Source organism: Mixophyes fleayi, chromosome 7 (assembly GCF_038048845.1).
Source record: "Mixophyes fleayi isolate aMixFle1 chromosome 7, aMixFle1.hap1, whole genome shotgun sequence".
Classification (NCBI taxonomy): domain Eukaryota; kingdom Metazoa; phylum Chordata; class Amphibia; order Anura; family Limnodynastidae; genus Mixophyes; species Mixophyes fleayi.
In genome coordinates, this window is record NC_134408.1 from 122,865,233 (window position 1) to 123,009,411 (window position 144,179).

A 144,179-nucleotide genomic window follows, 5' to 3' on the forward strand; every position below is an offset into this window, starting at 1 on the left:
CTTTTCTTCCCAGTAAGGAAAGGGACTGTCTGACATTTCCATATCAATTACATCTTGAAAATAATCCTCCACCATCCTTTGCATGTTAATACTCAGATTGGATGGAGTAATGGGCAAGGTCACACATTTTTTAAAAAAATCTTTCAAACCAGCCCAGATGTTAAACTGTTGTGGTCTGCCCCCCTGTGTCATCCCTACTTGTGTTTGGAAAGTGCAAATTGGTGCCAGAACCTCACCTGCCACTGGTGCCACACTGCTGCCTCTGGTGCAGGACTTACACAATCAACCGCATCCTCATCAGCGCCCTTGTCGGCTACCTAAATCTCCCCCACATCCTCGTCTATTTCCAAAGTGTCATCCTCACTTGGTGTATCACCGGCTACACTCGGGCTGTTCAGGCACACATCATCAGAACTGCTGAAAGGGCCCTTCTTTATGGGTACACTATCAGAATGGTCACGATTACATATACCACTATTGGATGGACTCTCCACAGGGATTGGTGTCATTTCTGATTCAGAGCATACATTATCCTCTAATGCCTTACTCTTTTCTTGCAGCTCGGCTTTCACGCATAACGGTAGTTGTGCACCACTTTTAGACTCCAAATCACTTGGTCTTGCTTGGTCATGAGTGACCGCACAAGAAGAAGGCTCAGTAACATTTTTTGATCTGCCACTAATAGAGAAAGGCGAAGGCCTCATTCTTTCTTTGCCACTGCGTGTGTAGAATGGCATGTTGGCAATTTTTTTTTTATCGGCAGTTAACTTTTCCTCAGTTACACTTTTTTTTCGCTTCAACACGGTAAAAAAATAATTGGTGTGTGTTTTTTTCCCTGATTTAAAAAGACTATGTACTTTTACATAGGCTTTACCAGATGACGTACTGGGAACACTACCACCAGGACTGGTGCCAGCACCAGCTTGCTGATCCTGCTTATATGTGGACTGCTTTGAATCCATTTTAATGAGGCCAAAGCACTTGTAGTGCAAAATATTGTATAGATACTACTGCTGCTAAATATGACATTTTGCAGCCAGAAAAATTATTGTTTCACACTGGGGAATATGGGACACCCCAAAGCACTTGTAGTGCAAAATATTGTATAAATACTGCTGATAAATATCACTTTTGACAGGCAGAAAAATTATTGTTTCACACTGGGGAATATGGGACACCACAAAGCACTTGTAGTACAAAATATTGTATAAATACTGCTGATAAATATCACTTTTGACAGCCAGAAAAATTAGTGTTTCACACTGGGGAATATGGGACACCCCAAAGCACTTATAGTGCAAAATATTGTATAGATACTGCTGATAAATATCACTTTTGACAGCCAGAAAAATTAGTGTTTCACACTGGGGAATATGGGACACCCCAAAGCACTTGTAGGGCAATATATTGAAAAAAAAAAAAAGCCTCCTCTATCCTCCTCTCTTCCTGCTCTAACAATTGCTAATAGAATTGGTAATAATAATAGATTTGAATAGATTAGAATTTAAATAATAATACTAAGAAATAAGGTGTACAATTATTGCTCTGTCCCTGCTCTAATACAGCCTGTGACCTAACCCTGCTCTCTCCCTCTGTCAAATGGCGATGGATTGCTGTGTAGGCTGGTATTTGTGCTTTTCAAATCTCGCGAGAACCGAGCTCTGAGATCCGACTACGTCATGATGATGTTTTGCCTCGATTTCGATTCCGAATGGGCGGGAGAGTACTCGGATAGGCGAAGTTCGGGTGGGTTCGGATCTCTGGGAACCGAGCCCACCCATCTCTAGTACGGATACTGATCACACTAATCACGGATACCTTTTATGTGATGGCATGTCTTTTTATATTTTATATCTGTGAGTGCAAAAAAATACATATATTGATTTTGTTTATTATCTATGGGATTGCACTACGTTTCTTTTTTTTTCTTCTCTTATATACACCACATGTGAAGTGATTATGGCTATGTAGCCTATCTTTGAAGGAAAACGGAACCAGGTCTCAGAACACATCAGGATTATAGAATTCCTAATTAAAGACATCACAGTCATCAGACTATAGAAATTGAATTAAGACATTTGGGTTATAAAAGAAGATTGTCTCCGGTATTGTGAGTACCACTCATGTGGAGGAAGAGACTTTTTATTAATATCATGATACGTTTTATACATTATATTACATTTTTGTATTCATCTATGATCATCACTGTTATGTTTTTGGGGTGCGCCTATAATTTCTTTCTCACTTTGTATGGTTAATCGTGTGTCATGCTGAAGAAATATTTTTGAAATGCCTAGTCAAGGTACATGATATTGGTTGGTCTAGATCTGCTAATTGATGGAGAGGAGCAACTTAGTTTTCACATGAAATGTTCACTTGTTCTAAATAAATAAATAATAAATGGAACCTCTTTTGACTTATTACCCGCTTTCCTATTCTTGTCTAACGCTCTCTCATACTTATATATTGTCTGAGATTCTCTCATGTGGCAGTGGGTGTGGAGGCTTTTGAGAGCCTGAACTGAGGTGCAGCTGATGCTACGTTGAATATGGAGGACTTTACCTTGGATCCATTTACTCAGGACTGACCTGGTTTAGAAAAATATGAAGGTTTTGTTTAATTTTTAGGCCAAGTTGGTTTCATTTTCTAAAACTCTCATGTGACTGTTAGGACTACGACTATTAGATAAGCCCTTAAAACGCGTTTAATAGAGGTCTCCTCCTTTAGCAGCCACCTTTCCCGTAAAACAGATAGTGTTCAGAAGTACTCGGATGCCCCAGGACTTAAGCTCTAGGGTAGTAAAGGTTTATCAGTATAACCGTAGTGCAGGGTGGAGTAAGCCGGAATAATGGAGGCAGGTACCGGGGACAGGCCAGAAGTTGTGGGTCAGTAGCGAGCAGGATGACCGGGAAACAGGCCAGAGTTCAAGGCAGGTAGCAAACAGGGGTAATCCAGAAAACAGACAGAGGTCAGGGGCAAAGCCAAAGGTCACAGCAGGAATCAGATCAAAAGCAAAGTATCCACAGGAGAGAGCTGGTCAGCAATTGTGCAGCAGACAGATGCAATAACCGTGAAAAACAACCAAAATGTACACTGATGATCGAATATCTACCACTGAAAATGTGAGCTGCGGAAAAAATATGTAATCAATTTATTACATCTGACATATAAAACCTCATATGACATAAAAATCACATAACAATGTAAAATTAAAATATAAAAATTATAATGTAAAAACAATAAGTAGCTTAAATGTCCAATCCCAAATAGGAAATATTAGATGGCATGCATATGATCCAGCCTAATAGTTGAAGCAGACCTTCTTGTAATGATTGACACAAATTATAAAATGAACCGCAATGTCTCGGTTAATAGATTTGATTGGTGGTTGTGCAAGAATGGATAAAGCGCCCAAGAACTAGTGAGACAAACACTATAGCCAGGGAAATCACATGTGTTATAATGAGGAGGAGTAGTAGCGTTTTATCCAAACCACAAAGTTTTTAGGCATTGATGAATTCTCTGGTCTTAGATAATACCCAGCTGTGTGGGAGAATGTTAGAAACGATCTTACCAGACCACTGTACCCGAAATAAAGTCCAGCTCCTTATATTGTTGTATCAACTTGCTCCGTGGAGCTCGTGGAGACAGGTGGTGTGGCTGAGAAAGTGCTCCCTCCTTGTGAAATCCCAATAAAAAGGTTCCAGTGCTGAATGAAGTAAACTCCTTCCTAAGGTGAAGGTGTGCGCACACATAGTTACAGCATCAAGGTCTTCGTTGAAATGATTAATCTAATTCAAGCTACAATGTGACACAGGGGCTGACACATTTCAATGCAACAGTGCAACTTCCTCAGCAGAGCCGGATTTAGACCACATGGGGTCCTAGGCAAGATACTGGTTTGGGGCCCCCTCCTTGAAAAAATCCATAGCACTATAGTTCTTTAGCATAACATATACCCCCCCTATTCGGGGCTGGCTGGAAGACTTTAGCCCGGGGGGGCAAGCACATAGCACTGGCCCATAAGTAGCGGCCCATTTTTAAAGGGTGGTCTCACCGCCAGCCCTGGGAGGGCCCTTTGGGGACCACTGGGCCCTAGGCAATTGCCTAGGTTGCCTAATGGTAAATCCGGCCCTGTTCCTCAGAGACATGTCAGTACTACTGCAGCCATCCTTGTATAAATAGGCTGTCAATTAATTATATCCAAAACATATGTTAAACTTAAACTTAACTACTAACAAATCGCAGCACACAGTTTAAAAAACCAAAGAACCAGAAAAAATCTCATTATACTCATTGGGCAACTTCCAAAATATATATATTCAAAACAGCGCTAAATAGCATTAAACACATTAATTAATATAATAAAGCACTTGGTAGCTTTATGTGTTTATATTGTGACAAAAGGGCAAATAAGATAGATGTTTAGAAAGTAGTTAACACCAAAATATACAAAATAAGAAGGTAAGGGAATAGACGAAATAAATGAAAAATAAATGGAAAATTAATGAAAATTAATAAAAAATTTATAATAATAATAATAATAATAATAATAACCCAATTGAGCATTTATGGGATATTATGGAACGTTTTCCACCAATATCAGCCAGGTGTCAGTTGAGTAACTTTTTAGTGGATGAATGGTGCTTCATCCCTCATGCACAATTCCAAACATTGGCAGATCCAGTGCCACAGGGCATGCAGGCCATAATAATTCCACATAGTGGCCTATTTCCCCATTAGGTGACTTTATATTAGTATTTTCAGTTTTTCGTCAATTAACAAAGGCTTCAAGTGTGCCCTTAAGACTCATTTCTTCATTCAAGTCTATCAGCCTTCCTCCTAACTCCCTTGTCCTGGCTTTTACCCCCAGTCGGTACCACCCTATTTGTGTCTCCCTCTTTCCTTTAGGATCTCAGCTCTCACAAGCAGGGCCCTCTTTCCTTGTGTTCGCCTTCTAATATTCCATCACCCTCTGTACCTCTTGGCCTGCTTCCCTAGCCCTGTTTTCTTAAGCTTAGGCCAACTTCTCACTGATTACTATCAACACTCTAACTTACTGTCCCACAAATAATTTGATCTACATTACCATGTTACCTGTATTTATTTATTCATTCAGTATGTCTGGTGTATGTATTTTGTTCTTCATGTATCATGTTATATGTTATGGATAATAATAATACCTTAATGAAAATTGGTCAGGCCCCTAGAATGTTAAAATGTTCTCAGACCTCCAGCACTCAAACGTTTTATAAACTAATGATATAAGATAATGGCTTACACTCTTCTAGGTGACTAGATTACATACAATTTAGAACAATTTATCAAGCTATGGGAAACATTATACAAATATTTGTGAATGTAGTAAAATAAAATTAATAATGGATCAACTAGTATGTTGGGGTCACTAGTCCATTAATGAATAGAGCCGATGTCCACACCCACCATTGTACTCATGTCATGAATACAGACTATCATTACATATAGAACAAAGAAATATTAAAAAAGGCTATGAATAGATGTTTTTATAATCTTTGTCGACCTTAAATACAATCTTTTTTGGCTCAGGTCCCCAAATTGCTCTGACTGCAAATTTCTCTGGGAATGGTTACCTCCCTTCCTCTAAGACCATGCCAGTTTTTTTCTTATATAGTTAGGACAATGTGTCACTGTCTATCAAAACAACACAGTATCATCTTCCACTGATAATCACTGCTAAAATGAATGTTCTACAGCCATCCCATTAAAATAAAGAATTGTGTATATTAAATGTCGTATAGGCAGAATATATAGGGTGCTAGTTTTTCCATCAAAATAAAGAAGCTTTGTTATCAGTATATTTTTTGTAATGGATTAGTTACACAACTTCAACATAAAATTAAGTATGCTAAAATTGTATACACATGAATGTTACTTACCTATGACAGTTAAGTAAAATGCATCAGATATAATTCTGCAAGGAGAACCATATTACTTTGAATACAGTACAGCTATGATAACACGCAATAAGTAATAATACATGTATAAATGGCAGTAAATAATGGGCTTCATTACAAAGCACAGTGGATGTGCACACCTTAGATTTGCACACGTGTGCCTAGATGGTTTGCCCAGCTCACATTAAGATGCACATGTACTCTCTACTTTTCAAGAGATACGCCAAACTAGAAGTACACCTAGGTTTGCAGAGAAGTGGTAAAATGTCAAGAAGCACACTGTGCAAAAGTGTAAATTTCAAATTAATATCTAATATATATAATAACTACTAATTTAGTAACACCCCTTTCGAGCGAGTTGAAGCGATTTTACAAACTCTCAAATCATCCATGTTTAGTCTTAAAATCGCCATTTTGAAAAAAATACCAATTTCTGATTGGGTGGAAGTTTTATATGCAAAATTCGTATAGAGAGAGCAGTGAAACAGCAGGAGAGTCATTTTGATTGTTGTTGGTGATTGTTGTAGTGTGGATAGTGAGGTTTTGTGTTTTTTTTCTTATTTGCGTTATCTTCCCTTGTGTGTCTCATTGTCTGTGTGTTTATTTATTTATTTTTAGGTGAGTGATTTTTTTGGTTGTTTTCTGTATTTCCACTGTGTTTTCTTTGTAAGTCTATTTGTTTGTTGCTTTTTGCATTTCCCATGTGTGTTCTTTGTCTATCAGGATGGTGAGAGGAAGAAGAGCTGCAGGGTCTAGGGAGCATGGGGAGGAGGAGCAGGATTTGGAGGAAGGGGCAGAGACTTAATTTGGCAAGACAAATTCTGGGTGTAATGTGTGTTTTAGTTTTGCTAAGAATTGTGCATTGATACACAGTTTAGTCCCAGTGTATGAGCGCATTTTGGGTAGTCTAGCTGCAAATATAGCTTTTGCACGAAAAAAGCTTCTGTGGACTCAATTATGTCAAGTGGTAAATGCAGTGGGCCCCACCGAAGGGTCCATACAAAATTGCAGCAAAAAAATCTCTGACATCAATAGAAGAGTAAAGGAGAAGATGGTAGAGGAGAGGAGGGCAACTGCAAGGACTGGTGGTGGGCCCGCTCGGGTGGTAACATACACCTCATATGAGGAAGAGTTCAAGCAGCTAATCCCAATTGAGAGTCTGGTAGTTATAAATGTGCAGGACACGGAAAGACCTCTTTCCCAACCTAAGGCTGGTGGGTAATATATCATGGTTCAAATGTTTCTCCTTTATGGTCAAACGATAATACTGCAGCATGTAAATGTTTGATTGTTGTGCACATTGAAAACAGAAGCCTGAAGCATTTTTAATCATTTATTTTTTATTTATTTTTTTGTTTGTTTTTCCCCAGAAGTGGAGAAGTGTGTGCTGCCTGAACCAACAACCAGTCTCAACTTCCACACCCAGTCAAGCTCAATCAGCATTTGCATCTTATTTGGCAGAATCAATTCAGCAATTTAGTCAGGTACAAGCGAATTTGATGGCAGTCCATCAGGACTCACTGAGGGGTATACAGCACCAGCTTATAAAAGTTTTTAGATCTTTGGACACTATTGTCAGGATTCCTAGCATAAACTCCAGAGAAATTGATAATGTGAAAGTAAAGTGTCTTTATTAGGCAGAATTCACAGGCAGAGACTGGTGCCGTAAATGATAAACAGCAGCACAGTTCAAGGCAGCAGATACAAACAGCAGGATTGGCAATAGCTTGAATAACTCAGGAAACAGTTCATAGAGGCAATACAGAGTAGCCAGATACCAGATCTAGCTCAGGGGATGGAGAAGCAGAGAAGGCTGAAGACACTGGATGTACCTTGGCTTCAGGATACCTGGTAGACTCAGGAGACACAAGGCAGTGGATGAGTTACAGATGACAGTATACCTGGTTTACTCAGGTCGCACAAGGCACGAGGCACTGGATGAACCACGGTAGACAGGACTCAAGGTTTTGCCAGGAGGCTCGAGGTACTGGATTGACCCATGGCTGTCAGAATAGAGGAGGGTTGAACGAGTCAAACAGGCAAGCCAGGAGAGCCACAAAGGCACCAGAGAATTAGCTGGAGCATAGTCGAAAGCCTGGATCTGGGTCAGAAGATAAACAGCAAAGCTGAGGAACAAGCAGGAGTCAATACCAGGATGTCAGACTGGAACAGGACACAGGATACTCTGGAGAACCAGCAACAGCAGGCAAGACAAAAATGAACTGTCACAGACTACTGGGAAAGGCAGTCTTATAAAGACAGAGAAACAGGTGTGGGTGCTGATTAAGAAGGGAGGTTAACTCCTGCTAGTGAGGTGGAATGTACAATGGTAGAACAGCAGCACCTCTGGTGGTAGGGAGGTACTGCAGGCCAGATTCACATAAAGGCAAAGTTCAAGCATAGTTCTTAACAGACAGGAGCTGCAGGAGGCAAGAAACATCCTCATGGAAGATGCTGAGGCAGTCTGTGACATCTATACAGGACACACAACACAGTATGTGTACCTTATTGGAAAGAATAGATGCAACCTTAATCCAAATGAACACTGGACTAAACAATCTGACTGGGACTATTTGAGAACTTTCAGGCAATTTCTGTGTGACTGTGGGCACTTATTGTCACGGCTATCAGTGCCTTCATCCTCACTTGGCAGCAGCATCAGCACTCCCCCAAGCATGTTACTGCCCGCTACTTCGGTGTGTAGTATTGGGTGTATCAGTGGTTGAAGATGGGCATCCACAAGCCAGGCAAAGGCACCTGAGCCTGCAGCCAAACAAAAGAAATAAACACTTTAAAGTTGTTTGGTATACATTTATTGCAAAGTGCCTTTTTTGTTTATGCTAATCATACAAGCGTCATTGTGCACATTGTGTTCTATGTTGTTAGACATTTAGGTACAAAATAAATATTTACCTTATGCACCCTGGTATTAACAAAGTTGATTGACCTTAAGATGTTTAGATGAGCAATCTCAGTAAAATTTGTTATATTACAATTATGTTTAAATGGTTATTTCAAAACACATACGCATACCCTTTAAATGAGGCTATAGGTTTTTCCAAAATAGTCCTGTGCTTATGATGTTGATTATGAAGTTGATTCTACAAGAATAGATAAAAAAAAACAACAAGGTTACTGCTAATTACTAAACAATTACACCTGAAAAATAAGACTGGGTGATACTCTCTGACCTGCCTCCCCCTCTGCATTATCCACATCAGCTGATGGAATGAGCTCACCTGCTTCACCACTGTCTACTGCTGGTGTTAGGGGTATACTTTGGTATAGGGCCAAAATATGCAGCAGACAGCACGACAACACGGTATCAACCACCTTACCAGGGGCATAGAGAAGCTGACCGCCAGATGTATCAAGGCACCTGAATCTGGTCTTCAAAAGGCTAAAGGTACGTTCACCCCTCTAGTGGCTGTGTGCGACTCATTATATCTATGTTGGGCAGGAGTCTATGGATTCAACAGAGGTGTCATTAACCAGGACTGACACCCATAACCTAAGTCACGTAGAATGAAACATCACATAAAAACACCAAACACCAACAAAAAAACAACATACCCATGTGGCCTGCGTAGCCCAAGAGGAGCCTGGTTTTAGGGATGTCCTTCTCTCCATCTTAAGTTCTGATGTTGATCTAAAACACAGAACAACAAGTTTCCTATCAACTCCCTCAGATTAAAGGCCATTTGGGCCCCTTTTTATAGTCATCATTAGCCTTCATAGACAAATGGCTGATGTGTTTGCTAATCACGCCTATACAAAGCAGCGTGTTGTAGTGTCACAAGTATGTACTGTAAATGATGTCCCCATTTGGTAATATTAAGTGTTGTCACATCAGAAAAAAATAATTATTGCCCCACTGGAAATGAAATAGTATGCCACTATAATATAATAAAATAAAAACATTTTCCCATACATATAATAAATTAAAGACATTTCGCTCACTAATTAATAAAATAATTTCCCCCCCATTAAGATAATTATTAATAATTTTTGAACCACTAAACCAGAAATCATGATTTACCCTCATTGTTTAAACTTATATTGTGCCTCCTGCTATGTTATAAAGCTGACATGTTTGCTAATCTCGCCTTTCCAAACCAGCGCTTCGATTGCGGTGATTTTTAGACTAAAATCGTGGCGATTTTGCAAATTGGAGCTTCATATATATGACGACATGTATTGGTAGAGTTGCATTTGAGGCTGTGATTTGTAGCGTTTTTCGGAATAGCGATTTCGAAAAACTCACTTTACTGGTGATTTTCTATCAACTCGCACTTTTATACATCGGCGAGTTTAAACTCTCTGGTGAAAATTGCAGAAAATGCCAAATTGCAGCTTGATATATTTACCTATCCCCTGGTCTAAAATAATATCTGTTGCCATGAAATTAGTAGAGAAGGCTACAAACTCCGGAAAAAATCAATGAGACAAAATAAAGCTCATATTCATTCCTCAGGGATAAAGTCAAACACTTGCCCTGCACAATCAATGTTCTGCACAAATATGTTAAAGACCTACTATGAAAGTGAAAACCTACAATAATGCATAGAAAAAGAACATATCCAATTCTGAGACATTGGTGTTCCAATATCACCCAGAGTATAAAAGAAGAACTCCATGGGGTATATTTACTAAACTGCGGGTTTGAAAAAGTGGAGATGTTGCCTATAGCAACCAATCAGATTCTAGCTGTCATTTTGAAGAATGTATTAAATAAATGATAGCTAGAATCTGATTGGTTACTATATGCAACATTTCCACTTTTTCAAACCCGCAGTTTAGTAAATATACCCCCAAGATCTCAGGTAGGTTAGGCTTATGAAGCACATAACTCACAAAATTCAGGACACTGAGCAGAAGTTCAATGTGATTTGGTTGAGATGGGATGAGTGTGTTTATTCACTGGGATTTGCCTAGTCCAAGTGAGGCCACATAAGTAAAAACTGCAAGTGTACCTCATTTTTTTTCTTTTCTATTGATATAACCTGATCATGCTAGGGATCCCAAATGCAATATGCTCTAAGAACCTCCAATTGGCACATTTGAACAACTAGTGAAAAATATTATCAAAAATTTGGATGAAAAAGGATACGTGAAATATATTTTGTCCAAGGGAAAACTAAAAACACTTAAAGAATTCCAAAAGAATGAACAACTGATAATAAAACCAGCCGATAAAGGTGGAGAAGTTGTTTTACTAAATAGAAAAGATTATATACAAGAGGCTAATCGCCTACTTTTCAGATGAAGGCACATATGAAGCTACCTAAAGCACATCTAAAGGTGAACTCATTATCTTCCCTCCTCCCAGAATATCACACACCCCACTCATATCTAACTCGGCATAGATAACACCATACTCTTTTGTGTTCTTCATATCCACTGCATGGGTGTTACTCTTGACTAAGTCTATCTTTCGCTACCCATATTCAGTGTCTTTCCCAAGCCCGTTGCTTCCACCTTTGCCAGGATATGACTCTTTTTCATCCTTGATGCTACTAAAATTTTCATCCGCTCTCTCATTAACTCTCACTTTGACTACTGTAACCTCCTCCTGTCTAATCACTCTCTCACCCATCTCTTCCCGATTCAATTCATCATCAGAGCCTCAACTAGCTTAATTTTCCTCCTACTCCTATCCATTTATGTCTCCTCACTCTGCCAATTTCTACAGTGTCACCCCATCCCCTACAGAATCCAATTCAAACTCCTCATCCATACCTACAAAGCCATCACCCTACATCTCCAAACTAATCTCACTTTACACACCCTTCGCTCAGTCAGTGACTACCACTTTAACTCCTCACTGACAACCCCATCCTACTCCTGCCACCAAGATTTCTCCTGTGCAGCTCTCAACACGTCCACACCTAATCAGTGTTTCCACGAGCCTTCATAAAAATCCACTTATCCATCAAACCATAGCAGTCTCCCACCTAATTCCACTGTCTTTGGCCCAACCTGCCCCTCCCCACATTCTCACTCTTCCTCACTTGTCTCAGCCTCATTCATCCCCATTAGATTGTAATCTCTCAATAGCAGGACCGTCTTGCCTCCTGAGTTCTTGTCTCACTTCGACCACCTGCGAGTCCTTGAATTATGCCTCTTGCATGTTTTGCCTTCGCTCCAAACTCTATGGTGCTGCAGAATGTTGTGGCATCATATATACAATTTATATATACATATATATATATATATATATATATATATATATATATATATAATTAGGCAAAGTTTTCAATTTAAACTTACCCCATATTTAACATTAGTAAAATTACTAATGAAGCCTAAGTCCTAACCTTAACCCTAACTTTAAAATTTTGGGGATGCAGAATGAGCCTTTAAAATCCCTTGTGATTTTGAAGGCTCATTCTGCATTACACTTTAAAGTGTAAGAAAATCTATAAATATATCTATCTATAAATCTATAAAAACTACAAACACCCACATCGATAAAATACGGAATTGGCATCAGAAGTCCCTTCATATGGAGGTGTGTGTTTGCATCTTTACAATACAATAAGCGAGAATCACAGTCCAGATATTAAAATCCAATAAACTCTGTGGAGTGTGATTATTCTAGCTACATAGAAGGTCAAATCTTATTAAGCCTCCAAAGGATTTTTTCAGAGTAATGATACAATCACAAATATAATAAGGCTTTTCTTTACCTCCCTTTTGATAGTGCGGCTGCACACACTCCTTTTAACAGCAAGACCTGGGTCCGCAATTCATTAGAAGATTACTGGAGTAATACAGTCTTATTAAACTCCTACTGTGACTCTGTCATATGATCCAATGCCTCCCCTAACCCCGAGAGTTGCGTCTGATGACATCGCTGACTCACATAGCGCTGAAATGCTTAAGGAATGCATTGGATCATAAGACATAGGGATCAAAAAAATTTAATAAGACAATATTATTCCAGTAATCTTCTATTGAATTGTTGAAAGCTGCCAATTATATAGTATTTTGGATCAACAGAGATTGGAGTTAAACTTATTCCAAGTAGATATGATTATGGTGATTGCTGTTTTTCTCTTTGCGCATTTAACTTCTGTTTTTAAGCATATATATATATATATATATATATATATATATATATATATATATATATATATATTACATTTGTGTATATATCATTTTTGCATGTTGATATTTGGACGGCATCCAAAAGGTCTATTTGTTAGATTATATGTGCTTTTTTATCTCTTTATTATTTAGGAAATTTGCTAGGATTATTACACAGTAAATCCATAATTGGATGCAGCTGTTTTCTTCTTGCAGACCTTTGTTATAGATGTCTTTTTGAGATCTGATTTGGAAATAACGCATAACTTTTACATTAAGATTGATATCTCATTTTGATTGACTATGCTCCTAATTACAATCCTATTGCAATTGGTTGTTTTCTGTTATCTATAAAAGCTAGTCAGTGACTGAAGTAATGGTAACGGGTTACATTCTAGGATTTTGGTTAAAGGTGGACAAAAATAAGACAAATTAAGGCACTTGTTTGAATGACCTTCCAAATAAGCTCATTGAAGTATCCAGTAGTATAAACATGCAATCTCTGTATAAAAGAGACATTTCTAGGTAAATTATTTAAAATTACATTTTGACGTCTTGATGACTTACTAATAAAATATAGCTTATGGTTTGTACAGGTTTGAAGAATAAACTTTGTTTATAAGTGACATGTTAGAGGTATTCATTTTGGATAGCAGCAAATTTGGCTATTTAACTTAAAGAGTTTGTAATGTAGCATACCTATGAATTACATAGGTATGCTATATGGCTGAATCCCTCTAAGTATCTGTAACTTGCGTGATCTGCTATTCTTCTGATGGTAGTAATGCTTTTAGAATTCTCTGTTTAAAAGTAGATTCCATACAAAAACCTAAGAAATCCTACACCAAAATTTGTTTCAATAGCTGTCTCTCTCAAAAAAATGTATACAATCTACTTTTAGGATATACTTAAAAAACAACAGCAACATGTGACTTGTTTAACATTATTTAACTTAATTAACAACAATAAATACAATGCAATCATCTGATCCAAAAATATTGGATGATTTTCAGGATTGGTGGAAAATATTTTCAGACAATCATCCTGAGCGACATCAACACCCAAGTGTGGTAAATGTGGCCCATGGGATCCAGCCATTCAGGGTGCTCATCAACTAAATCTATTCAAATTGGCCATATACATGTCTGCTCAAATAAGAGAGTTGAGTCCTCTGATGAATCTGGTTCCGTACAGGGGCGGATCTAGAGAATACTTCTACCCGGGGCGATTTAGGGGGGGTGATTTAGGCCCCGCCCCCTTTTTGACATCTGAGGCTGCCGGCGGCTGCATACTATGTGCAGTTCCGTTCAGCAGTGACAGGTAGGGACAGTGTGCTGCCCGGATGCTCTGATTGTGTTTAAAACACAATCAGAGCGGCCGGGCAGCACACTGTCCCTGCCTGTCACTGCTGAACGGAACTGCACATAGTATGCAGCCGCCGGCAGCAAGCCCCTGCTAGGGGGGGGGCAATCGCACCGATCGCCCCCCCCCCCCCCGGATCCGCCACTGGTTCCGTATAGCTCTAAACCCGCTGATACAGAAGCCCAGCTCAGGGAAAAGACCAAAGGGTAAATGTATTATGCTCCGTTTTTTTCAACTCGCCGGAAATCGTCGACTTTGCGGCTAAAATTTAAAGCGGCGATGGCTTGTAAAGGCAAACTTGCCTTTACAAGCCATCGCCACTTTAAATTTTAGCTACAAAGTCGCCGATTTCCAACGAGTTGAAAAAAACGGAGCATAATACATTTACCCCCAAGGGTTAGAATTACTAAAAGTCGTGTTTGGCAGCTGTTTGCACCCACCAGCCATCTCCACAAATTTCCAATGGTTTAGAGTTCTTAACCGCCGCAATTAATATAAGGTGGTTTTATACTCAAAAAACAAACCACCGTTGATATATGGTGGCTTACAAAGTCCAATACCCCTGTTATTTTCCACAAAACACCAGCAATTTGTGTGTGCCATTCTGAAGATTTTTTTTCCAGGCGGTTTACTGTTGGCTAGGTCAAATCACATGCGATTTTCAGCTCACTAAAATTATAAAAGGCTGCTTATTTCTTCATTAACTTTGATAGAGTTGTGAGAAACTAGGGTAGAGGAATTTTTGGAAAATTTGTTGGCCCATATTTACAGCAATTTCTGAGAGTTGTTTTGTCTAATTCTTGTCTGTGCTGTTCATTTTGTTGTTTGTTTCATCAAACCACCATTTAGAAAATCTAGCCCCAAGTGTTAGATTTACCAAAGCTTCTAACAGGAAAAGTCGAGGTGTTGCCCATAGCAGTCAATCAGATTCTAGCTATCACTTATCTAGTACATTCTAGAAAATGATAGCTAGAATCTGGTTGCTATGGGCAACACCTTTATGTGTCAGAACTCAGGGAAAACTAATACATAGGTGCTCAGATCAAGGACAAAATCGAGCTTCAGAACACAAGCCTGATGTCATATGCAAGTGGTCCAGTAGCAGGGGAGGGCCGGCAGACTTTAGCCCGGGAGGCAAGCACACAGCACTGGCCCACAAGTAGCAGCCCATCCTTAAAGGGTGCTTTATGGTACAATATATATTTATCTATATGAAAAAAGGCTATTTTAGTGTTGCTTTATCCATATATATATATATATATATATATATATATATATATATATATATATTTTTATGCCCAGGCCCAGAGCTGGATTAAGGCTCTGGGGGGCCTGGGCACTTTAGACAGGGTAACTCCCTATGATGTAGCATGGTTATCATTTTAGACAAATACACAGGCAATACTGTGTGCACTACTGTTAGGTGCACCCACGTTTTATACTTAGGCCTCCCTCCAGCCACAACATTAAAATAATAATATTCACATTTGTTGAATAGATCTCTTTCCCTCCAACCAACCGACATTAGATAGCAAACACATTTAATATATAAACCTATTTCCCTCCCTCCAAACAGTCCAACAATAATTTAAATAGCATTTACATTTAACAAATATTACCATTTCCCACAACAATCACAGGCATTAAATATTACATAATCACATTTAATAAAGACCTAATTTTACACAAACAGCTCACAATCAATAAATAGCTCCCAAACGACCCCAGCATTAAATTGAAGGTCCAATTACCCCATTATAAATTCATAGGCCCCACTATTAAATTAAATTGCCCCACCATCACCCCACAAATAAAACAACCCCCTCCCTCACACACACACTACATTCATTTACTGGCCCCCTCACACACACACACACACACACACACACATTCATTTAGTATACAAGCCCCCTCTCACACACTACATTCATTTAGTGGCCCCCCCACACACACACTACATTCACTTAGTGGCCCCCACATGCACACTAAATTCACTTAGTGGCCCCCACACGCACACTACATTCATTTAGTGACCCCCCCACACACACACACACACACTACATTCGTTTAGTGACCCCCACACACACATTTAGTATACTGGCCTCCTCACACACACTATATTCATTTAGTGCCCCCCCCCCCCCACACACACTACATTCATTTAGTATACTGAGACACACACACACTACATTAATTTAGTGGCTGATGCTGAGACACACACACGCTGAGACACACACAGTATACTACTTACCTGCGTGCTGTGTAGTCTCTTCACACATGGGACGGCACCTGTCATGTGGTGCGCGTCCCATGTGACAGCAATAGAGAGCATATCGCATAGTAGAAGGGAGGGAGGGGGACGGATCATTAGGATCCACGGCAAATAGAAGGTGGCTGGTCCCGGGGGAGGAGCCAGCCACCAAGTACAGACTAGGGACGGGTCCAAAACCATCTTTTTTTGTCCAGGCATATGCCCCTGGAAGATGGTTTTGGGCCGGTCCCTAGTCTGTACTTTGTGGCTGGCCCCTCCCCCGGGACCAGCCTGCCCCTGTAGTGACCCCTACATACACAAGAGCAGGTCCGGCAAAATCTGGTAACTGTGCTAGGCATACAAAAGACAAAAAAGAAAAGAAGACTATAGTAGGGAACAACAGGGTGTAATAAAGTTAAAATATTTATAAATTTTATTGGTATGCATTAAAAATAAATCCAGTAGTGACATATTGGTTTAAAAAACAAATAAAAAAATGTGTGTGTAGTGTATACAAAGAGTGATTACAATTGCAGTGTTGCTCTGCACATATGCCACTGTCTCATAATAATACAATAAACAACTCTAATATGTATCAATTTAGTTGACTCCACATATTTAATGTGGAGTCAACTATATGTGTATACACTACACACACACATTTTTGTTATTTGTTTTTTAAACCAATATTTCGCTACTTTCTTATTCAACCAGGTGGATTTATTTTTAATACATACCAATAAAATGTATAAATATTTTAACTTTATTACACTCCAGAGTGCCCTACTATACCCTTCTTTTCTTTTTGATCTTTTTAAAGTTATATTTGTTCAGATTCACCCTTCAGGGAGTGAATAACATCATTGTCCTGAATGTAAAACTGATTGATATGTCAGTATAAAAAGGGGGTGTAGAAAACAACTACCTAGTGCGTTTTTTTTTCCGAACTAAAACCCTGCTAGGCATGGCAGAAGCTCACCACGCTTCCAGGGCACCCTGTCCGTGGCAATTTTTTTTTTCTGGTGCCGGTGCTGTTCCACCTTCCTTTGGAGCAAATGCAGGGGTAAGGGTGAGCGGTGCATGCACATTGAAGCGATGAATCAACCCCAGACAAGGAGGCACAGAACAACCCAACACCACCGCTAGTCAGGAGGCTTCTGAAGGTTTTCCACCCTACAGTCCCCTACTGGCTACTTCTTTGGCATTATGGCCCCCTCATTAGTGATTAATTATGGCAATTTTAAGTCCCTGTATGTCTTAAGAAAAACAGAATCCGGTGCTTTATCAAGTGCAAGATTCCATTATAGACTTCTTCTCTGCAGTTGGTCAACTGGCACAGAAAGATAGATGCCAATAGATAGAGAGGTAAAAACAGACAACATGGTGAAACCAAACAAAGAATTGCATATTGAATCTAAACATTCCAAGCCTTCTCAGCAGGAATCAATTCAATCTGAGAAACCAATAAAATCCAGTGGCACACTGATGGTAAAGATGAGGAAACAGAGGAAGATGCATGGGAACATGTTGGTACCAGAGAAGGCACCTACAGTAGGTGTCATCAGAAGATACATCCTCATGAAGAATACGGGACCCCTAATATAGATTACTGAAGGGTGGACCATCAGGATAGATGCCCGAATAAAGAGTCTGGAACCTCCCAACCCAGAAAAAGCCTTAAATGTGGGTGCCAGTAAGATTTCTTCTTTCACAAAGGACTGCTGATGACTATAGGTATTGATAACACTTCATTCATAGATGAAGGACAGATAACAAAAACTGGAACAGATGAACAGTGCAGCACAGGACGCCCCTAACTGAGGCCAGACTGCCGCCCTCCAGATTTCTGCTGCCCACCATCTTCTCCAGCCCACCAAGCTGAATGATGATGTAGAGTGCTCAGCATAGGGCATTTCGCCCCTGGACAACCAACCAACGTCTACATTTCAGAGCTGCCTGTACTCAAACTATTTAGGTAAGTAATCCACTAATATCCTCAGTCTGTGACTCTGCCTCCATGGTAGTGCCAATTAATTTAGGATGTGGTGATGAAACTATTAATTTAATTTAATACTGGAGAGATTTGGATGCTTTTAATTGAATGTGGGATCGAGTTGAGGTAGAAGGCCTATTTATGAAATGTGAATGCTATTAATTTAATGTTGGGACTGAAAGGGAGGATTATTAAACATGGGTACTTTGATTTAATGTCCGAGCTGGTTAGAGGAAGGCAGCCTGTAATGTTCACTGGTTGATTTGCTTTCCTTGAGGTGAATAATAACTCTTTTACAAATCATAAATAATTTGTCTGGTGCATTTCCTAGACTCCAGCTCGTCTCTATGAATAAAGGTTCATATTGCAGCAAGTAGGTTAAAACAGACACTTGAAAAATGTGGACTTTACAACAAAGGCTCTGGAATGTATAGAAGAAGAAATGGAAGAGTGGCCCGAGTTGGTGGTAAGGCATCAGAGCAGTCAAGTCCAGTTGGTGACCTTGTGAACCCTAGAAACAGATGGCATTGCTGATCGATTTTTTTCAAGAGTGTTGGGAGGTGTTGTCAAATGCACTCCTGAAATCCTCAAGGACAAAATATTAATCCGTAACTACTGCCTTACTACCCACTCCAATCTTAGTTCAGTCAGACAAGCCAGTGCAGTTTAGCTGATCATAAAGGGACCACTCCGTTGTTTGGGAATACAGGTGCTTTTCTGTTCGTCGACGTGAAGAGCTATGTGTGGAGTCTTTGGGTTATATTTACTAAACTGCGGAATTGAAAAAGTGGGGATGTTGCCTATAGCAACCAATCCGATTCTAGCTGTGTAGAATGTATTAAATAAATGATAGCTAGAATCTGATTGGTTGCTATAGGCAATATCTCCACTTTTCAAACCCGCCTCTTAGTAAATTTAGCCCGCGATCTCTTGTAGATAGACTTCTGTGGTGATGGAGAGTTGGGACCCTTTGTCCAGATGAACATTGTAGGGAGCAGCTGGTATTTTGATGAGGGAAAAACAATGTGGCGGCTATAAAGATTAAATATATATTAAAAATATAAGGAATAAAATATAGAGATAAAAAAGAAATAGGAATCATAGTGGTAATGGTGAGTGGAATATGAATAGAAGTATAAATTGTCGATGTGGGTCAAGATGTGAATGTGATATGGATGAATTACGTGGGAAAACTATATTGCATTGTAAGAGTTGTAATGAATAGAAAGTGTGAACAGATGGTAAAATGGGAAAGGGATACTAAAGGGAGTGAAAGGAGAATATTAGAGTGAAAGAAAGCTGTAGTGGGTTCTGTAGAACAGAGGGGGATATTCAGTTAGGTTTCCGGTTCTCTGGAACGCGCCAAAACGGGCCGCAAAGTCAATTCACGATACCGCAATAACATGGATTTTCGTGCGCACCCATTAGGGTTGCATAGTAAAATCTGCGCATTACCGGCAATACTGCGCTGGTTCCGCGGTAACGCTCGGAAACCTAATTGAATATGCCCCAGAATGTGATAAATACTATTGGTAAAAAGATGGTGAATGGTATTATATAAATTGGTGGACTATATGTGGTGGAAAATATGTGATTTGTGTGGATAAGAAAGGGTAGGGAGATTGGAATCGCAGTGGACTAAACAGAAAGAATATACGTATATAGGTTGGTGGTGGAGTGAAGTTATAGGAGCAGGCAAGTTAAGAATATGTAGGACTTAGAATATTGAGTAATATGAGTAAATGAAGAAATTAGAATACTAATAAACAGGAATGAGTACTGAATAAAAATAGTGGAGTGTATATTAGATGAAAGAATAATACAAAATAATATATAAATAATATAAATACTATTAATAGAAGCTGAAAGGGAAAAATGGAAATATAAATAATATAATAAAATGATAAAAAATATATTGCAAAGATACAAAAATATTTAAAATGTAATACGTACTAATAAAAATATAAAAAGCACACTTTTTCAAGTTTGAAGACAGTTCATAAGCAAATTATAACAATACATATTGCTATTCATACATAGCTACACACAGCAGAAAACATTATATACTTTATAAAGTACAGATAGGATGCTATTATAAATGTAAGGTTTAAACAGACAATTTGGAGAACTAATTGGAAATACTATAAATACAGATCTACACTTCAGCCACAAAAGAGGCATTCTTTGGAAGGAAAGTGGAGACGAGGAATTTGGATCCAAGTGAGGGTATTTCCCTCCATATGAGGAAAAGTGTGTAACATTAATACAAAGTGGGCCTGATTCATTTAAGGAAAGTAAAGCAAAAAAATGAGTAACTTTGCACTTTGGCAAAACCATGTTGCATTGAAGGGGGGGGCAAATTTAAAATGTTGTGGCAGATTTATAGTAAATAGATGATGATGATGATGTGTGCTACATGAAAAAACAGCCAGTATTTATCTTATGTGCAAAATAGTAAACTAATTTGCACCCCTAGTATTGTAACATGGTTTTGCTCAGAAGAAAATGTACTCATTTTTTTGCCTTATAGGTAAGGTTTTAAATGACTGACATAGCAATCCTATATTTATGGATAAAACGTCAATAAATATTATTGAAGAGTTGTCATTGGTTGTTTTAAATTGTATAGCTAGCACAATGGCCTTGTACGTTTTCCCACAGCTTTGCCTGGACCAGGTTAGGTATTAATGAAATATATTTATTGAATCAAAAAGCCAAACTTGTCTGCAGCTTAGCAGATAAGGCACATTCATTTAGGAAAATCCATTCCTATGTTAAAGGTTAGGGAAGGGGACATTACAAGAGACTGCTCCAGCCACAGGGCGAGAGGTAGCGAGGATTTCCTGTTGTCAGGACAACGCAGGCAGCTGCCAGTCTGACCGCCGCCTCTGTCTGAGGAGGTGAAGCTGGTCATGTGGGGGAAGCAAGATGGCGGCCAGGAGCCTAAGGGATGCGGCGTGACTGCGACCCAGGTCCATCCATACAGAGTGAGTGCTCCGTGCCAGCAAGACACCGGGTCTCCATTGGCTTCGTTCTCCTTTTTCATTTTCCTCTTTACACAGATTATCGCAGCTGTATGTAAAGCAGACAATCCCCCGCCTACCTTTCCCTTTCATACAGGAGTCCACCCTCCCCATTGCCCTCCTCCCACCCTCCCCACAGGGTATCTGTCACCTGGGCGAGATCTATGAACTGTTCATCTTCCACTGTAACTTTTATCCTTTGCAGTGATTTCCAGTCCAACCTAAGTGAGTTCATACAGTGAGACTGCAAAGAGCAGCGGGTTCTCCGGGGTGCAGCCGACAAAGCATCACAATGGCTCTCACGTTATTTGGTGAGTATCTTACACCTATTGCGCCTTCTATTCTATCATGATAACTATTCCCTTTACTCTTACTAGGTATGTGTATTTCTGATGCATCCTTATCTATTGTTTCCTCTCCAGGCACAGCCTATGGGCGTGTGCTCCTCAATTTGTCCTCAGAGCCAAAACCTCTTGTTATCTTTCTTGTAAACATCTGATTCCTCCTTCCCATTGTTTTAATGTCTATAATCTTATGCTGTGACATGTGAAGAAAGCATTTACTGAATATACTTTCTGAATCCTTTAAATTTGAATAAGACATACATAGAACAAGTTCCATGATCTATTACACATATATTCTAAATAAAGAAATGAATGATACATCTAGTCTATTGGGGGAAAAGCAGTTTCTAATAATGTAATTTAAGAAGGGAACTCTATCTGTGGTGACTTCTGGTGTGATGAATGGGATTCCATTTAGAGTTTAAAGATCAACACACACTGGCAGATGTTAGCTGCAAATGGAATGGAACTGCTGAAGACTTAACTCTCTGATTGCAGTTGTCCGGTGTTTATAAGTAACACACACTGTATTTGTGATGTATGGGTTTCCATAGCTATCTTAAAAGCAAAAATGTAGTTGGTTATGTCAAACAATAATAGGAATTATTATTGCGATCTATTATAGTAGTCAGTCTGTTGCTGTTTTTGTGCATGTTATGCAACCCAATGAATTTGTCCTGAGAATACAAATTACATAGTGTTAAGAAGAAAAAAAAAAGCAGGTTTTTTTTTTTATATAATTAAAAAACAAAACAAAATTCTTAGGTATGTACAATAACACCTTACCTTTGTTGGACTAGAGTCCAATAATTGTGCCCACTGATATTGTGTCTGCTATCTATAAATAACTAGTCGCATGACAGGACAGTGCTTGTTGCTAGACAGCTTCTGATACCTGCTGAATATGCTGATAACACCTACTATAATCAGGACAAGTTTTTCACTTGCAAATGTGTAGCTGCCAGTTGATGCATTTCTGGATGGAAGACAGACATTATTTGTTTATTCTTTCACTGCTAGAGTGGTTTCAGCAGATTTATTTTGGAAGGTAAGAGGTTTGTCGTGTTTAAGTTGCAGGTAATCTTAAAAATAATTAGTTTGAGTGCATGAAATGTTTTGAGGATACAGTTTTCATCTATACCATCACAAATGTCCCCAGCCCCTCCCCTCGAACCCCTCTTCCATAAGCTTTAACACATAATACTTATTTTCCCTATAATTTAAATTCTAGATGAGCCCAAATAAACAGGATCTGCTGGAATAGGTTCATATATTTACATAACTACTTTACTTTTGGACCTAAAAGATAGTATAGGGTGTAATTTACGAAGTGAGCAAGATTCAGGTCACATGGGTGTACTAGTTTGTTTGTTTGTTTTTTAAATTATGGGAACTCTACATTTGTCATAACAATTAATTAAGTTACTTCCATATGTCATAAGCTCAGATTGTGTTAGTAATAATTTTGTTTTTTTGACCTGTATTTTTAATATTCTGACACTTTAGTTAACACACAAACACATTTCACAATTCTAAAATTCAAGATACATTTATATAAACATGGCCATATTGTCAGCTCTTATTGTATACCCCTTCTCTGAATGTCTCAGTCTTAAAATAAATATGTTAAAGATCAGTTATCCCAATCTTGCTGAAGATAAAGCCATATATAATAGACTGCCTCAGTCTTTTTATACTAGTTGAGCATAGGGATTTTCTTAACATCCTGACCCCGCCCCCCCCCCTCAGTCTGATTTAAAAATGTTTGTACTTACGGAGCTGTTATATTTAAATTGGTTTCAGTCTTGTTAGATACTGTACATTCCTTAATACTTTGAAAACAAAGAAATCCATTGGTTTGACCTTCTTAATACTAGAGAGAGGAAGTGTTTTCCTTTTTCTATATCAACGTCTTTAATTCCACCCAAAATTATTAGTTTAGTTTTGGATGGCGTTGTTTAAGTGCTACCAGAGAAATACCACATGTAAGATCTTATAAACAAGATAACATTTGTATTCTGCTGATCCTGGCGTAGAAAAAATTGCATGCAGATCTGGTTTGTGTAGATCTGTCAATTAGTGAGAGACTCAGTGGTCAGTTATGACAGCTCCTTTCATGGAAAGCTACATGAGGCATCCTTAATTGTAGAGCACGGAGTAGGTGGCTTGTTTTGGTAAGAAGGAGAACAGGCAGAGTATATCATAGGCATCAGAAATTAAGTATTGTTAATGGTATATACTACACCACACATTTTTACAAGAAGAAGAGATGAGTGGGTGCATAATCTGGAGATGCACGTTGGAAGCATCTTACATGCGATAATATTAAATCTTATCTTTGTACAAAGCTAATGTAAATATTATTGTTGATTATCTACTAAGCTGCTTTGTACAGAGAATATTAAATCGTTCAGCAGTCCCTGCCCCATTGGTGATGAAATGTGGTTCCAGAGGAGGGGGAAAACCTCTTAGATATCTATATTCTATGTAGCTGGCGCTTACTGGAGTGGAGGAGAGCATTTAAAAGGGGGTGAGTGTGGAGGGACGAGGGAGACGAGAGCTGCGAGCAAAAAACGGTAATAACGCGCACTATTATTGTAGTAATGGTAATAGTACGCGGGCCGCGTTACTCTTACGAGTAATGCGGTCAATTGTATTCCCCACCCAAAGTTTGCTATCTAGGGTGCCCATGGGCTTGAGAATTATTTTTAGAATGTAAGCTCTCGCAAGCAGGGTCCTCTCAGCCAATTATATTTTCTCAATGGGACATGGAAGCAACATAGTTTTATTCTGCAGTAAATATACAGTACAGTATCAGAGAAGAGATAGTGTACATATATGCATTGAACTGATTATACACAAAATATGCATTTCTCTTTCTATCATTTTAAAATGTTTCATCAGCAGCACTAGTTCACCCAGAGTGGCATGATTCATTTTCCCAAGGCCATTTGTGAGTCTTAAATTAAGTGGATTTTTCCACTAAGCATAGTGTGAAGACCATCTTTTAAGCTTCTATGTTAGCATGTACTTTATTTTATAGCTGTGTGTGTGTCTTCTAAAGTATTGAACAGCTTTTGTTTGTTCCAGTTTCCTTAGTATTTCCTCTTCTGTTACACAACAGGGAAGGGGTGAGTGAAAGTTTTGAGGCTGTATTGAATTGACAGGAAAGGAAGTGCTGATCCAGCCAAAATATAAGAAACCCTGAACAGAAGATAGGAGGTTATAAAATCTCTTGTTAAATCAGATTATTTCCTTTTGTTTCCCTCTCCTGCAATGAACTGTGTTTGTGTTACATTGGGGCTGATTTAAATTCTGGTGCAAATATTGTAATATGCTAGCTTATAGTAGAGAGCCAGCCATCTACCTTTGTTAGTTTAACTTTCAAAGCTAGCATGTAGTTGCTAATGTTTACAACACGTTATTAAATAAGAATGTGCCTCTGTTCTCATCTCTACTTTTTATCTACTTTTTACTGCCTCATATTGCCACATAAGCGCCCCCCAAAGGACCCGCATGAGATCAAATGGGAGGAGAATATGGGGGAAACGCTCACCCTGGAAAACTGGGAGAAAATTCGCCTTCACATTGTTAAATCCTCAATTTGTGTTAAGATTAGCGAAAACGCTAGGGAAATATACTTTCGATGGTACTTGGTTCCCCATAGACTTCATACTATCTACCCAGATGCTTCTCCGCAATGTTGGCGCCAGTGTGGTCAAGTAGGCACCCTATCCCACATCTGGTGGCACTGTTCGAAGCTGATCCCTTATTGGGAATCTATACACCGCTTCATCTCTGCTGTTACACATATCTCTCTTCCCTCTTCTATGTCCTACTCTTTACTGCCTCGTCCCATACCTCGTGTCCCAAATCACAGGTATAAAATTATTACACATATCCTCAATGCGGTGAAGTGTCAGCTGGCACTATTCTGGAAAAAAAACACCTTTCTGTTCCCTCCATTATTACTCGTATCTGGCAGGTTTACCACGTGGAATTTATAACGAGCATATTGCGCCACACCCCTGCTCCATTCACTCCAGTTTGGAGCCCCTGGACCGCATACCATGGCTCTCCCCCATCTTTGGCGTTCTGACAAGAGTCGATATCTCTTTCATATTACTCTCTCACCAATCTACCCTGTAGTGCTCAGTGACTTCCTCCTTTCCTACCCTATCCTTTCTCCCTAGTTCTCTATCTTTTTCCCTCCCTCCTCCTCTCACCTTCATTGCACCATTGACCATGCATAACTTTTTCCATGATACTGGTCGCCTCACTTGTTGAGGCTGTTATTTTTTTTTTCTACTATTCCACTATTGACTACTATGTTATTTGCCTTTATGCAGTTCTCATGTATGCATGGTCCTTTGGTTTATTATCTTATCTTTGCATTTCTTTCTGTAAAACCCTATAAAATTGTTTATTCAAAAATAATGTGTATGTATTAAGCTAGGTACACACTACAGAAAACTTCTCTTGATGCGATGTCTTCAACGATTTTACCAACGACTGAAAGTCCCCATCAACATGCCGATTCATGTTTACACACATACACAGTTTACCTTCAGATCTGTGCACACTCCATATAGATCTATGGACACTGCCGGTCAGGAGTGCATACACATTGCAGAATTTGCCCAACTTTGTTTCATCGTTTATAGAGACTTTTAGTCCAGTTATAAAATCCAATGAAACGATACAATGTGCTGTGGTATGATAAAATATGATCGTGAGAGCGTACACGCTAATGCATTATCAGACCTAACAGTCATCTATCGTGTGACTGGCACGATGATCAGGTGAAAAACCTGTAGTGTGTACCCAGCTTTATACTGCAGGGGCATGGATGTTTCTTCTTGTTTGCTGACCAAACACTTTGCAATGCATCAGATCTGTAAGCAGTTAGACCCTTTTAAAGGGCCAACTTGCACACATCCAATTGGCTTTGACCTTACAAACAATGACAAGAGTGAATGATCAACCTAGTTTTTCATCTTATCAGATAAAATCTGATTGAATGTAGACCGTTACAGCCCACTTTTCACTTGTTTGTTAATTTGATCAAAGTTGACTAATCCTTTTGATCAAATCGGCTCGTGTTTTGCCACTGTAAAATATTGAGTATGAGAACATGAGGGTTGAGCCTAGATTCCCACCAGAAGTCTTTCCTTCAAGCATTGTTACAGTGGAACTATCTTGAAGTTTTAAAAATCTAGCGTTGGTAATATACACAGCTTGAGTAAAAGGCTACTTGCTAAGTAAGCGCCAATATAGCAAGTATACAGATTCATGATATCATAGGGCATTACTCAGGTGCACAGGGAGTATACACTACCAGTATATCGGCTGTTCCTACTCTCATTGATGCTGCACAGAGCATGGCTGGCTTATTAGGCTTGTAAAAAGGTGAACACATACAAATTATACAGCTGTAACTCACAGTAAATATCTGTTTCTGTTTAATGTGCCGTTATGTATATATGACAGGTCTGCTTTAATATATTCAGAGCCTGTAACCAAAACATTTATATATTTTTTTTTGTAATTGATGATAATTTGGAATAAGATATTGTGTGATGTCTCTTTTTATTTCTCTCCTCTGTCTGGAGATTCCCATATATAGCCACCTTTAGGTGAGGGTTGTGCCAGGTCAGAGCTGTTGAACATTCAGACTTGCTGTCTGCGGATTAATCAATGACACAGACAGTTATGTTGCTGTCATAAGTTCTTTGTGTGCAGCTTGAGCTACTCCTTCTGTTTGCAGTTTTATGTAGAAGCTCATGCAGATCTTCTCTGAAACGTAGCTGTTATTTAATTTAAAGCATTTTCTGTTTACCATGAACTCATTATACAGATGCTGGTCGTGTACATGGCAAATCCAGCCATTCTCATGCCACTTTATTGTTGGATCTTATTTTCCACAGACGTGTCCGTATTTGATTAGGTTAAAGACAAGTCTCATGATCTCATCGGCATAAAGAGAATATCTTGTGATCTGTATTTCACTTAGTGGACCGCAGCCAAAAGCTGAATTATAATGTCCGTCTTCTCTCGTTTTCCTTGCTAATATGAAGGGAGTTTCCTGGAACTTATGAAATGTTTATTTTCCACCTTCTGATGACTTTAATTTATTGCATTCTGTGTGCTTTCCTGCACATTTTACTAAATACATTGCTTTTTGGCTTCCTTCTGTGCTTTTAAGCCATTCATTTTTAACATCAATCAGAGTTGTTTATTTCCATTGCCCTGGGATATGAGTCGGCTCTGCTGAGCTCTTTATAGAAGATAACTTTGTACCCAGAATGTAGCTTTGTGTAATTTGCCATAATTTGTGATGGTGATGTGTGGCCAGCATAAGATTTATATATTGATGTTGTGAACACTTTCATCTTACATTACACATATTATAAACTGAGATGTCTGAGAGCACTACTTGTCCTGTGCAGACAAATATAATATTACAAGCGAAAGTTCTGAAATTGCAGATGCAAACATTTTTTCCCAATTAACGACGTTGACAAAGTATAAATTTACTTAAATGAATCTGATTGCATTTTCATTTGCCTAATCTGTCTGTAAAGCGCTTGTACATTTAAGAATAGTTTCACGCTGGATATTTTTCCCTGCAGTTTTCCCACAATAAAAAAAACTCATTTTCAGGAGTGATTATTAAACTATTATTCCACAGCAAGTTTGATGTGCGAAAAGAATAAATAAATTCTTTAAATCTCTGTATAACAATAGCAAATGCACTCTGTGGGCCTGATTTTGAGTTATACCCCATTCATACTGCACCAAAATTCCGGGTTTTTACCGGGGCGAGCTCAAACGACCCGGGTCTTGGTGCAGTATGAAAGGTACAAGTCAAAAATCCCGGGTCTAAAAACCCGGGTCTTCAACCCGGGATTTATCGAGGGGTAATTCCCGGGTCGGACCCGGGTTGCCTGCACTATGAATGGTGCAACCCGGGTTTTTGAACCCGGGTTGCACAGAAAACAAGCTGATTGGCTGTCTGACCTGTAATGCTCACAATATTTACATTAACTGCATACATAAAACCAGGAAAAAAAAACTCGAGAGGAAAACTACAGTATGGACTGAAACAACTACTTTTATCATCCACACTATAAGAAACAAACGAAAGAGAAAGGTCGCACATACTTTACATAGGTGACTAAAGTAAACTACGGAGCGGTGAGCAGTACAGAACGGAATTGGTGGAAACACTGAAGAAATGTCTGATTGTTTACAAATGATACAATGGAACAATAAAAATTAAAATATCTTATAAGATACACTCACACATCTTTATGGACAAAACAGCAGAAAAGCAGACTATTAAAAAAAAAAAAAAAAATGTTTTCAGCCAATGAAAACTGCTTTGGTGATGACTCCCACAAATTGCCAGGGCACAGACTTGTGCAGTATGAATGGGGTCAACCCGGGAAATTCCCGGGTCCGAGGTGCAGTATGAATGGTGTTTCTGAGCTGGGACGCTCCGAGCCCCGGCAAAAACCCGGCTTGAAAAACCCGGGATATTGCCGGGGCGGCAGTATGAAAGCGGTATTAGAAGCAAAGAAGCAACTTTGCATCTGGACAAACCATGTTACAATGGAAGGGGTACAAATTGGCTTATTGTTTTTGCACGCAAGGAAAATATTGGCTGTGTTTTCATGTAGCACACAAATATTTGATAGCTTTATTTTTACACTGAAATTTAAGTTGATCTATGACATTCTGTATCCCAACTATAAATCTATCCCTACATTTTGAATTTGCCTCCCCCCTCTAATGCAACATGGTTTTGCCAAGGTGCAAATTTGCTCCTAACTTAAAATCAGGCTCTGTGTGTCCAGCAATTGTCCTACATAATTGATTGCAGTAGAGCCCTATTTTTCAGTAGTATTTTAACTGCTGCGCCATAATGCTGCAAGGAATGACTTGAAAGTGAATCGCAAAACAAATTGCTTGCCTGATATCTTCCAGTAAGATTTGAGAGTTGTCTATGGGAACACATATTTGCAGAGTGGGATTTTTACTGATTTAAATCTCCAGGAAAGATCGCCTAAGGGTAGAGTTACAAAGGTGATTTTAAAAGAAAGAAAGAAAAAAAAAAAGTAAGTGATATTATGTTAGTAAGATCACAACTGAAAATTGCTGCATATATTTTTCCATAGATATCCAATAAAGGTTGTGATTGGAGAATGTCACTAACAGTTTTCCTCTGCCTATCCATAGGATGTTCTTACGGACAGCGATTTAGGCCAGTGGATAAATGCTAATGTTAATTGCGACTATATTGAAATTAGTGGTACCTTTTATAATTACCTGTCACACAGAAGGTTATTGGCTGCTGCTAAGGACTGCTTTGTAGCTGTTTTTGCCCCTGTTTGTTTTTCAAATCTCTATCTAATGTGAATTGTTTTTCTGCTGAATTTGAGTACTGATTTTCATCTATGGGAAAACATCATTAATTGTTTTGCTGATGGAAATAGTGTATAGCTGAAAAGTATGCCTAAGGCATTTGTGTAAATCCAAATTGTTAGTGTGTCCAATGTAACCTGATATTAATGATTTGGAAAATTGTTGTGCTGAAATTGGTTACATATTGTAGAGGGAATTTTGATGTTCACATATTAGAAGATCTGCTTATTTATTCAGTCAGGTCATGTTTTAGACGTACTCCTGTTGCATGGGCTGTCATAGTAAGGAATATAGTTTCTAAGGAAATAATTTGAAGACTCATAGATTGTAAGCTTGCGAGCAGGGCCCTCTTACCTCTCTCTGTCTTTATGTATTACCCAGTATTGTCTTATAAATGTTTGTTCCCAATTGTAAAGCGCTACGGAATTTGCTGGCGCTATATAAATAAATGTTGATGGTGATTGGTTTTTAATTTTACACAACAAAAATGCTCTATTCGATTATCACCACTAGATGGCGCTGTTATTAGAGTAGTTGGTACATACGATTGACTATGACAATCTGCAGAATCTTCATTTGTGATGCCAGGAAGTGACCCAGCAGAGGTACTGGTTGTAAATTGGCTTCACAAAGTGCTCACTCGTTTTGACCTATTTTTACCATGACATACTTTTGTAATATCATTTGTGAAATGTCTGTATAATTAACATGGGCTTGTTGACAGGTGAGTAGACAAAAAATGTGCTGTATGACTGAGAATTTTTGCAGTCATCTGCATTGACGTAGTTATGTGAATAAACTCTCTGCTAGATAGAGCAATACTCTCTGAGGTGTTATGCTCTCTGTCAGGTATAGGTGTAGCTTTAAATTGTGTTGTGGTTTGTTTTTTTATTTTTGGCAAGCGAAAACATATGTTGTGTGCCAATAATTTTGCTCATGTCCAGAAACTGCTCCTTTTGAATCTTTTAGGTATGTACAAGACGTCATTAGCCAACCAGTATGTATGGTGGTGTGATCCGATTGGTCAGATTTGGATACTCGGCAGCAATCTAACCACTGGCTACATCTCTTTTATGTGGCCAAATTAACCACATGTTTAGTTGTTAGACGATCAGTTGAGCTGAACAAATGACCACATTACACATTCTTCATTGTATTATCCTCTGCTCTATAATATTTTTTTAATCCTGTTTGTCTGCTAATTAACTATCGTGTAATCAACTGTTCAGTTTCTCAATATTTGTCTTTCAGATAATGATGAGTACAGGCCTCCTGTATGGAAATCTTACTGTAAGTATTCCACAATGCTGTCATCTACATTTCTGAAAGATGCTAGACCAGAAAATCATATTGGCAGATACTGGAGAGAACATGCTGTCTAAATATTTGCTGATGAACAAAAAAACTTTCATGTTAGTTTTATATCTAAAATATGATTGGCAGGAAAAAAATGCTTGAAAGCAACACATGTTGTTTTTTCCCCAGTGTATCAGCTACAGCAAGAGGCTCCACACCCCCGAAGGATTACTTGCATAAGTGAGGTAAGCTTCAGGCAATCCTATATTGGTAAATGAGTTGTAGCCTATGTGATGCAGTTTCAGGGGGGCCAGTCTGCTAACGGGGGGAGGGGGGCTATCCTCACGGACGAATGGGGACCCCCTTAGCCCAGGGGCAGGGGCCTCCATTCCGTTAATCCGGCCCTGGATACAGACAATTAAAAGCCTTGCAAGATATGTGCACTCTGATATTTCTGTTGATTACAGCTGAAACTCCGTAGAAGTCCTTTTCAATTCAATGTTATTCATCATGTCGGACAGGAGGTGGCAGTACAGACTCAAGTGAATTACCTGTGTCCATATGGGTTACATTATTGAACTACATATTTACCTTGTGACTTTGGAGCAGTCAAGAGCGTCACAAGTGAGAGACTTGACATAAATGTTTCTGATCCCCAATTTTGTATTTGAAACACAAATGCTTGTAATTTGTTTTGCTGGAAAAAAACACTTAGTTGCAATGGTTGCATTTTCTGTTTCTCTTGTCTTTCGCTAGAGCTTTGTGCTTTAGATGCAGCTTAGTAACATCTAGTAACAATGAAGCGCAACTTTGGGTGATTTCTACCAAATGAAACATTGTGTTCCATACTTTGGATGCTTGTTAGTCCTCTACTGTTTAATATGTAGAAGTTAGCATGCGGCTCATAGACCTGTAATGATATTATTTACACAATAGGTTACAAATTGCATGAAATGACCACTTGCTTTGCAAAATATACATTATGAGGAAATTGAAGCACACCAATATACAGACATCGATCTCTTAGGCAGAACCCTAATATCATCATCATTTATTTATATAGCGCCAGCAGATTCAGTGGCACTTTACAGTTGGGAACACACACAGTAATAAAACAATACTGAGTAATAGAGACAGGCAGAGAGGTAAGACGGCCCTGCTTGCAAGATTACAATATCCAGAAATTTCTGTAAGCCAGAAAGGAAATTAAAATGTAATTAGTACAGTCCAAAATACACAGACCTCATCATGTATTTATATAGCGCCACTAATTCCGCAGCGCTGTACAGAGAACTTGCTCACAATCAGTCCCTGCCCCATTGGAGTTTACAATCTAAATCCCCTAACACACACACATACCGAGAGAGACTAGGGCCTACCAATATGTTTTTGGAGTGTGGGAGGAAACCAGAGGATCCGGAGGAAACCCACGCAAACACGGGGAGAACATACAAACTCCACACAGATAAGGCCATGGTCGGGAATCGAACTCATGGCCCCAGTGCTGTGAGGCAGAAGTACTAGCCACTAAGCCACCGTGTTGCCCATCCCAGGGCATTCCTTTCTGCAGTCTTTGAGTAGCTTTGCTAAATCATTTCACTGGGTTTAATTCTTAAATGTAAGTTTAAATAAGGATTTCAACCTTATTTAAAAAATCGCAAGTCCCAAGCCTTCTAGATAATGGATCCCATATCTGTAGTTTGATATACATAGTTGATTTGACTAGAATATGTTTGCTGTTTGCATTTCCTGTTACAGTAGTTTTCTCTTACACCTGTATCCTGGTTTCTGAGCACCCCACCCCATATTCCATTTACCAAGTCCTTTCTAATATTTAATAATGTTTAACAAGTGCTATCTTATGTCACGTTTATTTAGTGCTTCCTTATGTAGGGCATGTGTGACATAATTGTACCTTGGGCTAAGTGATAAATGATCACCTTTTTCGTTATGTCTACTACTCTGTCCCATTCTTAATCCACATGGGAAATAGGGATTAAGGTTCAGATTAAGTCTTTTGAATCCTTGTCCTTTTTTTTATAATTCCTTATGGCTCTTTCACACTTTTTTTTATGTGCTTTTCATATATTAATACATGCATTAAAAATAGGACAATTTAGAGCAAATTATGCTTTTGCCCTTCCCTACATTGTAAAATTTGGACACTACGTTTATAATTTTAGAATGCAGTACAGCGCGTTTCACATGTGTTGTGCACACTGCCAGCACAATAGATTCTATTGGGAGAAGCACAACACATGAAATGCATCTACATTGCATGTTGTTTTTCCCCGTTTTCCCAGTGCATGTGAGTGAATGAGCCCTTAGGATTCATCCAAATGAAAAAACTAATTTTAAAATTGGTCATTCACTCTTTAATGTTTCTTTATGTTAAATCTATTTATTGGTTATATTTTAACACAAAGGGTATGCAGAGTAGTGTGCCAAGTCATAATGTGACAAGAACTATATTATTATTGTTGCCATAGCTATTGAAGTTGCTTCTGGCTTTTTAATTTTGCCATATAAATGTTGTTTTATATAAGCCTTTTGAGAAAATATTTATTAATTGTATGATGAGAGCTTTGTAGGAAGGCTGTTAGTATAACGCAATGTTTTCCAAACACAGCTGTGTTCTTTATTCATATGCAATTTTCAGCTGAGTTTGTATGGACGTAAACACAGAATATTTGAGACTTCAAAGCAGCTGCACAGTACACCCCAAACAGCATCTGTTTTTAGGATTTGAATTACCAGACCTCTTTAAAAAAATCATAGATTGTTTGTTTGTATGGGTGTTCACATCATTTTTATATTAGACTATTATAGGATGAAAAGCATCCAGTATTGAAACATCTAAATAATGAAGATTTCATGACTCTTGTCTCTTTTTAACACTTTAATTTGGAGGCATTGAACATTTCTCAGTGTTCTCCCCCAGCACCTATTTCCCAGGTGCTCCACCGGGCTGTTTCTACTTGCCACCCGGCTCTTGGAGCCCAACAGAGTCCTATTATAATAGAATAAACCATTGTTTCTCCTATTAGAGCAAGCACTATGTGAGCACTCAGCCAGCAGTGTGTATTGAGCCACTGACCACCAGTCTGACCAGTCCTGGCAGGTGTGGGCAATAATCTTTAACATTTTTCATTACCATTGCAAAGCAATAAAACTGCCTGCACTCGGCTGCTGCTTAATGCCACCCGGCTGGCAAAATTTTTTGGGGAAAACGCTGTTTTATGTAAAATTATTTTTTTGCAGCACTGTATTCATACACCATCTAGTGATCAATATGTCAACTTCTGAAGCAACTAACTACTACAAACACACATTTATTCAGATGTTGCTTGAGAGCACCTCTGCCCATGAAATGATACAAATGTAAATGTTATTACATAAATGTAATGCAAAATGCATGGTGCCTGAGAGCGACATTGCAAAATAAAGGGTTAAATTGAAATTCAGCAGGTTGTGGTGTCTGAACTTTTTATTTTTATTTTAGTATTTGACCTATTAAGATCTCATTGGTGTTTTATGCAGCATCCATGGTTCATTCACTATATGATGGACTGAGGGCTAAAAGAACTTCTATAGTGGAAAATAGAGTAATCCTACTGGGGTTATGTACTAACATTGCTGAAAGGTGTAAACCTGCAATAAAAACATAGCAACCAATCAGGCTTTAGCGTTCATGGTTTAACCTGGCTACACACCTATGCAATCGTACATCAGATGAAATGAGTTTTACCAAAAAAGTGCCGATGAGCATGTTGATTCCTGCGTGCACACCTACACACTTTACCTTCAGGTCTGTGATCTTCATCTCTCATAACCATCTGCTGAAAAGATCGTGATTGTGTCCACACTCTATAGATATCTACCTAAACGGCTGTTCTTGAGTTTCGTACACACTTCCACATTTGCCTGACCTCGTTCCATCGCTGATCGTGATTTTTAGGAAGTTTATAAAGCCAAATCAACAGATGCAGTGTGTTTTTCTACAATAACACATGATCGTGGGAGCGGTCACACAGTATCTGAACAAACAGTGTGATCTTCACAATAATTGCATAGGTGTGTACCCAGCTTTACACAAGACAGATAAATGTTGATGTCTGACCGTGTTGTGCACTGGCATTACTCTAGATTTGCATATTTGAGCAATTTTGGTAAATAAACCCTCATTGACTTTTTATCAAACGGATGACACTGTAAGTATGTTCCTACTTTCCTACTGTTTTAAATATGGAAGGACAATCATTATTGCAGTATCTGTCTGTTTACCCTGTGCTGACTGAGCATGAAACACCCTTCAGATCCTGAACCCTTTTAAGAGGCATGACACATATGTCATGCGGTAGGGCAGTGTGCACCCACCCATTACTTTCCTGTAATATCTGGAACTTGACTGTTGTGTGGATATTGAGGTGAGTTCTATCATAAATCCCAATTGTAAAGCGCTACGGAATATGTTGGCGCTATGTAAATAAATGATGATGATAAATCGGAAAACTGCTTGAATGTATGGAAATAATTGTAATATTTAATCCATTCACCATTGTGCTTATTGATATGAAGTATTTATTCTAATAATCATCATCAGAAAACAGCATTCATTAGATCTTTGTGTGCTTTATTTTTTTTTTATTGCAGGTGGACAACAGGCCAAAATATTATGGAAGAGAGTAAGTTCTCTTTTTCTGTGTCACTACTTTATATTCCATATACGTGTTATGTATATATGTGTGTTTATGTATGTGTATTATATACATTTTATTCTGAAACATGTCGTCATTTTTTTTTGTTATCAGTAGAAATAATGCACATCATTATACTGTATAATACATTTATTTTAGAAACTATTGAAGCTTATCTAATCAGCTGTAGTTATTGCTTAGTTAAGTCAATGTACACCTTCCATGATGATTTGACCACTAGAGGCACTGTTCCGCTGCAGTCTACAGATAGGTACAGAAATCAGTATGTTAATGTTCTCAAATACAGGATGCAGGGAAATTAGGCTTAGCACTTGGAACAAAATGACTTATGTTTTACAGAACACTTACACAAAAACTAAAGTGAACTCTGTTACTAGATACAAGGGTTATATAAAAATAAACTGAAACGTTGTTTTCTGATTTGTCTATTTTTGGCATGTTTTAAGCCGTGTAAAAGGCTGAATCTTATGACACATAAAAATCTGGACCTGAAAGAGATGTTTATTTCTGTCTCCAGATTTTACGGAATGATCTCAAGGGAAGAAACAGACCAACTACTGAGTGTTGCAGAGGGCAGTTATCTCATTCGTGAGAGTCAGCGGCAGCCTGGAACATACACTTTAGCACTGAGGTAAAAAAAAAAATATTTCTCTTGTTATCCAGTTTTCACTTATAGGAAGTTATACAATGAAATAAAGCTATACCTCACCAGGACATATTGACAGTTGATAGGCTTTTAATCAGAGAGAAAAAAAAAGGGATTTCTAAGTGAGTTCTAACACTTTAATTATTAAACAAGTTGGCTAATCTCATTTTTTTTTTTTTGTTACACGCTATAAATTATCCATATGTTCCACCATACATTTAGGGAGAATCAATCCTCAAATCCCAACCAAATTCAAAAAGGCCTTATGTATTAAAATAGGCCAACAGGTAGTATCTCTCTTTATTATGTAATATTTTTTTAAATATTCTCAAAATGACCTTGCAATTGATTTAAAAGGTCAATGCACAGAAAAAACACAATCCTGGTGCTGCATTATTCTTCAAACCGCTTCTCTCTCAAATTTATGCATGGGCTATTTTTGTACCCGTCAAAAAATATTTGTTTCTATAGAGCGTTCAGCCACGTTTTGCTTTGTAATGCAGGTTTTTACCTTGTGGTAAAGTAGTTGCTACATTGCAGCCCTTGTGGAATAATCAGTAAATATTGTGTGCTACAGTAGTATATTTCCTCTAAATGTGGCTGTTATGTTAGGGACTGAAACATATATTTATAACCGGCCTATCTGCTATGGTTAATGAAAATATAGGCAACATTCAGACAACAGGGCAGAGGCGTAGCTTGGCCCCCTTTTGTAATTATCCCTTCTCTTCATGCATGCACACACATTGTTAAAGTAAAAAGATATATATCATTTAGGTCAAATATTTTACACTGCTATCACACCCAGGGTAATGGCAATTTTGGTGTAAATACCAGAGAAGTTGTCCTGTCCATACATACAAAAGCAACAGACTCTGAGAATTACACTTGCGTAGTACAGTCACATTGCACATACCCTATTGCCATTATTAAAAGTGTATTAGCTTTTCTTTTTTCACTTTTTACGTTGTTGCATTAGAGTTGATCGTGAGTCCTCCTGAGCAGAGAGAAACACCCCAGTGCACCTAAGCAGGAGGATCCTTATACCTGCAGTCCCTCCCAGAACCAGTGTTCCCCCCAGCACCTATTTCCTGGGTGCTTCACCGGCTGTTTTTACTTGCCACCCGGCTGTTGGAGGCCAACAGAGTCCTATTATAATAGAATAAACCATTGTTTCTCCTATTAGAACAGGATCTATGGGCCTGACTCATTAAGGAAAGTTAAGCAGGAAATTAAGTAAGTTTTCTTACTTAAGTTTTCTGGACAAAAACTAATTTGCACCCCTTGCATTGCAAAATGCTTATTATTTGCACATGAGGATAATACTGGCTGTTTTTTCATGTAGCACACAAATCCTTGATGGCTTATTTGTACACTGAAATTTAAAGTTGACCTTGGAACAAAAAGTCAGTATTTTAACTTATGTGCAAAATAATAAACAAATATGCACCCCTTGCATTGTAACATGGTTTTGTCCAGGAGAAAACTTAAGTAAAAAAAAAAAAAAAAAGTACTTTCCTTTAATGAATCAGGCCCTATGTGAACACTACAGCCAGCAGTGTGTGTTAGACCACTGACCACAAGTCCTGGCAGGAGTGGGCAATAACCTCTAACATTTGTCAATATTAGTGCAAAGTATTACACTGCCCCCACTTGGCTGGCAAAATTTTCTGGAGAGAACACTGCAGACCTATACTTGCAGTCTCTCCCAGAGCTTGGCTACTCTATTACACCACTGAACTGCTACACCTGACTATGTGCAGACTTTCTGGTTGTGCAGGCATACAATCGGCTTGCGTAGAGTGGCTACGTTACCTCCTTCTTTTTTCTTTTAATGTAAAATCTCCCCTCCCTCTCCAGTGGACAAGAGAGCAAGAACACTTGTCTGTGCTGCTATTGCCCCTGCTGTCCATCCTTGGACACACCTCTATAAGGTGTAGGATTTAAGACTATACAAAATATATATATTTTTTTTTACCACGATGTAGCCATTCAGAACTGATTTCTTATAGTTTTTACCAAAGAACTTTCTTGGAGTAAAGCAAAATAATAAAGTATTTGAAGAACACTAATGAGTGTGCAGATATCTGTTTGTTGTTGGGTACTGCGCCAAGTTACTAAGTCACACATCCGCCACCACTTATTAATTCACCAGCTTTTATATGCAGTACAAACCATAACCATATGTTGCACTTTAATCAGCCCTTCTTAAATGCTTCCTTAATACATTTCTTAAATACTTCTTATTCTGTCTCACTTTTTTGATGTAATGGAATAAGAATAATAAAACAAGTACTTCATGCTTTTCTTCTGGCCACGCTATGTTTCAGAATAAGGTGCTCACTTTAGATAAATGCATAGAAAAACACTGCAATACATGTCACGTTAATGGTTGGGTAATTTATTGCCAATGGCAACGGAGCCATTAGTCATTGCAGCAGTGGGAGCATACTGACTGAAGTGCTCTTTCATATGTGGCAATAATGAGCAAACACGTGTTCTTGTATTTGTCTAGAGGAATCGTTAAAGGTTGGAATTGTTCTGTGATCAAAATATGCTTTTCAGAGATAAGTGCTGTGAATAGCGCTTCAGATTTATACAGCAGTTTCTAGCAGAAATGTGCAGGGTAGAGGTTGCAGAACAAATATTAACTGAGTTTAACATGGCAGAGCACATCATTATAGCATTGAGGTGGCAATGCAGCATTGTGTCCTTAACATTACAATTAGAGAATGCCACCAGAATCACATTTATCCTTCAATTTGTGCATTTCATTCTACTTCAGCACGTTATAAAATTTACAAGCAAATTAAGAGCAATTCTATTGTATAAAGTACTTCATCTGTGGGATCTATACCTTGGTCACTGTATCCGTTCTGTTTGCACCTCCCACATTGAAGTGACAGAAAAGTAGAGGGGGCAGTCAGTGAGAAAGGGGCTGGCGAATTACTGTCCTGGCTGGTCAAGCATACCGAGCAGGAGTTTTGAGTCCACCAGTGTCAACAGTCCTCTTCTCTCCATGCTGTTAGTGGTACTTGGATCTAAGTTGTTTATATTATTGCTAATCTGTGCATACGCACTGAGGTTTAGCAAATTTAGTCATTTCAAAGCATTTTAGTCTATCATTGTTTGTGCCCAAAACAACCAGTATTCTCGACAGTGTGATTGGTCAGAGAATCTTGTTGACCAGAATTTGACATTGTCTGCAGTCATGCTCGAACACTTAGACTGAGCATTAATCAACTGGATCTTTAATTGTCCTTACGCCGTGCTTGTGTGATAACCTATTACTTGTTGTATGTGTTTTTATTTTTTCTGCCTGTGATGATGTCATCATCCTACAGAATCATAGTGGTCTTAATGGCTTTGGAGAAGTGTAAAACAACTTTAAGTCATGCCCCAGTTTAGTTATTTGTGAAGTGTTTCATGTCAGTCACGTCAACTAAAACCCTATTTCATCTGATAGGTTTTTATGTTGTATTCCACTTTGTGGTTCGCTTTGTCATGCCTTGCAATGTACAAATTATGGGTTACTTTTAGGGAGGGTGTGCAGAGTGGAATTGGAGTTAATGGCATCTCCTCTACTTTTGGCTCTCATCCGTGCCCTCCCTCCTTGGGGCCGTTGTTGGCAGATGTTCCCCTCTCCCCGCCCCGCTAGCTGTGCCTTGAGCTCACTGAGTTACTGTGATTATTGTTTACTGTACTGTGCTGTCTCACCTCGTATTGTAATTTCGTTTGTCCCTGTACGGCGCCGCGGACACCTAGTGGCGCCCTATAAATAAAAATTAATAATAATAATACTTTTAAATTGCTTAAATACATGTATATTTACTGTGGCACAATTAGAAGAACATCTTGATACAAGTGTCTTCACTGTTGAGGTCTACTGCATTGCTTAAATATTAAAACGTAAATTAACACATACAACGCCCCAGGGATTTCTAATCATTGTTTATTGCAATGGTAATATTCAATTGGATTTAATCCCCAGTGAAGGAGGAAGAGTGTGTGTATATTGCTATATAATTTAAAAGCAGAAATGTCAACATAAATGAACTAATTAAAAGAGAAGAGAGCGAATTAGTGTTATATATTTGGAAAAGAACAATAGTGTTAAGCAATATAAATTGTGCATATTATATAATTATGTAATAAGGCTTATCTAGTTTATGATTCAATGTACTCTGCAATAAAAGTCTAATCAATAAGCACTGGGTTGGCAAATACGAATACCAATAAAGGATAAAATGTATATAGGAAGATTTATAAAACTGCTTATCTGAGGAAACACAAAGTGAGCATACATTGCCTACTAGTCACTGCTGGGATTAGTATTCTAGACGCTGAAGCCCTTATTCATCATAGGGGTAGAGGGTGGCTCTGCTGCAGAAGCTATGTGGCAACAATGTCCCTTCCTGTTCAGCTCACAGATCACTATGTGGCAACAATGTCCCTTCCTGTTCAGCTCACAGATGAAGACTCCACACCCAACGCGTTTCGTATGCAAACAATACTTCATCAGGGAAATAGAATCCTGTATCTGTACATCTCTAAAATATAACCGGCAATTACCATGGAAAGTATATAATTGATCAAGTGCCAATATACATAATATAATAGTGCTAATACAAATGACTGAAAAAATAGGTGAGTGCAAGTATTAATATATCACACTAACCATGGTAATTGTGTGTGATCTTTAAAATATATTCTCTCTGGGATAATCGAATTTCCATATTGTCCCCTCTAGTTCCTACCACATGCTCTAGAACAGGCCTGTCCAACCTGTGGCCCTCCAGGTGTTGTAAAACTACAAGCCCCAGCATGCTTTGCCAGTAGACAACCTGTTGATAGCTGGAATGGCATGCTGGGACTTGTAGTTTCACTACATCTGGAGGGCCGTAGACTGGACAGGCCTGCTCTAAGAACTATAAATTTAACAGAAGTTAAATCTTTAATGTGATGTAAATTGAAATGTTGGAATATGCTATAAATTATAAAACCTCCCTTAATATTCCCAAAGTGTTCCAGGTTTTTCATATGGTGTTTTGTTTACTGTTTGACAGGCTTCTAATCTTAAATGATTATCTGGTGTAGTAGAGAAAGGTTTGGAATCTGTCAATGAACTTACATACTATTATACTGTGAATAGGGTTACCAACCTCAATCTGTTAATTGTTTATATCCGTTCCTAAAGAGCAACATATAACTAAACTAGGAGTTAAAGTGGTTTTCTGTATAGTTGGTTTTAGCTGCTGATCTTGGGCCCAAAACCAAATCTTTTAATAGAATATCTCTATAGCTGCTCAATATTGATTCAATTATTGCATCGTGATGATTATACCTTTTGATAAAGGGATATGTTGATTTAGGTTTATTTAGGTAGAGATGGCGGGTCTTGTTTTTGTTATTTAGAAAGCTAGCTCTCCATAATTTGAAATGCTTGGTATGTATTGTTTTATCAAATTTATTGTATATCTAGTATATACTGTCAACAAACTTCTTAACGAATACCACCGATTGTTGTTCGGATGTCACCTGTGAACTACAATTATGAAGTAATCTTATAAATGTTGAATATTTGGTCTTCACCTAATTATGCCATTTATGGTGTGCAGTACATTTCTGCAGCCGGCAGTCTCTTTTTATGCTGCAGTTATTTGAGTTAATTGCAAAGCATAAAAAAACACTTTGGACCCACCGCGTGCCTCTGTTTCCACCAGGGTAGCATTTGCACAGATGCAGCAGTTTATATACAGTCATGGCCAAAAGTTTTGAGAATGACACAAGTATTGGTTTTCACAAAGTTTTCTGCTTCATTGTTTTTAGACCTTTTTGTCAGATGTTGCTATGGTATACGGAAGTAAAATTACAAGCATTTCATAAGTGTCAAAGACTTTTATTGACAATTACATTTTATGCAAAGAGTCAATATTTGCAGTGTTGACTCTTCTTTTGGAAGACCTCTGCAATTTCCCTGGCATGCTGTCAATCAACTTCTGGGCCACATACTGACTGATGGCCGCCCATTCTTGCCTAATCAATGCTTGGAGTTTGTCAGAACTTGTGGGTTTTTGTTTGTCCACTCGCTTCTTGAAGATTGACCACAAGTTTTCAATGGGATTAAGGTCTGGGGAGTTTCCTGGCCATAGACCCAAACCTTCGATGCTTTGATCCCCGAGCCACTTAGTTATCACTTTTGACTTATAGCAAGGTGCTCCATCATACTGGAAAAGGCATTGTTCATCACCAAACTGTGTTTGGATGGTTGGGAGATGTTGCTCTTGGAAGATGTTTTGGTACCATTCTTTATTCATTGCTGTGTTCTTAGGAAAAATTGTGAGTGAGCCCACCCACTTGGCTGAAAAGCAACTCCACACATGAATGGTCTCAGGATGCTTTACTGTTGGCATGACACAGGACTGATGGTAGCACTCACCTTTCCTTCTCTGGACAAGCGTTTTTCCAGATGCCCCACACAATGTGAAAGGGGATTCATCAGAGAAAATTACTTTATCCCAGTCCTCAGCAGTACAATCCCTGTACCTTTTGCAGAATATCAGTCTGTCCCTAATGTTTTTCCTGTAGAGAAGTGGCTTTGTTACTGGCCTTCTTGACACCAGGCCATCCTCCAAAAGTCTTTGTTTCACTGTGCGTGCAGGTGTACTCATGCCTTCCTGCTGCTATTCCTGAGCAAGCTCTGCACTGGTGGTGCCCTGATCCCGCAGCTGAATCAGCTTTAGGAGACAGTCCTGTGCTTGCTGGATGGTCTTGGACACCCTGAAGCCTTCTTCACAACTATTGAACCGTTCTCCTTGAAGTTCTTGATGATCCGATAAATGATTGATTTATGTGCAATCTTACTAACAGCAATGTCCTTGCCTGTGAAGCCCTTTTTGTGCAAAGCAGTGATGACTGCACGTGTTTCCTTGCAGGAAACCATGGTTAGCAGAGGAAGAACAATGATTTCAAGCACCACCCTCCTTTTAAAGCTTTCAGTCTGTTATTCTAACTCCATCAGCATGACAGAGTGATATCCAGCCTTTTCCTTGTCAACACTCTCAGCTGTGTTAACAAAGAGAATCAATGACCTGGTGTCAGCTGGTTCTTTTGTGGCAGGACTGAAATGCAGTGGAAATGTTGTTTTGGGGATAAAGTTCATTGTCATGGCAAAGAGGGACTTTGAAATTAATTTCAATTCATCTGATCACTCTTTATGACATTCTGGAGTATATGCAAATTGCCATCATAAAAACTGAGGCAGCAGACTTTGTGAAAAATAACATTTGTGTCTTTCTCAAAACTTTTGGCCATGACCGTAGAGTGTCTACTGAAAGTGTATCTACAGAAATAGAAGAAAGAGTAGATACACCCGTGCATCTCTATTGGCGATAAAGCAATTTCAGTTTACGGAGCAAGATTATTGAAATAAACTAAAGGGATGAAGAGGGCGCAGTTTTAGCTTTGTTCCTTCTTATGCAAATTTCCACTTTGCAAAAGGACTGAATTTTGCACTAACTCAAACCTAGCGAATTTCTTGTGTCATCCTATACTTTTTAATGGGACCCATTTTGCACCTGCCTGTTGTGCTTCCTAGAAGAAGCGCATTTCCAGGTGTATTCAGAGTAGGGTAATAAAACACTTGACCCATCAAATCATCTGTAATATAGACATTCCCCATGTCTCCAAACTCCCATGATTCATATGAGGCTAAACCGAGGTGAAAAATTAAAAAGTTTTTGTTATTACTTGTGTCTATAGATTTTTCCGATGCACTGGGGCACTCTTCTAGTTTGTAGAGACGTCTGCTGAGGGTAAGCGGGGCCATCGAAGGGCACAAGGGGCAGAACCTAGGTGTTTTGCAGTGTGCTTTGAAAATGGTGTCCATTATAACAATTTTTTAAATCGGTCAAAATATTATAAAATGTATTGGTAAAAAAATAAAACCTATACAAAGCTAATTACAGTGATGTATTTTTTTTAAACATAAAAGCATGATCAGGGCTTGGTATAAATGTATACACGTAAGGGGAGCCTTGAGTAAATGAACATATGTGGTTTATGTAAAGCATTCAGTTGATGGCCAAATCTCTCCATGGATACAATTACCTATAGTGACACCTGTATTTCATTATATCAAAGATTTACTAGGAACAAGTGTATGCTGGAGAATGTATTTTCATCGTGAAACATGCATCATCAGTAAGGAGGTTTTCATACTGTTGTTTTTTTTTGTTTTTTTTCTTTTCATTACACTTTAGATTAAATGAAGGCCTTGAACACATGAGCGGATATCATTTAAGTTCCAAAGCTTTGCTGTATAGTGACCCTGTGATTATGTTTGTGTGTGTGTGTGTCAAGATCTGGAGAGATCAGAAGTTTGCCATTTTTACCTTGGAGTCCAGTATGCCTTCTTCCTTCTACTGCATTCTTCTTCCATCCTTTCTTTTTGATTGATAGGGGCATATTCAATTGACGGCGGGATCGCCGAAAATCCCGCGCTCCAAAAATATTACCGTTAATGCGGTAATATCTCGCTGGATTTCAGCTCGCAGCTCTCTGAGACCCTATTACATTAAAAGCTGTTTAATTTAAATTGTCTTCTCTTTGTAAATAACACATGCTTTTTGATTACACACCAACTCGTTATTGTGAAATCGCTAGCTTTATGGTTTATTTTGTTATAAATGATCTTCCTTTATTTATTCCAACAGTAAAATTGTTATGTATACATTTTACAGCTGTGTTTCATATACAACTGTGTTGACTTGTCAGGCTAAAATTGAAAAGAAGCATAAACTAAATGCAAGTTAAACTCGCAGTTGTCTACATGTTTTTTGCTTGTGTTAGAAACTCATATGGGGGGGGGATTCTATTGGGCGCGATGTTCTGAGAAACATCGCGACTGCGCATTTTAACTGTTTATACGGTAAAAATATCTGCTTATTTTTGCTCGCACCTATGTGGGGTGCGAGCAGAAATGAAGGATATTTCTGTGGGGGAAAAAAAAAAATCCTCCCTAGGTGTCTCGTGCCTGTTCTGAAGGCACTTTGCACAGATTTTTTTTTAAGAATTGAATCTCCCCCCAGTGTGTGTGTGTGTGTGTGTGTGTGTGTGTGTGTGTGTCTTTCTTTCTTTGTAGCTTTATGAAAATTTTAGTTATTCTACTTTCCTACCAAACCATCAATTTATATGTTCAGTATTCTTAACATGTTCATGTTAAGAGGACTGACCACTGTTGGGCAACCTCCTTTTATAATGCCCTCCATATAGCCATATAACTAGATTGTGTATCACAGAATAATGAGTATACTATACAGAGCTTTGATCACTGCAGAGAGTTCTGAGCAGGAGATTAGAATCTGCCAGGATGGTCGGTGTGTTTTGATTGGATGGTTGAGGATAGTGTTCAATCAGGTGCTGCATTTTCCCCCATATCACCTGGCCCATCCAGTTAGGTTTCGAGTATGGCTTTAGTCAACCAGCCACAGCCGAAAGAGGATAATCCCTAATGTGTAATTACAAACTTCCATTTATCCACTATATTTTGAGGAGTGCCATGCAAAGCTGGAAAGCTATTACTACAAGTTACCCTTGTAGAAGTGAACCTATGGCCTTGCGCCTCTTTCTTATGTCACGGCTTAATAGCGGAATGTACAGGAATGGGGGCATCTTCCCAAACATTTTAAACAGCATTTCATAAATTAGTACATTTGGATTATTAATATTTAGTAGATTGGAGATTTTTATTCAGCTCTATTACTTAATGCCCTCTAGAAAAATACATTTTTTAAGAAGCTGAGCCCATGATGTCACCTGACTCTTATGTTTTATCTTTTTTTAGCCAGTACATGACAGATTTTCTAAAACGGCTTGATTTTTAGCAAGCTCCCCACAGAGCTTCTTTTGTAAAACACCAAAGAGTTAGTGCTTGGCCTCTAGCCAGAAATAAAGAATACTTACCCTTGTGCCATTCTGTCCCATTTTGCTGAGATTCTGGCAGCAGATGTGTTTCAGTGTAATTGTTGGCACAGGAGTCGATCTGCATCCTGAATGGACTCTTCCTAGTAAATGGCAGGACTGCTGAGGTCTTGGACTGCATCAAATCGCTGTATTGATTAATGGCAATAGAAAAGCTTATTGTAAGAATATGCAGCATCTCGGATAGTTGAAAGACGGCACAGACTCTGTCAATGTAATACAAATGTCATATGAACTGTGGGCTAGATCAGTTTTTCCACAGATGTAATGAAGTGACTTCACTAATTCTGTAGACCTCTACATTGTAGCTGCTAGACTGCTCGGCTGAAACCCACCGTACAGTTTTGCACTCTTAGAAAAATATCTTATGGAAGAAAATAATTCCTTAAAATGAAATACTCCCCTTCTATTTTTATTGAGGTAGATTTGGAATCCAGACTAGAAACTTCAGGCTCTACCATGATGGAAAACATTTTGTCGGAGAAAAGAGATTTGAATCCATCCATGACCTGGTGACCGACGGCCTGATCACTCTGTACATTGAGACTAAGGCAGCAGAGTACATTGCCAAGATGACGATCAACCCAATTTACGAACATATAGGCTACACAACTTTAAACCGGGAGCCGGCACACAAGAAACAAATGCCAGCTGTGAAAGAGGCACAAGATGAGAGGGACGTGTCGGGAGAAGATGTTATAGCCGAGAAAAGGGTGAGCTACATTCTTGCTACTTGTTCAACTGGTATGTTTTGATAATATACAAATCTGCACATAATTAATACTATTCTATACCTTCATATAGTAGTGTATATAGCTCTATTTTTATTTTTGAGATATTAACTGTTTGCTATTTTCATACCTTTTTTGTTTTTAAAATGGTGTTATAATTTACACTATTTGGTATTGTATGATTTTGTATTGCACTTTTTGCCATTTAAGAGTACTGTCATTTTTGTACCCTATCAATGATGTATAATACTACCTCGGTCCTTCTAAGACTCCTATAACTTTTCCTAAAATTTAGTCAAGTATACAAATGTGTTATATGAAAATACGGGAGCTATAGTGGACAGTAGCATATAGATAATATTTTGAAGCGTCCTTGTAAATTGAACAACTATATACAACATTTTAGGTTCGAGTTTCCAGCACATCGTATGTGCAGAGAAATGCCTTAAATTGGTTCTCCCACATCATTTCTACTATCAGTTGCCGTTTCTCATTTAGAGCTGCTGCACCTGATTCCGCCTGTTGCGGAGAGAGAGGCGAACGGAGCAGACGGTTGTGGCCAGAGGTCCTGGCTATATGCGAGTGTGGGGGACCCGGCATACAGTGAATGGTGGGGGGGTAACTAGGAAAGATATCTTACCACTATACTAGTATTGGGCAGAAAGGTGATTTAATAGAATCTATGTGGAACTCCCCTCCTATAAAACGCACAAAATGTAGAACAAGCATTTTATTGTATTAAAAATGCATTTCAAGTATCATAACATTGTGACAGTAGTTGTGTCCACAGTTATACTCCCCTAATCCTACACTGCAGAGTGAACTGGTAGATAAAAAGCCCAGCTAATGCGGGTTAAGTACGAATGGTCAGTGTAATTATGACTTATTATGTAGTAATTTTCTGTAATGTTAGAATCTTAGAAATATATTTAATTTTTATTTAATTATATTAAAGGAAGATCCGATCCTTCCCCTATAAATATATAAAATTAACTGGGATACCACCCATCCCGCCATCTCCGTTCAGTACATAACAAGAATGTGGATACATCCATGCCCTTAATCTAGAATGCCTGCATTGATTTTTCAGAAAAGCAGACCACATACATTACAATCCAAACATTCAATTCAATATTTTTTTGAGTTGTCGACAAAGCGATACATGTCCAAATTGATTGTCAAGTGACTTTGTCTTGGGTCCTAGCTTAAACGTAAATCGCAGTATACAATTAAAGCTGCCTACATTTTGTGTGCCACATACTATAGCCGCTAATATTTTCGCTGCATGCAAAAGAGAATGTATTTGCACCCCTTACATTTCAATCTGGTTTGTCCATGTGCAAATTTGCACCCTTAGCTGAATTTGCTCCTAAACGTAGAGGGGGAATTCAAATGTCTTCAGAGTTCCTCTGGAGCGGAAGTAACACAGCGGATTTCTCCTCGCACACCATAGACCTGCGATGCTGGAGTACCATAGTTCCCGGATTGCGCAGCCGTTTGGCGGAGCATGGCAGCTAATTGAATTCCCCCTTAATGAGGTCTGTATGATTAAAGTTGATTGAAGTGTGTTAACATAATTAAATCCCAATGATCCTACAACTCTCCTACATTGTCTGTACACTGACAATGTCTCTCTGCCCAGTCGGAACAAAATTGTGACGTTTTTGAGAAATTATCTGATGAAAAAATGTTCGGATTGTGCCATACTTTAATTGTAAATAAATGTGCATTCTACAACAAATATGCAGAAACAAGAAAAAATAATAGATTTTTTTTTTTTTTTTTTTTTTATATACATTTTTTTTACTTTCAGATATGCTCACTTTAGAATTCTAATACGTGATGACTGCATTGAAGTTCTTTTTCTAATATTAAGTTTTTGGCAGTTTATGAAGTTTAACCCATTTGTATTCTGAAGCCTAACTCCAGTCAGCTGGCAGCACATCAAAGGTTCAGAACATTCTCAAAACATTTTGGGGGGGTAGGGAAAGTTGACATCTCAGATTTTCTCAGCCTCTACTGTCGGCATATTTTGTGCAGTGACGGCAAAGTTTACCAGTCTATAAATGATTCTCTTCATTAAGGATATGAAATCTTTTCACCTGAGTAGCTCTAGCCTGTCAGACCATGGCAGCTTCTGAAATGTTAGATGTTATTTGGGGTTTTTTTTTTTTTTGCTGATCAAAACTTTTCATGTGATGTAATTGGGTTGTTTAATACCAAGAGTGTTTATGGTACTTATATTTTTGGGTTTTTTTCACATTGCCTAGTTAAAGGAAAACCTACATGTGAAAATGTGTCTCCAAATTAACAGATTGTAAAATATTTGAAAATGTGTATATTATAAATTTAGTGCTAGAAATATTTTCAGCACTGAGTGAATTCCTTCTCTGTACATAGAGAGTTTTGAAGAAGGCTACACCCCGATGGACATTTTTGGGAGCCTGTCTGAAATGCTTTGACACTTCAGATACGCTCCTAAGACTTTCCTAACCTGCTTCTCTTTTCACTTCTTGAGAAAATGGCAGGTGCAGGTGTAGAAAATGAGGATATCTTTATCTTCTATTACCCTGGGCAGGGAGACGGGAAGGGGGGGGGGGGGGGGGGACTATTTACATAGGCTAAAAGTTCCTGTTCTGTATATAAAGATTACAGGGGTGCATTGAAATACTGCGCTCTCCACAGAAAAAAAAACACATTTACACACATGTTGCTCAAACAAGATCTACTGGGTTTTTTTCCCCTCTTTTTATAATGGTGTTTTCACCCTATATATAACAACATCGATAGAAGCCACAGATTTAAGGGACTATTTATTAAGCTGCGATGAGCTGAAATTCTGACTATTGCAGCTCTTTTGATTTGTCAAGGGATTAAAGCAGGACAAATCTGAGATTTTTCCTGCCTTAACCGATTTTACCCTGGACACTGCAGTCCCCGTAGACCATATGTAACAAGCGTCGAAAAACCTATGCTTTTCACCACCAGCCTTAAAAAAGGAAAAAGAAAAAACTAATGGGCGCTAGCTTACTTAAAAAGGGATCCATCACCGCCGGAGAAGCAGCTGTGATTCCATTTCAAGGTCCCATAACTTTGTGTGGCCTTAGCCACGCATGTAGAATAGTCATACAAGGGTCACTTACTCCATTTATCCAGCATTAGGCTGCGGGTGAAGGAGATTTTTGTTAGTTGAGGAGGGGAGTCTCGCCAGGACTTACAGATGAGCCTCGGCATGGTAAATATCAGCGGCAGTACATTTTGTATGGCTGCGGTATGCAGAGATACAAATTACCTACTGCCGCACACTAGCCACCAATGTTAAATAGGCCCCTTAGTATTTGATATTCGATAGGGCAGGATCCTCAGTGGCTCAAAGTAGTTATGTGATGCCCCTGCCAAACGGATGAGGAAATATTATGGTGCCAAATGTCGCTCTAGGTGAAACAAAGTTCATTTCATGAGATGTTTTTCATTTAATTACAGTAATTACAATCTAAAGGAAACAATATGTTGGTTAGAATTCTAATCTAAACTGTTGTTTTAGTATCTTACTAATAGTATGCAATTACTATGAATGTAATGTGAATTGTAGTTTTTGTTCTTTCATGCTTGTTTAATACATTAACTAGATGTATTACAACCATACTGTAAGTCATAGAAGCCAATTGAGCATTGTGTATGTATGGTTTATTTATATTGTACCATTGCTGTGCGAACTATCTTACAAAATTAAAAGTTACAGCCAAAGGGAAAGCACAGAAAGTAAGGCAAAAGATGGGGTTACAATCTAATTTCAATAATAATAAATAACTATAATTGCACCGTGTTTATGATTTCAGTTCAAATAGCAAGATAGTCATTATACTGCACAGTAATATTTGTCACAATACAGTTTACTTTTTATCCATGCCGTACATATTTGATGCAATCAGTTTTATGTAAAAAGCTGTGGAAAAGAAAGTGGTAACTTTTACAAATCTTAACGTACTCTGTGTAATTTAAACTTAACACTCTTAGGGGGGGTGGGGGAATTCAGTTGTCCAGGCAGCGCCTCCGGAGTGGTTGAGGGGGGCACTCCGCAGCAATGTATGTATCATTGCGGAATTCTCATCGCACCCTATAGAGATGTGCAGGAAAATCTGCGATGTTGGGGTACCGTAGTACCTGGAAATGTGCGCAGTCGCAGTGTTTGGCGGCACATTGTGCACAGTTAAATACCCACTAATCTATGTCCCTGATCACCAAATTACTGAATATATCCATTTTGGCCAAACAATTGTATCACTTATTATGTGGTAAGCTTTAACTCGAGGGCAAACTTGTGTCTATAATACTTCATTATCCATTGGGAATCGGAGAGGAGAGTCGCAACATCATCTAATACAAGTCTGATGTGAGAGGGGCTCTCAATAAACTGAATATTGGTTCTCGGGGGTGAAGTGGAGGGTTGTGGGGATGGAGTAGGGTAGCTGCAGCTTTTAAGAAGTTCTTAACAAATAGAACACTATAAAGCAAAGTATCATTTTTCAGTTATGTTTAAATTCATCATCTCATTAAATGTGTATTGTACTGCAGCCACATGCATGCAGCACCATAGATCAGTCCCTCTGTGTTATAACATTCCTTGTACTATTTACAAACATCATCCCATTAAGACTTTTACATTCCTTTTAACTGGTCAAATCAGCCATAATAAGAACTCTCTTGTAATCTGTATTTATGCTTTATTAACAAATAGAGCAAGGAATTTATGTCTTGCTATCAAGGGCAGTAGTCTTAAAATGGTTCGTTGTTTATAGGAAAGTGATAAGACATGACTGTGAGCTTGATTCTAGGAAATAAGGACTGTAAACTCAAAACCCTTTTCCTTTGGAATTTCCTTATGTAAGAGTCACTATATAACCATGTGAGAAGAATTAGAGAACAGTATAACCCCAGATCTCTCTTGAAAACAATGTAATTTGTTTTTGCATGATACTAATACGACTCTCTTTGTAGTTATTAACCTCATACTACATTCCATGGTTTCAGAAGTGTGTGTTGTATTCTCTCCTTTTATTAAATTGAAATGTCATTGAAGACCAGTATTATTTTGTCATGATGATTTTCCGTCTAGATTGCATTGTCCGGTTGTGGTCCATAAGATATACATCACTGCAACACTTATAATAATGTTGTGAAACCTGTTGATTCATGATATTATCTGTACACAGTGAATGTCGCCATTTTGTGGGCTGAACCATAAGAAAACATTCTATTCCTGGATATTGATCATGCCTCATGAGTATTAATCATGACACACATCTAATGTCATTGCTTCCTAGTTATTGATAAGCCTTATTCTCATAAAAATTGCTGCCGCCATTGTACATGGGTAATAGATTCTTTTTAAGATCTACTTTAAGACCTGGAGTGTTTGAGGTGAAGCCTGCACTCATCATCCAGGCCTGTTCTAGGCAGGTTGGCTTCATTATCTGATTCTATCTGTGCCACCTAATGGACAACTTGCCAAGTATCTAACAGAAAGGGCCCTATCCAACCTGACTTCCTCTCCCCTGACAAACATGTCACTGTTGTTGGAGCAGCAGTATTCTCTGTTCTGTATGGTACATGCAGTAAGAGCAGGCTCTGACACTTTGTAAAGGCAGCAGGACTGATACCTGCTTTTATTCTTATTATTTATTAGTGTGCAGTTTCTACAAAGCACCAGCATTGTTCTGTGCTCTATAATGTGTAATAGATTCATAGATATTACCTGTACATATCAAAGCAAAGGGTGTAGAGGTACTGATCAAGAGTTTACCATATGATTGCTAGTAAATTTTAAAAATGAGATTCCTGTGAGATTTGTGCCTGTTTTACATGTTGTGCATCATTAAGGTTTCCTGGGCGGACATCTTAATATGAACTATTACAGCAGTACCAGGCAGGGCTTACTGGGAGCTATAGCTGTGAGATGCTGCCTACCCCTGTTTACCAAAAGCTTATAGGAAGTAGTGATTCACAGGCTGGTGAGAGGCCTTCGGGGAATATTGTCTGCTCCCCCCCGGGAGTGTGGGAGGTCTCCCAAGAGTCTGGGACTCGCTGGCCATTCTGGGAGACTAGGCAAATGTGTTCCATATGGCACCTTAAATTTGTGAATGATCTGTAGTATATTGCAATAGCTACTCCCACTCACTATTTACAAAATATAATACCTGGAAATGATTTCTGAATTAACAGAACGCATTTGTTGCTACTGAAGTTTAAACAGGATACAATAACCATGAATCAGACCTAGCAACCTCAGTTGCGACTCCAGTAATAACAAGGAAACACACTCAAGATAAACTGTAAACTGCTGTAGAGACAGCAGACAGATGTCTGTCCTTTGAATATCTTAGTAAGCTGCTGCTGTTTGAGGTATTTCTTGTTAATATCTGACCAAATTTTCACATAGCATTTGTAGAATCACAAGCCTAGTGCAACTCCCCAAGTACCAATATAATATGGTTGAAGCCTAACCTTAAACATTGTAACCTTAATTAATATTAAACTATTTACTATAGCCACACTCAAGGTTGTATTTATAGGTAAATTGGTGGTGCTCACTTTTGGCAACCCCTTTTTTTTTTTTTCTTCTTCATTAAACTGCTGTTAAGCTTTTACAGATTGCTAAAGCTGGGTACACACTACACTGTTTTGGGCCAATAATCGGCTCAAACAGCCAACATACGACCGCTCGTTCAAAAGTCGGGTCAGTGTGTGCAGTGACACGATGGTCGAAAGTCTGCCCAAATGGACGATTATCGCCTCATTTGGTTGGTCGTACCGTTTAATATTTTCGTTCCAATCTCGTTTCCGCTGTGTAGTGTGTATAAACTGCTGACCGATCCACAACAGTGAGTACGAAATTACAGTCATTGCTCAGGACAACATGGCTGTAAAAAGTCGCTAAAGGGACGTCCGCTCTTCCCTTTATCGTCCTAAACAAGGCTAGTGTGTATGCAGTCCATGGACCGAGCTATCGGACCATCGCATGTAAAATCGCTCGGCATAAAAAGTTGATCGAAATTTCTGTAGTGTGTACCCAGCTTAAGTGTATTGATACTACCATGACAACAGCAGGGACCGTACATATGATGTAGTGAGGGTAAAAGCTCTGGAGTACCCCTTCCGACTTCGCTCATACGTCCTTCTGCCAGCTTGTACATGGAGGGAGGGCTCTGCCTTAATCAGTTGATCCTGCCTCTGAGCTAACAAGTACCAAAATGACCCAGAATTACACTTATTGCTCTTCTGCCTGCTGCAATCATTCTCCTTGTCACTGTTATGTGGTGAGTCCTGGTGCAGGTATAGTTTCATGCAACTGGATTTCTTATTAGCTATAATGCTACAAGCTCTTCCTCTTCATTAAGATCAAGGGGAATCACTTGTAATGTATGGTTAATAAACGCACAAGTTGTTTGGAACTAAAACAATGACGGAACAATATATCTAATTAGTTAAAATAAGCACCATTGCCTGTAAAAACAAGTTATAGGTTTTGACTCCAGTAATAACAAGGAAACCTACTCAAGTACATACATCTGTGTATGCAGTTATCGACCGCACAGATGTCAATGCTATGAAAATCTTGATAATCTGCTGTTCTTTGGAAATTAACCAATGAGAAGTACACCACCTAACTTCTGCAAAATTGGAAGCGCTAGTGAATTTTCCTACATACCAGTTTAACATGTTTCTGCATGTCAAAATTTAACCTTAAACAACTTTAACCCACTTTCCATAGCCACACTTAAAATATGTATACATATTGAAGGAAGTGCCTATTGTCTTGGCCATTCATTGTGAACGTGCTAGTTTTTACTGTTTTCTGAGGAAAGCTGTGATTGTGGTCACAGAGGATCCTCCTCTAAAGCGTGTTTGCTATATTTAAAGCTAAATCAGCTCTGCCCTTGTTAATGCTAATAATGCTGGTCTGACTAGCCGTATTAAATGACCAATGGGACTAATCCTTCCAATCACCCCCCTGTTTAACAGTCATACACTCGTGCCAGACCCTAACCAAAGGCGACTTGACACAATGTATCAATGAAACATAAATCAAATTGAATCTTAATAAATTATGTTATTTTGTACTTAAAAGATAGTGTCTATACCAATGGGTATTCCATTATAAGTGTCACAATCTTGTGACCACCGGCTTCCCGGAAGGGTATTTTTAATTATCTTTATCACTTATCTTTATTTTTCATCACCTCTTTATTTTAATATTCGCCGACCTTGATGATATCTGGTCTATTTGATTTTACAGATGATCTTTAAATAAAATTTGTTTTTTTCAATTTTCCTATGGACTGGAGGGCCTCAGTTAACAACCTCTCCTAGGTGATTTGTTTACCATTTTTTGTCTTGACATATATCTTGGTTGAGAGAGCACCCCCTCATCTTGAATTACCTATTTGATTATAAATAATTTCCAGGTACCAATGATGAGGAAGTCTTAACCCTAGAGCGAGATGGATTCGTTTTTTTCTACAGATTAAGTGATCTGGCTGACTCGTGTTTAGCCTCCTACATGATGGCCATATTGCACATTGATTCTGTTCCCCAGCACTCTGGCCAAGCGTCAGGAACAGCCCATGTATGGTTGGCATCTTGCCTTCCTTGTTGTAATCAGCTCCTTGCCTGTCTATTCATTGAAGCTTAGAACAAATTGTAAGCAACCAGATGTTATCTTGTATTATCCTATTTGGATGTCCCAAATGTTGGAGCGTGCAAAGGACAGAAAAAGATAAATGATAATTTGGGTGGTGCAGCCTGTACTGGTTTGAGAGGTCAGTGTGAAAGTGTTTTTAGGAAGACCTGTTTATGTGCCATCAGTCGGTTTCTTATCAGTCGAAAGGTGATGTGTAGGTCCAGCAGGATAGGGTTAGTCCCAAATTGGTGCAATAGAAAAGGAAACAGATTAGGCAGAAAATGGACTGTGTGAGCCTGTCTGTATCTCCTCACATGCCTCTCCCTTCTGACAAATTACTGAACGTATGGCAAAGATGTAGAACTACTGACATTAGTACGTTATTCATGGTCTACATGAAATGTTAATTGTTACAGAAAACAGATTAAGGAGCACCTGGCTTGTGCTTGGTAACAGCAGTTAATGAGGACCCCTGGGTGTACAGCATATATATTGAAATTACGCCGAATCCTATTAAAAGGGATTCGCAGTATTAAGTTACTCTAATTCAGGATAGTATTTTCTGTCTTCCTTACTTTAGCTGGCTTCATTCAATTAGGCCTCCTTTCCAAGTGCTTCGTGGAGTGGTCTTGTACCCCTAATTCAGTAGGAGACTTTTTTTTTTAATGAAGACCTGGCTGACCCCCAACATTATAGCTTTACAAACTAGGAAAAAGACTTTAAAATTAAAGAACTGTAGAAATAAGGAGAATAAATATTAATGTGTTCTACCTCTCTTCTAGTAACTCAAGTTTTGATTAGTGGAAAAAATAACCACATAATTGATGACTTGTGGTTAATTAGGGCAATTTTAGTTATTTTCTTGATTCAATATTCCAGTCCTACACTTCAAGAGTAGTCCCTAACGACATCCTTCTTGATCATGGCCCAGTTTTATTCTCATATTCCTACCTTTTATGTGCATATATGGGAGACTTACTTGGCCGAATGAGTATATATACCCGAGACTGGAATACAGCTATTCTAGTGACCAAAAAAAATCACCTTTTGATTCGCTATCCATGATCCTTTCTTTTATAATTCATCTGTTTGTAATATGACCTTGCATAAATTCTGTTGTAATACCTCTCCACCTTGCATCCAGGTTCTGTCGTTCATATGTGTTATGTATGTAGTATGATACAAACTTTACGTAAACAGTCACATCTTCTGCTGTTTTTTGGGTTTTACTTTAACCCTTGGATTGCTTTCAAGGAGAGATTGGAGAGAGTGGGTTGAGGGCACTAAAAGGAGGTTTCACCTTTAAATCTAATTCCTTTGAAATGCAGTATTCTTAAAGGAGAACTCCCAACAAATACCTATTTTTGTAACCGTTGTTGCAATAATGTATTTTATTCTGTCCAACTGTAGCTTCGTCTTGCCCGGGAGCCCCTCCGTTCAGGAGATACTCACTCCTGCCAATGCTTGCAACCAATGTTTGGAGAATTCTGCACATAAACAGCTCTGTGTTACATTTTCAAATGGAAGCTGATTGGGTAATGGCTGGCACGCTCAGATCAGCCTCACTAGCAATGGAGAGAATGCTGCAGTGTTCAGAAAGATTTTGTTTGGCCTTCTCCTTTAATGATACTATGGTCAGAAATGACCTAATATCTGAGTTTTGCTACCAGTTATGAACAGCTTTCATACTCGCATAATATTTTTGAAAATAATCACACATTGAATAAACGTTCTAAAATTTTCTTTCTACACATGATGTTCTGCACATTAAGGATTCTATCAGCAGTTATTTTGATTTGCATTATTGGGTAATTGCTTTTTCATTATCATCAATACTTTGACTACAATAAAGTTGCTTTGTTTTGTAGTATACCAAATTAGATCGATTGTAAATATTTTCATTGCTGTCTTTGCAATTCATAATATGATAATGTCTGCACCATACAGCAAAAGAACAAAAATTTTTTTTCCAATTAGACTCCAAGGGGGTAACTCAGTTGATCACAATACTCGTGAGAGTAGAGCGGCCCGCACATTTTTACCGTTACTATGGTAATAGTGCGCATTATTACTGTTCGGTAATTTCAAAGCTGATTTTTGTTCGCAGCTCTGAGAGCCACAAGCAGAAAGCTGCGTTAAAATTACCGTACTAACGGTAATAGTGCTTGGGAGAGTGTAACGAGGTCAATTGAATCCCCCCTCCTCCCCAAAACTATTCTTATTTTAAGCTACAATAAACTTAATAGGTTTTCAAAACTTTATCTTTTGTGTCTAACTCCCTATCTATTTTCATTATCTAGATACACCTTCTAGCAACAGTGTCTGTTTGGGAATGCCTTACTCTTGAGGGATATGCAGTCCTTGGCATATGCCCAGCCCCCCATTGTAGCATCATTGCCCAAGGTGGATAATAGTGGGTTTTAAATCACTTGTGAGTAAAGGTCTACTGTATGTAACTGGAGAAGATAAGATGGTATCAGGATAAAGTTTTGGATGGAAATACTAACTGTTATTGGAGCAACTTAACAAGGAGGCACGGAGCCTATCACACCTCTGGGACCAGGGACCCCCGCAAGGAGGTTTGGTCTTCACTGCAAGAGGTGCGCTGGTCGCGGTTCTCCAGGACAGTTACCAGTCTAGTAGTGGTGAGAGTTGTCAGGACAGTCCGGGTCAAGCCAATTAGGAAATGCAAAAACAATGGTGATCCAAAAAGGAGGTCAGGAAAGCCGAAGTCAAACCAAAAGGACAAAAGTACCAAATCAGAGTCCAGGAGAATGGTCAGAGTGCAAGTCAGGTCAAACAGGAGATCAATTTTAGGCAGGTAGACCTGATAGTCCCCTCCAGGAGATGCAGAGGAGAGCTCCATAAAGTCGAGGGTGGGCGGGACATATGTCAAAATTCCCCACCCACTGCAAATTTCCTCATCACACTGGACTCCACCCATTGCTTTTATCTGGCCTGTCTTCAGGGACACTGCCAATTACTCTTAGGGGTTTGGGAGATCCCCCACTATTTTGGACATTACGGGAAAGTCGCCAATTATGGTTTCACATTTGCTGACAGTTATGTTATCAATTGATTCCATTGAGCACCAAAAATGTCTAAATTTCCCTTCAGTTTTTACATTCAGTTCCCACTGTACATTGCATGTGTTCTGTAATTAAGTCCAGTAATCTTATATATATTTTTTAATAAGATCAAGCTATACAATGAAGTGTTGTTTCCCTTTAACACCCTTACATTCCCTGTTTGCTGTGCATGCTTTGACAGTTGCAACGTAGGAAAATAGCTATTTCAGGGAAGGAAACATGCTGGGAATTACTTGAGACTGCTTGCTGAACAGGAAGTGTCCCGTCAGAAAAATTAATAGCCTCATGGTGGGAAAACCTGTGAATTTCATTGCAGACGTGTGATACATTTAGAAAAATAACATTACGTTTTTACAGCAGATCTAATTTTATAAGTTTCTATTTGTGTTCCCTGCTCCTTGTTTTGTCCAGGTTGATGATGGCAGTTTTATCTTTTAGCAACAACACGGACAACACAAGTGTAGTTTTCCTCAAGACTCAGGACTGGATTAGGTGTAGAAGATACATCTTAAGCTTTATTTTCATTGTATGTTGGAAATAAACTTTTGTGTTAAGTGCATTGCATACAATCTAATTGGGTCTACAGTTATTTATTGTACATTTAACAATTCTGAATAGGTGGCTGCAGTAATGTATCCAGTTATTGTTGTAGTCAGCTATGTTCTTAAACCCAGTCCACCAGAAGCAATACATACCGTCCCTGCGTTTCTTCAAAAGAATACCCTTTGCTTTTCACAGTACTGTTAATTGAAGTCCATTATGGCAAGGCCCTGCGCATATGAGTGCTTGCAATCCTAGGGGTAAAAGGGCAGAGCTGAGACAAGAGGAACGAGCATGGCTCAAAGTAGAGATTAAGACAGTTGTGGGGGAGTAGTAGTGTGAGTATGTGCTATGGAATTCTATGTGACTAGTGACCTGGGTGAAGGCAGGAGTATGAGGTGATTATCGGAGACCTGATGAGGTGCAGTTCAGAAGTAGTTCTAAAAAGGTGTGATGGGTAGTATTTGTACATGAGGTTTGAGAAGCATGAAGGCGTGATGTTGAGGGCTTTGTAGGTGAGGGTTAGTATTTTAAACTGGTTTTAGGGAGCCAGTGTTGACATTTCAGAGTGTCGATGAAGAGAGGGGTGAAGAGAGAGGAAATCTGACTTACCGCTGCATTTTATACAGGTTGAAGCAGGAATAGATGGGTTAAAGTAATACTAAATAGAAGTAGGTTGCAGTATTCAGCCTGAGAGATGATTGTAGAATGGATAAGAGTTTTGGCTGCATTTTTGGCAACAAAGGATGTATTCTGGCTATTTTGAAGGTTGAAGTGACAGGACTGAGAGAGAGACTGAATGTGAGCTGTCCGAGGCGAGGGTGATGGCAAGGCAGCCAACTTGGGAGTATGAGTACATTTCTGGTGTTATTGATGGTGTGGAAGAATTAAGGGAGATGGTGATTTTAGGAGGAGGGAAGATAAGTTCTGTTCTGGACACGTTGAGCTTTAGGTAGAATTGGGACATCCATGTGGGGATAGGTGAACAAGATGGTAGAGGTTGGCATAGGTCAGGGAAGAGGAGGTAGATTTCTGTTTCGTTAGCCAAATGTGCAAATTATTTCACCATGGGAAGTGAAGGGCAGAAATTGTGAGACCACAACAGAATATTGGAGAAGATGTGCTAGCGTTGGACATCATTGGGAAGGGATTTCTGCATGAAAAATGTCATTGTGGACAATTACTAAGACTGTACAATCTAGTCTCTCAAATAGTTTAACTGGACTTCTGATAGGGGTTTGGGTATGATTCTTCGACACTGAAAATGTCAACCGGCAGACTGTCGTCCTGTTTATTACATCACCGTTTTATTTACTATATTGTGCGACTGGAAGCATAATGGATTAATGTGTTTTGGGGGGATGGGGAGGGATGCTGGGGTTTTTTTCAAATTTTATTGTGTGCCCGTTGAATAAGGACAGTACAACTTGTTGACATTTCAACCATGTCAATATAGAGAACATATCGACAGTCTGACTGCCTCCATTTTCAGTGTCTCCAAAATGACTACGTACCGTTGCTAGTTATCCTTTAAAAAGTGTAATCTAAAAATACAGACTCCTTGTCGTGTAGTTAACATTCTAAGATTCCTCTGATTTTTATGTTATGGTTGGTAATGATTTTTTCACAGATAAGCATCTGATTGTGCAAGAGGTCTTATTTTATGATCCTGCTGGGATCAAATTATGTCTCTGAATCACATTTTTGTTTGTTATTGTCCAGTTATATTTTTAAATTGTTTCTTCTTAATAATTTACTTCCTTGTAACTAATTGTGGTCTAAAATATATGTATTGGTAAAATATAAGAAATAATTGGGCGCTTTCTCACAAAGTAATAATGTAATGATTATTTAGTGATTTGGTTGGTAATGCACCATATGATTGCAAACACAAATGGACCCGCTAGGGTTCTAATTGTGGGTTAAGATCCCTTTGTTAAAGTGTCCCATCTGCTTGTCTATATGTATACATGTCTACTTCCTGCACATAAGGCAATGCCCTGGGTGCAAACACATTTTTTGTTAAGTAATGTAGATAAATGTAGACATGTATGCAGTGGTAGTGACTGATTACCTATTTATTAAATGGAATACAGTAAATGAAAACGGAGATGGAGAAGGTCAGGAAGAGCCCTAGTGCTATTCAGCTAGTTTGCACTAAGGGGGCCGCACATTTTTTTTATGGGCTTGATTTTTCTAGGGAATTCTGCCCCGTGCTGAGCAGGTTGAGACTAGTGCACATTATGACAGGGGGACCTCATGCTGCTTTTTGCAGAGGTAACTCACGCCCTCTTTGTCCACCCCACATTAGTGGTAAACTCCCCAGGCATTGTGTGTGTGCGTGTGTGTGTTTTCCTTAAATGATCTTTTCCTACGTTTTTAACCTAGTATTGATATGTGCTAATGATTATTATTAGCACATATTCCAGCTTCGGGATCCGCAGGTTTTACGCCTCCTAAAGCTGGGTACACACTACAGAAATTTCGACCAACTTTTTATGCCGAGCGATTTTACATGCGATCGATGGACCTGATCGCTCGGTCCATGGACTGTATACACACTAGCCTTGTTTAGGACAATAAAGGGAAGAGCGGACGTCCCTTTAGCGACTTTTTACAGCTATGTTGTCGTGAGCAATGACTGTAATTTCGTACTCACTGTTGTGGATCGGTCGGAAGTTTATACACACTACACAGCGGGAACGAGATTGGATCGAAAATATTTAATGGTACGACCAACCAAATGAGGCGATAATCGTCCATTTGTGCAGACTTTCGACCATCATGTCACTGCACACACTGACCCCACTTTTGAACGAGCGGTCGTATGTCGGCTGTTTGAGCCAATTATTGGATGAAAACAGTGTAGTGTGTACCCAGCTTAAGAGGCTGACTGGAGATGCTGCCTACTCTAAATAGGCTCTGGGGGGTGTTCAGGTGCTTGCACGCCCTCATCCTCCTCTCCAGATGTAAGCCGCAAGTGCAAATTTCATTCATCTTCAAATTATGCTTTGTTTTACTGCACACACTGTGGCTAGAAGTTGGACTTGTGTTCAGCTGTAAATGAGACTTGTACCGTGCAGATAAGTGTAATTTATGGTTCACTGTTGTCAGCCAGTTTTGAGGCAAAAGGTTTACAAAAATGGTACAAACTGACAGGGCAGCTTACACTTCAGTGATGGGGCTGTGTGACTTTGGGACTTAACCCTATGTCACATTGGCAAATTTTCTCTCGGCTGTTTTGAAACCGCTGGAACATGGCAGGAAAGTAAAAATTAGAGCAATTTTCTCACTGCTTAAATATCCTCGCTTCAAAGAAGCTAAATTATAAAATGTAACGTGACATGCTGTCAGTGGGAGGGTTACATTGTTTTCACAACTGCAGCATTTTCTCCCAACAATATTCTTATTCTGTCAAAATGCTGTTCACAGCGTTTTCCTAGCAACCTCGGCTATAAAATCACCAGTGTGACAGCTTTCCCAATGAGACAATTGATTGCTATCTGGAACAGTTCTTGGCTGGAGAATGGCTGAGAATAAAACCCCATAAGAGACACAACCTTAACTGCTTCATCATCATAATCATCATTAATGCGCCAACATATTCCGTAGCGCTTTACAAACATGGGGACAAACATAGTAAACTGATAAACAAACTGGGTAAAACAGACAAAGAGGTGAGAAAGGCCCTGCTCGCAAGCTTACAATGTTATGCTGGGCTTTTTTTTTTGTGGGGGGTCGGTTTACAGCACTACAGGAAACATGGAAATGCCCTGTAAATTCTAGATTTAAATGTTTGTGTATATATAAATACAATGTTTCCTCTCTTTCATACACGTATAGACTATGATAATGATTTGTAATATGTTTTGAAGACCTGTTCCAGACAGAAAGACGATGGAATCTTAGCAAGGTTCTTCCTATTTGAGTTCTGTTATTTTTTGACGGTCTGTGTTCTCTCAATCATTTCCCAAAGATGATTAGCTTGGATAAAGTGCAGGTTAGGAAGTATGACTAACCATGTCCATAGAATCAAAACAAACCCTTTTTCTGTAAAGAACAGGCCAAGAGCTCTTATCCTTTTAACTGCTGCTTGACTATATCTGGTTAGCTGTACAATAAGTGTCTGGACTCCTTGCAGGGTGAGCCAATTTTTAGAACAATTGCAATTTCTTACAATGAATCAATGACAAAATAGGTTTGAACCCATCATTGCATTAACATATTGATTTTGACATTTAATTGATTTAGAGGCTTGGATCATTTATTTGCAAACAATGCTTCTAAATCCCTAAGATTGGCAAGGTCCTATGTCATTGAATTGGTATTAATAAGTAATGGGGTTTGAATGGATATTGTTGGAGAGCACAGTGGTCTTAATACAGCCTGTGGGTGTGCTTTAGGAATGTTGAGTATTATAGGTATAATTTGCGTTGTTGCATTGTGCTAATCTTAATATGCTTGGGGACCTTGAAAGACTAGTTCTTATCAACTCTTTAAGATGGTGTACTAGAAGTGCATATCTTGAAATATATATTTTTTTTTACCTAGTTTAATAATTCATAATCTCTGCTCACCATTTAGTTTATACATTTTGCTTATATTTCTACTTATTGTTTTTGAGACCATAAATAAAGTTCATAAAAAAAATCTTAATAGCAATTACTACTATCTGGGATGATCACAAACGTACAAGCAAGTTAACAAGCAACAAGGTGAGCAAAAGGTACAAATAAGGAGACCCATCTATTCATTATAGAACAACAGATGATATAACAAGGGCCTGTGCAAGTGAACGGCTTTGGTAAGAAGTGTATAAACGAGGTATGACTGGATGTGTAAGGGTGTGATGTGTGAAGGTGAGAGACATTGATGCCTAGACCAGGACCGCCTGTATATTTCCATCATGGAGAGCAGCGGTTAGGTTATCTCATGCCTACAGAACGAATGCTAAGATATGGCTACAGTGAGAGGTTGGACAAGCCTTGGGATGGATCACTTTGAGGGGATGGGTTGCTAGGAATAAACCAATTACTTAGAAGGTTTTTTTTGAGCACATTTACTTAACTTTAATTGTACAGAATAATATACATTTTATTTAAAGAGGGCCAGTCTCTTATTCATATTGATGACCGATTCAATATTCTTGACAATGCAGGCTATCCATTCATTAGGAACTAGTGACACCACCAAGGTATATTGTTTCATTCAACAAAATGGCTGCCTCCACTGTATGCAGGCGACTGTGGCGTTCCTGGTATTGGCAGACTGCTATTTTGGTCGGTTTGCCTGTAAAATGTTGACATAAATTCTTAGCAGTCAATAAAAGCACCCAAGTTGCATAGTGCAGAAACTGAAATAATATATTTTCTGTTGACCCCACACCTGGTTATTTGGCCCACTTTGTGAATGACCAGCTCTGTAATGCTAAATCTGTCATAGATCTATTTTTTTAAATGTTTTTTTTTGTTTGAACAGACCAAGTAACCAGATCACAATTTAACCCACACTTTCAGATAATAACTTCAAGTAAGCATACACCTGTATAAGTGCTTTTTCCTGTGTAATGTCCACCTCAGATGAACCAATGAATGAGGCTGGGTGTCTATCTTATTTGGCTGTTTGTGAAAAGCCTAACAAAACTAAATGTGAATTGGTATACAAGTACTGCAATTAAAATAACCCTACCTCAAACTTTAAAAAATTCTTAATATATGTTTTTATTTGACATTATGGAGACTACCTCAGTATCTTCAAATTTATGCTGCCATTGTTACCAATTTCTGTGGTTTTTTTTATTTTGTTTCTTTTTTGTTTTTGTTTTTTTGTTTTTAACAATCTCAAAAACACAGGTTATTTACTAATGGTAAACGTGCATCTTTTTTCCACCAACTGCATTTCAAGGTGTGCACCCACTTAAATCTGCACCTTGTTTTACAGCTTGGAAAATGTACAGGGTAAAAATCAGCCAAAAATTGCATAAAAGTCCCAACTTGTTAACACTTTAGAAACACCCAATTTATTCATTTAAACTTTTACTGTTTTTTTTTCTCCTAAAGCACTGCTTGGTTTAGCCTAATTTTATTATTAATTCAGATGGGACACTATTTATTACATGTGTCACGTGTGTTTCATGCTTTTTATTGCATTTATTCAAATACAGTTCCTTGCAAAAAAAAAAAAGCAACTGCAAGGTGCAAATTGCATCTCCTTATAAGTAGCAGGATTACACCGGATGTCATGGACCTCAGAGATGGCTGAAAATTCAAGTCTCTGTGTGGAGGAATAGGCTGTGCTCCCTCCCGCAAAGCAGTAAATGTGCCCACTCTCCCCATTTATCTCATTTAAATAATCCCACCCTGAAAAAAGAAATCTTGTTTTTATGTTTCCGTGCAAAATTAGATGTTTTAGTGCGTTTTTTTGGTACTTGGCAAGATACCTCCGCAATCTGCCCAGCTCCGCCCATCAACTGGTGCAACTGTTTGCACCCACACAGACTTTGCCATCCTGGCCTGTAATTACATGCTATTACCTGTGACACTGAATGCCGTTGCTCAAAAATAGGTGCGTTACTTCACAAAGAGAGCTTTTAAACTTTTATGGGTCATAAAAAATACCCTCAGTGTATGTATTTTCAGATTGACTTCCCATGTAAATGTGACTAATTCTATTTCTGTATGGTCTATGCAAGATATAGAACATCCATAAATGGAGACATTGGCTAAGTTTTTTCATGGTGCAATTCCCTAATTGCTGCTCCCTTAACATTTATTATGGTATTCTGTTAGTCGTGATCCTGCTCTTTTCCACTTGCTACATTTATAAAGTCAAAATTGCCTATCCTGAATCTCTGTAGATTTTTTTAATTAACCATGCTATCTGCATACATTATTATATTTTATAATTACCTATTTTTTCTTTATTCCTTTAGATATTATTATTCTATAGTATAATGCATGTTTTATGTTCTATCACTGTGTTTGATGGTCTAGTATTAACTATTACTGGAATTATTAACATAGGGGAGGGGGGTGTTTCCATGTGCTAATATTAGAACACACTATTTTAACCTTTGCAGACTGGTAGTGACCATAATGTAATGTATTGTATTTGCAAAAGTAAAGGCCATAGGCTATCGCTATGTCTGGTTTTTACCAGAATTGCGTCATTTTCTGGGGCCTCTGTGATGGTTTTTAACAGGAATGATTGAGCTCAAGCAGTGAACATACAATGAAACAAAGTATTACTCATATATTGTTCATTATCTTCCTTGTGACTGTATATGTCTATTTTCTTTTGTTTAACCTTTTCATGGCTGAAACTTCCTGCAGTCCATATTTTTGCCTTATTTTCCGAGTACTGCAGCCCTGTGCTGGTTAAGTAATCAGATTCTTGCGTAGGGGGAAATGGGGGAGGGAGATTGAGTTGATGAATACATAAGGGCTGCTGCTCTGTCTCATTGGTTACATATCCTCTTATTGTGGATGACTGCTAAGCCCATTCCCCCCTCCTCATTCACTAAGCTGATATCTGTGGACTCTGTGAGCATCTCTCTGATCGACACTTCTAATTCACTGGCTGGGCTTAAAAACCATATGGATACTCCAGATTTTTATACGTATTTGTTACATTTGCTTTAAATGGAAGCAAAGCGAATGTGGCATCTTTTAATTTCCCAATTCACATCCTCCTGTTTTCATACTAAACTTCTGTTTCTGGATCACAAAAGAGAGCCTTAGAAATGCAGCTGACGTATCCGTTTCTCTGCTGTTCATTAATGCCCATTTACAGGATGTGCGTTTTAATGTTGTAGTGATTTCTACCACCACCTCCTCCCCATAATTTATTTTTGTTATTACACTGGTGTATAGTTATTGTAGTTTTTAGTTAAGACTGGGAAGAGGTACTGGTTGTTTTTTTAAAATGCCATCAAGAGATTCACAGTCTGACCTAAAACACGTTAAACCTGCTCTACATCCCAGAAAGCATGAAAGCCAACAGCAAGATTTGTTGGCAACTACTCTGGGAATGAAACTGAACTCTCAAAAGACCTCGGCAGCATTGTGGCAACCTCTGAAACTCTTTGCTTATTCACAGTTAACATCGCTGGTAAGAAGAGCAACATTAAAGGAAAACGAACAGATTTCCAAATATGAGAAAGTCCACAATTTTAAGGTAAGGTTCCCTTTCTCTGTATATTTACATGTTAAAGAATTCCTGTGAATTTGTGTTGTAATTTGAGTAAATGGTGAATAGTGCACCCACAATAGTGTGTGGTAGGCACAATATCTGTCCATATTATCTGAACTGCTGTCTACTAGTCAAAGGGTTTTTAGTTTTTGTTTTTTTGTTATATGGTCCCTTATTGTCTCTTTAAATTGTACACTAACAATCATGGCCACACTAATCGTATGCATCAGGTTAAACTGCATCTTTTAAAAGCCTATCGCATGAATGGATGAGGTGGCAATCATTGCTTTGCTATTTGTTTAATGTTGCTATTTAAAGTGCAGAAATGTAGTATAAATTCCTTAGCTTTGTTTTCTTTCTATCTTATACAGAATGTCAGTTAGCGATTTTATTGACTAATGTGTTGGTCATGGAATATAGTTGTCAATACCTTTGTATTGATGATCTATATATCTGGTAGTCTATACATTTGGTATTACCTATCATGGTATATATGTACAAACATACACGCAATACACTTCATAGCTTTATCACTGATTATAGGTTGCGCAGGAGCCACTCTCAGTTCTTGTATGAACTACCTGTGGGTTGTTGTCAGTGTAAACATATATACCAACTCCCTGATTTTACATACATGCCCCACAGAAACAATCCAAAGCAGAACACAATAATACTATAATTACAAATGGAAAGTCTATTACATTTTGGTGTAAAATACTCGATCAGTTGACTGTAGATAAATCTGTGGTTTTTAATTGATGTATGTTTAAGTGATGCATAGGCTTTGGCCAGTTTTGCTGAGCAAACATACGAAGCCTTCATTATTATTACTATATTTTTCTAATAAAGAATAATTGAACCATAATCCCCATTGTGTTACCAAGATGCTTTGCCCACAGTTCTGATTGGTTGGGAACCTTATACCTATGTACTGAGTAAGCATTATTACGCTTACCTTGTAAGCTTTCTGTCCCCCATAGCATCCAGTAGAAGATTTATCAAATTTAAATTCAGTGGTTAACCATAAAGCATTATTGATCTATTGGAAACATGTTTTAGGGTTTAATCAATCTGTTTTGTTATGTTCAGCAGATCTATGAGCAAACTACATTTTATTTAATCATCTGTGATAATGATCTTTTGGGTCTTTTTCTTTTTGTAATAAGTAGGTCTAGTTCAGTCATTCAAAACAAACATATGCTTTTCTATGCAGATCAGCCAGATGGTCTGGTGGTCTTGTCTGGCTTTTCTCTGGGATTAATGAAGAGTACTAACTGGCCTACAAGTGTCTATTGAATACACTGACACTGGCAGATACTCTCCACAGTGTGATGTAAATTACATTTTCTCCTGATTACAATGACGGTCTCACATTCTAATTTGCCTTTGCGATACTCTGATACTGTACTACAACAAGTGCAAAATTGTATTTATTTTTTTTTAAATCTCTTTATTTTTGCAAATACATGAGACCCACACAGTAGCAAAATTGTATTTTTATTAATATGCCAAATGACAGATGGGGGCTTAAGCCATCCATTGTTTTTTAATAAACAGCCACTGCACCTCTAAATTGTAAGTCGGCCGCTTGGATTTAATGATAAAAGCTGATGCCAAAGGAGACAGCTGCCAGTGTATAGAGCACTGTGTTCCCACTGGAACCTGATACTTATTCACTCTCTTGTCATAAACTGCTTTTGAGCATGTATATATGAGGACAAACAATCATCATGTAGGAATTAAGGATAACTACTTATAAGAAATCTCCCCGTTCTATTTAAATTTATGTTCTCAAATGATTGATTTTTGTTTTCTTGCTCCTAATGTATGGTAAAAAGCAAACCACAAAGTCTGCTGCGATAAACTGGTAAAGTTTTATAGTGATACCCCCAATGTTGTCCTACAGATCCTTATCATGTTGTGATTATTACTTTTTAGCACGCCCTCTTTATCTACCTGGATGTCACATCTTTTTGTCTAAGTTTCTGTTCTGCCATTGAGAGGAGTTCATTGTTTGAAAATCACAGTTTTGACAGCCAGAGGCTTTAGTAAGGCAATGAATATAAATGTATTTCTTTTCCCCTTGGCAGTAAGGAGATTGAAAATATGCTGATTGTTGACGTGCAAGGCTGTAGGCAATGAAAATATACTGTGTAATCACATTTTCTGCTGCAGTGTGTTTGGTTGAGTAATGCATTGATTTCCATTGTGCCATCATACATATATAAAGAAGTCACAGGAAATTTGTGTTCTGTACTATTTGGACATGTGGTAAAAAAAAAACGTTACCCTTAATCACAGCTTATATCTGCAACCATTCGTGTAGTCCAGTAACACACTGGACACAACAACATATTTATCACAATTCGCTTACACCTAAATTCTAAGATTCTAGAGTGAAATATTTTCAAAACTAAATTTCCCGGGCGCTGATAGTGTATTTTGTGTCTTACAGGTACACACATTTAGGGGTCCTCACTGGTGTGAATATTGTGCCAACTTCATGTGGGGGCTGATCGCTCAGGGAGTGAAATGTGCAGGTTTGTATTCCTTCTTATTTCATCAAAGTAAAACTTTCCTCTTTTGAACGCCATTGGACACCTGCTGTTTGAGAGATACCAACACCATTGTGTCAGTTCTCCTGATTCTCAAGACTGAGTCTGGAGAAGTTGAAATGTAAAACGTGTTGATTGGTTAGGCTGATTTTAAATGAATTGCAAAGAATCATGGGAGCTGGTGAGTGTATCCTCTATAATTGGATACCGGACATGGGACTCTTGTGGTTCTGTTACTTGTGGGGAGTTTGGCTAGTCGGGGAGGGGGGCAAGGGTTTCATGAAGGGCTTTTTTTTTTTTAATGTCTGCAAACATATTTCTGCACCTATGTGACCAAAATGGGTTGGTAGCTTAATGGAACATGCAAAATAATGAAATGATACACAAATGAATCAAATCTATTCTGAAGATATTATTTTAGAATTTCTTGAAATGTGGTTTTAAGTAGCCGACCTTTGTTAAGTATTTATAAAAGTTTAATTGATTTAGAATTGCTGTCTGTGGGGCTCAGTTTGTCTATATAGTATCTCAATATCGAACTGTCATGAAACCACAGAGCGGCTCTTCCTTTCACTAAAGCACTGAGGCCAGGTGGTAACTTGCCAAGAGTTTGAGCTCCTTATTAACAGCTTGATTTAAAATGCATGAAGTTAATAGAAAAGTCTGATTCATTTTAAACCACCTATCTTTCTGCATGGGGGGATGTAAGATCCTGGACATGTACACTGACACATTTTGCATATATTTTCTCTAGAAAGAGAGAAATACAAAACAATGTATTTGATAAAGGTTGCAGTTTTTCCTATACTAAACATTAAATTAAATGCATCGACATGTGGAGATCAGTTCATATTTGTTTTTATTAACATGGATGGCAGCTCCAATGATATGGAAGATAATATCACTCATATACTTCAATGGACCAATGTGGCTAGATCATACTTGCCAACCTTATGTTGGCCGGGTCCGGGAGATCCTGGAGGGCAGGAGGGTTGTATGGCCGGAGGGGGCGGGGCTTTGCGGATCTCGTCATTTTGGTCCTGCCCCTGATGACGTAATGCCTGTTTTGGGTCTTTTTACAGTGTAAATAGACCCCAAACAAACATAACATCACTGCTGGTGGGGCCAGAATGACGTGAATCGCGAAGCCCCGCCCCCTCTGCCTGTACATTCCGGCACTAATTTTATATAAGTGGGCAGATGGGCCAGATGGCGTAGGATCTCCAGCTCTCCCGGGAGTCCGTGAGACCGACCCGAATTTTGAGAGTTGGCATGTATGGGCTAGATTAAAATATAAATAAATGAAAAAAAATAAAGTAGAATACTTTCTTGGCTTTAGCATAACAATAGCATCTCCTTTCTCCTTATATATTCTGCAATGCACCGGGCAGTGGGGATTTTACCTGTTCTACCTGTGTTCATGTGACTATCTCTGGCATACCCACACTACACAACGACACAAGTCATGTGTCAAAACTGAACAAACTGTGAATAGATGTATTTGGTCATTTTGCTACAAATATTTCTGTTTAGAATACACAGTGTCATTAAATAGACTGCATTTCTGTGGAACTGTAAGGATCTCTGTGGTTACTGAAGTATACAATAAGTAGTAGAGTTGCCTTGTGCAACTGCTGCCCTTTTTAAAACTGTAAGCAGGACTCTTCCCTGCCACATAAATGTTTGTAATAAAAGGTGGAATCGAGCAATGTAGGATGCTGCAATCAGGGCTGCCATCAGAAACTGTGGGGCCCAATACTAATTAATCTGGCAGCACCCCCTCCTCCTCCCTCTTCGCCATACATGCATCCCCCTCCCTCTTCACAGTATCCGAATAAGTGCTCCGCAACTGCCCTCCCCTATCAGAATAAATGCTCCGCTCCCCCTCTCCCTATCCAAATAAATGGTCCGCCCCCCCTACCGTATCAGATTAAATGCTTCACTCCCTCCTCCCCTGTCAGAATAAATGCTATGCGCCACTCCCCCCATCTGTCACAATAAATGCTCCGCTCCCCCCGCCCCTCCCCCATCAGAAAAAATGCTCCGCTACCCCACCCCTAAATCATAATACATGTCAAATTCACTTACCTGTTGTTGACACAATGTGGCAGCTCCCAGTCACTGATAGACAGGGAGCGCGGCCCGCAGTGATGTGATTGTGCCGCGTGCTCCCAGCCTATCAGTGACTTGGAGCCACAGCATCGTGGAGGGGGACAGACTAAGGGGCCTGGACAGACCAGGGTTGTACCAGCCGTACCCCCCTGGTGGTGGTCCTGGCTACATTTGAAATTAAACTTTCATCCATCATGCAGTGACTGTAGGGAGCTGAGGACAAGAGAACGCTATATGCAAAATGAATTGTAATCAGTAAATAAAAGTAATACTTTGTAGTTTAAACTATACTTATGCACTGCATAAAAGACCATTACTTTTTAAAACAATAAAATGTGACTTAAGTGCCTGCACTCTGTTTGCGTGGGCTGTAGAAATGAGGTTTAGTTCTGAGTAATGAACTACAGGTACAGCTAAAGTTCTGTGGGTTTGCGGTCAGAACAAAAGAACATATCCATGTGTGGTATCGCCATGTGTTGCAGATCAAGGGATAATGGTAATAATCTATTTAATTTCAGTACACCATCTGTGTTTGTGTTCCGGCGACACAGTACATCTACTTTTATTCTGGATCTGTTTTGCTTGTTCTGAGTTTGACTGAGAAGGAACAGCTTGATAAAATGTTAATGGCATGGTGTATATTTATATTAAAAACCGGTTTAACATACATGGGCAAGTTTTATGTAGTGGGCATTGCTGATGTAAGTATATTATCCTGCCTTATGATGAGAGTAGACAATTATATGATGTGTTGCAGACACACACTTTAAAATCTGTTACATTCAAATACAATTCTGTGAATTCTACAGGGAACAGCTTTTGCTGAGCAGAAAGCAAGAGACAAGTATTGGAATACTGCCAAACCATCTAATTCCTTAAAGAGGTTCTCCACCTTCCAAGAACCCTTATGATAATTGGTGCCTTCCTATCCTCAAAAAATTAGTCCAGTTACTTAAGATTACAGGAAATGCCACAAATTAACCACTGGTATCAACAGCCTAGGAACACTTTAAAACCCACAAGGCGCCTCCTGGATGGGTGGCGGGTGATTAATGGCACAGACAGGGGATATACTTTTTATTCTCACCCCCATAACGTATACACCCGAATAGATTATTTCCTGATTGACACTCGTCTGGCCACTAAGATTCGCAGGGCTGAGGTTCACCAGTTTGTCTGGACAGACCACATGGGAGTGTCTCTTCAATTAGACGTTGCAAATCTTCCTAAGCGAAGCTCAACGTGGCGGTTGGATGATACTCTCTTACTTAACACCGCGGCATGTCTGGAGATAGCAGAGGCGCTTAATGAATTCTTTGCTCTAAATGAAACCCCTGATATATCCCTGTCCACGGTTTGGGAAGCACACAAGGCCACAATACGTGGATGTCTTATTAGTATCGCAGCCTCCCGACGTAAAGAGGAACGGGAGCAGATATCTGCACTGGAAGCCCGACTTCTCTCTCTGCTCACTCAGCATCAGGGATCATTAGATCAGTCGCATCTGAGAGAACTAACGATAGTCAGGGGCCAGCTCAATGCGATCTTATCCAAGAAAACAGCTCGTACTCTCAAATGGACCCAGCAACTTTTTTACGAAAAAGGCGACAAGGCGGATTCCCTACTAGCCCGGAAACTCCGCCAAAGGCGTACACGCAATGCGATTTCCTCTATTAAAAATTCCCAAGGGCAATTGACATACAATCCAAACTCTATATTAGAGGAATTCCAGACATACTATTCATCACTATATAATTTGAATGAATCAGACCCGCCACCCCCTGACTTAGACGACAAAATAAATGCGTATCTGCAATCCTGCCACCTCCCACAACTATCAAACTCAGAGATCCAGTTTCTCAGTTCTGACATAACAGTTGAAGAGACTACTTCAGCCCTACGTAGCATGAAGATAGCCTCTGCCCCGGGTCCGGATGGACTCCCTGCCAGTTACTACAAAAAATTTGCAGGAATTCTCAGTCCAAAGTTAACCACATGGTTTAATGCCATCCTTGATGGGACCCCCTTTGATATAGCCACGACCCGAGCCCGGATTACTGTTATTCCGAAAGAGGGCAAAGATCCTTCCCTCTGTAGTAGCTTCCGCCCCATCTCATTACTTAATGTGGACCTAAAAATATATGCCAAAGTCCTTGCGAATAGGATGAACGCTGTGCTCCCGAAATTAGTACACCCCGATCAGGTAGGATTTGTCCCAAGCCGGCAGGCAGCAGACAACACCAGGCGGACAATAGACCTCATTCAACATATTAACGAATGTAAGTTGCCCTCCCTCCTCATGTCCCTAGATGCCGAAAAGGCATTTGACCGCATTGGCTGGCCCTTTATGATGAAAGCCCTCGCTGCTTATGGTTTCGAAGATCGTTTTCTCGAAGGAGTCTCTGCCTTGTATGCCAATCCGATTGCCTCTGTCCAGGTGAACGGGTGTTCCTCATCGGCCCTTCAGATTCGCAATGGGACCCGACAGGGATGCCCCCTCTCCCCCCTCTTATTTGCATTAATTATAGAACCTCTAACCGTGAAAATACGTCAGAACCCCAACATCTCCGGCATACAGCTATCATCTAGCACTTATAAGATTGCACTTTATGCGGATGATATCCTCCTTACCATCACCAATCCCCTAACATCGTTACCCAACTTATTCCAAGAACTTGACAATTTTTCCATAGTATCGAATTTTAAGATCAATACAGCTAAGACAGATATCCTGGATCTCAATATCCCCCCTAAGCTAAAGCAGCTCCTGGAGCTAAACTTCCCCTTTCACTGGAGTTCCGAATGTATTAAATACCCGGGTATTAGACTTACCAGAAAGGTAGAAAATCTCTACCGGGCAAACTATCCCCAACTTATAGCTTCTCTCAAAAAAGATATGGTCTCCTGGGACAAACTCATGATATCTTGGGTGGGGCGGATCACATCAGTGAAAATGAACTTGCTCCCCAGACTGCTTTACCTCTTTCACACCCTCCCTATTAGAGTTCACCCCTCTGTCCTAAAACTGCTGCAAGCCTCTGTAAGGCGATTCATCTGGTCAAACAGAAGACCCAGGATCTCTGCTCGTATTCTGCAGCGCCCTCCCATGGCAGGTGGCCTCGGCATCCCTAACTTTCGGAATTATTATTATGCGGCTAGATTAGCTCAATGTGTACAATGGCACTCTCCGCCCGGAACTAGGGTCTGGGTTGATATAGAATCGGACCTTCTGGGAGGCTCACCGATTTGCTCTGCACTTTGGCTTCCAACCGCTCAGCGCCCAGCCCCCGCCCGAACTCACCCAGTAATAGCCCTCTCCCTCTCAATCTGGACCCGGTGTAATAGAATGGCGAATCTGTCTCCAACACCCTCGATAATGATACCCCTCTGGACAAACCCAGCCTTTACACCTGGTCTCGCACGCCCTATGCACACAAAATGGGCAGGGGAAGGTGGAATATTGCTACTAAATCATATCACTAGGACACAAACATTCCCTCAGTTCTCAGACTTAGCGGGCTGGTGCGGGCTTGTGATGGGACAGTTCCACCAATACTTAGAGATTAGACACTATCACCAAAAAGTCAAGGCTCAGTTATCTTCTAGGCCTCCCACGACATTTGAGAATCTGTGCCTCTCTGGAGCATCCTCAAAAGGTCTCATTTCAACGCTATACAATGCATTACTCCCCACCTCCACAGAGATCAAGGACCGATTCCAAGCACAGTGGGAAGCGGACCTGGGAACGTCCCTAGATCCAGAAGAGTGGTCGGACATTTATGAGTGGACAGCGCGTTGTTCCAAAAATGTCCGTATCAAAGAAAATGCCCATAAACTGCTCCATAGATGGTACTATGTACCTGCTAGGCTCCATGTTATATATCCACAAACGAACCCCACATGTTGGAGAAATTGTGGCCATGTTGGCACCTTTATGCATATTTGGTGGGACTGTCCCAGAATACGCTCGTACTGGACAGCGGTTCTCACACTAGCTACAGCGGTCCTCGACACTCCCATACCCTCCGACCCTAAGCATGTACTATTACCCTTGCCTCTCCCGGACATCCCTACACATGCACATAAGCTCCTCCGGCACATAATCAGCGCGGCTACTTGCCAGATAGCTGCTTCTTGGAAAAGTCCCACACCCCCTACTCTCCAAATGGTCTGTGGTCGGGTTTGGCATATTTACCAAATGGAGCACATCACTAGTGTGCTGAGGGGCTCCTCCGTGTCTTTCCATAAAGTCTGGTCTCCATGGGCCTCACACCATAATCAACCCCTGCTTCAATTCTAGTAAGACCAATCCCTTATTGAAATTAATGGATTTGACTTCTTCTTGTTAAAGGCGTGAATTCCTTACCCCTAACCCCTCAAATTCTTTCCCCCCCCCCTTTCTTGCCCATCATTCTTACTCACCCCCCTTCTCTTCTTTTTATTATTTTTTTCTTTCTGTTTTGTTTTAAAAAATAAATAAATAACATCTTCACGGTACAAGATCAACACGCAGTCAAATTTACACTGTAAAAGCATGGTGAGAAAAAACTGTACATTGTGTCTATCTATATATGTACAAGTACTTGTTAATGTACCTTTTGAGAATTTTGTAATTTTGTTAAAGATACGATGTTACTATTAATAAAACGTACTTAAAAAAAAAAAAAAAACCCACAAGGCGTTTACTAACCTAAGACCCAGAAGTAACCTAGGTCTTCTTACTGGAGAGGTGCTTCTACTTTTCATGCCCTGTGATTAGAACTGCAGCCAATCACATGCAGCAGATGGATTCAGTGTTCCAGGTACAGAATAAATGCTCAGGAAGCTTTTCAAGGCTGACACTAGCTGTTTTTTCTGGACCTCTACAGCATTTTAATTCCAGTAATAGTAAGGCACCTAATTGCTGTGTGGGTGAGAAATCTTTAAGCCCTAACTTTACATTTTGATGCGACTCATCAGAATTTCTCCTCCGGTAACTCGCAAGTATGCAGTAAAGAAAGAGCATGGAAACTTGTACTTATAGAAATGAGTCAAGGTTTCTGTTCTGGGCTATAGGTTAAAAGTCACAATATAAAGAAGGGTTGGGGGCAAGACACCATAACAAAGTAATGCATATTAAGAAATGCATTGCAAGGTTCCTCTACGTTAATTTTTTTTTTTCTTATTTGCAGTCTCCTTACTTTGGAATTTCTGAAAATGTTAATATTTTTCTTTAAATGCTATAAGTAGATTAAAACACGTGCATACCAGAAGGTTAAGACTGCTGTGTTTTTTGGGTTTTTTTACAGCAGCATTTTAAGTACTTATTTAATACCAATTATTTTTATTATTCTGTGAGAACTTGCTACATATTGTTTTAAATAGTCAAAATTGGGCAGTTTCAACTCTCAGCCCAAATGGCCAGGTCCAGTTGGGCTCAATTAATGTAGTCAGACAAACTTATATTGTCGTCATCCAACACGTTATGCCAGTCCGAGCCCCGGATAGATTCCAATCTCATGTTTATTAAGTTTTTAGTTATAATTTTTGACCCATTTGCACAGTGGTTTGCTGTCAGTTTGATTTCATTTGTCCGCTTGTCTATTTCTATGTGAACTTTATTTGCAGAAGAGGTCAGTATACATGGGCAGAATACTGTACATATGTACAATGTGACTTTACGTTCTTCTTCTAGTACTGTTGTAAGCATTGATGTGTGTTCTAGAACAGTCCTGCACGTCTCCAGTCCTTAAGGGCTGTTACACTGGATAGGAGGACATATTGGCCGCTCACCTGTGACTAATGAAGCGTGCCTATAAAATCTGGCTTCTTAGCGGGCCCTAAGGCCTCTTGGACGGTTATGGCACTATTGTAGTAGACTGGAAACGATAGGAGTCCATGATGTTCATAGACCCATTTGTTGTATAGCCATCTGCAGTCCACGGTTCAGCAACAATGTCAGTTGAGGTGGAAACATTTTAATTCCCCAATCTACTCATGTATGTGTAACATAAATGTGTTCATATATTCACTTAATCCATTGCCTTTTTAGGTCATTTACTGTCACGAATGCACTCAAATTTTGTAGAATCTGTTTATTTTAGCATAATACGCTTAACATTATGTCCATTTGTGGCCAAGCCATGGCTGTTTGTAGGCCACAGAGCAGATGCGGCCCTCCAAGGCATTTTGGTGGCCCCCACCTTTCCTGGCAACCTCAATAAACCCATTGGCACCTGTTTAAATCATAAATGCATCTATGTTAACGTACATACTTTAGATTATAAATGCCACAATGAGCTAAAGCTCCCGTAGATTGTAAGCTTGTGAGCAGGGCCCTCTTACCTCTCTGTCTGTATTTCCCAGTATTGTTTTATTACTGTGTTTAGTTTCCAATTGTAAAGCGCCACAGAATTTGCTGGCGCAATAAAAATTGATGAAGCTCACAGTACCACATAGAGTAGCTACAATTATGCTGAATTTAACAGACATTTAAGACAGTTTTTAAAGTGTTTGTCCATTAATACAATGCAGTAGGCTCAAAAGTATACAGTACACATTCTGGGTTCAAATAATGCTGACGTTTAATTGTTTTACTTCAATTGAATGCCTTTTGTTTTAGTGCCCAAACATGTCCTTTTGACACCTCTAAGCGGCCCAGATAGCAAATCTGAAGTCCTCTCACCACTTATGTCATGGAAAATGTTGCATGTTTGTCAAAACCATATCTAGTTTTGCCTTGTACCAAATAAGTGTTTGAAAGATGTCAACACATAATTATAGTTTTCAGTCCTGTGACAGCCACTTTGTAACTGTACTGTGCATATTTTGCTGTCAGTTCTGTGTATGGTGCCACATTCCCATTAAGTAGGACAGAAAACACAACTCATGACCTAGGCCACAATTAATTTTAACAACTCTAAAGTATAACCTTATTCATACATTGTCTATGCAATGCTATTGTGTTTCATTTTTTTGAAGGGTTTAAGAGAGAATTTAGCAAAATGTTCTTTTGAATATAGCAATACTGGTAAAATAATCCCAAGATTTTAGAATTCTCTCTCTAAATGTATTCTCTTGTCCCATATTTTTGAAGCTGAAGGAAAAGACAATCCCTTGGTAATAAATTTCCCTGCAACATAATGCAATATAGTGCTCTTTTTTGGATACTAAAAGCAATAAAATATTTATAGGAATTTATTCCCATAATCCTAGCAAACCCATTGGATTCCTACCAGCATATTTTACCTTTATTCCCATAATCCTAGTAAACCCATTGGCTTCTACCAGCATATTTTACCTTTATTCCCATAATCCTAGTAAACCCATTGGCTTCTACCAGCATGTTTTACCTTTATTTCCATAATCCTAGTAAACCCATTGGCTTCTACCCACATGTTTTACCTCCCAGCTAATATAGCTTTTCCTGTATTAAGTAATGGGAAATGTGGTGTCTGATATTTTCTAGAGATAATGACATCATAAGAATATCATACTGTCAGGTCAGGATGATAACTGATGCTACAATGCACAGAGTGGATGGGTAAAAACTTGCACACGTTACAAAAAGTAGGAGCAACGGTGTAAAAATCTGACATTTATTGCTGCAATGGTGAAATTTCTCTCTGTTTTACTATTAAGCATTCGACTCCTTTTATAGTATCTTTTTAAATTTATTTTCCAGATTGTGGTTTGAACGTTCACAAACAGTGTTCTAAGATGGTTCCCAATGACTGCAAGCCAGACTTAAAACATGTCAAGAAAGTTTACAGCTGCGACCTCACCACTTTAGTTAAAGCGCACAATTCAAAGAGGCCAATGGTGGTGGACATGTGCATAAGAGAAATAGAGTCTAGAGGTAATGTCTTTGTTGTTTATGTTTTGATATGTAATAGTCTCTGAAATCTATCCCTTCAAACAAAAGCATGTATTACTCCCAGCCATCATCACACTGGGAGTAGGGGCCATACTCCTGCTCTTCAGATTAATGGATCTCCGAGGCTAGAACTGGTTTCTTTCATATCTAGAGAGAACAATTTCTGTTTTGTTCAAATGTGGCATATAAATATCAACATATCCTGATAGTCCTGGATTATCATGGAGCTCCCTGATATATTTTGCAGGTAATGTGTTATCTGTTCGCTCTTAGTGGACCTCTAGTGCCTTAATGAGTGTCTTTGTACTTATTGGTTTAAAAAAATGCACTTATAAGTAGGTCCAAATAAAGTAATTTAAGCCCTGACGCTCCTGAAAGTGCTTCCAGCTTTTATTTTATTGTATATTACCCAAGTGTGCCTGGATATAGTTGACATTTAAGTTGTGCTTTGACTGGCTCATGCACTTATTAAATAACCATGATCTGTCCACAAATGTAACTCGTATAAACCAGTCCGTTAGCCATTACTTTCTCTATTGCACTAGATGAATATGAGAATCTGACTGCTATTTTGTGATTATTGCATCGATTTAATTTAAATAAGCCCCCAGAATGTCCTTTAAAACTAATGTCACTTTCATATATTTATGTCTTTGTCGACAGGCTTGAATTCAGAAGGGTTGTACAGAATATCAGGTTTTACTGATCTCATTGAAGACGCCAAAATGGCCTTTGACAGAGGTAAAGTATGAAATTAATTTACAGGCATTTTAAAACCACCTCCCCCTAGTGTAAATGTGTGTATAAATTCCTAACCCATAATTGGGGGTATTTTAAGCTATGACAAAAAGTACTATCATCATCATTTATTTATATAGCGCCACTAATTCCGCAGCGCTGTACAGAAAACTCATTCACATCAGTCCCTGCCCCATTGGGGCGTACAGTCTAAATTCACACACACACACATACACACACACACACACACGGGTCAATTTGTTAGTAGCCAATTAACCTACTAGTATGTTTTTGGAGTGTGGGAGAAAACCCATGCAAACACAGGGAGAACATACAAACGTCTCACAGATAAGGCCATGGTGGGAATTGAACTCATGACCCCAGTGCTGTAAGGCAGAAGTGCTAACCACTTAGCCACTGTACTATATTTTATTTAAAGTGGATGTGGAAAAAGAAATATGATGCAGTGTTAGTGAGTTGCCTTTGATTGTAGTGCAGAATTCATTAGTTGCTGGATATGCCTTACCTCTTTCTGTCTGATTTGGATTAAGTAAAGATCTTTACCAATAATATTTGCTACAGATACATTTACCTATATACATCTGGCATTTAAAGCAAAAATAAAGATATGATTTCAGCATTTGTCATCTTTGTCCATGCTCTTCATTTGAGAGATCATCATGGCTGCTTACGGTAAAATAGTATTCAGAAAATAGTGTAGACATTAGTTATTTTTTTCAACTATATATGAGCAACTCTGAATAGCTCTTTTATTTCTACTGTCAGATGAGTAGCCTGGAATTTGATTTAATAATTTATGGAACATGACATATTGACCTTTTTGTTTTTCTCTTTTAGATGGAGAGAAAGCCGATATCTCTGTCAATGTGTATGAAGATATTAATATTATAACTGGTGCGTTGAAATTGTACTTCAGGGAATTACCAATTCCACTTATCACATATGACGCTTACCCGAAGTTCCTCGAGTCTGCAAGTAAGTAGATGCTAGGCATAAAATATTGTCCTATTCTCTAAACCAAGTGTTCTAAATTATGGGTTGACATAGGTCTCCAAGCCATTTATGGGAAGTCCCCATAATCCTCTTTGGGAACCAATTGTGCACTAGCAATGGATAATGAAAAGAGAAAAAGAAACTGAACTATAGATGTAAAGGCGATTCACATACCATTCAGGTCTTGGCCAGAAATAACTAAGAACTCATTCTTTATTTTATCAAGCTTCCCGAGTCCTTTTAAGGGTTAAATGCTGGGTAGTTTCCTCTCCAGTACTCGAGTATCATTTCCATGAGCACTTTGCATCTAGGTTAGTGCATCCACTCACATCAAGGTGCACTCTTATGGAATCTCGACCCCCTCCCCAGCATTATAAGACCACTGGACATAGCATTTGTATTGTATTATAAATACCTGCACTAAGACTTCCTTACACTTATAAAAAGCACCCAACATGCAGAACAAAAGTTTGGTACAGTGCAGTTGGTTAGTAGCTCAAACCACAGATGTATCTTTAAAACCTCAGCAGCAATTTCTCTGGCAACTAAGGACACGTGGTAGTGCCACTGATTCCGCAGCACTGTACAGAGAACTCATTCACTTCAGTCCCTGCTCCATTGGAGCTTACAGTCTAAATTCCCTAACATAGACAGACAGAGAGAGAGAGCGAGATTAGGGTCAATTTTGATAGCAGCCAATTAATCTACCAGTATGTTTTTGGAGTGTGGGAGGAAACCGGAGCACCCGGAGGAAACCCACGCAAACACGGGGAGAACATACAAACTCCACACAGTTAAGGCCATGGTCGGGAATTGAACTCATTACCCCACCGCTGAGAGGCAGAAGTGCTACCACTTAGCCACCGTGCTGCCCTACATACCAAGCAGTTCGGAATATGGAGAGCTAGCTTTTTAAATAACAAAAACAAGACCCGTCATCTCTACCTAAATAAACCTAAATCAACATATTTCTTCATCAAAAGGTATAATCATCATGATGCAATAATTGTATCAATATTGAGCAGCTATAGAGATATTCTATTTAAAAATGTGGTTTTGGGCCCAAGATTGGCAGCTGAAACAAACTATGCAGAATACCACTTTAACTCCTAGTTTAGTTATATATTCCTCTTTAGGAACGGATATAAACAATTAACAGATTGAAGTTGGTAACCCTGTTCACAGTATATAAGTATGTAAGTTCATGTAGTAGAGAAAGTTTTGGAATCTGTCCACCAGATAAAACATCTAAGATTAGAAGCATGTCAAACAGTACACAAAACACCATACGAAAAACCTGGAGCACTTTGGGAATATTAAGGGTGGCTTTAGAACAGCGGTGTCCAACCTTTTAGCTTCCCTGGGCCACATTGGAAGACGACGAGTTGGTTTGGGCCGCACATAAAATACACTAACACTAACGATAGCTGATCATCCAAAAAACCATAGAAAACATAGCATAGGAAACCCACGCAAACACGGGGAGAACATACAAACTTCACACAGATAAGGCCATGGTTGGGAATTGAACTTATGACCACAGTGCTGTGAGGCAGAAGTGCTAACCACTTAGAATGCATGACTCTTATGTTGCTTTTTTATTTAGATATGACTTACACTGTGGAACAATACACAACAGTGTTTATTACAATGCCTCCAAGAATGGTACATACATATGTAATCAGATATGCTTCTATAGGGTTACAATGTGTTGAAGTTTTTGTTTTTCATTCTTATAATGTGGACTAACTATATCTTACTGTACATGTATCATTCAGAGGCTGCGGACCCTGATTCCCAGTTAGAGGCTCTTCACGAAGCATTGAAGTTGCTTCCTCCTGCACACTGTGAAACACTACGGTATCTCATGGCCCATCTGAAAAGGTAAATCCATATAAAACATCAAATGCTGTAATGTTGTTTTGGGCTTAAACAGTATTGTAAAGTAAAAGGCTGATTTGGCGTTGTTCCCAGTCCTACACCAGGAGTAGGAAATTATTCCATGCCCACTGGCTGTGAAACAGTTTTCCCGTTCGCCAGGTTCCCAAGGCGCTCTCAGCATTAGCTGCTAATTGGTCATGCTGTACTACATGATACATTTGCCATAATCCTTTCTCTTTATCATTCCAAGCAGACCTATTATAGAATATGTGCTTCGCACAAGATAACAGAATTAGCCAATGTGATTATTGAGCCAAAACAAACATTTAAACCTTGCATTTTTACCATTTTAACAGTATACCTTCATGGTTAAAGTCACAAAACTAAAATAGTAAGTCTGTGGCATTTTAGCACAAACAAAAACCTTTTTATACACATCAAGCACAACAAAAGAACATCCTTTCTAAAAATATTTTTGGGACATTCAATGTGTAGTCTCAAAGTTAAAATCTAGTTCTACTTGGATAAATTCTTTATAACTACATACATTTTGTTTTAATGAACTGTTTATAGAATTAGCCCTGGGTTTTTCCCTTTTGTTAAATGTTATTGTTCTGATTTTATTGGTCCTTTTAACAGGCTCTCTGGTTTAATTGCTGGTTACAGCTCAACAACCGTTTACTGTATGTTTGCCCCTGAACCCTGTTGTTTTTCAATTGGTTTTAATGATCACAACCCTTTTTACTAAATAGACAGTACATAGAAAATGTAAATGTTTCACTAACAATGATTAACATTATAAATTGTTGTAACATTTACACACTTTTTTTACCTATTCAAATTCAATCTTAAAAAAACAAAAAACCCATAAGTTTCCAAAATACCCAGTCATCATGGCTGATATCTTTCTCAGGGATCCACTACGACAGATTAAATTATCAGACGCTCAGCTAATTTTGGAACCCACATACTGCTATATTGTCCAATTGCCTGATACCGCAGCATGTGTGACTGGCATTTCAGAACCTTTGGGCTACCCACTTATTGCTTGATTACAACTTTTACCATGTGCTCATTTAGCAATCTCCAGATGAATGGCTCCCGATTCTGAATGGTCCTGCATATAATCTATGACATTTTGGCTCCATAGCTTCTCTCGAACTAAATACAAATCTATAGACTTCCATAATACTAGCTAGCTAACTTCAGTGTGACACTTCTTATTTCTATTCACCCATCGGACAAGATGACCTCAGCCTATATTACTGACAGAACCTCAGCTTTCAGTGTGCACCAGTCCTTTGGGCATCAGTTTGACAGGAATGAGACAGTGTCCTAGCAACACATAATAGCTCTTTTCCATTGAATAATGTCACAGTTTGTGATCAACCAAAACTGAAAAGTACACAATGCATTTTGGGCACAAGTGGATGTATTTGCATGTTTTCGTGTGCCTGCAATGTCCTACAGATAACCCTTAATTCAGATTCACAACAAGCATAATGAGATGTAATTTTGTATCCCCCGCAGGGTAACTCTTCATGAGAAGGACAACTTAATGAACGCAGAGAATCTTGGCATAGTGTTTGGACCAACTCTCATGCGTGCCCCAGAGCTAGATGCCATGGCAGCACTAAATGACATCCGTTATCAGAGACTTGTGGTGGAAATGCTCATCAAAAATGAGGACATTTTATTTTAAACATGATGTCAAATAATAAGAAAAACAAGAGCAGTATTCTGGAAAATGAAGGATTGTTTTGCAGCAAAGAAAATTGAACTTTTACAACCAACCCCTTAGTAAAGTATACTCATCGCCTACACAGTGGGGGCAGCCCTTTTGTTACTTGCATTAATTTTCATGAGAAGGCAGCCTGCTAATTCACTTAAAACATCGCTAAGACATGAGTAGCCTCGTGGAGACTGCCATATCCTGGGATGAACCAATAGTCGTGATCACAAGACCTGTCAGTTCATTAGAAGCTAGTCACATCACTGAGGCATAAGGCACTTTTTGCCTCCACTGTGTACAAGCTAAGGATACACAGTAGTAGTGCTTTTTGTGTGTACACAGAAATTAAGCAGTTTTATATTGTTTTAACTGGCAATCCATGCTATCGTGAAAGCAGTAATGTCTATCCTTTACCATTATTGCTCCGTGTTTACAGAGTAACAAGAATTGTAAATGGCTGCATGTATGTCTCCGTTTTTGTCGGAGCTTTCCTTACAGAGATATCTTCTAACTAAACGGGTTGTGACTGTAAATCAGCATGTTTTTCCCCTAGTGTAAGATTATAGTGATCCTGGCTTTTATGTTTTGCATAATCCGATTTACGATAATGAGTTTGTGAAACGGTTCCTCTCCTGAATAACATTTGTATCGCACAGTTTTCTTTTGATCATTTTCTATTGTCATTGACTTTTTTTGTTTTGGTTTTATAATTTTGCGAGTTGTTTTTTGAAATCAAGAGCTTGAGTTTTTATAATGTTTACTGACACTATCGTGGTGACAGCAGTTCATGCTGCAATGTTCAATTTTTTAAATGTATTTTTGTATTTTTCATCTGGCATGCACCTGTTAATTTATTAAACCTAGGTTTTAGAAAACATTTCTGTGTAATTCAGTATATTTCTTCAGTGCTTTTATAAGGGAAGACAGGCTGCAGGACTTTAAATATGATTTAACATATTGATATAGTAACAAAACCTAAACAAACAAAGCCAAGTGCCTCTTTCCTGGTACACATGCACAAACACACTTGCATGCACAAAATAGATTTTAGTTCTCCAGTCTAATAATTCTGGCATGATAATTAATATTTGTTTTACATTAAAGCAATTATACTCCATCCAAATCCTCAGTTAAAAAGGGTCATGTAATCATCCTAACTTGGTATGGTTTGAGAGTGCATCAATGGCATGGGATAGTTTGTCCCAATTTTTCAATTGGGAAAGTTGGCAGGTATGTACTTGAAAACTCACACCTACCTGTCCCTTTAAAATGGACCTATCGCCTGGATGCATATGTGGTTTTTATTTACAATAAAAGAATTGGAGTTGAAGGGTGGCTAGTTCATGTGAGACAGACACTAGAAACTAGACTTTTGATGTACTATTGGACAAAGATGGGTTAATCTTCAGGGATCAAAAGGTTTGTCGCCAAAAGCTGCTCTTAACTATTATTATTAAGGGACATCTCTGAGGAAGTTGTATTAACACAACGAAACGCGTAAGATAGGTTGTCTAGGACTCCAGAGTGACCGCTACTTACATGCAGAATGGGCATATGGAGCTCACACCAACACTAGAGTAAATACTGGAATTAAAATTTTTGTACCAAAGGTTTATTAAGGATCTTGGAGCGGGGACTGCTTATGCCAAATAGCACCGCAAAAGACCGTTATCATTAACCACACATCTTACCAATAGGACGGAACGAAGACTCCCGACATATGTTTATACGTAGGAACCAGGATCTGTAATGCGGGAGGAGGATTCGGATTGTAACACACCGGCGACACGCTGGTAACGGCGAGAGCAGCGCCGATTGAGTGAGATATTGTAATCTCGGAATCTGGTAAGCTTATGCTTTCTACACTACGGATGACATTTGTCTTTACATCTTGGTTATACATATGACTGTGTCGGATAAGGACATAATTATCACATAGCACATGGAATATTAATCAGATTGGTTCGGGACATTTATATCCTAATTGGTGACTAAAAGCGTGTGGCTATTAAGACATCACGAACTCCACGTGTATCCAGTATATTTCTATCAATTCTGAATCCATCACGATACGAGTGTGACTCAATATTTTGTGAGCTCATATGAACAATTTTTGATTCAATATTGGTCTGTGATATTTGCTCTTTGTGTTCCTAGATATTTCTGAAGATTAAATTTAATAAAGATTTAATTTGCTTCTTGCAAACAGTGAATATAATTCTTCCCTTCATCAGATCCTTTGTGGCTCCATGGGAACTTAATTTAGTTTTAAACACTCTGTTGTCTCCCTTTTAAACCACTGCAAGAAGTTTCAATGAGATGAGTAAAATATTGAATAGTAATTTTCCTGGTAACAATTACATCTGCTTGCAGAGTTGAAGAATTGCAGGCACAGTGGTGCAAAGAGCAATTCTCAATATCTATTTCAATATCTATGCCGATAAAGTAGTGTTTAGAACTAATCCAGAATCTCTACCCAAGATCAGTGGTCAGAGTGGGGATGTATATATTGGTATGCCCATACTTGCCAACTCTCCCGGAATGACCGGGAGAGTCCCGCATTTTGCGAGAGACTCCCGGGTGAGTGTGGCAATCTCCCGAATTCTGCCCACTTCACTAGGAGGTGCCCACTTCCTAGTGAAGTGGGCAGAATTAGATCCCAGGCGCCGCGATTCCCGGTGAATCGCGGTGTTTGGCCCCGCCGAAATGACGCGATTTTGGCCGCCCCGCCCACCTCCACTGGCTGGCTCCCGGAAGGGAGCTGAAGAAAGTAGGTAAGTATGGGTATGCCATACTGCAACTTCTACCGCCTATATTGTAAAACTGTCAAATTCCATTCACTTACATTTTCCATACCGCCCATTCTAAATTTCCACTTTGATCACTTCCCAAGATACTGTCTATATAAAACAAGAGGTTGTACTGCCATCTTTCTGTCCACAGCCAAAATATGAAAAAGAAAGAAAACTGCATTCCCTGGACTTGAGAGGTCTTTTCATATCTGTTCAGGACAAAAGGATTTATAAACGCAGAACAACTCTTTGTGGTTCTGGCTGGAGCACGAGCAGTGACAACATCTTGAGCAAGCAAGGCTTTGGCTTCTTCAATGGAGTTTTGCAGGGTAGCTGGATGGACGTCTATTCATTATCTTTGTTTTTCATTATCATCAGGCTATCTTATACGCCGCTGGATATCTTATTTAGCAGTTTGGGAGACAGGTTCTCCACTCAGCCATTAAATAATTCTTGATTTTGATGCATATGATGCATACTGTATTGCTTTGGTACACCCCATTGTATTGGCTTCCATGAAGGATTGAAGAGGAAGAATGTGAATTATGCTTACTGTTAATTCATTTCCTCGAAATACTCAATGACAGCCCAGTTTCCCAGCCATGCTTGTAAATTGTTTTTAATGTTTTTGAGATGAAAGCTTAGGGTATGATTTTTGACCTCTACCTAAACTGGAAAGGCTGCTATGGAGTATTTTGAGGAAAAGGAATTAATTGCAAAACAAATAAAAGTCTCCTCGATGCTAGTGGTGTAGCCTATCTATAAATGGCAGATGGAAAAACCAAATGTAGTACAGACTTTGTTTAAGAAAGATTGTAATACACAACAAAGTGAATCAGTGCACTGATCAAAATAGTGGCAAAAAAAACTCCATAAGCCCCAAAATAAGGGTTCTTAGAAAAATAATAAGAGCAACAAACATTCCTACTGTCCATAAACAAGGAATTACCAGCGATGGAAATAGTCTATAATTCTCCAAAAACTTGATGACATTTTTGTATAAATAGTGAGACAAGGTGCACTATGTAATCCAGAAAGGAAAAAATAAATAGTTCACTTTTCTAAAGAGGTTCTCATCTTTCCTTAGAATAGACCAGTGATGGCTAACCTGTGACACTCCAGATGTTGTGAAACTTCAAGCCCCAGCATGCTTTGCCAGCTATCAACTAGTTATCTATTTGCAAAGCCTGCTGGGACTTGTAGTTTCACAACACCTGGAGTGTCACAGGTTAGCCATCACTGGAATAGACCAATGTTTTTTGACAATTTTCTCAAAAAGTCTTGCATGATCGTTGTAATCGATTATGATGGCCAGATTATCCATTTCATGCGACGCTTTCTCTCTTTGTGCCCTCTCATCACCATTGAAAGGTCTACTAATGCCGCTGTCTGTAGTTGTCCATTGTCGTCTTAATGAAGGATTTTCTAAATCTGCCACCAGTGCATTTGCTTTCTCTGATTCAATTCTAAAAATAATTAACCATACTTTACGGATCCCTAACTCCATCACATAGCATATATCATCCATCATATATCCATCTATACATGTATTCTTTGCAAGGTACAAAATCTGTCCTGTTAATTTTTCAGAATGTGGACTTTCAATTGCGTTGTCACGACATGTTTTGGGCAACCAAATCTGCATCAATGTAAGTATTATACACACTTACATGTGTACGAAGGGCAACTATTTGCCTACCTGAACTGTCTCGTTTACATATTTCTTAAACTTCACTAATAAAACATAAATATTATTTATATACATTCCATATTTATATACACGGGTCTTGGGAACAACCTCCGCTGCAAGTCACAGGCAGTCCCCTTTACCGTAGGGTTGGACAAAGTTTCCACTGGGGGGAAGGATGATTTTTTAGCCCTCCCTCCCCATAAATATATACAGGTCTCCTGGTTTGATTCAGAAGGGCATCATTATGGCACAGAGCATATAAGTAAAACAAGTTAATGAAAGTCATGCTCTTGGCAATCGATGAATACTCTGGCAATGTATTGTATGCATAGTCTTTGAAGGCTTCTGGTATGGCTGCAGGCCACCTTAGTCTCTATCCTCATTTATTTATATAGTGACAGAAAATTAAGTAGCTCTTTACAATTTGGTATATATTTCTCTAAACATCTACTGATGCCTCTGTCCATCTAATGACATCGGATTGTTACTGCCTCTTCACTCTCCGTAATGCATGTTGTGTAAAATTTCAAATTTAGTGTGTGCGTAGCATTTCAACATATTTATCTCTTGCACCGAACACTAAATTTGTGTTTTTGTTTCATTTATCCAATAGCTTGCTTCAGTTGGTGGCAAGGCAGAAGACATCTTTTTTTTGCAGCTGTTGCAATGTTCTACATGTGGCAACTGAATGTCGAAAATGCCCAGAAAAAACCCTCACACACACAAACACCCTTTTATAAATATAGATTTCACAGAATGACACTTCCAAAATGGACAAGTATTGAAAAATACAAAAGATTAGAATATAATAATATATATAGCATTTTTTGGGGTGTGCAACTGCTGCTGAATCTCATACGCAAACACCCTGTATCCTTTTCAAATTTATTTTATTTGTCACCAGGGCTGCCATCAGGGGGATACAGGGAGTACATCAGAGTGGGGCCCCACCAGCCCTGGGCTCAAATAAATTGATTAGGGGAAGGGGCCTCCGCTGTGAATTAAGGGAAGTAGCGGACGCCATTTCTAGGCAGCAGATGCTCCTGAGATGTGAGAGGTGGTGTGGAGAGAGACCTTTGTGTGTAATTTAGGAGGCAACAGTGGGCCCCCTTGTAGGCTGCATGTCTGCCTCCACTACCAAGATGTCAGGGCCCCTCAGCTGTCGCCATCTGGTCCAGTCCCTGCCCCCCAGGTGCCCGGCTCCCGGAGAGAGAACCGCAACAAGGCATGGAGACTTCCTGCAGCATCGCTGATGTCATGTAAATAATAACGTCACAGCGCTGTCACTAGAGAGGAACCAAAAGGAGACAGCAAAAAGATGCAGAGAGAGGTCGGTAAACTACTGCAGGGGTTAGATGGAACCTGGAATGGGGAGTGAAGGAAGGAGGGGGGCGCCCTGCCTCTTACATTTGTACTGGACCCCGCAATTTCTGGTGGCAGCCTTGTTTGCCACTGCCCCACGTAAGATTACTTTCACTAGAAAAACTTTCAATTTTAAAAGAAAGACATCTGTCTGTTTTGTGGATTCTGCTACTAGTCTGACAGCAAAAAGCAGTTTTTCTTAAAGAAATAAATATACTAGTTAGTTCAGAATGATATCAATCTAACTCAGTCTGTATATGTTGTTTATTATATATATGTAATGCAATGCATAAATAACAACCAGTAGCCATTAGTCCGTGTAAAGTCTATTTAAGATTGAAATTAAAAGCAACTGAACAGCAAACTATTGTAGCTCACTATTCTCTACAGAACTGCTTTACAATAATGACGGGATTCTATTGCATTTTTATGTCCCTGGTTTACCGCCATCAGAAATCATGGGGCCCAGTACGGCCCTCCCCCTCCCCCCTGATGAGCAACAGCGCAAACTTACCTGGGGGCCCGCTTTCTTGCAGTCCTCTGGTCTCTGCTACTCTGTCACCGTGACAGCCAGGCACCAGAATGCGATCGCAGGGGTGAAGGAATCATTCCCCTGCGATCATGTGATCTGTCTGTCACATGTTACAATGGTTTTTTATGTAGCACACAAATTGTGATTTGGTGCATCTGCACACGGAGCTGTTATACTTTTTATCCCATTTGGTTCCACAAGGAGAGTGTCTGCTCTGATTTACCCTTCCTCCTACCACCGTTGTCCAGCTGGACTCTCTAGTTAGGATTGTGTGTGATGGCGGATACAGATCCCGCTGTGAACCGCGGATACGTCAAGTTTGGAAAATCAGACAATCACCAACACATATTCAAGACTCCACATAAGCTATATTAATATATTCAAGTTGTTTGTGAGTCACAGACCCGCTACATGTAGGATTGCATCTCTACTACTATTGGTCATCTACAACGATCTAAAGCGGCTCATTACATTGCGGTCAGAGTATAAACATCTTCTATTACTCACGTTTGGACTGATATATTATCGGGGGAATGGAGTAGAACGCTCATTCTCTTCGGAATACATAATATGATTGAAGTTGACTCCAGAAATATACATGCTAACATAGAGCTATATACGGCCTTAGGACATTACCATCTATCCAAATGGGATATATTATCAGTTTTTGATTGCTAATTACGGCTAATACCAGCAATTGTCTCTGCGGGGAGGTCATTTCAAAGGCTCTTGGAACATTATATTCATATCGTTTACCACAACTAGCTACATCGGGACAGCTGTTACCAATATTTTAATAAGTAGCGTTCTGGTTCTCTATGTATCTCATGAGCCATGTTTTTTTTATAATTTTTTACATTTTGATTTTCTGTCACAGTGCATGGTGACTTAGTTTATGTCAAATGTCTTCCTCCTATTATGTTGTGAATTAGCCTGAATAGGTATTGTATACATGTCATTTTTATGTAATAAATTTATGTAAGAGACCATTCGTGATTTTTGTCTTTATATTTTTTTTCTCTGGATGTATCTTTTTAGACGGATAGGTCTGTAGCGCTGCATCTGTATGTGATTTATTTGCTAGTTTTTGGGTGGACTCAGCCGCCTGGTTTTTGCAGCAGCTTGGCCTCTGTCTTATATTAATATCATTATTCCCACTGGTACCGTGATTATATATCTTATCCAGTATCTTAAGCTATATAGCGATTACATTGTATTGGCGCCATATCAGGGTTTTTTTTTGGTTCTCTGAAAACCCACCTCTTCAGACAAGCTTATAATATTCCTCAACCACCCTCTTAACCTCACTACATTACCCTAATACCACCCGTTATACAACTACCCCTTGACCAACATTGTTGTGTGAGGATCATATAGCTTATGAGTCACTTTTACCTTTCAAGTCTGGCTGGGCCTAAATGCAAAATGTAGACCTAACCTCATGTGTCAAACTCCCATTGTCCCATAGAGTGTAAACTTGCCAGCAGGGCCTTCACACCTCTATGTCCATTTTACCCAGTTTGTTTATTAGTGTGCTATGTTTGTCCCCAATTGTAAAGCATTACGGAATATGTTGGCGCTATATAAATAAATGATGATGATGGGGTGACCCCTATACTTAATAGTAGTTGTACAAATAAAGAAAAAACTCCTTGGCGCTAAAAGGAGGGGTGTGAGGTACCATAGGTACACTACATGGTCTGAGCTGTAGATGGGGTGCATGGATAGCACCACTAGCAATCAAATATATAATATCAAAGGACAATATGTTGGCCTGTAAAAACTTGTATAACAAAAAGTCTTGTATGGCAATCATAGGTTTAAACTTATGCAAAGTCTCTAACACTGCCGGGTGGCACTTCAGCAAATCCAAATAAGCAGAGCCTATAACGTCTCCTAGGAGACTTGGGGGCACATTTATCAATATTAACATAAAGTGAAAAATAGTTTTCAATCCTTATCGCAATGATAAGGATTGAACTATTTCTCACATTTATGTACAACCCAGCACAGAAACAGCAGTTCCGAAAAACTTCTGTTACTGTGATAAAAAAAATCATACTTACCCCCCTATTCGGAACGCGATGTCCTAGGATCACCTCCTCGTCCTCTTCAGTCGTCTTCTTTCAGCAATTGCGCATGTGCAGTTCTTTGAACTGCACATGCGCACAAACATCTCGCTCGATCTCTGCAACTATAGTTGCAGAGAGCGAGCAGTGATTGACAGGGAGGGATCACATGATCCCTCCACACATGCGCTGTCCAGCTCTGCTCTTTGGAACTTGTTAGATTGCAAGAGGGAGCAGTCACCATACTATTGAATGGTGACTGCTCCCCAAAACAAAGCAGCAGATATCTGCTGCGATGCACCTTCAATAAATATGCGGGGGACACACCGCGGCATGGATTCTACGTTAAGTGCACGATAGTGCACCATCACAATTTGTTAAATATGCCCCTAAACAACACAGTCTGTTCCAAAGCAAGTCATGAGTTCCAATTGGTAAGACAATGCAATGCGGATCAAAAGGGATTTACTCGTTCCTGTGGAAGCCAGTCTGTGAGATTTTCCTTACTTCCCATAGGATGATCGGGGACCGGCGTTGTGTTAGCCGTGGAAGCTTTGATAATGGCGTCTCCAGGAATGCGCACATGCGCAGAATGTGAATGTGTCCCAGCTGTTCCTTCAGTTGTTAGTGCTGATGTAGCAGGTCTGCGTCACATGAGTGGGTGGTTTGATATAGTTGTCTTTAGCCATGCTCTGCTGCCGATATGTAGTCTTTGTAAACAAGGCTTGTCAATGTAATAGAATAGGTGTCAGTCGGGTATTCCAACGCATTTCTTCCACACTCAGTGGCACACCATTGCTGTACTTTATTTTGTTCTGGTCAGAACTGTTTATTTTATTATGTTTAACAGAATCACTATACATTGATAATAAACTATTATCTGTGTTACACACTAGTACCGCACACCACTCCTTTAGCGCCAAGGAGTTTTTTCTTTATTTAGATAAGTCCTAATGCCTGAGATTCTTCATGATCTGATACTGGATAAAGCGAGGATATTGATGCAGGAGTGTCTGAGTTAGGTTTTTCTTTGCGCAAAAACTCAGGTTGGATTGTCCTTTTCTGTCTATCTGACATATCAAATGACTACCTTAATCCAGAAAAACAATAATAGTGAATGAGTCAAGAACAAGAGCAAGGGCTAGATTTACTAAGCTGCGGGTTTGAAAAAGTGGGGATGTTGCCTATAGCAACCAATCAGATTCTAGCATTCATTTATTTAGTACTATCCACAAAATGACAGCTAGAATCTGATTGGTTGCTATAGGCAACATCCCCACTTTTTCAAACCTGCAGCTTAGTAAATCTAGCCCCAAGAGTCCAGTAAGTTGACCCCCAGGCTCAGTAGTGGCACAATGTTACATTTTCATTTAAAGTTACATGTTGGATTCACAAAAATGACGGACAACTATTGTCCTGTAGTTGAACGAGCAGATGTTCAGGAAACAGTGAATGAATTGGATACAAACAATTTGAAAAGGAAATAGACCGTTAAGTGTGTAGATAAAAATCAATAAACTTGACTAGTTAAGAACTAATGAGTGCAATAAGACGAAGGGCCAATAGGTGGCAGTGAATTTCCACAAAGCTTTGTACTTACGGAGAATCTGATGATTTATAGAAATGGCACTCACAATTCAGCATATAGAAAGGAAACTTGGTATACACTCAAGTCTTGCAATATTCAGTAAAAAAACAAAAATCCAATATGAATATATAGGATAATTTTCTACTGATATTCTGATGATGATTTAGAAATCTTTTAGTGTAGAGAAAGAAATGAAGCTATCAACTTCTTGTACTTCTTTACTCTTTAACACGAAAAATTGTAGATGATACCTGGCTGGGTTTTCTTTAGTGAAACGTCTGATGCAGGACACCTCCAGACGTAGGAAGGTATGGCCACTGGTATACAAGTCAGGGGACAGCAGGGGCCAGGACAACTGAAGCGGCGACCTCCCCTCCAACACGATCAGCTCCAGGACCGGACACGAATTGGCGGAGCGCTCAGCATCAGGCCAGGTGATTAGCTGTGGGTAGGGAAGTCTGGTGTGGTCAGTAGGAGCAGCAGGTGAGAACCCTGCAGTCCAGGGAGTGTCTGAATGCACGGGTAAGGTCCAAAAGTACTCGATTCGGGGGTTCCGATAGGAATTTTATTGTAATCTTGGACGGAGCTTTAATCTCTTGCGTCTTTTCACAATGGCTGCCAGGCAGACCCGGCGCTCCCGTTAGGCAGCTGCCTAGGGCGCCGGGCTCTGGAGGGCACCTCTATAAAGCTGTCTGGCGGCCATGGAAGTTAAACTCACCGGTCGCCAGAGAGGAGAAGAGCATGGAGAAAACTTCATGGTAAGTAGACAGAGAGAGAGAGAGAGAGAAGAGAGAGATGGATGTGTTGTGCTGCGCTGCGGGGGGCATGTTCAAGCAGGGGGGGACAGAGGACATGGTGATGCAGGGGGGGGGGAAACAGAGGACATGGTGATGCAGGGGGGGGGGACAGAGGACATGGTGATGCAGGGGTGGGGGAACAGAGGACACGGTGCTGCTTGAAATTTTGCCTAGGGCACTGAGAACTCTAGCACCGGCCCTGCTGCCAGGCCATGCCCTACTGTAATATATTTTTGAGCCTAAACTATAATAATTTTACAAATGATTTGTGTAATTTGACAGCAATTATTATTTCACTGTGTTTGTTGTTTAAAGTTAAATTGTGCAATGAAAAGAGTATGTGTAAAATAAATATTCTCCCAGAGGACAAAAACTACCAGATGGCAACTTGATGCATAAATTAGAAATCTATTCAAGTGTCACAAGCTCCAGATGTGTGTGCTTAGATTGAGTGTAGGTATACACAAGCTACTGTATAGCATGAGTACTTTTCCACCGATAAATGCCCAAACAACAACTGCACATGTGAAAATATACTTTGTATTCTTACATGATCTATTTTTATTTTTTCAACATCTGAACCTAGCAAAAGTCAAACACAGGAAGAGTTCCTGATGTATGCAAATCCTCATTGTTTGCAATCACTCATAAGACCTAATTAACAAGAAACCAGTTATGAAAATAAAACCAAAATAGGCAGTTCCTGTGTTACCCGGAGAATATTAGTGTATTTATGTCACGAATCACCCTATGAGTTGAGTTATCAGAACCTGTTGTTGATGAGAACTTCACCTATAGCAACCCCCTTTCCCATGGAACCAGATATGTTTGCCGGTACTCGGTTGTCCCCAGGACTTATTCTTGAGTAGTGATAACTGAACTCCGGTAGGTAGGCACCATAGAGGACTTGACAGTGGAATGCTGAGCAGAGATACTCCTGGACCAGATAAAGCAGGAACACTGAGTTAGCAACAGGATGTAGTACCAACCTCCACCAGCATAAGAGATTGGCAGTGTGGAGTAGAGGATGGTGTAGTACCAGCTGTGGTCTGTGTGAGATGGAGCTAGAGAGCAGCACAGTCAGGGGAAATGCCGGAGCAATATTGAGCAGTAAATCTGTACTGTGAAACACTGCTGACACAGGTGAGTCTGATGGAGCGAATAGCTGGCACCACGATCCTGCAGCAGGGAGGAGAAGTCTCAGACGAAAAGGCAGAGTCGAAATCCAGGCAGATGTCAGGGCCATGAGCAAACAAGCAAGGTCAGTATTCAGGCAGAGGTCAGGGTCACGAACAAACAAGCAATGTCGGTATCCAGGCTGAGATCACAACAGGTATCAATCAGGATAAACAGGCAGACTATTCACAGAACCAGGAGCACGGAGAAGCAAGCATGTGAACGCTATAGCCGGCAATGGCAGAGTGAGGCTGACAGGTATTTAAACCAGTAGTAGGCAATCAGGGCAGGTGTCAGATAGAGCTGCAGGTGAGAGGATTTCAGGTAATGACACCCAAGCAGAAAACAACTCTGCAGCAGCCAAAAAGAAAACAGCAGTTACCTGATGTTCCTAACATACTTATTGCTGTCACAGCCTATTCAACTGTCATGTGACCAAGCTAGACCCATGGGGAAAATATGTCTCTTAAGTGCTTTATCGTCATGGTTCCAAAAATATCTTTTTAGGCAACAATCAAGCTCTGCAGATAATAATATGCCAAGTATTGTGAAACATAAGGATATTAGAAATAAACCCCTGTGATTGCTATTAATCTTGAAGCTGGTTGGGGAAGGAGGTCTATTTATTAAATGTAGTTGCTATTGATTTAATTGAGGGGGGTAGAGTGTAAACTTGTCGATCAGCTTTCCAATAGCTAAATAGTACATATTTTTTTTTATCCAAACAGGTCCCCAACATTTAAGGATCCAGCCCAGCAGTAACTATGCTGAAGACTCCACAAGCAACAGGTTGTGAAATCTTCAAGAACACGTAGGAGATATTTTCCAAAACAGAGTTCTCTTAAGAACGTCACAAACTATAGATCTGTCAAAGGGTAATCACACCTCTAGACAAAGTAAACTAATAATTTGCAAAATACTACACAATTGTCGCAAACTTAGGGAAGCCCTTTTTATAGGCGTGCAGCTAAAGCTTTCACCCAGGGACCTGATCCTCTTTCATTCCATCAATAGAGGCAGGTTCCTAAATCTTCAGGGAGATGGGGACTAAAAAAAATCCACACCATCTTACTTAGACATAGAGGGGCCCATAAAGGTTTGACCTGCTACCCCTGTCCAAAAGAATACAAAAATTTGCCACACAAAAAAGTGACAAATGATCTCACTTAAATGCAATATATCTCTATAAAGGTTTAAAGAGTTTAAGCCTAAGTTGTTGTGCCCAGTGTAAAAGAAAGAAATATAACTTCACCACAATCCTCAAACAAATATAACAGGGACTCGTACCAGATGAAGGCAGAAAACAGGCATAGATCTCAAAAGTCCGATTCTGTTCCACATCCAGATGGGTCCCCGCTGTAGACAACGCGTTTCAACTCTCTCTGAGTCTTTATCAAGGCTGGTATTTATGTTTCAGGGAGCAAGATGACCGAAATACCTGGTAACCCTGTTAGCATTTTGTGGTGAAGTTCTTATATTTCTTTCTTTTACACTGGGCACAGCAACTTAGGCTTAAACTCTTTAAACCTTTATAGAGATATAGTGCATTTAAGTGAGATCATTTGTCACTGTTTCTACTGAACTGTGTTGTATCAGTATATAAACTACTGTTACCTGAGTTACTCTTTAAACGGATTAGCTAAGTCTTCATTATTGCTGTTTCACTGAACTGTGGCTGTATCAGTAGTCATTTGCTGTCATCTGTGTTACCACTTACCAGCTATTCTTCTACCATAGTCCTGAGTTTCCACTTAAAGGGATCAACTAATTCTTCAACATATTTGTGTCTATTGAACTGCTGCTGTACCAGTAACTCATCTGCATTTGCTCTGGGTTACCATCTAAAAGGATCAGCTTGTTCTTTATCACATTTGACTCTATTGAACTGTTGTTGTACCAGTAATTCATCTGCTGTTGCTCTGAGTTACCATCTAAACAGATCAGCTTGTTTTTCATCGCATTTGTTTCTATTGAACTATCGCTGTATCAGTAATTCATTTGCCAATGCTCTGAGTTACCATCTAAATGGATCAGCTTGTTCTTCATCACATTTGTTTCTATTGAACTGTTGCTGTATCAGTGGTTCTGCTGTTGTTGCTCTGAGTTACTGTCTGAACGGATCTACTGCTTCTTCATCGATACCGTTTCCATTGGATTGCTCTTCTCAATGTATCAACTAACTTCCTCATTGTTATTGTCTTCAGTGAACTTTACCTGTTATTGTCATATTCCTTCCATATATGGCTCCACCTATATTCCTGCATCACTCGTTCTGGGAACCGCGACCTGCAGTAATAGGTATGTCTAAGCCCATGCCCTCTCCTAGGGTCAGGGTGAAAAACACCTACTGTTAGACTCCGCGCCCCAGTTCGAGCATCTGTCATCTGCAGGAATACAGGACTCACTAATTCTCCAGATTTCGTGACATAAAGTAAGTTTTTATGGTCGGTAAAGATAGCAATGGGATGTTGAGCTCCTTCCAGAAGGTATCGCCATTCCTCCAGAACCATCTTTATTGCCAAGAGCTCCTTATCACCTATGGTGTAGTTCCTATCAGCTGGCAGAAGACTCCTAGAGTAGAAGGCACAGGGGGGGAGTCTGCTTTGAACGGGTTTCTGTGACAGGATAGCCACAATTCCAATGTTGGAAGCATCGACCTCAAGGAAGAAAGGAAGGGACGTGTCAGGTTTCTGGAGTATGGGGGCCGTGGAGAATGCATTCTTTAGAAATTGGAATGCCCATAGTGTGTCGGGGGGCCAAAGCTTGGTGTTGGAAGCTTTGCGGGTAAGGGCAGTTATGGGTGCAACAAAGGTGGAGAACCCTTGAATGAAGCATTGGTAGTAGTTAGCAAAGCATTTCTCCAACTTACAGAATACTTGATTCCTCCGGAGTCTTAGAAGTACTTCAGCCACGTGTTGCAGGTGGGAGGAGAGGTCTTGGGAAAAAATGAAAGTGTCATCCATGTAGACGACCATACACACATACAGGAGGTCCCGGAAGAGTTACTTCACAAAACTTTGGAAGACAGCTGGGGCGTTACACAAACCGAACAGCATCACAAGATATTAATAGTCACCGTCCCGGATGTTAAAAGCTGTCTTTCATTCATCACCAGCCTTGATCCTAATAAGATTGTAAGCACCGCGGAGGTCTAGTTTGGTGACTATTCGGGCACCCCTGATGCGATCAAAAAGTTCCGTAATTAGGGGAATAGGGTAACAGTTCTTAATAGCTATGGCGTTGAGGCCCCGATAGTCGATACAGGGTCGTAATGTAGTGTCTTTCTTCTTAACGAAGAAGAACCCTGCTCCGGCAGGAGAAGTAGAGTGTCTGATAAATCCACTCTGGAGGTTCTCTTTGATGTAGTCTGACATGGCCTGAGTCTCGGGCAGAGTAATTGGGTAAACCTGGCCTCTGGGTGGAACCTTTCCAGGCTGCAAATCAACTGGACAATCCCAAAGTCAATGAGGGGGAACATATTCAGAGTGATCCTTGTCAAATACATCAGTGTAGGAAGTATACTGAGCAGTGAGACCGACTGGAGGGGAGTTCCGAGAGGGGCTAGCCACTTTAACAGGGAGGACACGAGGAAGTCATCTCTGGTGGAATGCAGAACCCCAAGAGAGAACTTGAGGAGAGCATCAATCTATTTGTGGAGAATGGAGTTGGAGCCAGGGCAGGCCCAGAATGAGTGGGCTGATGGCAGAAGGTAAGACCAAAAAAGAAATTTGTTCCAGATGCAATGCTCCTACTTGTAGGGTGAGGGGACTAGTGCATTCTGTGATATCTCCCTTAGGTATTCGTGATCCATCAATAGCCGTGATGACAATGGCCTTCTCCAGAGGAATAACAGGAAGGGCCCACTGAGCAACTAGACTGGGAAATGAAGTTGCCCGCTGCTCCGGAGTCCAACAGTGCACTGGTAGTGAGGGGACAGACAGAGGCAAGGATAGTAACGGGAAAGGAACACATCTTAGAACCAAAACAGATTGGAGAGGATTCAAAGGACCCTAGCCTGACCTCCCAGGAGCAGGTTAGGGCTTTGCGATTCCCGGCCTCTTGGGGCAACAATTGAGCAAATGACCAGAATCAGCACAATAAATACATAGCTTATTTTTCAGTCTACGCTCTCGTTCCTCTGGCTTTAGACGGGAGTGACCCAACTCCATGGCCTCCACAGGAGGGAGAGGGTGTTGGAAACGGGGTGCGAGTCTGGTAGGAGGATTAAGTGAAGATTCATTTTCAGAAGACCTCTCCTGGAACCTCAGGTCAACGTGGTTACATAGAGAAGTTAATGCATCCAAGGTGGAAGGTAACTCTTGTGAAGCCAGTACATATGTGATCCTATCAGAAAGCCCTTGCCAGAAGGTAGCCACCAGAGCATCATTTTTCCACTGGAGATCTGAGGAATCCCTTGTTGAAGACGGAGGATGCTGGAGGCCGCTGAGGAGACCCGACCGAGTTCAATGAATGTCTTTTGGAAAGCAACTATGAAGGCAGCACTATCACTTAGTAATGGGTTGTCTCTCTCCCAAAGGGGAGAGGCCCAAGCCAGAGCCTGTCCGGAGAATAGGGATATAATATATGCCACCTTGGAACGGTGAGTCGGAAAATTTTGAGGTTGAAGCTCGAAGTGAAAAGAGCATTAATTAAGGAAGCCCCAGCAAGACTTTGGTTCCCCATCGAATTTGGTGGGAGAAGGCAAGTGTAAGGTAGAAGGTGTTGAAGCAGTCTTGCGCTCTGTACCTTGAAAGACAAGAGGAGGATCTGCGACAGGGGATGGTGCAGAGATTTGCAGAGAATCTACGTGGGTGACCAAGACTTGGAAGAACTGTAACAATTCCCGTTGAATCCTGTTGCTCCACTCGAGAGACCAAGGGGTAAATGTATCAAGCTGAGAGTTTTCCAGCGGGTTTGAAATGTGGAGATGTTGCCTATAGCAACCAATCAGATTCTAGCTATCATTTTGTAGAATGTACTAAATAAATGATAGCTAGAATTTGATTGGTTTTTCAAACCCACCGGAAAACTCTCAGCTTGATACATTTACCCCAAGTGTTGAAGTAGATCTTTCGCTGAAGGTTCCATAGAGGGGTCCGTCATGGCCTGTTCTTACTGTCACGGAAATCTAGGATGCTAGGACCCTGATCTGCCAAAGTACTAGTACTTTTACCGATGGAGCGGAGCTAACGCAGCGGCTGGTCTTCTCCAGGAACCCTTGCAGGAAGGTATGGATTTTAACAGCTTCCGCTACGCAGGTCGCAGCCCTCAGGAGAGTATGGCGAGATCAGCGGAGTTCAGCGCTATCTGTAGACTGGGTCACCGGAATGGTGAGCAAAGATCAGCGGGTAGCCAGTGTTACCACTAGGATGGTGAATTAATGATCTGCGGACAGCAGGTATAGCCACTGGGATAGCGGTTATGAAGATCTGCGAATAACAGGTATTACCACTGGGATAGTGGATTGATGACCTGTGGACAGCAGGTATTGCCACAAAGATAGCGAATATGATGATCTGCGGATAGCAGGTATAGCCACAAGGATAGCGAAATGATGATCTGCGGATAGCACGTATAGCCACTGGGATAGCGGGCATGATGATCTGCGATTAGCAGGTATAGTCACTGGAATGGCGGGTATCGTAATCTGCGGACAGCAGGTATTTCCACTGGGAAAGTGGAGAGGAGAAACTTGGAGCTTGTTCTCAGCAGGAGTGATGTCCAAGAACAGGCCCAGAAGGAGAGGGAAGGCTACGTTAAATAGTGGAGAAGCAGCCGAGGAGCCAATGGGAGAGTCGGAGAGTTTTTAAAGAAAAATCGGTTCTGCGCAACCTAAGATGGCTCCCAACTGCGGAGACGGGAGGACGCCGGCGAGGAGGTGAGTAAGCCGGGTCTCGGTTTAGAGGTACCGAAGACCCGACGAATGACACAGTATCAATGATAGCAGTTGCAGGAACATTGTCACCTGTCACTACCTCATGACATGATGTGGGTGGATAAACAGGTCTACATTCTACCACAGCCGCGGCTCCACTGCTGGCCACCGCGGCTCACATCTGGCTGTCTCTGGCATCCTGGCCGTCACCATGAGGACCAGGACGTCACTTTTGCCCATACGTTCTGGCTGTCACCAGGGCAACAGCCGGGACGCTTCTATCCCTCACCTCCGCGGCCCGGCTAAACTGATAGTCGGGTGCGTGCGCAATAGGTGACAATTCATTAACAACCTTCTGGGCTGATTTGTGCATGTGTGGATTCTTTATTGTGATTGGGCCATCTGTTCCCACAAATGGCAGGGAGGTTATAGTTCTCAGCTACTGTTTGCTTATCTGCTCCTGTGCCTTGAACCTGTTTGCTGTTTTGGATTGCTCGTGTATGACCTTTGGCTTTGTTTACTGGACTTTGATTCTTTGCCTGTTGTCCTGACCACTGCTTCGTTCCTGGACCTTCCCTGTTTGCTGCCAGTCCTGACCTTTTACCTGTTCCTGACCACGGTACCTGCTTTGGATCCTTGACCACAGCTTGTTTTCTGACCACGCTTCATTTACTGGCTCCCGATGCCCTACGCTGCCCTACATTCATAAACTTGTACTACTTTGAGTGTAAGACCTGGGGGCATCCGAGGACCTGTGAGCGTGACGAGCTCTACGGGAAAGGTGGCTGCTATAGGTGAAGACCTCTCCATCTTGTTCTACAAGTTCATGATAGTAGCCGTTAGCCGTAACACACAGCACCATGTGTAACATCAACATCATTATACATCTCACTATTATTAGGGATTTCCAAATTATCCCTGATAAATCAGGATTTTCACATAAATTCACATAATTGCAAAAGTTAACACTGGCAACTATCTGCTTCTTACCCTCACATATCTCTATCACATTGCAAGATGCAAAATGATCACAGAGTCTTTGACCTTCTTTACACAAAGTCACATCATTGCAAAATTCAGCATTATCACATACTATCTGAGATGACTCCCACAGATCAACAGAAAGTGAGATAACAGGAACAACAGTTGCGGGAACAGACTGGGAAATGAATCGTCCAAGGCCAATACCCTGTTTGTGAGAACATTTTCAGATACTCCCACCTCTCTAGCAAAGAGAGAGAAAAGGAGTTTATTTGAAGTGGTGCACTTAGTTTCTCCTTACTTCAAGAGTTGGAATAAACGTCTTTGTTTAAAAATGAACTTTTATTAATAACTATTAAAACTTTTTAAATGGAAACAGCGAAATATAAGTGAAATGTGTATAAGTGATTAATTCAAAATATGAATTAAAATAGCTGGATGTACTTAATGTTATTATTCCTCTCTTTAATTGAGGTATTGCACAATTTTAGAGGCAGATAAATAAAAAGGATTGCCTTTGTTTCATACCTTATGTATCACTGGTACATTTTCTTTTATTAGAATGCAGTTCCACCAGCTTTGAATGTAGATTTCTATGTGACTTTAAATGGAAGCTATCTCCCTTTATTTGTGAGTCATAGCTTCTGCTTATTTGATTTGCTGTGGATAGATTTGTAACTCCTTCATTTTTGTTTAGAAAATAGTATCCATAATTGCAACAGGTTATATCTCAATGTTTGCTCCATTTAGGTTTGCAGGTAGATAGCTGTATATCTAAACCCATTCATTGATAACCAGTGTATTGCTAACTGCCTCCTAAATGCTGTGTGTTTTGTCTTGGGCCTTAATGGTGCTATGTAGAATTTAATGCTCCATTGCTACCATATTTATATCTGCATCTCCTGCTATGGATGTACTAAAGTACATCCAGCTAAATGCTGACACGCGTTTCGCTGGGCATATAGCTTTGTCATAGCAAACCTGGTCTCAAGGAAAGCGGGATTTTTAAATCATGTTCAACCAATCACTGATGTTTCTAAGATTTCCTTGCTCTCCTGTTATCAGTTAACATTTGGGGGTAAATGTATCAAGCTAAAAGTTTTCCAGCGGGTTTGAAAAGTGGAGATGTTGCCTATAGCAACCAATCAGATTCTAGCTATCATTTTGTAGAATGTACTAAATAAATGATAGCTAGAATCTGATTGGTTTTTCAAACCCGCCGGAAAACTCTCAGCTTGATACATTTACCCCTTAATGGCTGTTTAACTCTTTATCTGAGAATTCGTCAATTATATGGTTGTAATAAATCAATGTTTTACAGATGTATGTCTATACTGGTCCATAGTAAGTCTATATTTAACTTTTCATGCAAAATAGTATTCATATTTCTTATCCATATGACATATTCAGCTCTTTCATTATATCTTATTAAAAGTGATTTATTTAATATTTTCTGCATTTAGTGTCTATGTGAATGGATCTTATTTTTCCTCATTGTAAGCTGCGTTGAGTACTTTACGTAAAAACGGGATACTCAACTGAAATAAGGAACGCAAAGTCGAAAAACACACCCACCTCCAGTCCTTTATGCAACGCAACATAATATGCAACGGATCCTAAGCACTTTACTCACTTTACAAGCTTCTCTACGTTAACTTCTGCTACGTTAAGCTAAGAAATGTATACGCCACGCCAAATGTGGGAGGTCCGACGACTTTGTTTACAAATGTGAAAACACAACCCAGTGTATATTTATGCAAGACAATTGTAACCTCATTATTCCCTTTCACATTTATATGTTTTGTGAACGTGGAACCAATGACTTTGGAGTGTTTTTAATGAGCTGCATCCACACACTTTCTTGCCCTGCTACTTGAAAGAAAGATCGTATGATGGGTTTCTTTGTGTTTGAGTTTAACTGAGCGTATATCAAGACAAATGCATGTAATTCGCTTGCATAAAGAAATATGCTGATTTAATCTATAAAATCTATGTTGTATTAAAATTAGGTCCCGACCGTCAAAAAAAATAAGCGATACATACATAGTAGAGTACATACAACCTCTACACAGATAAAGGGTGTGAGTCAGGATTAGAACTCACGACTTCATTTTTTAGAAGGTGGATTAGCTAACCACAAAGCCAACGTTCTTTTTGAAAAAAGAGTGAGAAGCTCAACAACACAGCATGTGTGCTACAGATGTAAGTGCTAGTTAATAGTATTCTTAATTATTAATCCAAAATATATGCCAATTATGAATCTCACCAGTAGCTTAATGGTTAGCACTGTGGTCTCACAAAGCTCCCTTCATGAGTTCAAAGGCCTCAACGTGAGCTGTAAAAGAAAAAAATCACAACAAATAAATCCCTGGCAACCTAATTGTGAAAAAAGACAGGAGTTAGCAGAGATGTGTACTGTTATATTACTTTAAAATGACAGCAATATCTAATGGGATGCCAAATACAGTTGGAGCAAGAGGCGTAAGGCTTTTGTGTGGCAGTATTTTATATATATATATATATATATATATATATATATATATATATATACACACACACACACAATTTTGTTGTGGCCACGGGAGGAGAGTGTATTTTCCCTAAATACTTTGTGGTCCCATCATTATGGAAACCTGTGACATTTATGTCAACTTTAATTGAACATGTGTGACATTGGGGATCTATTATCAGTGCGATGGACATCTAAATGTTCTAAAATTATGTAAAGGCTTTAATGTAAATACTATCTCCCAAGGCCTCCGCCTCTTGGCTGGCCGCTGCAACCTCCTCTGGCCTCTCCTCCTCCTGGTCAGCCTCCTTCTCCTGTGCCTTTGGCACGTCCTCCTCCTCCTCCTGCTGTGCCTCTGGCACGTCTTCCTCCTGCTGTGCCTCTGGCACGTCCTCCTCATGCTGTGCCTCAGGCACCTCCTCGTCCTGCTGTGCCTCAGGCACCTTCTCCTGTACCTCAGGCACCTCCTCCTTCTCGACTTCTGGCTCCTCCTCCTCTTCTCGAAGCTCCCTCAGCAGCCCTGGTTGACGGCGGCGAAGGTCGCTCCAGCGCCTCTGTAATTGTTCCACTGTCCACCAGCGGTTAAATCTAAGGCGTATGTACCTGCGGACCCTTAAATAGGCCCACAGCTTAACCTCATTGCTTATGTATCTGCCCGAGGGCATGTTGTCCATGCCCTCAGTCAGAACGTGCAGCTCTCTATTGCTGAATACTGCTGACCTCATTTTGCTTCTCCTCAATCTCCTACTCTATTCCGCGCTCTGATTGGTTCTCTGAGCACATATAGGCGCGCTCACGTCTCACACAGATCTTTCCTATACCTGTGTGTAAAATGGCTTCCTGTTGATTCAAAAGATGGTGTTCGTCGTGGATGAGACGAGTACCCTGCGCTTTGCAATGAGGAAGATATTAGTGTACACCTGCCTAGCAATTAAATCTGGATTTAAACCCACCTGGGCTCTTCCTTCACTCCTACCCATTTGCGATTTTTGGCAGCCAGGCTCTGAGTTGTAGCATCGATTTATCTTCAATTTTTCCTGTGAATTCATAACATTATTACAGTAAGTACTATTTGATGTGATATGTTTTAATAGATACAAAACTTTTTAGGCATAAAGCAATGTTACTGTGCTTGCAACTTTCAAAAAGTGTGCTTTGGCTCTAAATGCACAGTCAAAGTGTCACATTTATAGCAACACTCTGCTACTGGGTTTCCCCAACAGAACCCAAGAGTAAGCAGAAAGCATTAAGGCAGTAAGCACTGTTGGTCTGATTAATTGAAATGTATCCCAAAAAGCATGTATGTACAATATTATCTACACTCTCAATCATCCTTATGCCTCTCTTTTGCCCTCTCCTTAGATTTCAAACCAAATTGTTTTAGTAAATTCACTGTGTTTAGGAATCTGACTTGGAGATTGGTGAGTTCTCTGTGCTCCAAACACTCCTGATTACTTAGTGAGAATGGAAACTGACCAATTGACTGTTATTTATCTCGGCCTCAGAAGGGGGGTGGAGGCCAATTACACTTGTTTTTGAAGTGTCTGCGGATAATGTAAATTACAGACACCTGGATCTATAAAGTTTCAAAAGTTTATTGTGTGGACTTTTAAACTGCTGCTGTTTTTGTTACGCCCTCCATTCCTCTTTTCTGGGGTTGAATTTAACCATTTTTAAAAGTATTTGCTTTCAAAATCTAGCAGGGGAATAAAAATGTAATAAAGTCAAAACTGAGTAGTGGAAGTATTTGGCAAATGAGGATTCTGTGACTTTACATAGCCACCTTTTTTTTACCAGTTTCATAAGCTACAGGTGTATATTTAGAAAGCACAAGCATTTATATAGTAAGGTACATGTACTTGCAAACTATGTAGGAGTCTGAGGAATGCTTTGTTTAGTTTAAGCATCCAATAAAGTCGATTAAGTGGATTGGGTTATAAAATTAGCAAAGTTTAACATGACTGTTTGATTTTTCAATGATCACATTCCATTTATTTTCTAGATAACTATGTCTCACGCAGGTCCCAGTTTGGCCCCCGGGGCGGTTGAGAAAACACGCCTCAGGCAAAATTTACTCAAAACATATTTCCCTCCCTCCAAACAGTCTCAGCAATAAATGAAATAGCATTAAAGTTTAATAAATATAGCCATTTTCCACAACCATCCCCGACAATAAATAATTGATATTCACATTTACTAAATAGTCGTCCTCCGAAAAATCAGCCCCATATTCAATTGATAGCCCTAAACCACCCCAGCACTAAATTAAAGGTTTCTTCACCTCACCTTAAATATTTAGCCCCCACCTACACTCCACCATTAAATAGCCTCACATATTATATTAAAATACGGCGCCCACACGCACACTGTATGAACATGGCCCCCACACGCACACTGTATGAACATGGCCCCCACAAGCACACTGTATGAATATGGCCCCCACACGCACACTGTACGAAAACACACACACTCTGTACGAAAACACACACTAACAACATTTCCGGCCACACACTTACCTTATTATCTCTCTGTGCGCAGCTCTGCGGACAGTTTCAGTGATGTACGGCCGATGCCAGTAATCACATGGGACGCGCACCACGTGACAGGTGCCGTCCCATGTGATTTAAAATCACATGGCCGCACATCACTGAAACTCTGTCCACCAAGCAGCGTAAAGTGGTCTGCTCGGTGGACGGGGCTGGATCGGCCCAACTAGCCATCGGCTCTTCTGGCATTTGCCAGAAGTGCCAGATGGCCAGTCCGGCCCTGCCCTGGACTATCCCCATGGATATCCCCCCTGCCCATCCCTCTGCCTATCCCCATGGCTATCCCTCTGCCCATCCCCATGCTTACCCCATGGCTATCCCCCTGCTATTCCCATGGCTATCCCTCTGGCCCTTCGTCACACCGTTGGTCATAACCTGCTGATGAAGAGAGTTCGGATGCTTTCTCTGAGCCCTCCACATCACAGGTTACTCAAACGAAGGCACGAGTTTTAAGGTCACAGCGTGGCCCAAAAAGAAAAAGAAAATAATGCTTTTTATTTTGGAATTTGTCATTGTTTACTAATTTAAAAGAGGTAGTGTAATGAAAAATAAATTACATTGTTATTTATAACTGTTGAATTGTTGGTTATTGTTGCCATATTAGTCTTTCTGTACAAATTCATACATAATTGCGATTGTCAGTACATTGTTACATCCGAACACTAAGTCTACATCCCTTAAAGCTATCCAATAAAAGTGTCTTACAATACATTTCAGTTCGAAATGGCCCTGCAAAGTGTTTGAAAGCTCTAATCCTATGTTTTTTTTGCAAAAGTTTGGGTGGAGTGAAAAAATACACATACCCAAGCATTCACCCACAACATAGACAATACCCCCTAACTCCAAGGTACCTAGTAAACTACGAGCCATACTCTAGGACACTCAAATAGTTTGATCCACAGGGACAAGTGTGTAATGTCAGAGTACACTACAACATTTAAAAGTAAGTATCATGGCTGCTTAATTTATGCACTTCAGACCAATATCAAAACATTTAGACCTCTCTGTCCCTTATTGCGTTATCCAGAGATTTGCGTGCTACTAAACTGTAGTGCAAGCAAAGGTTTTATTGTCCTGTGCTCTGTGTTACATGTACATGTTTAGTTTCGACCCTTAGAGCCATAATTTTGTACTTTAATAATTAATCCATTAGGCACTTAGGCCTAAAAAGTTTGCCTTGTAGGGTCTGATTCCTTAAGGAACTTAGTTAAGACATTTCTTACTTAAGTCTCCTAGACCAAATCATGTTAAAATTGAAAGGGCGAAAATTAGTTCCTATTTTACACCAAGTTAAATACTGTCTGTTTTTCATGTAGCATGTAGATACTTTTTGTCAATGATTGCTGACACTGCTGCAGGGTCAGATTTATTATTAACAGAGATTATTAAATGTTTGCAGCAGAATACATAGCAAGTAAGACAGTGGTGTTTGATAGAAAGTTCCTTGGATGAAGATCTGGGCCAAGTGAAGAAACACATAGGCAGGGTTGTAGCATTAGAAAAATACTTCAACGAGTAGTAAGACACAAAATGCAGAACTCCAAAATGCAGGTCATCTTTGGTTGTTCAATGTAAAAGATAAAATTTCTACATCAATATTAGCCCACATCTAACTTGTACTTAGTTTCTGCCTTGGTGCACATGAAGGTGGCCACTGTAACGTAATCTGCAAAGTGTCTTGTAAGGCTCAACACAGTACTTTCTGTAATAGTGGCTTGTGGGTTTTAGCTATATATTTGTTTTGGAGTGTGGTTTGTATTGATTTTGTCTGGAAAGTACCCAAAATACCATCACCTATTAAGATTGTGGATTGGCTAACGTTGCCTAGGCAGACCCACAAATCTCATCTGAACACTATAGATACTTACATTCTTTAACTGGCTCCACCATGGGCACATCCTGCAACTCCAAAGGCAAGTGCTATGGCACTTAGCCCTGCAATTGCATACATAATTGTGCATGTGGGTGAAACAGCTTGTGGTTACAAAGGAAACAGATTACTTGTTATACAAATGTTGAATTTTCTTTAGTCTAATGGCTACAAATTAGATTATATACTTTACATTCCTTGATGAACACTGTTATCCTAGATTTTTACTAACAATGTTAGCCATTATTCTGTGAAAGGTAATTGCCATTGCCTTACAAAACCATTATGTCATTTAATCAATGATACTATTCAAGCAGCATATGGGTTAGGACAGTTCAAAGTTAACTCTTAATTTCGACACAAGGACGTTTATGTTTGCACATTAGCCAGTAGTTTGACTCAACAACATTTTAGGGGGTGATTGTCCCAAAACTAACATGCATTTAAGGAGAATTCCTAAAACATTTTAAAGTACACTTAGAGGTTGGCATAGATTTTACAAGCAGGGCAAATGGAAACAATTTCATTAGGCCAACACCATATGTATATTTGGAAAGCAATTTTTTGGGTTCAAATATAACTTTACTGTTATTTTGAGTTTGCTCATTATTAAATCAGATAGCATTGGTGTATTTGAGATTGTAGCTTTAAAGGAAACAGTACTAATAAGTATGATTTACCTCAAAACTAGATGTCAAGGACATACTGCCTGAAGTTGGCCCCTCCACTGATTCCCAAGGTCTGGCTTCTGGTTTCCCCACCTCGTCCATCCCAGCAACCTTGTCCACCACCCCTGGAGCTCCACTCCGGATGACAATATTGTGAAACACCACACATAGAGCTATGATCTCACAAACTTTACTCGGCCCATACATTAGTGCCCCCCAGACAAGACACAGAAAGCGTGCCTTTAACAGGCCAAATGCCCTTTCTATGACCGATCTGGTGGCTGCATGAGCTGAGTTGTATGCAACCTCACACTGTGTGTGGGCTCAACATCGGAGTGAGGAGTCAAGGGCATAAGGGATAAGCGTTGTCTTCTATGTAGGATGAAATGAAAGTCATAATAAACAAACATTAATACACTTTAACATAAACAAATGACCACCGTCACAATGCTTCCATTCTCAAATATGTCTAGTACATTATATCAAAGGCAAATTAACAGGTGAGTGAGGAATATTACCTGTAATAAACCAAACATTGTAAACTAATCATATTTTGCCAAACACAAACCATAGGAGACTGAAGGATTTTTACAATGTGTCTTCTACGATCTTTTGGAGGGATGCCATGGGCAATAGCTATCTTATTGGTAGTGAATACTTTTAAACTAACAAGCTCTTTAAGAATTTAAGCCAAACAAATATTATGTTCCATTTTGAATATACACATTTCAAAACAAAGTGACTTAGTCATATGTTCATATGTACAGTTTGTGTAAGGTACTGCTCTAAATACCTCTAAACAGCATTTTCCCGTCTGCCTTCTACTCATCAAAACCACTGAAACTCCCAACCACACTTAAATGCAGCAAAGGCGTTTTTAAAGAGAAGGCTGATTACAGAATTATGGGCCAGAGGATACACCGCAGCTGCCTGCATAACGCCAGACGCAGGTGCGTTTAGAGAGCGAGTGTGTCTATTTTGCACATGAAATCCAACATGCATATTTTTCAATTGGATTCAAACTCGGTTCAGTGTATTTTTTTTTGTTGTTTAATACATATTTAGCATATATTTAGGTGTTCCTGGTGTGTAAAGATCCTGGTTTCAGATATGTTGCATATTCTTTTATTTCCATGTATTATATATAATATATGTACCATTTAGTCTAGAAGGTAGTGTGGTGGTTAGTCATTCCATCTGGCAATAGTAAGGTCATAAGTTCGAATCCCCCAGTGTGCCTGTATTATAAATCCCCAATATGACTTTATATACTTCTAATCACTTTCTCTGATGTATAGAAAAGTACGCTAGTAGGTCAACTATGGCTATTGCTGTGTATGTTTATTATTGCGAATTGTTCGCTGTTACAACCGCATCCACGTTTATTTACATGTATACATTTCCTATGACACTTTTGTCCTGTTGGGAAAAATAGAAAATGTGTGTGTCTTACTTCATTACTTTATCCTTAAACCTTCATGTTGGCAGTAATGCATGTGTTGTGTTGGGAAATTCCAAATCCAAACATTTAAACTGTGCATGTATCAAGGATTGAGGGCTTGAATATTTCATTGTTTGTTATAATAAACTTTGATGCTTTCCTTCTAGTCTATTTGATGCACGTACCGTTTCACCTTGCACATTAGTGTAGTATTTAAAAAAAATCCACCTTTCATCAGTGAGTTCATGAGTTTGATTCCAGTGACATTTTGTGGAATATGGCTAAATGGTTTAAAATTGTGTGCAGCTACAACAAAGAGAAGCAGCTGTTCAAATAACTTGATTGCAAACACATAGATAATATCAACAGATGCAAGCTTTAAAAAACCTAAGTGGTCCAAAAAAATAAATAAAAGACAATCCATTTGAAGTCCAATTATTAACATTAATATTATTATTATTATTATACATTACTGAATTTCCATATCCAAATATTTAAACTGTGCATATACCAAGGATTTATGTCTATAATTTTTCAAAGTATAGATATTGACATTACCAAAAAATAAAAATGAAAAAAGCTTGTAATGAGAGACGTTGATGCTCAGGATTTCCTTCAAGTCTATTTCATGCACATATTGTTTCCACTTGCATGTTTGGTGTAGTGGTTAGCCAATCCACTTTTCATCAGTGGATTCATGAGTTTGATTCCTGCTACTTTTTGTTGAAAATGGCTAAATGGCATGTTGCAAGTTGTGTGCAGCTACACCACAGAGAAGCAGCTGTTCCAAATGACTTGATTGCAAAGACATAGGAAACAATAAAATAAAGGCATCTGGAATCGTAGGCAGTAGGACCCAATGTGGGAAGCCCAGCCGGGAGCAGCAGGAACGGAGACTAGCCGGAAAGTAGGCCCAAGCCACGGCCTGTAGTAGAGGGTATTGGCAGTGGTCGGGGGTACGGTCGGGCAGGGTGGGAGGAGGATTGTATCCATGGGTGGGACAGATGAAGTCAGGAGCTGGCAGCGTGTCGATATGCACCCGTGTACCAATCATTATAGGGTTGCAAGCATGCATTCTTCACCTGGGTTATTAAATGAAATGAGACACTACATACAATCATAATCTAGTTCCCACCATTCACATTTGGGATTCGTTATGCTCCTATTTTATATTTAATAGTTTTTAAGGTTTATCCTTCTCTATCATTGTCGAAATGACAATGATAAAGGTTCTAACACCGATTATTTAATAAAGTTAGTATATTTTATGCAGTTTTACATGTTTACGTCATACAGATGCTTATGTAGTTTAAACTGAAATAAAATAAAAAGATTTGATCCTTTATAATAGTAAGTTATAATTGCTTATAAAACTTATTTTAAGACTGGACTAAAATCTACAAGACATAATCGGAAAGGAATGATAATAAATAAAACTGTAGGATTTTTCTCGACTAGTTAAGTTAAGTGACTTCAGTTAGTTATGTTTCAAAATGTAGTGTATTTTGACTATTAATTGTAGTGCCTGTTTCAATGATTTATTGGGTTCTCACATTGTTTTTTGCATGGTCTGATATGCTGGTGCTAAAAAATATTTTGAGACTATGTAATTATGCCTGACAAACAAACATTGCACAGCAATCAAAAGGCCCTTTAAATTTGTGGTTAAATACTGACTAGAAAAGATCAACAAAATGGATTTTGCAATGGTACGAATAGCTTACATATTCCCCTTTATTTACCAGCCTAAGATATTTGAACAATTACAATAGGAATATGCGTAGTTCTAAACTAGAGGATAAGAGGGAACCTGCAGAACATTTAATATCATTCCACAAGACAATAACGAGGAAATGGTAAGACTCTAGTTACTGCTGACTTTACACCAGAGTGATGCAGTACTTATATTTGTAATATAAATGTACTAATCAATGTTCCCATCTAGGAGATGATAGTGTACAGGCTGGTGATCCTGCTGGCTCTCTCTGTCACTGGTCGATACTCAAGTGGTGAGTCATATATAAAGACTGAAAATTCTACACTATATTCGTTGCAAACTGGTGTCACTTTTTTTTTTTTTTTATACTGAATCTCATTGTTTCTTTCCATGTCCCCCTTGACTTTGATTTTCTCCCTCAAATTCACCTACATCTTAATTTTCCATTTCACTCTTAAATTACATTCAACTTTGCTTGAATTTTTCCACTTAGCTAGGGTTACCAAATCGACTTTGTAAGTCCAAACACATGCTGCCTGGTAGCACTGAAATTATTTCTCATGCTTGATTGTATGGCTTCACTGTAATTAGTACATATCCTTGCAGCATGTGTCCAGATTTGAGTGGTCAATCTATTAATCCTACATTTAAACAACTCCCTTTCATAATTGCATTAATCCCTAAATTTGCTCATTCTGACAGCCTAAATCATTTCCTCCTTGCTTTCCCCAAATGCTAACCCACATTTTAAAAACACAAGAAAAATCCACACCCCTTTATATGACGCTACAAAATAAGTCAACTAAGTTTAATGTCCCCTTTGAGACAGTTAAAATCCAAAGGGATTGGCAATCGTCTACATTGTTCCCTCAAGCCAGGGAATAATATCTCCAATCATTCAATGGTGAACACAGTTGGAGGATACAGATAGGAACCAATAGCTCGCATGCATTTATACAGTATTTGATGCAAAAATGTAATTATAATAATAATATCATCAGTAAAAATAGGACAGATCCTTAAGGCATAAAATGAATATCATTGGTATTCTCTGCAATATGGCTTAAAAAATTTCAGTATAAATAAGATTATATAATAGTTTACAACATGTATCTCCAAATATTTTACAAATATGTGCCTATTAGACAGAATACTTGGAAACAGTAATGTTGCACAAATGTGCACTTAATAAATAGAATCATTTGGAATAGTCACAGAATTAGAGCCTTTTGTCATGCTCTTCAGATGACACTGGATAAAAAATACCAAAATCTAGATAAACCAATGATAAAATATTTCACAAGTATTTTCACAACAATTTTTTTTTTCTTTTAGTATAAGTCGATAAATATAGACGATACAAAAATGCATGGAACACAATTACTTTATTCGTAGTAGAAAGCAGTTAGCCAATCTCTCAATATAATATATTTACAATTCAATTATATATTATATATAACATACAGGGTGAGTGATTGCCTGGTGCCGTGGATACTTTCTTTATAATCTTATATTCATTACATATATTCTGTTTCCCCAGAGATGAAATAAGTGTGCTGGAGGGCTTTAAGGGTTCTTGTAGCCCACCACATCCATAAAGAATACCTTGTGTGTTTGTACATGTTTTGCTAAGTTTCTCTCTTGTTCAGTACATAATGGTCTTTTAAATGGCCTCTAAGCCTTTTGGCCAAGATCAAGTGTATATCTATCTGTGCCCATAGAGGCGAAACGTCACTGGGTCTTCAAGGTGCTGGAAACCTGGGGTGTCGGTATAAAATCCTACCTGAAGGCAGGGCCCTCTTAACAACATTTGGGGCCCCCGAGCAAAGCAGTGCACCGAGGCCCCTATATATATATATATATATATATATATATATATATATATATATATATATATATAAAAAAAAGATTATATATATGGGCCCTGCAGCCCAGGGGGCCCGTCAGAGGCAGCGAGAGAAAAAAGTTCCTGAAAAAAAGAAGAAGAAAATACTTACCTTGCTCTCAGCTGGCGATCCGGCTCCCTCCCTGGTCTCCTCCTCCGTTCTGCGCTCCGCAATGGATGTCGGGCGGGCGTGATGACGTCACGCCCGACATGCACTGTGAGCGCAGCACGGAGGAAGAGACCAGGGAGGGACCCGGATCGCCAGCTGAGAGCAAGGTAAGTATTTTCTTCTTCTTTTTTTCAGGACCTTTTTTTTTTTAGCTGCCTCTGACTGGCCCCCTGGGCTGCAGGGTCCCCGGGCACCTGCCCATCGTGCCCTATGTCAGAGACGGCCCTGCCTGAAGGTGAGGATTGGCACCACGTGATAGATGGCGGGGTTTAATTACGTGGTGCACATGTGGCACTTTTAGGCTTTTTCAGCACTTCACATTTCTTTTCTTGTTTGTGATTCATGTTTTTGCTTTTCAATAGCATTGCAGGTCAGCCCTAATGTGTCCTTCTGTCTAAAGACATTTGGCTCCAATGGGGCTTTATATTTCAGGGACTAAGAGGACCCAGAGACCTGGAGACTGAGCAGTGAGGTTTTTATTTGTATTTTTTTTTTACACTGGGCACAGCAATTTGGGCTTAAATTTTTTTTATTTAAACCTATGGAGATATATTGCAATTGAGCGAGATCATTGTGTGATGCCAGAATTTTATGTGGCACGTTTTTTGTATTCTTTTGGACAGGGATAGCAGGTCTGACCGTTATGGCCCCTCTAACTATGTTTTAAGTAATGTGGTGTGACCTTTTTATCCCTAACTCGCTAAAGATTGAAGGGGGTATTCAATTAGGATTCGCGGCCGCGATTACGTGTGGCTGCGCTTATAAAGTGCCATTATGGCACAGCAGCATCGCGGATTTCTGTGCGCACCCCATAGTGCACACAGAAATCCACGATGTTGCGGTACCGGGACCCGTACAGACGCGCTTAATAGCGGCTGCAAATGCTAATTGAATAACCCCTTAGAATCCTGCTACTATGGGATAATGGAATAGGATCAGGTCCCTGGGTAAGCTTTGGCTGAACCCTAGTAAAAGGGGCCGTCTGTAAGTTTGCGGTAACTGGGGTCCTGAAGACGTCCGGCTTTCAATTATAATAAGATTTTTGGAGTATATTGCAGATTGTTAATTAGTTTACTCTAGAGTCCAATTACTCACTGAGAGATATATAATGATGTACTACGTACAGCGCTGGATTAAGGCTCTGGGGGGCCGGGGGCAGTTTAGACAGGGGGGTCCCTATTATGTAACATGGTTATAATTTTAGACAAATAGACAAGCAATACTGTGTGGAACTACTGTCAGGTGCATGCAGCTCTGCCTTCATGAACAGTACAGTGTGAAGCAGGACATACCTCCAAACTTACGGAGCTACAGACCTCATGTGGCTCCCTATAAATAAATAAGAATAATAATAATAACCAGTGTTACTGAAGAAATGGATTCCAAAACACTAACAGTAAGGGTAGAAACATTTCGGTAGGCTATCTTTTGTTTTTGTCCTTTGACTTTGCCAGTTTTATGGCCATCTGTTATCACTTTCACTTCATGAGAAATGGATTTTTTCCATGTATAATTCACCTGCTTACACCAGTCTTTCTATGTAAATTTCACTACTATTAATTATATATTTTTTCACTCCATATTGCAATGAGATTCACTGCATCCTCATTCACTGCTCCCACTATCCCTATTAAATAGTCTATGTGGTCACTTCCAATATTTTATAAAACAAAAATTTTTGTTCATTTTTGTAATGAAGGTTGAGTGCCACAAAGTATATCACAATAACAAGTCAAATAACAATTAAAATGTGATCATTTTTATTTCAAACACAAAGATATATCAAGTTGTGGAGTCCTTATTGCTGATGAGGAAAATACAGGTAGCACACAGGCAACAGATTCCAGGAATCAGGATTAAGCACAGGTAGCATAGTGTCTAGGTTCCCCCAGTTTTTAACAAGAATTGATTGTTGTTAAAACAAAATATGTCACTACTATGCAAGCCATTTTTAATTGGCAAGTGCGGTCATTTTTCTTCCAATACGGTTGTCAAATGGTATACAAAATCAAGGACTGGGGCACAGATCATATATTGAAGAAAAGAACATACAACCATCAATAAGGGAATTGCCAATCCCAAAATTTATAAGAAACCCCCCCAAAAAAATAAATAGCGCAAACTATATGTATTCTTAACCTCCACAAAACATAAAAAGAGAAATATTAAGGAACCACATCTGTGTAGTACTACTCTTGAAAAAGGAATCTGTAACAAATCCACATCCTGGATTAATCTAGTTATCTGGCCAGCAAGAGATGTAAAAACTTGGAAAAAGATTGTCTGCTTCAGTACAAATGGAGCCCTTAACAATTGTAATAATCTCACAAACACAAAAAGATCCTTTTCTGGGACAGGAGTATTAGATGGACTAAGTAATAGATTGTAATTGTCAGTCTCTCACAATAGCTACATTGATTACCACCCATTGCTCCAGGTGCCAAAACTTGTTTCACAATATGCCATGCAAAGGACAATCAATAGAGAACTCGGAGTCTGTAATTCAACATTTCAATATCCTATCTCCATTAGTGAGATCTTGCTGTAGTTCCAATTAAAAGTCATGCTTCATGGTTATACCAATCTACACCTTTCTCCAGAGTTTTTAGTAGGAGAACAAATAATGTATGTGCACCACTCACTAGTCATCAGATGTCAAGTCATAGATTACCAGGCCTCAAGTAGCTTGTCCCCTTTGCCTGTGAATGTGTGTTCCTGCAATGGTCAGGAGGGGGTTTCCTGAATCATCTCCTGATGGATCCTGTAAGGACCCACACCCCGAAGAGAGAAAATGACTCATGTTGAGGTACTGTGTCAGGAGAACCTGGGAAAGTTGAGGCAAGTCTAATTGTGAGGTTTAATACCCCTCTCTTCTCCAGAGTATTGATACTCCAGGATGTAGAAGTGAAAAATGGGATTTGATTAAAGAATGGGAAAACAAAAGATGCCTAATATGTTGCATTTTCATATATTTCCAGATGACCCATCCCTTCAGGAAAAGAAGCTGCACATTCTGAAACTATTGACCTGCTGTAAAGATGATTTTAATTGCTTAAGTCAATTAAGCAACTATGGGTGCAATTACTACAGTTACAGGAGCTGCAAAGAGATTAAGCAGTCTCATTCTGGTGCCAAAGGTCAGTAATGTGATCACACAAATACACACATTATAGAAGTTGGAAAACAATACTACACAATCTCATAATCCTAGTGTGACACCTCCGTGTGCATTTCCATTATTTCAGGAGAGGCCAAATTTTACTGACAACTTTTTTGGCAATGTTGCTGCTTTATTTCTGACTGTCAGTAAAGTTATTGAGAGATGCCAACTTTGAATTCACAATTACTAACATAGGGCCTGATTCAATTCCGGACATACATCCGTTTGCGTAGCGGATCTTGTTTGAATTGCCACTACGCATGCCCAGAAACCAAACTTGTGCAAATAAATGCAATTGCATGAAATTCTTAACTGCATATTTCTGACTTACAATCCCTTACGATTTGAGAGGCCGAACAAGGAAGGGAAAGGGTGGACTAACGTAGTCCATGTACAGTAAGAGCGTGTTCACACAGATGTGGCTAATTCAGATCCTGTGTGTAGTGTAAGTACGGATGTGTTCAGCCATATCTTTTGCACCTGCTACAAGGCAGGTATAAATGCAGTATGATGATGATAAATGACAGGTCATTGTCATTGACTTTCTTTCACGCATTCATCTCAGTAGCTAGCAAAGAAAAACTGTACACATTGAAGATTTATTTAGTTATTTTAAATTAATAGATGACATTTTTAAAAAATTCTATGGACTATATTGAAAAAAATGTTTTAAGTTGGTTTGTTATTCTGTTACCAGTTATTTTAATTTATAATCAAATAAAGTTATGTGCTGTCTGATGTGAATTCATTGTAAATATGCATATAGTAAACAGGTGAAATGCTCCTAAAAAATTCTTCAGCCTGTTTGTATCTCTACGCTTACCAGGCCCTGATTATCCAATAAGCTGACTGGACTGCAAGATTTAGGGGAGTACAAGATTTTGACAGAGGTAGAGGTATATACCGAAATTCATTTTAAAATATTAGAGAATAGTTGTTCTCAAAAGTAGAAGGAGAATATGAAAGAAAACTGTTGTAAGGTTGTAATCTTAACGTATTCACATGGTAAGGCTGAAGATAGGAGCCTGTAGGCGGGGATGGGGCGAGGGGAAGGGGCACTATTTACCCAGGCCTGGACATGCCAGGCGGCCCAGGGTCCGTACTGGAGAACAGTGACTTTTTTTTTTCCCAATTTTTTTCCACTTATTTTTTACAATACTATCTCCAGGGGACGAGGTGGGGGGGGGGGGGGTGCTGGTGGTTGTTGGGTGCGGAGAAGGGGGGCAGGAAGCCAGTGATCAGGCAGGACGGGGCTTGCCGATTGGGGGCGTGGCTTTTAATTGCAGCCTGAGCAGGAGGTGGAGCTTTTACTTGCCGGCAGAGTTCTTTGATCTGGGCAACAGAATATGATTTTATTACTCAGCTGGGGCAGGATCAGATTGACCATCTAAGACAGCAGCTTGGCTTGTCTGTGTAAGGAAGTGAGGTGTGCAGACCAATCATAGAATTTGAACGCTGTGGGTTTCCTCCAGCTCTCAGTACAAACTTGAAATGGGCTGGATATTATGAAGTACCAACTCCTATCCAAATGCAGATGATCCCTGTAGGATTAATGGAAAGGGATATACTGGCGAGTGCAGACACAGGCTTAGGGGGAACTGCTGATTTCTTTCTCCTTGTTATCAGATATGTGGAACAGATATTCTATGTGGATGAGCTAAAGCGTGTCACATGCAAATGTTATTTTTTCGGCTAATATTGTATTTACATTGATGCAATTGTGGAGATGGCTTCTGTATACTGGTGTCCTTCCTGGCAAGCTCAGGAAATATTCTCTCATTTTAGATGTAATTTTTACTTAAATTTTAGTAATATCAGTAAAAGATGTGAAGGATGACTAGCACCGTAAGCATCTTTATTACTATATGTGGAAGCTGCCATTGATTCCGACAAGGATTAGTGCTGCATTATGAAAACACCTCTACCTTATATAATTGGGGGCCACTTATGTGAGGCATAAAGTGAATTGGGGGGCATTTATGAGAGGCATAACATTAAATGGGGGGCACTTATGTGTGGCATAATGTGAATTGGGGGCACTTATTTGTGGCATGATATAAATTGAGGGTACTACTACATGGCATCATATGAACTGGGGGCACTATTCTGTGGCAGAACATGAATTTAGTGTACTACTGTGTGGCTTAATATGAATTGGGGGCACTACTGCGTAGATTAATATGAATTGGGGGCACTACTGTGTGGCTTAATATGAACTGGGGACACTACTGTGTGGCATAATATCATTTGGGGGCACTACTGTGTGGCATAATATGAGGTTGTGGTATCATGCTCCACACTATACATCGGGAAGGGTGAGGTCCCTGCCCCTTTTCATTTGTACAGGACCCCACAATTTCTGATGGCAGCCCTGATTATTGTAGGTGAATAGTATCCTTTTATTAATCTAAGCAAAGTATAAATATATTTATTATACGGCAATCTGATAGTCATCACTGTCTTAAGATGACTGCACACAGAAACTATTTTTCAATATCTTATTTTGATAACACACTATTCATTTACACAAGCGTAATACAAACAAAACCCAGCCTGGCAAAGAAATACATTTATTATGTATTAAAACTAAAAACAAGGTCACTGTCCCGCTGTCCTGAAAGTCAGGAGTGCTGGGACATATGTCACGCTCCAGCAAGCAGGCGCTGCACACTTCTGCCAGTAGTGTAAGCAGCAGTGCAGGGTTTTTTCTGTAGGAGGGTGGCCTAGCGCTTTTCACCCACCAAGCACGCCCCCAATTATGCACAGACACGCCCCATATGACATGGCCACGCCCCCTTTGACACCGTGCCGCTGCTGCATGGTGGCACATAGGTTTTCATGCTAGTTGACTATAGAGGAGCCCCATGAAGTTGCTGTATCAGGGCCCAGAATTCCTCTTGACAGCCCTGCATGTAGGAGAGACAAGGCTGGCGACAGTCCCAGATGCAACAGTCTGCTTTTCCACCTTCATCCCTTCCCTCTCAGTAGTGCTCATTCACACCTCAATTCCACAGCTCTAATTTTAAGGAAATCAAAATGAGTGAGAAAGATTGACGTGACCCGTTTAAAAAGCCAAGTGGAGCTGAGTATTGAAAGCACACAAATGTAAACATTGGTTTTGAGGGGGGTAGGGGGTGAAGGAAGCTGGATTTTAAATTATAGACAAGTTAATTTTCACCCTTACCCTGTTGTGGAAGGCAAGATGGCACTAAGATCGTACTAGCCTAGGGCGGCCTGAACCCTTAATCAGGCCTTGACGTTTACGGAAAGTGCGCACAGTTTATAGAGACCGTATTTGCACCCCTATTCAAATATAATGTATCTTAAGAACCATTTGGATTTGAATATAGGCAGAACCAAAACTTGCATACTCTTTTTAAACACGCAAATTACGCCCAATTTGCTTTCCGACTTGAATCAAACCCATAATGTCTAAATCATGATGGCTGCCTGTGCAACCACATAGCTTGAAAATTCTGAAGACCACACAGCCACTGCAAGAGACATTCAAACATGTAGAATATCCAATGACCTAAGTAGAGTGTTTCATGCATTAAACTTGTTATACATGTGTGGCGCACATCATTATTAAATTTAATTGCAATTTGATTACATTTTCAGGAAACAAAATCAAATACAAATGTTATAAAGAGACTAATAGGGCTAAATTGAATAAATACAACAAGTATTACACCCAAAATATACACTGCTTATTCATTTTCATGTTTGCACACATATCAGATTATTGACAGTTTTTTTTATACAAAATGCTGCCATCTTCTGTTGATATGTTGGAACACCATCAAAGGTTTCCTCTAAAACACAGACATATAACTGGTATAATAATATTCAGCGCTAGAGTCTAACTGATAGGATGAAGAGAAATGTCCTGGGGTATTAACCACACATTTATTAAAACATGCGTACATTGAAAGAAAAGAATATAACTAGTGCATGGGTCCCAGTCGAAGACAAATAATCTGGATAATTATGTAAAGTGTGGATGTCTGCTTTAGGAAGTGTTTATAATTAGTCAGCAAAACGGTTTGTTTTTGGCACCTGAATCCTGCAGCTATCTTAATTAAACTAACATCCTAAAACAGTAACCTGATACTTTGTCTTAACTTTGCCATACACAGGCCAACACGGCCCCTCAGTCCAGTTGCGGATCCAGGCGCGGGGCGGGGGGAGGAAGGGTCAATAAGGGCAATCGCCCCCCCCCCCCCTCCCCCCTCTAGCAGGGACTTGTTGTCTGTGGCTGCACACTATGTGCAGGTCCGTTCAGGCAGAGACAGGCAGTAATGTTTGGCTGCTCTGATTGTGTTTTAAACACAATCAAAGTGGCCAGGCAGCACACTCTCCCTGCCTGTCTCTGCCGAACGGACCAGCACATAGGCAGCATTAGCTGTCAAAAAGGGGGCGGGGACTAATTCACCCCCCGTAAAATAATATTCTAGATCCGTCCTTGCCTCGGTCCAACCACCAAGTGTTGTACATACATGTGTGAGGCCAAACACATACACTGTCAAATGTGTACCGACAGATGTTCATTAGGTTCAGTTGTCTTTTTGGGTGCCTACAAGTTGAAATTTACTGACAATTAAATAAAAATTGGTATAATTGGCTGTCAAAATCGCAGCGGGTTGGGCACCTTTAGTCGGGGCTGTAGTGACTATTTGTTATTCTGCAGTCAAGTATGAATAAAAAGAGAGTGAGCACACTATTTCTATGTAGTAACATACATAGATTTTCAAACACCGAACTTATATGTAAGTTGTGTTTGGATATGAATCAGGCCATATATATTTAGGACACTGGTCAACATACCCTGGTTACTTTATTAGTGATTGCGTGATGTCATAGGTCAATGTTTTCCGATATGAAAAATGCTACATTTGCCTATTTAAGTTTTGGACTCACTGCAGAATTCTCTGGTAACTTAAATGGCGAGTCTGAATAAGAATAATCATATATAGTCAATATAGGACAATTGTCCAACATAACTCCTTTCACCCAATACAAAATGATCTGCTCCTTTTCGATTGCAGTTATCTGTTAATAATTAAGTGATGTTTAAAAATAACTTTCCCATCAATTATTTATTTTACAAAGGTTACTACAATAGTAAATTAAGTGTGAAGTTTGTGAGTAGAGCATTTTATACCTGGTGAAAGGGTCATGTTGGAAGATAACATGGAACCAATGCAGATGCCAAACTTGTAGTGAGGAAGAGTCCAAGCACGCTGGTGTTGTTAAAAGGGATACACTGTGTAATACATCCTTGTAATATTACAGCACTCCTTTTATTTGAGAGATAATTGCCATTAATGTGCTTTCATTACAGATGGAATCTACACGCTAACCACTGAAGATGGGGTGTCTTATCAGACCTTCTGTGACATGACCACCAATGGGGGAAGGTTGGACATTGGTTGCCAGTATCCATGAAAACAATATGCATGGGAAGTGTACTACGGGAGATCGCTGGTCCAGCCAACAGGGGAACAATGCTAATAACCCAGAAGGAGATGGCAATTGGGCAAACTATGCCACATTTGGCTTACCAGATGGAGCCACAAGTGACGATTACAAGGTAAGAACGACTGATGTCATGCTGCTCAGGATACCTGTTATTTTATATTTAGTTTGTATTATGACAGATCAGACTTTTTGCTGCTCATTGTCTGGAAAATGTAATGTTACAAATACAAATAATTTTTTCTATGTGATCAGAATCCTGGCTATTATGATATATATGCTAAAGACGTGGGCATATGGCACGTGCCAAACAAGACCCCAGTATCCAATTGGAAGGATGCTTCCCTTCTACGATATCGCACAACTAATGGCTTCTTGTCTACTGAAGGTGGGAACCTCTTTAAACTGTACAAGGTAAAACATGGAACCAGAATTTATACGTTTTATTTATTTTGTTTTTTATTATTTCTTTACACCATTCATCAGAATAACAATGTATATAGTGACCAATGCAATATTTATATTTTTAACCCCTTTAGTGCTAAGGCCGAAAGGTACTCATTCTCTGTATATACCTTAAAAGTGCTAATGGCAAGTCCCAATTGTCCTTAGCACTGTAGAAGTTGATATATGCAACTAACTTACCTACAACTAGTTCTAATGAAGTAAATGTCGGTGGAGGCCCAGTGTTACTGGATGGTTTCTTAAACATGGCCACTGCATCTACTTCTCTGCTTTGCTGCCATTGTTCAGTTCCTAGAGGGTCCCAATCTCATAACAAGCCAACTCTGTGGTTAGTGTTACTAGCTTTGAGGATCTGCAATCTGATCCCTTTGCCACAAATGTTGATGAGATAAGGTCAGGCTGTTACTGGAACACTCAAGGACATCTATCCAAGGTATGGTGTTACAGTGCTGTGTTTGAGTTATGTCATACATACCTTTTTTGCATTCACATCTCTCCGATATCAGTTAGATGGCTACTTTCAGGCAAAAGAATGTTTTTTTTCACCCATGGCTTCTTCCACACCTATAAAGGCTCTTTTTGTGGAACCATGATTCATGTACATTATTTTCCATTCCAGCCACTGACCTCTATAGCTTCTTCAATGTGAAAGTTAGACTCACAAAGTTAGTTTAAGATATAAATGGATCTAAACAGTTCAGTATTTTAGGAGAAAAATTGAAAAGGTTAAATGAATAAATAGGTGTGTCCAAGCAGAAGTGGATTACGGGGGGACACAGGGAAAATAAGACAGGAGAGGCCCAGTCTAATTAAGCTAATTCATGAGCAGAGCAATGTAAAACAGGATATACCTCCCAACTCTCCCTGCAGTTGGACCAAATCTTGACTAAGCAGCACAGTCACTTAAATTCAGTATTGCCCTACTAGATTCAGGACAGTACCTATTCTTGCAGCTTTTGACCTGCGGCTGCTGGTGTCTTAAGCACAGTTGCTGCTTGTCTGGATCTTGGAATGTTGGGGTCCTATTTGGAAAAAGAACTCTGGTACATGACATTTAGAATTTAGAAAGCCCTAACCAGCCCTGGTGTTAAATCACTAGCACCCACGTTTAATAATTAGTGATCCCTCCCTGCAACTATCCCCAACACTAAATTAATAGCATTCACATTTAATAATAGAACAATTTCCATAAGTCATGGTAGTTTTTTCCTGAATAGGATCCCAATGGCTGACAACCCAATAGACATATAATCCAATAACACTGATTATGGTACAAGGTAGAAATTGCAGGTTGTGGTAAATAATAAGTCCATATGCAGAGTTGTAAGTATTAACCAGCATGCAGGCTAGAACACCAATGGACATATAAAATATGGCAATGAGTACCAAGTGACAGCAAGATACTGATTAGACATCAATAATCTGACAACTGTTCATCACCTGTGTCAGGCTTTATAGCAACGCCCAATTCCCTTAATAACATTATTGCTCACCTGTAGCCATGAATCCTTAATCTGTCTGCTAGTGCTGCAAAAGTAGAGGACTGGTATTTCACTGACAGCCTTTCTCTTGACAACTCTTTTTATTCCCTTGATTACTTGTCAAAGCAACTTGGGCTGCGGTTTGTGACACCTCCAACCATGTAATAAATAAACCTATTTCCCTCCCCCAAAACATCCTTGCAAATAAATGAATAGCATTTACATTTCATAAATATACCTATTTCCTACAGCCATCCCCAACTTCATATTCATATTTAATAAATAGCCCTCCTTTGCTCTACGCCCCACCTTCAATTAATAGTCTCCAAAACACACCAGCATTATAGGTCCCATCACCTCACCATAAATTTATAGGCCCCACTATTAAATGAAATAGCTCATCACTCACAAATAAATTAATAGCACCCACCATTAAATAATTAGCCCCTCGTCCACACTCCACCATTAAATTAATAGCATCCCCCATTCCTCACACTTACCTTTTTGCATCCACGCTGTGTTGGAGAGGGAGGCTCTACTGTCTGTCTCTCTTGCAGCCTGCACACATGGGGTGGCACGCAAGTCAGGTGGTGCACATCCCATGTGACTTGGGAGATAGGCGGAGGAAGCCAGACAGAAGAGGAGGCGGGTACAGACATTGAGGATGGGAGGGAGGAGCATGAAGAAAGGTGGCTGGTAGGTTTGACTTCAAAGTGGAATTTCACTTTTTCCAAAATGCACATTTTCAAATAGATCTGTAAACATACAAACTAGGCACAGACTGCCTATCCAGAGACAGTTCCAAGGACTGAAAAGTGGACACTAAGCTTACAAACATTGCATATTAATGGTGTGTGCAAAATTTGTGGTTCGTAAATGAACGCAGATTTATTGATAACATTTCATATAAAAATAATAGAGAGTGAAAAATTTTAGGGATGTGACAAATTCAAAATGTGGTAGAATTTGAAATATTTGTCACAAATGTAAATTTTGGACCAATCCTTATGATTCGGGCTACCAAATACCAACCCTTATTTCCTTGTGATTCTAGTGTGCAGACTTATCTTGTCATGTAACTAAAATTACTGATTAGTTATCATTTATATTTAGGCTCCACCTTCTTCATTGTGATAAGTATTCACAAATGAAAATAAGAATTCAGATCATCAGCATAGTGTATTTTAAGGCTCCAGAAAACTCTGCAGCGCTGGACAGTTAGTATAACAAATCATGCAAATCATACATAAAAACAGAACAATTACATAAAAGGTCACCACAGAGGGTGCAGACATCAGACGGAGGGTAGATAGGACCCTGCTTGTGAGACCTTACAGTCTAGAGTTATGATTTAGGCTTTGCAAAGGGATTTAGGCTTCAACTGAACTTAAAATATGATTTTTTTGCAAAAATTGTAATAATGAGGCAGGTGCTGTCGAGAACACGTAAAAGCTCTAGAGTATAACTTTACCTTCATTATACTCTTTCAGAACTACCCGGTTATATATGATGCTGGCAGCTGCCCAACAAACAATGGCCCTGCAATACCTGTTGTGTATGATTTTGGAAATGCAGTGAAGACAGCAAATTATTACTCACCGTTTGGAAGAAGTAAGTATTTCACCTTGAAATGCAGTATGCTAAAATTTAATAAAAATAAAAATATTTATTTAAGCATTTTATTTAGAGGCACATTTTTTTTTCTTAATACAGGATATGCTCTGATGGATTTCAGTTTTGCGGCTTTGCTCATGACAATTACAATGAATCTGTTGTGCAGTTTTAAAAAAAATCTAAAATTAATTAAACGCTTAAATGCAATGTAAGTTAGTACCACATTTTTGTCTAAATTCTACCAAACCCCTGACCCAACCAAACTGCGCTCCGTTCTGTCTGATCAGACCAAACACACCTTTAAACATGGGCCACTCCATTCCAATTCTGAAACTCTGGAATCCTGGGAATGTCATGACTATTGAATGGTATGTAAGTGTGAGCATGAAATGTTCACTCCTTCACTAATATTAATCGATTTAATTTAAAATAGTGAAAAACAGGTAAAATAATGTCATTTTGAGCTGTTTTTGCTCCAATATGACTATGTATAGCATTAACATTCATTTCCAGTCATTTCCCTTAATTATACCTTCACAACTATATCAATTTTCACCAAAGGTTGCAGTGATCTGGCTGGCTAAAATTAGTGACAGAGCAGTGGCGCTAAAATTAGTGACAGGGCAGTGGCACTAATATATGGCACACATACACAGTAGATACAATCCCTAGACTAGGGGACACAATAGATGATCTGGCAGCCTTGCAAAAAAAGCACTTTAAAGTTCATAAGTACCTTCATTAATCTTCCGAGGTGCCATTCAGAAAAGGAGGAACATTCATTATGTCTTTTAAAAATCAACTAGGCAAATCAATTTATTTCATTAAGACATCTGAGACTATGCAACTGTCACTTTTTGGCATTGAGCACTTACTCTTTGATGCAGCTAAATCAGTGCATCCATCATAGACACTTATACTACAGAAACAGGCAGCGATCATTGGATGGACAGTGGTAGATTTAATACAGTTAGATATTGATAAAACTAAATAGACAAAGTTGGACTGCACCCATAATAAAAAATTAAAAGACTATGCACACTATATATTAAATCTTAGACAGCAGACATCCTGGAGAGTGAAACGGCAATAAGAAACAGAGATCATTAGATTGACAGCGGCATGAGTAGAGATTTAGAGAAGTAAATAGATACCCAATTGTAAAGTGTATTGTAGTTTGATGGCGCTATATAAATACATTTAGATGATGATCGACGAAGGTGGAGTGCACCTGTAATAAAAAAAATCAAAGAATAGGCATACAATAAATTAGGAATGCAGCAGAGCATCCATCATAGACACTTATGCTACAGAAACCAGCAGCGTTCATTGGATGGATAGTGGTAGAATTAATGCAGTTAAACATTGATAAAACTAAATAGACAAAGGTGGTCTGCATCTTCAACTATTTATTTACTATGCACTTATTGTTGGCCAGGGTATACACTGGGAGTTGCTTTCAAGCACCTTATTTTACTATAAGTGGTTTTTATTGTATGAGTAAGGTAGATCTGACTGAACACTAGTAGTAATAGTATGTGTAGTAATGCTGCCCTTGTGAATCAAACAAGGGGATGCATCACTCATATATATTTGCAAGTATATTAATATGTCATGCATAAAATATGTTATGTATACATTACATTATCAATTTGTAATGTTTATAAAGATGGAATGTATAAATAATACATATGTTATATTAGTGAAGTATAAAAAATATGTAAACCAGACAGTTCATATTGGCCTTCCCACACAAGTATATGTATAACTCACATTGATGCAGATTTGGTTGCCAAACATCTGTCTTGACAAGACAATGCAATTGAATTTGAAAGTCCACATTCTCTAGAGCCTAGGAAACGCATGTCGAGACCCAAAGGTAAGTTTATAACAATATTAAAGTATTATATATAACTTCAAGCCGTATAATGTGAGTTGTGTAACAGATTTTATTTCAAGGACAGAATGTAATAAATAATTTGTAGAAAGCTATCATTTTCCCCTGTTTTTTGTTGAACATCACATTTCTTGTACAAGGCGTAATTTTCTGTTCCTACCACTTGTCCTTTCCTAATCTATGTTTAAAAAAGTTAATTTTGTTTTAAGACACAACCTTCCTTTCATTCTGTTGACCTGCTCTTATTCTTGTGCTGAGAAGCATATATTTTTTGTTCCAAATAGTTTTGATTTATTTATAAAACTTATACAATGATTGCAATGACTGCAATTGTGTATAAATATTAGCTGATTTCTGTTGCTCTTGATTGAGACCTTGCTAGCATGTAAACCTCAATAAAGAGACTTCTTTACTCACTTCATTAGCCATATAACTTATTTCTTTTATCACTGCACCCTTGCATTTTGATGGCAACCTCAAAAGGTGCAATTGATTTCTGACCCAGATTTGCTTGCAGTTTGAACTAAAAACAGCATTGTGGCCCACTGAGTGGATCAAAGTGGGACATGCTATCTCCCTGCTGACTGGCCAGACTTTAGCCTAGGCCACACCACTCCACAAAAAGAATCCTCTGTTACTGGGTAATAGTAAGAAGTTTTTGGACACGATAAAGTTTATCTTTGATTCTCCGGGTAGCACTGACAATGCCTTTGCAAGACTGGTCCGGATTCAGAAATATTGTTGCTCAGTCTCACAGTATGCCATTCAATTCTCTCGCAGCAGAGACCAGATGGACCTATGAGTCCCTATACATCTCTTTTCAGACAGGACTGGCAGACTCCTTTAAAGACAAGCTCACTTGCTGGGACCTTTCTACCTCCCTGGAGAAGCCCATTGCCATATGCATTTGGCTCAACCCAGGCATTCAGGAGTGTCAGCTTCAGAGAAAAAATATGGCTACTCCCCATCTTGCATTAGTTCACCAGCCACCAATGATCTGTTTCATGCCAGCTTAGGGCTTAGAGGAGCCTATGCAACTAGGGAAGTTTTCTTTGCTCGAGGTTGAGAGAACTCACCCCCAGAGATGGGAAGGTGTCTTTATTTTGGCTGCAGATGCCACAGGAATAAAGAAAGATCTGAGCCATCGGGGGATGGTTTTTCTAACCAGATTAAGCAAAACCAGAGAAGAAATAAGCCTGCGCTCGATATATTCCATATTATATATGGTACCAGCTGCGTGGCACTAAGCCTGTGCTTGGTATATCCAATATTATAAATGGTACCAGCTGCATGGCAATTTAAATGCCAATATATGTATACAAAACAGAAAGACAGTTGTTGTCAGCGCTTATCCTTAACATTGGATATCTGCGTGTGTCTAGCAAAATGAAAACATGAGGTATTAGTTCATATTTTGATCAAAACATTCAAGCCTGCATCCCAGTGTCAAGGGCACCTTATTATATGCAGGTCCCACACTGACCTATATGCTTCAAACACCATTAAAATGTAGTTAAAATCAGATGCACTCACCTTCCTGGTGGAGGGGCTTACATCTAGTAAGAGCTGGGTTGTAAGCCACACCCAAATGAGCCTTAAATAGGCTTTAATGGATAGCTGCTAAGACAACATAAGGCAATATATTGAGACAAAACCAGATAATAAATAAGCCTGAGCTTGGTATATGCCATATTATAAATGGTACCAGCTACATGGCACTATAAATGCCCATATATGTATACAAAACAAAAAGACAGTTGTTGTCAGCACTTATTCTTAACACTGCATATCTGTGTGTATCTAGAAATATGATCAAGAGGCAAGTCTAATGAGCAATGGGACAATCTTTCTCCCTGTTCCTTTCTACAACTTAAGCTCTTCATCAAACCCTCTCCTGGGGGTCTTTCTCCATAGACACAAAGTTCTTCTTGGATTCCATAATTTCATAAATTTGGACTTGGACTGCAATATGGAACTGCCCTTGGTTCTGAAGATTAGGCAATGGATGACACATAAGACCAGCATCATAAACTTACAATACTATGGTGATGTGTTTTGTTACCAGTCTCTGGGATCTGATCTCTTGCAGCACTATCCACACCCGAAGAGTCCAATTATCCGGTTTTACCCCTGGTTCTATATGAACAACCCAGTGATCAATTAGAGGGCTCCAAAAGATACAGGAGTGCGATGAGTCATGTCAGACCACTTTCCTACAATCATCAAAGCGGCAATGGTATGTGCTACTACCCGAAGAGTGAAGACTGTCCAGACCAGAAAGGCTGCCCGAGAAGTCCAATGGTTTTAATAGGGTCTTTGACAAATGACAGGCAGAAACACTACCAACTCACAGAGTATGGGACTGCCCAATGAAACCATTACCTGGTACAATGCCATCAAGGGGCAGAAAATAACCATTGTGTGAACCTGAGCAAGAGTCATGACACCTACATACAGGAGAACTTTGAACAAGAGTTCCCAGGTCTTTGGCCAGTGCAAGGTTCTTTTTCGTGGGGAAGAAAGATGGATCATTGAGACCTTGCATCCTGGGGGCTCAATGAAATCACTTGCTAGAATTGGTAGCCTCTCCCACTGATCTCTGTCCTCTTTGCATGGCTCCGTCAAGCCACAGACTTCGCCAAACTGAACCTGCAAGAGGCAAGTAACCTGATCTATGTCTGGTATGGAGATGAGAGGAAGATGGCCTTCAACACAAAGGATGGCCGCTATGAATACTGGGTCATGCCAATCTTCTTCCAAGCATATGTGTATTTCTGTAGAACCTACTGGAGACATTAACCCTCATTGACTTGGATGACATGATAATATTCCTCCTTTTTTCCAGCACGCTTGAGGAACATGACATTCCCGTGAAAACCAATTCAAAGTTAGCGTCCTGGGACATCCTGGGACGTGTCATTTCAGGATCACAGAAAGACTGAAATATTTTATACCTTCAGTTATTATTATAAGTTCAGCCTTTGGTTACCCTCTATATAAAAAATAATACCAGTGAATGCAAAACATGTAGAATATATGCACTTAATCAACATCAATTAATTGAAAAATAATTATCCTAATTTTTATTACTAAACTATTCAAAGATAGAAGCTTTTGACTATTCTCTGATAACAGTAATTGCAATACCCTCCAACTTGATAAAGTTATATTCATTTGTATTTATTTGAGAAAAGACTCTTAATATTTGACCACTAAATGTAACTTATCTGCACGTGTCATTAGAAGTTCCCTGTTTACTCAAGGTGGCTATAGAGCTAGCAACCCTTCAGAAATTACAGATATAACATCTGTAGTAGTTGCTAAACCCCACAAAACTTTGTATTAACTTGGTCCCTCTGGGGATTGGCCAATTGAGCACAGCAGAGTGATTCTCCAGTTCCATTTCTATGTCCTGTGCTGAAATGATATGTACACACACAACTGAGAAAACAAGGAAAATATTCTAATTTGGGGCTCTTTGAAATCTATTGAAAATAATAATAAATAAATCATACTTTATAATACAGTATTATATTATGTTATATTAAAGTTCATTGTTACCTCCTACTGTTCCCAAAAATATTAGATAAATATTTAAAACCATGAACAAGTGAAGGTTGTATCATGTGCAATAAACTGTTAAAAAAAAACTATAGCAGTTGGCGTTTTTCCAAATGTTTATTATTCAGAAATAAATGTACCATTATAAACCTGGCTTTTCAAGAATAAAGTGATAACTATATGTGTCACGGATACCCTTCTGGTGATGTACACACAAGCAAATTCTTGCTGAAACAATGGCGCTTTAATTGTTCTTATCACAGATAAACAGCACAGTTTCCGTCAGGATGACAAATGCACAATTCAGGTTAATATACGTGACACTGTTCCCACAGCCCTAGCTTGATGGACAGATGACACTCCCACTTTGCCTTTAAAAAGAGTTCTCTGCAGGTGTTCTGTAATTACTTTTCACTGCAGACTCACCCTGTCAGCTTTGCTGTTAGCTGTGGAAAAAGACACTTTCAAACCATTTCAAATGTGTAAGTTAAATCGCACTCTGTACTATTATTTTGTCATACTTATGTCCTCCACCTGTTTATCTTTGAACTAGGAACACTGCTGCATAAGTGTGTCATGTCTGCAGCTTTGCTCTGCAGACTGTCAGCTGTATATCTAATTCCTCTCTTAGATGCCTGTGGCTAATCCCTCCCTTTGTTACACATATCGCAGATAATATAATTTAAATCTCTGACAAATCTGTAATTTATCAATCACCAATATACGCTTGGATTTACTTCAACCAGTATGTTCAGTGAGGATTTTGTCTGTAATTATTCATATTCTATCTTTATCATCATCATTTATTGTGTGGCATCATAGATTCTGTAGCAATTGACATAGTCATACAGATATGACATACAAGAAAACAGTAAACATATTAACATGTATATGCAGCAGAATACAGAAACAATTTTAACATAAGACATGACGGGGAGAAATCGAGGATGACAGATAGTGGACATATGGTAGAAAATCCTGCCTGTGTGTAGGAGCTAAAGGGATATTAATATTGAGGTCCAGGTGGGTAGTAGAGGAGGTGGAGACATAACAAGCTTTTGACACATTGAAACGTCTCTTCCAAAGGACTGATCTTGGATTAAGTCAATTGATGTTCACGCACCTGAGACTATTGAAAAGGGAATAAAGGAGTAAAACAGGAGCATATCAATTGCTCTAAGGGTTATTTGTTAAATTGTTTAGTGTTTTTAATGTCTACTGACCATAGCAACCAATCATTTGTTTTTGTTGTCTGTCTTGCACTAAACAGTTAAAAGCTAATGTATGAATTTTTCCTATTTGTTTCATGCAGCTTTAAGTAAACAACCTTCGCTGTGTTTTAGTTTTTATACCTGTTCTAATTAATTTTTATGGATAATATTGAGCTATAGTTGATGCTGAACTATGAAACCCTCTTTTGCAGCTCAATTCACTGCTGGATTTATCCAATTCCGAGTGTTTAACAATGAAAAAGCAGCAATGGCTTTATGTGCTGGAATGAAAGTGGATAAAGGATGTGATTCTGAACATGTGAGTTGCTACCAGTCATAGAGAAATAAGTTAAATATTCTCAATATTAACTAATCACATCAATAAACTACAATACATTTTGCATAACAGAACTATGTTTAAATATAATCTTTAGAAGCGTATAACAAAATCAGTTTGATCCTTATTGCGCAGGGTAGTAATAATGGTCATAAGATGACCTCCGCTAAATGCTAACATGTTCTGACGGCACTAATAGTCCCCAGTGAGATTATTACTCAGATCAGGCTCTTTGGACCAAGAGCCAAGTAATCAGATCTCTTCAACTTTGGACTTATGTGTGTTGTCAAACTATACTCTGATCCAGTCAAAATGATAAGATCGTATCATTGTGGCCGGCTTTACTTTAGTCTCAATGTCCTTTGCCTTTCTATTATGCTGTCTCCAATAGGTAGTTTGGTCCATATTAATTTTAGGAGTCCCATTGCATGGATAAGAATGTTTTGGTTTGTTTTTATTTGCAGCAATACCAGCTCAGAGGGATGTAAAAATGACCAGACTCTTCAGTTGTGTGGATGCATAGATTCATTGTGCAAAAATTAGAAACTAAAATGGTTCAAAGTCACAAAACTTACCAGGAAAGACTAAAGGAAGTAAATAGATAGAATTTGGAGCAGAGAAGGGAGAGGGAGGATATGACAGCTTCCAAATAGATCAAGGTGCATAACAGAAACAATTTTACAAAGAATAAAAGTAGTATAACAAAAGTAAAACTGGAGAGTAATAGGTTTAGAGGAAATTTAAAGAAAAAATACTTCACTGAAAGGTAGAGATGCTCACTGACCCACGTGAGCTGGTTTTGGTTTTTGGATCTGGATTAGCTTCGTGTTTTGGTTTTGGCAAAACCACCCTCCTGTGTTTTGGTTTTGGATCTGTATTTTTTTTAGAAAAATTGATAAAATTTGCTAAAATCACATAATTTTGCTCTTTTTTTGTTCCTACATTATTATTAACCTCAATAACACTAATTTCAAGTCATTTGCAGTCAATTTTGACCATCCCACAGGTCACAATATTATTTTCATACACTTTCAAACAAAGACTGCAGCAGTTCTTGCCAGTGATAAGAAGAACGCCATTGTCATGCCTGGGCATAAGACCAAAAAATCCACCTCTTATGTGTGGAATTATTTTTACCCAAATCCTGACAACAGTTGTCTAGCCATTTGTAGCGTTTGTAAAGCCACAGTCAGTAGAGGTAGGGACCTTAACCATCTAGGATCCTCATCCATGTTACGCCATTTGAAGTGAGTTCATGGAAAGCTCTTCGGAAAATCAGAAACTTATGCTAAAAAAATAACAACAAGCAGTCCAGCATCAGCTACCTCCCTTCTCTCATCTAGATCCAAGCACCTGCAATCTACACCTCAACTCCTTTATCATCAATATCCTCACAAGTGATCGAAGTTAGTCTTGCATCCAAGTTGCTAATGACTCCTCCCCTATCCATAAATTCTCAAAAGAATCCTTGTGCGTTAGGCCGACTGCTGCTGCTCCTGCTGTTGGGGGTGGATCTTCAACCCAGAAGCAGACCAAGAAGAAGACTTCTAGTAGTTTACAACAATTGACTGTTAAACAATCCTTAGCAAGATTGAAAGCTATCACCCAGTCGCAAAGCGGATCACAGATGCCATGGCGACTATGCTAGTATTAGATCTGCGTTCAATATCCACTATTAATGCAGCTGGTGTTAGGCAATTACTTGAGCTCTTGTTTCCCCGTTACCAAATTCCATCACAACACCATTTTACTAGAAAAGCTATTCCTCACCTCTACAAGAAGGTTGATAAAAATGTAATTATTGGGCTACAAAATGCCATTCTACCCACTGTACACTTAACCATAGATATGGGGACAAGCGGAACTGCGCAAACTATCATCATCATCATTGGTTATTTAAATAGCGCCACTAATTCCACAGTGCTGTACAGAGAATTCATTCACATCAGTCCCTGCCCCAATGGAGCTTACAGTCTAAATTCCCTAACATACACACACAGACAGAGAGAGACTAGGGTCAATTTTGATAGCAGCCAATTAACATACCAGTATGTTTTTGGAGTGTGGGAGGAAACCGGAGCACCCGGAAGAAACCCACGCAAACACAGGGAGAACATACAAACTCCACACAGATAAGGCCATGGTCGGGAATCAAACTCATGACCCCAGTGCTGTGAGGGAGAAGTGCTAACCACTATGCCACTGTGCTGTTTTTTCTGAGAAGAGCTGACACTCTTATTTAGGAAGCCTTCGGTTCTCCCTAGAAAAAAACTAAAAGCTAAAGATTATATGACTGTGACAGCCCACTGGGTTGGTGATTCGCCTTCACCAGAAGGAACAGCAGCAGCATGTACCAAAGTACGTCATATTTTTCTAAAGCAGGCTACTCTGAGTATCATCTGCTTCACTAAGAGGCATCATATTATTATTATTATTATTATTATCATAGATTTGTAAGGCACCACAGTGCTCCACAGCGCTGTACAGTAGGGAAGACAAGGACATACATAAAACAAGACATACGTAAAAAAAGAGCAGACAAGGCAGGAAAAATGAATGGAGACATGAAAACAAAGGGTATGAAGGACCATGCTCATTAGAGAGCTTACATTCTAAGTGGAAGAGGGCACAGCTGAAACAAGAGGAGCGATTGTGGCTCAGAGTGGAGATTGGGATAGTTGTGAGGGTGTATTAGTGTCAATGGTTTTATCAAGGATAAGGTCACCTCTAAAAAAGAGATATGTTTGCATAGATTTGAAGGCTGTGGGAAAGTGGAATTGAGCGTGGTAGGGAATTCCATAAGTGGGGAGCAGCAGGGGAGAAGTCTTGAAGGCGGGAGTGAGAGGTGGTTATCAGACACGAGACAAGGCGCAGGTCAGAGGTAATACCGCTCACAACCTGCTTTAAAAACTAAGGCATATCATTGCAACATGGCTTATCCTGCTTGGACTCTCCAGAGGATATGTGATTTCTGATAATGCCACAAATATTGTTAGAGCATTACAGCGGGGGGAATTCCATCACATTTCCTGTTTTGCTCATACAATCAATTTGGTGGTACAGAACTTTTTAAAAAATTTCAATGGCATGCAGGAGATGCTGCCTGTGTCCCGAAAAATTTAGGGTCATTTTCGGGATTGTGCAACAGCATGTAGGAGAATGCAGCAGCTGCAAGAGGACTAGAAGCAGCTAGAGAAATTGAAGGAGGAAATTAAACAAAGCAAATCAGCTAACTATATTGTATTTGTAGATTAAGTACTTAATTCACATCGCCAGGATCCAAGAGTTATCAACATCTTGTAATGGGATTACTACATTTTGCCAACTGTGCTTGATCCTAGGTTTACGAGCTATGTCTTAATTTCCAACTGTCCCAGATCACAAGAGCTGCAATGAGCTCCTGGTCAGCAGGATGACAGCTCAAGTGGTACATGACGCAACAACGTCTCCTTCAGTTTCTCTGGCAACTGCTTCTAGGAAAAAACTAAGCTTTCCAAAGACACCCAGTGGTGATGCAGATGAGTCAGCACAACATTTTGACATTTGGGCTGGACTAAAAATATTGCCCCAAAATCGTGACAGCTCTGCAATAAAATGAACTACAAATTCCATGAGGAATGGAAATAGGGGTGAAATTACCATTATCGTCAATTACATCAAAGTACACAGACTTCTGTGATGGTGGATTCCAGCAGGCCTGAATTAGTATTGTTTGAGGAAGATGTACACAATGATGAGGGTGAATATGATGACAGTGTAGATTTCAGGTGCTGATATCTAGCTAAGAGAAGGGAGCTACCTGATGCTGGTATGCTTGGTAATATTTTGGGTAGAATGGCATCTTGGCAATTTTATGTTTTTCTACAGTGTACTTTCACCTTTTTTAGGGAGGTTTTTTTTCTTTAAAAAGGTACAAGCTTTTTATTTAAATGTTTGTTTCCTTGACATAGAACCACTATGCACTTGAACATAGGCTTTAACACATGAGGTAGAGGGATTAGTATCATCATGACTGAGACTGGAGACTGACAACAACAATGTCACCCCTCCTGTTTCTGTATGAGCTATGGCACAGTAGAATGTCACTGGAGACTTTTAAGAACACTGACAGCCCTATTATTACAATTTCTGTTTCAGCACTGAACCCTGCCACCTCTCCAGTTTCTGAGTAAGCTATGGTACAGTAAAGTGTAACTGCAGATTTAGACCAAGCCAGCCAGCCCTATAGTTTTTATTTCAGCAATAACAATTAGAAATGGAGCACTCCTCTTTGTGTGTATCCGATATAACACCGTGCAATTTGACTGCCAATTCAGAAGAAAAGACTGCCAGCCTTAGTTTTTGTATTTCAGCAATGACTCTTAGCAATGGAGCACTCCTCTTTGTGTGTAACCTATATAACACAGTAGAATTTGACTGCAGAATTACACCAACCCTGCCAGCACTATTATTTGTATTTTTCTGCAATGAGAATTAGCAATGGAGCTCTCCTGAATGTCACTGTAGACTTTGTTGAACACTGCTACTTACCTTACCTTTATTTATGTCTAAACTTAAACATGACAGGTTGAACTTGTTGGTCATGTGTCTTATTTCAACCTTAGTAATTTTGCAAACATGTAACTATAAGAGTAGGAGCGCATATATTTTTATTATATGTGTTATTTTTGTGTGTTTTAATGTTTTTATTACATATTCCATGATCTATCTTTTTTCCTCATTTGGATTTCCTCCAGGTGCTCCAGTCTCCACCTACTATTCAAAATTGTTAATTGTAAATAAATAAATTAACTACAGTCTGGGAATCCCTGGTAACCTTAGCTGAGCATGAGCAAAATACAATCTGTGTTTTGCGATTTTGACGATTTAGAATATGGCAACAAATCACATTTAAGGGAACTAAAAAATGATTTGATCAATATCTGATCAGGGGGTAAATGTATTCTGCTCCAATTTTGAAAATCCAGCGACTTGTCCCGGGTCGCTCCGTCTGACCCCCCTTTGAATGCCCTTTTTTTTTTAATACTTACCAGCGGCCGCATCGCAAAACACGCGATGCGGCCGCGTCAGCGCACAGGCGGCCGCATCACATGACAAGCGATGCGGCCGAGTCATTACATTGCTGATGCTTGTATAACTACAAGCACCAGCATACGCTTGGCAGCCAGGGCATGCTGGCACTTGGAGAACCACAAGTGCCTACTTACCCTGACACCCATGGCTGTTTGAGACCTGTATTTCCACAAAATAAAATGTTTACAAAACCACTACACCCTCTTTAAAACCACATACTTTTATTAGAATTAATAAAACCCCAATATAGTTACCAATCAGATTTCTTCTTCTTTCGTCAGCAGCTTTTAATCCAAACATGCTTGTAAACCATGTCCCAGTTTGTAATTCCAAATGTCCTGCTTGAAAAGTCCCAAATAAATTGTAATTCCAAATGTCCCTGCTTGTAAATATCTACTGTTCTTCTTGGCCAGAAGGGCCCCCTAGTTGCTTGCAGTCTTCTGTTCTTCTTTTCCAGGAGGGTCCCCTTGTTGTTTGCAGTCTTCTTATCTTCAGCCCAGGAGGGGCCCCATATTTGTAATCCAATCTGGAATATGCTTGGTTAAAAAAAAAAATAGGACACACAACGCAGGAATAGCTTGTACAGCGTACAAGCTCTGATAAGCAATGAACTTAGCACAGCCGTGAGGTCTATTTATAGGGTTTCCCATGACATCGTGGACACAGAGTAGACACAGAGGCTGTGATGATCTGCGGATTGATGTGCTGGAGACTTCAGAGAACAGGCAGCAAACAGGAGCCAGGGAACAGTTCATCTGAACAGGAGAGTAGACCTGAAGATCTGGCAACTTGGTAGAGAGGCAGGTGCTTTAAATAGACAGAGCTGACAGGCAATTAGCCAATCAAGAGAATGCAGGACGTATTGAGCAGACCAGGTGTGTACCTGCTCAGTTCAGCCCAGCAAGTGAATGCAGTAAGAGGGAAACAGGTGAGAACAGTGACCATAATGCAGGTTTAGCTGGTGCAATGTGTGACAGACATGATGCTTTAATTAGATCCACTGATCTTGAATGCAGTTCTTTAATCACAGAAAGGATTTCCATGATGGTCAGATACTGTGCAGTTGGACCAGAGTAAAGGCTCAATACTCTGATCATTCAAAACAGTCCTTTTATGTTATATTAAGCTTTGTAAATGTTGTATCAAACGGTTTATATCAAAGTACCGGATGGTTACAAAGTTACAACTGAATGGCAGCACTGTGTTCAACTTAAAGACAGCCAACGCTGTTAGCAATGATTAAATATGTAATACAGTAAAGTCTCTTACTTATCTTTGTAGAGTGTTCCTGTATCTACTGATGCTTTTCCCCACTACTTTCCAATAGGAACCACATGTGACCATGTATGGAATAATTGTCTGATTGCGCTAATGACACCATAATGGTGCACAGAATGGTCGGATTTTTCAGATTTGGACACATATCTATAAATGTATATGTATAGCCAAAGCTGACAGAGATCTGGCATCCATGTCAGGCTAAGTCCTCGCATTGTCTGGTCGCCTTAACACCAATTGGTTCCACATATTGGGAAATATATATGATGTTTAAATTAAGCAGGGAAGCAATGCAAAGCAAACTGCATGTATATTTTGGAAAAAGGTTTGCTATCGTGATTTCCTATTTTCTCCCATATAAAACCCTTTTTATGTTTAAATATGAATCTCTATTTTATTGCTATAGCACTGCATTGGAGGAGGGGGCTACTTTCCTGAGGGAAACCCCAGACAGTGCGGAGACTTCACATCATTTGACTGGGATGGAGTTGGAACTAATACTGGATGGAGTCCTACCAAGGATATTACTGAGGCTGCTGTACTTATCTTCTACCACTGATCCCCCTTTCATTTTGATATCTAAACAAATCCATAAACATTTTAAATAAGATAATCTTAAATTAAATTCAACATGTTGCTGTAATTAACTCTTTTGCTGCCAGATATTCAGAAATGTTTTGTACCTCACAGTAGTGAAATCACCAGGCTCAATAGCAAAATTGGGGGTAACATATAGATTTATTTGGTTCTGACAAAATTAACTGTAGTTTGTGA

The 144,179-nt window shown here is 39.4% G+C and overlaps 1 protein-coding gene, 1 long non-coding RNA gene and 1 pseudogene across 2 annotated transcripts; 2 read left to right on the forward strand and 1 right to left on the reverse strand.

Moving 5' to 3' along the window:
• Positions 1-7,683: 7,683 nt before the first annotated feature.
• Positions 7,684-9,898, reverse strand: LOC142097063 (uncharacterized). Its single transcript, XR_012678109.1, has 3 exons — positions 9,510-9,898; positions 8,970-9,037; positions 7,684-8,037 (listed from the first exon to the last, which is right to left on the reverse strand). It is a non-coding gene; the product is annotated as an uncharacterized LOC142097063 (long non-coding RNA).
• An 11,612-nt stretch (positions 9,899-21,510) lies between these two features.
• On the forward strand, positions 21,511-87,060 carry CHN1 (chimerin 1). The gene is made up of 14 exons (XM_075180584.1): positions 21,511-21,618; positions 21,860-21,965; positions 31,677-31,715; positions 31,911-31,966; positions 36,375-36,406; positions 36,957-37,070; positions 47,491-47,779; positions 68,204-68,281; positions 70,752-70,836; positions 80,627-80,800; positions 81,482-81,559; positions 82,415-82,552; positions 84,349-84,454; positions 85,982-87,060. The coding sequence occupies exons 2-14, from the start codon at positions 21,947-21,949 to the stop codon at positions 86,151-86,153; spliced, it is 1,380 nt and encodes a 459-aa protein (XP_075036685.1). The 5' UTR covers positions 21,511-21,618; positions 21,860-21,946; the 3' UTR covers positions 86,154-87,060.
• Positions 87,061-115,827: 28,767 nt separating this feature from the next.
• LOC142098101 (intelectin-1-like) overlaps positions 115,828-144,179 on the forward strand; it is a 29,374-nt pseudogene continuing 1,022 nt past the window's right edge.

Excerpts from the sequence above, each read along its gene's own strand:
- CHN1 (XM_075180584.1), top strand. Across the intron at positions 31,967-36,374 it reads GGATTACTTGCATAAGTGAG|GTGGACAACAGGCCAAAATA; the intron begins GTAAGCTTCAGG and ends TTTTTATTGCAG. Across the intron at positions 37,071-47,490 it reads ACATACACTTTAGCACTGAG|ATTTGGAATCCAGACTAGAA; the intron begins GTAAAAAAAAAA and ends TTATTGAGGTAG.